At 41.0% G+C, this 144,179-nt stretch overlaps 7 protein-coding genes across 16 annotated transcripts; 4 read left to right on the forward strand and 3 right to left on the reverse strand.

Moving 5' to 3' along the window:
• Window positions 1–3,191: 3,191 nt before the first annotated feature.
• On the reverse strand, window positions 3,192–19,408 carry khdrbs1b (KH domain containing, RNA binding, signal transduction associated 1b). 4 transcript variants are annotated; one of them, XR_003463569.1, is made up of 13 exons: window positions 18,866–19,408; window positions 16,725–16,846; window positions 15,388–15,504; window positions 14,864–15,010; window positions 12,290–12,423; window positions 11,160–11,400; window positions 10,655–10,722; window positions 10,240–10,298; window positions 9,112–9,300; window positions 7,637–7,713; window positions 7,424–7,533; window positions 6,872–6,941; window positions 3,192–4,736 (listed from the first exon to the last, which is right to left on the reverse strand). XR_003463569.1 is itself a non-coding variant. In XM_019259791.2 (9 exons), the coding sequence occupies exons 1-9, from the start codon at window positions 18,957–18,959 to the stop codon at window positions 9,194–9,196; spliced, it is 1,089 nt and encodes a 362-aa protein (XP_019115336.1). In that variant the 5' UTR covers window positions 18,960–19,408; the 3' UTR covers window positions 7,931–9,193. The 4 variants fall into 4 exon arrangements, 1 of the variants encoding a protein (XP_019115336.1); XR_003463568.1 differs by having other exon boundaries at window positions 7,424–7,713; XR_002042000.2 differs by lacking the exons at window positions 7,424–7,533; window positions 7,637–7,713.
• Window positions 19,409–41,091: 21,683 nt separating this feature from the next.
• Window positions 41,092–43,312, forward strand: LOC113747407 (suppressor protein SRP40-like). 2 transcript variants are annotated; one of them, XM_027287155.1, is made up of 2 exons: window positions 41,092–42,073; window positions 43,025–43,312. In XM_027287155.1, the coding sequence occupies exon 1, from the start codon at window positions 41,387–41,389 to the stop codon at window positions 42,011–42,013; it is 627 nt and encodes a 208-aa protein (XP_027142956.1). In that variant the 5' UTR covers window positions 41,092–41,386; the 3' UTR covers window positions 42,014–42,073; window positions 43,025–43,312. The 2 variants fall into 2 exon arrangements, with proteins under 2 accessions (XP_027142956.1, XP_027142955.1); XM_027287154.1 differs by lacking the exon at window positions 43,025–43,312 and adding an exon at window positions 42,107–42,408.
• Window positions 43,313–47,134: 3,822 nt separating this feature from the next.
• zgc:91944 (homeobox-containing protein 1) lies at window positions 47,135–59,145 on the reverse strand. 5 transcript variants are annotated; one of them, XM_019259773.2, is made up of 11 exons: window positions 58,730–59,142; window positions 57,246–57,357; window positions 55,719–56,148; window positions 55,325–55,410; window positions 54,307–54,417; window positions 52,933–53,145; window positions 51,282–51,438; window positions 49,796–49,878; window positions 49,081–49,176; window positions 48,824–48,939; window positions 47,135–48,563 (listed from the first exon to the last, which is right to left on the reverse strand). In XM_019259773.2, the coding sequence occupies exons 2-11, from the start codon at window positions 57,325–57,327 to the stop codon at window positions 48,417–48,419; spliced, it is 1,521 nt and encodes a 506-aa protein (XP_019115318.2). In that variant the 5' UTR covers window positions 57,328–57,357; window positions 58,730–59,142; the 3' UTR covers window positions 47,135–48,416. The 5 variants fall into 5 exon arrangements, with proteins under 5 accessions (XP_019115318.2, XP_019115316.2, XP_019115320.2 ...); XM_019259771.2 differs by having other exon boundaries at window positions 48,824–48,942; window positions 58,730–59,140; XM_027287153.1 differs by having other exon boundaries at window positions 48,430–48,543; window positions 48,824–48,942; window positions 58,730–59,145.
• Window positions 59,146–60,074: 929 nt separating this feature from the next.
• LOC104927000 (gap junction beta-4 protein) lies at window positions 60,075–63,321 on the forward strand. Its single transcript, XM_010740979.3, has 2 exons — window positions 60,075–62,648; window positions 62,755–63,321. Exons 1-2 carry the CDS (start codon window positions 62,113–62,115, stop codon window positions 63,029–63,031), a joined length of 813 nt encoding a protein of 270 aa, XP_010739281.3. The 5' UTR covers window positions 60,075–62,112; the 3' UTR covers window positions 63,032–63,321.
• A 316-nt stretch (window positions 63,322–63,637) lies between these two features.
• LOC104926999 (gap junction beta-3 protein-like) lies at window positions 63,638–66,171 on the forward strand. Its single transcript, XM_010740978.3, has 2 exons — window positions 63,638–64,605; window positions 65,030–66,171. Exon 2 carries the CDS (start codon window positions 65,119–65,121, stop codon window positions 65,839–65,841), a length of 723 nt encoding a protein of 240 aa, XP_010739280.2. The 5' UTR covers window positions 63,638–64,605; window positions 65,030–65,118; the 3' UTR covers window positions 65,842–66,171.
• Window positions 66,172–67,255: 1,084 nt separating this feature from the next.
• On the forward strand, window positions 67,256–75,103 carry LOC104927002 (keratinocyte-associated protein 3). 2 transcript variants are annotated; one of them, XM_010740982.3, is made up of 6 exons: window positions 67,256–67,395; window positions 68,319–68,515; window positions 69,635–69,694; window positions 71,691–71,882; window positions 73,493–73,639; window positions 73,763–75,103. In XM_010740982.3, exons 1-6 carry the CDS (start codon window positions 67,383–67,385, stop codon window positions 74,240–74,242), a joined length of 1,089 nt encoding a protein of 362 aa, XP_010739284.3. In that variant the 5' UTR covers window positions 67,256–67,382; the 3' UTR covers window positions 74,243–75,103. The 2 variants fall into 2 exon arrangements, with proteins under 2 accessions (XP_010739284.3, XP_019115334.1); XM_019259789.2 differs by lacking the exons at window positions 73,493–73,639; window positions 73,763–75,103 and adding an exon at window positions 72,156–73,486.
• A 302-nt stretch (window positions 75,104–75,405) lies between these two features.
• LOC104926998 (hippocalcin-like protein 1) lies at window positions 75,406–111,471 on the reverse strand. The gene is made up of 5 exons (XM_019259790.2): window positions 111,033–111,471; window positions 84,208–84,377; window positions 82,023–82,304; window positions 79,450–79,555; window positions 75,406–78,655 (listed from the first exon to the last, which is right to left on the reverse strand). The coding sequence occupies exons 2-5, from the start codon at window positions 84,301–84,303 to the stop codon at window positions 78,558–78,560; spliced, it is 582 nt and encodes a 193-aa protein (XP_019115335.1). The 5' UTR covers window positions 84,304–84,377; window positions 111,033–111,471; the 3' UTR covers window positions 75,406–78,557.
• Between the last annotated feature and the right edge of the window lie 32,708 nt (window positions 111,472–144,179).

Raw genomic sequence — 144,179 nt, forward strand, 5'->3', positions numbered from 1 at the left:
TCTTTTTGCAGAAACTGATATACGCACAGAGAGAAGCACTCACTGTTCCTTTCACGCTGTCTTTCATTAATAAACAACCCAAGATGTGCTTCCAGTCTCTTTCTTGCATACATACACAATCACACAGGCTTGCTCTGGAGTATCCCACATTGCACTGCAGCATCTAGTAAGTCTTCCATGGCAACCATTTCAAAAGTAAGATTCATCCACTTTATATAGCTGGCCTAATTTGTCTACTACAGCCCCCGCTGAGTACTGCCATCCATGATGACGCCTGGGCCCTGTGCAGTCTGCACATGCAGGCGCAAAATCCCTGTGCAAACATTTACTGTTCAAAGTTTTGTGTTCTACTTAATAAAGCCTTTAAAAGACCTGAATAAAACTAAGACAGGACTATTTTAGTATGGAAATACACGTCAGTGCTGAAGTTGCAACACCTAAAATGGCACATAAAGACATGCGTAAACTATGTTCCAATTAAAGAGCTGTGCATGCCAGACACTATACCGCTGGGCACAGAAATGTGAAACCCCCTCCACCACCTACATACGAGCAAAACTTCAAAGACTGAAGACAAATGACATAGTCTCATCATTTTGTATCTTTGTAGTTGTTTTGCAGCTCTTTGTAGTAGTTTTATGTCTCTTTGTTGTCTTTTTGCATCTCTTTGTAGTTGTTTTGTGTCTCTTTGTGTTGTCTTTTTGCATCTCTTTGTAGTTGTTTTGTGTCTCTTTGTGGTCGTTTTGTGTCTCTTTGTTGTTATTTTGTGTCTCTTTGTATTTTGATTATATTTTTAACAAAAGATTTATTCCGAACAGTCACTTCAAACAGAGCTTCTGGCTCGGAAACACCCTGTGATCCCTCCCACCTCTGGGCCTGTGCCTGGTAGACCTGTTCAGTAATCTATTGATGGAACTGAATCATAACAGCACAATTATCTGTTGTTTTAAAATTCAGTTTGAAAACATGAGACTCACGGCTGCTGTATTGTCTCAAACAGATTCAGACAGTCTAGTCTGATGCCATTCCAATTTGTCATTTGGTGTGGACAGAAGAAACTGTGCGCTTTTCTTTCCCCAGGTATTTATTTGCTGAATAAGATGTTGAATAATGAGTAATAATTAATTCACTATACTTTAGTACTGGTTTGTTTAGACTTTTGATTAGAAACTCTGACCCTAACCCAATGAAAAATGGGTTGGTAGTTATCGCCACCAGCAATTGTTTCAGTGGCACATGATGCAAGTCCATGTGATACTAAAACTTCCATGAGGGATATGGAGAATGGAAAACTCAGCCCACCACAAGCCATTTTATTAATACACGTCATCTTCTTGGGAAGATTGAGATAAATTCACTTGTTTGTATATTTTACAAGTGTTTCTACCTTCCATGATGTAAATGGAGGTAATACTTTAAGAAACAATAATGCAATGCATCACAGGGAACTGTAAAATGTGGGAAGCTGCACTGGCAGCATATGAATCTCTAATTTCTTTATCCTAGTTAGTCTTTTCATTGGCACTTGTGGAAAACACATTTAAAACATTATCTGTAATTCATGTGTTGGAAAATAGCTCAAGGACCAAAGGTATCTTGGTATGAAAGGTGTAGCAGCTAGGCACTGTAGTGTAATAAGTGTAAAATGAATGAAGACACGCAACACTGACATATAAAACCCACATTTCTATTGGGGAGTAAAGGCATGACTAACATGTCAGTTCAGTAAGTTGAAACAGTGCTTCCACATTTCATTTTTTCGGGTAGTGGTAGTGGTTGCTGTATGAAAATCTGAATCGGTGATGTGCTTTAGGCTGATAGCTTACATTCTAGCGTGGGTAGCTCTGGTGGAAACCAAACCACTGTTGAACAGAGAAAAGTCAGCAGTGGGTTTCAAACACATGCCATTATGACTGTATGAAAGACTCAAGATAACACTGGCATTATTCTATATTTTCCTTACAGTAACATGTTACTACTACTACTATCTTGTCTGTGGTACTATGCCCAGAAGACATTTGTTCTTCCCAAGGACCCAAAAATCCTGTACATCGTTTTCCAGTGTACTTTTCATTGTCAGATATATATAAATATTAATTTATGAAACAAGTTTAATAAAGTGAATAAAAGTGATTTTCAGAATCAAAATGACACCTTTTTCAGAGCTGTGGTGTAGCCTTTTTCAGTTTATCCAAATGGGTTTGGATAAACTGAAAGAGTTGTTAAAAGAAAATTGCATCCATCACCTGAAAGACTAAAAATCACCAAATTGGGCATGCATGGTTCTCTTTTGGCAGTGATGATAGTTTTTAAGAAAGAAAGTAATTTCCTCAAACCGCTGGTGCTCTGTGGGTTTTTTTAATCAAACATTACGCTATCGGGGGAAATGCTGCACTTGTTGGGGACTATTTTCATGTGTGGATTAATACGTGTTTGATGCATAACTAATTCAAGTCAGCAGAACAGTGTACGATGAACTGACTCAAAATAAACTACACGTTTATGGTAATGTAGACACCAGTGTGCCAGTGCAGTGGTGTGGCCCAATGGGGCTCTACACGAGGAATAAATCTTTTTATGGCATTCGATAAAAAAATTAAACTAAAAAAAGCAAAACCTTTTCTTGTTAAATCTCCATTTTGCACAGTTTAGGCCCATCTTTGAGCGTGTTTTTAAATCGTTATAGCAGTTATCCCTATACATCTTCAAAGATTCCTGTGCAGCAACCCTGGAATGGGGGTCAGCTAACCCCACTTTAAAGCACCACAAGCCAACTGGATTACTGCTCGTCCTGATCAAGCAAGCAGCTGGTGGGTATCTGGGGGAGGCGGATTGTCACCGTCTTCACAGGCATCAGCATGAAATGTTCCACTGATGGTGTGAAGCCGCCACGTCCAGAAGATACAATCCAGCTGTCCACCATGTGTGCCCACAGCATCTCCACCTCTTAACAGACATTCATTCCTCTAACACATCCTCCTCCACACTCCTGTACAACGTCCCCCCCAACCAAAAAGACAGAATCGCCTGGCCTCCCGTCTCTCACCTTATTCCACCTACTCTCCCACGTAGCTTTATGTTACGTGAACGCACCACACCAGTTGACTACGTGGAGGTGGGTGTAAACAAGACTGTGCTGCAGACAGCTGCAGCTCAGAGGAAACGTCACAGATGACTGATACACGGCTTGCTCATATTCAAGTCTGCTTTTATTGATCAATGCACAGTAACAATTTACTTTCTTTTCCACCCTCACGCTCTTGACAGTTCATCGATTCAAACAAAGGAGATGGCTTCCACATCATCACTTATCTTTCATTAGATTATAGGAGACATAGAAATCATTATTTTAGACATAATAGCACATAAAGACTGAAAAATGATCTGTTTTGGATAAGGCCCGTTGACATTTCATCTCAAATGATGGTTTCTATCCTAATATCTAATGTTCTATCCTCTAAGCTGCTAGCTTTTTCAATAAACTAAATGGAGCCTCTAACTTGGCTAATGCTGCCTCTGACCAGTGAATCGGGACAGAGAAACGCGTTTTTAATACAGGAAAGTACAGTTCTGACCTCTAAATGCAGCTCGGCACCACAGGCATCCGTAATATCATCAGTGATAATAGCAGAAAATGGCATGGAGGGGGAATCAAATCAACACAGGCATGATGGATAGATGGAGGCACGTTAGTAATGTCTGTCTTCACCCTCTGTCCCTTTCTCACATGCAGCTTCTCCTCCTGGGTCCATCTCACCCAATTATCATACTTGGATGCTGAACTGCTGTGAACGGGCCAGCTTTGGTTATGAAAGTGTTGCACATTTGCAGGGAGGATACATGAGAGTACATGCAAATAGGCTGCTACATTAGAATTTGATATCCTTGGGGCTACACAGGGCCGTGCGGTGCCAAGATGCGGCAGCGTGAGTGTGCGAGCTCGCGTCGGACTCGGCCACAGCGCGAAAGTGATCCATGCTCTCCGGGCATCTTTAACTCCTGAGCACAGAGTCTAATTTCAGGCGGCAATAAGGCACGGATACTAAGCAACACGCGGCCAGAATGTGAAAAGAAAATCACTTGAAACGCACATGTCGCACAATTCTCCCGTGAATGGGAGAATACTGCTCGTCTTGCAGAAAGAGCTCTTTTCTTGTCTAATTCAAGGGTTAATAGAAAAATTTTAAAACAATTTCACAGCCTACTATAACAGGAGTGCTCATTTTATGGTAGATTAGGCTGTAACAATTACATTTGTTGGACGAGGGGGTGGTCCGCAGAAGCTGTGTACAGCAGCGTGCAATCAGCGAAAGCTTCAAGTGGGTGTATTCAAATGTTAGCAAATAATTACATGAGGATAACAGAGAGTAATTAAAAATTAAAATGTAGAAATCTGAGAAAGTAGTCCACAAAAAAAAAAAAAAAAAAAAAAGTCTGCTTATTCTGGATTCCCAGCGAGCTGAACGTCTTCGCTGACCAGCTGCAGTTTTAAGTCCCGTTTCCCGAGTGAGAGTCTGAGCCAGCTCCGCTCCCCACGCGTTATATCAGCTGGCTCCTGTGGGTCACTTGGCAGCCAGCCACCGCAAACCCCCTTTCCACTTGCCTTCTCCCTGCCGGGAACAGAACTGGACCTCGGGCCACCTTCTTATTTATTTATTTATTTTAAAAAAGGATGCCCTCCGAGAACTTCTTCTGACCACCTCACTCGTGCTGAGCTGCTCCTGTGCACGGCTTCACTGCAGAGGAGACAGAAACACAGTAGGGGGGGTTGGGAGACGACAGGATGAGCACGCATGCAAAACACACAATGCTTCTTTAAAAAAAATAAAAAATGAATAAGATCCACCTCCTCTCCTCTTCAGTGATTTAATGACAGATAAGAGGTGCTGTTTGGGAAAAGAGAGCCCACTTTTTCTTTTAAATTTCATTTCCAAGCAGCGGCTGTAATAATTAAAAAAAAGGTCATTTTCCTGCCAAGCAGCACAGCTCCTCAACAGTAGCTAAGCAACATTTTGCTAAGATGTAATTACTGGCAAGACGGTTGACTTTGGATTAATGCATTAATAATTCAATCAACAGCTAATGTGGTCACAGGTCTCATTTTTTTTAAAGTATTTTGCAGGAGATTCAAGCATAATAAAAAAGGACCAGACATCTCTCTAATTATCATTAATTATCGATTTTAAAATAAGGTTTCTATAAAGCATTTATTTTTCAGTACTCAACTCAGATTTTTGTGAACATCTAAAGCAGCTGTTGTGCAGCTTTTCAACACAAAGAAACTGAACTTTCTTCATGACATGTCAGCGGTCACGTTGAACACTTTCCCCAAACAAGCGAGTGACCTCTCGATCAGGACATCTTGACAAATGTTCCTGAACAGTTTGTTATCCAGCTTCTGCTGCACTAAAAAAAAAAAAAAAGCCACTGACAGTTGTGTTTCTCAAAACCTCTCGCCAAGCATTACTTTTCGAGCCTTCATTTAACTTTTTCCTGCCTTCAAGGCGAGGACAGGACATTATGTGAAATCCCTCTGACACCTCTCTCCTCCCCGCTGCTTCCATTTCGGGAATCGCCAGAGTCCTTCTCGCTCCTGTTTTCCTTCTGTCAGAGAGCCTTGAGCTACGGATCCTCATTAGTCACTTTCCCTGAGACCACACTGACACCGGCGACGCGCTCTCCCTCACTCAGACTTGCTGAAGGCCAACGCTGGCCACACACCAATTCACAGACACTGTCAAAAAGCCAGGCGACTTACAGGAGGCCGGGCAATCATCAGAATCAACCAACCTTTGAAATGCTGTGAATATCGTGAACGTACTTGCTGCCGCATATTACACGGGCTCAAACACCCACGGGCATCTGCAGCAAAGTTTCTTGGCACAATGGTCTTTTGGGAAAAGTTAAAAAAAAAAGGACCATACCAGTGGTTTTGAATGTTTTAGACCATTACCTACAAACTGCATATACTTTACATCACAGCTCGAGATGACTAATCCATCACAGGAGGAAGCTTGTCAGATATTTTTTTTTTAAAGTTAGTGTTCCAAGCAGGGACTGAAAACTTTTAGGTGGTATTTTCAGCTGCAAAAAATTTATGACATTGTTCGAAAAAAAACTTTTGTATCTATACTTCAAATATGAAGCTACAGCTATAAGCCGGTTAGCTTAACTTAGTCTCAGAAATTGAACAATTTGCCATTTCATATGGAGGTACGTGCCTATATGACTATTTCTTGGTTGGGAACAGTTGCCAGGCAACTAGCGGAGAATCTAGGAAGTTACCGGTCACACAGCCTGTACAACAATATGTAGATATCAGTTTTTGTACAGAAGGTGGACTCCCATTTCCAGTTTTTTAAGATAAGCAAAGCGACTGCCGGTTGTGGCATCATATTTATGCCACAAGACTCCTGGCAGAAACACAGGAGGAGCGTATTTCCCAAATTATTCCTTTAAAAAAAAAAAAGAAGAAGAAGAAAAAAGACAGACTGATGTCTGGAAGACACAGACTTTGAGATCTCAGGTGTCCGTAAATCCACCATAATGACTGCCATGAAAGCAACGATGGTTTGACAAAACTAAATAAAAGATCTAAATAAATAAAGAAGCTGCATTTCTTCTCTGTGATGGATGACATTTCATGCAAGTTTCAACTCCACGTGAAGTGATTTTCATATCGTACAAACGTGAACGGACACTAATGACTGCCTGGAAGGTGGAAAAATCAATCTTTGGGACTTGCTGTATGGATAGTGGTGATGAAGGAAAAAACAATGTGCAGGTTAATGTGTTAAAGCATGCAAAAAAAACAAACCAAACGGCGATATGGTCCTTTTAAAAGCGGAAATGAGCGCAGTGGCGGACCAACCTGTGGTTTTGTTTGGTCTCACTTCAGCAGACTGTCAGTCTCCGGGGCACTCAGTGACCGATAGCTGTGCCTGGAGGAAGGACAAACCCCAAATCAATACCCTGTCTAAAAACACTGGGAGAAACTTGAGACAGAGATCATGCAATGTCTACAGGAGAAGATATGCTCATGCAACTCAAGCTTTCTTTTTTGGATAACTTTGTACAGGCAGAACCTTTTAAATATTACAGTAAGCAACCTTTACACAGCAAATAATAAAAATAACAGCAGCTCAACTGTACAGAAGATATTGACATAGATTTGGCTTTGTTCATTTTAGCAAGAGTTGCATTAACACTATTCTAATATATTTTGTTAGTACACATAACAGTTATTTTGGTACATAAAATGCACTACTGTATGATATTGGAAGTTACGTTTTTCTTACTTTTGAGTCGATTCTTTTTTGTTGCCATGACTGCAATAATATTTTAAGAAACTGTACGCATTTACCAGCAAGTTTATGTCAATGAGTAAACACACTACGAAATTAAACATTTAGGGTTAGGTTACCTTTACAGTGGAGTTCTCTAGGTTATAACCATCCTCTCCATTGCACTGCCATTACTCTGTACTAAAAGTAGCCATCGCGCCAGCGTCATTCATGACAATGAAGCCTAGACCTGAATGGTGGTTTGAATTCAGTTAATTTTCAGATGCTATAAAAGCAATTCTCATTAACGATTACGACCACAGGTAAGAGGATTGAAAAAGTCTTATACATACCCAGGCATTCAATGCTTTAGAACTCTATACACATTAGGAAGCTATCCAGGTTATTTTAGAGGTCTTACCTCTGGGTCCTTTTTAAAAAGTATAGAAAGAGAGAGAAAGAATAAGTTGTGCTCTTTTGATAATCAATCAAGACATCATTTAGTAGGGTTAAAGTCTTCAGACGTCAATACATTCATTTAGATTTAAAATGCGGTTTTGAATGAGAAACAAAGGAAAACACCTACATCTGACTGCTGGAGGTTGTTTTAAAAAAGCCATTTCAGGAAACAAATAAAGCAAGTTAAGTTTCATAAAAAACAAACTAAGCTTTATTGACAAACTGCTGCAAAACATCTTTTGGACAGATTTAGTAACCTATTTAGGCAAGCTTACACATGTAGCATAATGCATTTTATGGAGAGGGTACAGATACTAGTGGCAGAATAAGTACAATTAGGATGTTTTAAAATATGTACAAGAGTTCGGATTGAGCTGCAGGATCCCTTCTCTATAGAAAGAGAAGACCCATGTGGAGATTTTTGTCCCAATCCTTCTTTGTGTACTTTTTTGTGCATGCAGTTTATAGAGGATCAGATCACAAAATGAAGACCTGAACTGTTTTTAGCATAACAGGAGGCCGTCTCTCGGCCGTGTTCTCGTTAAATAAACATTTTGTCTTCAGAGTCTTAAAATTAATTTTTAAACATGTAAAACAAATTGAGGATATGAGGACAGTCCATCTCAACAGTGTCTATTAGGGCTATATTTCAAAACTCTAAGTACAATGACAAATATTGCTGCCTAAGTCTAAATGGACAACGTTTTAGAACTATTTAAAAACAAACCATCATCAATGAATTGTACTGATTCCATTAACATTGATTCTTTAACCTTCACTTAATTTAAGATTTGTTTTTTTTTTGGTTTCTATATTACATAATTGAAAGTTTAAAAGGTCTTTTATTTGGCTATATTAACAGAATTTTGAAATGTAGCCTAAATGGGAATCTGCAACTGACCCTCGACAGTTTCTTTGTATTTAAAAAAAACAATTAAAATGAATTCCTTAGACAAGTGGATAATGAGTCACTAATTCCACTAGAAATGACTATTCCCAAACAGTAAAAAAGAAAAAGAAGAACGATCAACAATGCAAAAAAAGCCAGAGGGGGGGTAAAAAGGGTCAGAGAAAAAAACACAGCAAAATAAACAAAAAGTCAAATGAAAAAGAACAAAAAAAGGAGGGGGGTGGGGGCGCCAACTTCTCCTCTCTAACCCATCTAAAAGCCGCTTTGGTTGGAGGGATTGGTGGCTGGTTGGTTGGTTGGTTGGTTGGTTGGTTAGGTGGTGCGACAAAAGTAGGGGTGGGGGAGGGAGTTTGCGGTCAAATCTCAAAAACCAGGTCCGATTTTCAGTTCCCAAATTTGCTCTCTTGTATAAAGTCCGGTGTAGGAAAAGACCAAACCAAAGACAAAACGGACAATTACTTTTGTCGGGCTGCTTAAAGCGAGAGCTGCCGTGGTAGACAGGCGGTAGTCAGGGCGACACGTTAAGGGTAGGGAGTCCACTTCAGTACTGTCGGTATGGGTGATCCCGGTAAGGCGTCTTGGCACCTCTGGAGGGGGGAGGCGCCTTCCCTGGAACTGTTCGCTGGGTCCCGTTCCAGTCATCCTGGCCTGGAGGGGACACACAAAAAAAACAAACATTTACAATTCAATATGACTTTAAAACACAAAAATAAAAAAAAGTTTCCGTTTACATTCAGGGTTTCTCACTAAAACATATCGTGTTCATGGAGTAACAGGGACACAATCCTGTGTTGCTAATGCTCCACGGCACCTCTAGTGGTCAAAAACTCCACAGAGTACCTTTAAACGGGACCACTGAGTTGCTAAAATTTAAATTCTAGTAGCCATTTGTAATTTGCCTGTTGTGGTGGGCTTTCAATATTTTTAGATTTAGTTCAACTTTACTTAAACTTTCAGGACATACAAAACAATTAACCAATCAAAAAATATCATGTATGGGATGGTCGGCAGCGTAGCGGGTTAAGCGGCCGCCCCGTGTGTAGAGGCTTCAGTCCTCGCTGCAGCTGGCCCCGGTTCGAATCGCGCATCGGACGGCCCTTTACTGCGTGTCATTCCCCCTCTCTCTGCCCCCTGCTTCCTGTCTATCTTCAGTTGTACTATCATTAAAGAAGGCATACATTTTTTTAAAAAAAAAACAACAAAAAACCATCATGTATGAGTTATTGAATACTACAGGACTTTAAGAAATAAAATTACCTATTAAGTACGATTAAAAAACACATTTTTAACTAACTTTTGATAGCTTTTTTCCCCCCGTATCATAGGTGTAACCTTCCACAGCGATTGCAGGCTCCTTGGGTCGAGCTCTGCTTTGAATGAAGTTCCTTCGTTGACAGCAGTCATTATGTTTACCAACACCCGACCCGTACTCCCCCCGCCCGCAAAAAGAAAAAAGTGGATTTGCATGATTTATGAGACCCTCATTTTCAGGTCGGAAAAGCCGAATGACACCCCCGCTTATATATCGAGTGTCTTTCAGTTTAAATGAGGTCATCTTTGTTGACAGTGCATTAAAGTTTTCCTCACCATAGGATTCGTAGGACTCTGTGGTCTCTCCGTGTCCGTAGTCGTAGTATTCTGGCTCTCTGGTGGGTCAAAAAAAACAAAACAAAACAACAAAAATCACTTTTTAATCTTTGAAAAACATCAAGTAGCTGCTGACTGTAGTGTCTGGGGGGATGATAATTGGCTCGCATGAATAAGATCAAAGCGTGGCTCTTTGGCATGGAACATCGTAGTCCCGACTGGTTCTAAACAACACTGCTATCGAAATCACGAAACATGAGGTACCATCAGCGTTAAATTTCTGCAGAGTGGCAAAGAAGTGTCTACTGCTCTCAAAAAAAAAAAAACACTTTCGGAGTGAAACTAGCAACTAGGTAATGTGTGTGCACTTTGTGAGAAGCTGGTGAAAACCAAAAGAGACGTCTGATTCACTCACGCCTGCGGCTGACTGTAATAGCTGTCGTATGACTCGTAGGCCGTGTCTGTGTAGCTCTCATCGTAGCCCTGGAGAGGAAAGAAACAGAGAAACAGAGTAACAGAGTGAGATTTAAGGAGAGGCTCGTTCATGAATCATGAATGTCAAGGTGTCCCCAAAGTACTACACTTGTAGTGAAGCAGACACACTCCCCCCTCATGTCTCGAGCATCCCAAATCACTTATTCCTGTTTTGATGGACGAGGCATTCAAAGCTAACAGAGTGCCCAGAACAATTTCGCTCAGTGTTGGACTACGTCAAACCTGATACTATCATGTCAAGACAGGAAACTCATCTTTCAGCTGTTCATTTCTCATGCCTACCTTATCAAAATTAAATCATCTTTTTCTTGTTTGGATGATAATTATATTAAATATAACCCAGAATTTCACTGTGCTGAGGATCCACAATCCACTAAAAGCATTCATTAAATTAAAGATCTGGCACCACTGGCTGTTGTACGTACATATTCCTCATAGCTCTCAGAAGCCGCGGCGGGAGTGTGTTGGTGGGGAGGTGGCGGCGCCATCCTCTGAGGGGGTCCGCCGGCCGGGGGCCTGGCACGGGGTGCCACTGCTCCCCTGGAGGGTGCTGCAGGTGGTCCTCCTCGGCCTGTTGGGGCGCCCCTCACCGCGCCGCCTCTGGCTGGGCCGCCTCGACTCACACCTCCTCTGGCGCCAGCACCGCGAGGAGGCATTCCCCTACCCCTGGAGAAGGAGAGAGTTAATACTGTGTTCGTCCACCTGAAGGAATAGTCCTGATATTCTGAGATACACACTAAAGACGTACTTATTCGCTGTGTGTTGACAGTAGAAAATCCATAACACTTTCACACCTATGCTAAATATGAAGCCAGTTAGCTTAGCTTAGAGCCTGGAAATGGAGGGAAATGTTTAGACCGACTGTCCAAAAAGTCAAATCATGGAGGGAAATGTTTAGACCGACTGTCCAAAAAGTCAAATCTTTGTTATCTTATTTGTGTAAATAGCGTCAATTAGTCAGCTTTTGAAATATGCTAGGAGATTTTTTATTATCTTTAGAAATAGCCAGGATAGCCGTTTCCCCCTGTTTTTGGTCTTTATGCTAAGCGCTATGCGCCTACTGGAGGCAGCTACTTTTTTATTATACAAACATGTGAGTAGTATTACTCTTCTCATCCAACTTGTGGAAAGGAAGCAATTAAGTGCATTGACAAAATGTTATTCCTTAAATAAAAAGAGAGAGACACACAGCCATTGATTTAGATGCTTTGAGACTCACTGAGCTCCCAATTGAAGTTGTGTGTAACATAAATTTTATAGGCAGTACACAGTAAGTACTTTAGGAAGTCGAAGGTATCTTCTGTCAAAAAATACCTAGACATTTCCAAAAATTGCTCATCGGCATGAGCACACAAAACTGCACAATTACAGAAAAAGGAGTAAATATAAAGTTTCTTCCGGCTGTGCTCAGCATTTCATTGATGCATTGATATAGTAGTAGATGAACAACAGTGGCTTTGTACTTCTTCGGTGACCCGGCAGCTGCTACATGAGAAAGCCTGTGTGTGTGTTTGTGTGTGTGTGTTTATGTGTGCGCGTGCGTGCATCTCCGCACCTGTGTGCTCCGGCAGGGGGGACTCCACGGCCCCTGACCGGCATGCCCCCTCGGCCTCGGGCGCCGTGCTCCTGGCCTCCGTTCAGGTAGCTCATCTCCATGAACTGCTCTTGGCAGATATCATCCATCATGTCCTACACACACACACACAAACACAGAGGAAGAAAATAAAGAGAAGAGAGAAAGGGTGAGAAACAAGAGCGTGTGACATGGGGGGGAAAAGTGGAGATGCACAAATGAAAAGCAAAAAAAGGGGGGAAGAGAAGCAGGCAGTGTGAAAGAATGAGCGATGAATAAAAGAGTGAAACACAATTACAGAGCTGCTCACAACGCGGCATCCCCCTAATGGCTGACAGAACGAGTGGAAGAAAAAGTCTCAGTGCCAGTGACTCAGAGTGTTAAAGAGAAGGGGGAGAGTGGTGGGTGGGGGGATCGTGGATGTGAGAGATTGGAAAGCATCCATCCACACTGCCTGCCTTCCTGTGCCTCTCCATCATGCACAAAATGTAAATCACTTCTCGACAAGCCCGGTATGACTGCGCCGCCTCATTCTATCCACAGAAAAACAAGAAGTTTGGATGGATTAGCGAAGCTGACTGTCTGAGCAGCACAAATCCCGCAACACAACCCACCGCTTTTCTTCAGGGAGCCATTGCGAGGGCTGCACTATGACCCAATCAATTTTTGTTCATAAATCAGTCCTTGGAACAGCGATGGAGCTCTAATGATGTTGAGAAAGAAGGAAGAAAAAAAAAAAGGCAGATACTAGAATATGCAGCACGGGCGGGCAGATTTCAATTTGTCTGCGACAAAAGTAAGCAAACACGAACCGTTTGACGGATTACAAATTCATGTCAGGCGAGGAGCACTGCGACTGCAGCTGCATTTAACAGCGAGGTGACTCGTCTTTACTCATCAAGGTGTTTGGATTAATTAAGTTTCTTTAGGCGTTTTATAAAGTGTCTGTGTCAGTCTCGAGGAACTGCAAATCCTTCACACAAGAGCAAGGATCTTCTTTTTCCTTTCGTTTACATACAGGTACACAGATGTAAAAACAAGAGAGGAGGAAGAACAAAAAGAGTCGAAAGCCTTCAAGAATACCCAAGGAGGAGTTCAGGTCATACATAAAACATTTCAAAACAACAAAATCAAATCCACCTGTTTTCTCAGAACCTGATTCATTTATTAAAAACATGGCCCGGTTCCAAATGAAGGCTGCCGCGGCTGACAGATTATGGCTTTAAATTGTAACGACAGGCTCTGCAGGGGACGGCTTTTTTACATAACGCGCCAAGACCAGCGGTGTAACTGGTTCATCCGCCTGTTCATCTCGCCTTTGATCCGCATGATTCCGTCTTCTATAGCGCCCTGCACACTCATTTTAAAAAATGTGGGCATCTTGTGAATCCCTCGGCCTATTGGCTTGCTTTGGCATGAGCCATTGTTAGAGCACTATGGGCTTCAGCCGAGGCTTGACAGCAGAGCGGGTTGGCCCGTGCTCAAGAATCTCTCTCGGCACAAAACCAATAAAGCGAGCGTGGGCTGTGCAGTGTGAATTCTACCACGTATCTGTCTGGGAGCTATACATCTCCAAGCTGATTCTCCTCGCTCCCTGAGGGATCAGACTCGGTAAAGACGCAGTGATGGGCAGACACGCGGGCAAGCCAGGTGAAGAGGTAACCCTGCTGACACGGTGAAAGTGAAGCAGATTGCTTTATGTTACACATCGGTCTGTCTGATTTGCGCGTTGCATCGGACACGCCTTCGGTCAATTATCCAAGAACACTCTCAGCTTTTTTTCAGCTCCTTTTTTTTAAGATCTCCAATTAGAGAGGATGTCAAGCTGTTGTGTGAATCTGAACGTGGCGTTGTGTTGTCTTCTGTTTTTAGGAGCACAGAGGAAGGAGCTGCTGAGGTTTATACTGTTTATTTGAAACTTATTTTTTAAATTAAAGCTAGAACAAGAAGAATAGATTATATGAGCCTTTGAAATCTCCTGTATGTCGGTCTGCAGGAGAGCCAAAACAACTGGCCAATTAATTAATTAGTGGAGCAGCAGAATAATAATTAGCAGCTACTTATATACTGGATTCATTTTAAGTTATTTTTCATTACATTCCCCCAATGCTGTGATGACTGTTTTTTTTTTTCTCCTGTGTGTGATGTGACAGTTAATCAATCATTTTCAAGGTTTGGGGTGTTGATTTGACAAAACAAGCCATTTTGAAAAGATCAGGAATTTAAAAACAGGCATTTTCATAGACTAAAATGAAATCAAAAAAATATTTGGCAGATTGATTTGATAATTGAAATGAACATTTTCAGCATTTGTTCGATTTGTAGACCCTGAGCTGTCAATTCATCAATCCATTGATTTGCTGGCAGTCTATAATTTGTGTTAAGCGTTTGTCGATATTGGTGACATCTCACAAGCTAAGTGATGAACGAATGCATAATCAGCAAGTTAATTAAATTTTAAAAAGTTATTGTTATTAGCAGCTCTGGGACAGCCAACGCAGACAAGTCAGTCTCCCACTGGACGATATCATATAGACGGCAAAGTCAAGAACTCACGGGGAACAGGAACTTCTTGACCTCCTCCATGGCGTGTGCCATGCGCAGGTAAGCCTCTGGCACGGGGGCAAACACCTCGATGAATACGTGCAGCTCCATAGACAAGTGGGCGTACTTGGGCTCGCCGCCTTTCCTCAGCCCCTCCTCCTGGAACAAGAGCAAACATCACAGTGAGTCAAAGAGAACATAGTAATCACATTTCATCCACCTTCAGCAGCATAGGTGTGGTACTCCCTTTCTTTATATAGCCGAAGAATAACATCACGCTGGTGGACAACAGATTTAGCGGGATATCCTGAAGATTCCCAGCACAGATGTGCTGTGCGTGGACGCCCTTGGCTTTATGACAACATTCACCTGAGCTATCCCGCGAGTTGACGCCATCTGGCCTCACTTCCTGCCTACCCCTCTCAATTACAGGCCAGATGTGTTATGGCCTCAGGTACCCTTCTCACAGGTGTATAACACCAGACGTGTGTGTGTGTGTTTGTCTGTCTGTGTGCTTGTCTGTCTGTGTGCATTACCTTGGATTTGTCTCTCATGGATCCTTTGCCCAGCACAGAGATCTTGGCTCCAGTCTCTTCCTGCAGACGTTTGATTGTGTTGCCCTGAGGTCCCAGAATCTTCCCCACGAAATTGAACTAATAGCAAAACAAAGCAGAACGGATGAGGCTGGCAGTCAAAGCAGAGGCAGAGTTTTTAATACTGAGAGAGTGAAGGAGCAAATCACTGCCAGGGGTCTTAGTGCACATACTGCAGCCTTAAGGAGTAGATTTAGCAGGGAAGGAAGGTCGATATGAGCCCATGGGGGCCGTAATACCGTCGGTTACTAGTCACTACAATCACCCAAGCACCAAACCAGAACCAGCTTGTGATCAAAAGCTACAATCTTCACCTCCTCAGTCTTTGAACAAAAGTAATTACCATGTGTATATGATGCGTCCTACAATTAGCTGTCACTGCCAAACACATTTAGCAAAGAGTTTTCCCCCAAAGGAACCGATTCCTCCTGGAGTCGTAAAAGAAGCTTTGGTAATCTGAAAACGCTCATTAGCTTTGTCGTCCCTGACACAGCGAACTGATGTACAGACTAAATCTAAAGTCTGGCAAACTAAGACTAAGCCTTCTGGAGATCAGACCAGACTCCTACATCATATTGATCTGATGCTCGAGTTGTGGCAGCGACTATAGATCTTATTCTTGTTAGAAAAAAAATCTATCAATTTTAAGAATGTCAAAAAAAAAGAAAAGTTAACAGGATCCTTATTCCTTACACAGCGGGCTTAAGGCAGCTGACACGTAAACCGTAGGTGACTCAAACGGATGCAAATAAATTCAACAGCATGCAAATGAAGCATTATGCAACGAGCAATGTGCTCTTTGTGTTTTTGCAGGACGGATTATACCCTTGCATGCCCTCTCCCAACATCATAAACCATCATCCTAAAAATCAATGTAAACCCCTATGTGTGAGCCAGATATAGATTGAACTGATGTGGGCAAATACACCTGAGGTTACCTGATAAAGCCAAGTAAGACTTCACTCTAAATGGAAACATTTGCTGAACACAAACAGAAGAGAAGATCCAATCTGCTGAGCAAAGTACGACTTAGACTGCAACATAAAGCAATGCACAGCATGGTAACATTAACATTATGATCCTTTTAGTGATATTTTAAAGCATGCCCGCATGGACTCTAATTATACTCTGGAGCTTAAGGATCAAGGTTGAGGAAGAGTAATTTGAGACCCCCCAAGTAACCCCATGGCTTTGTGTAATTGAAACCCGGCTGCAGGACAAATTAAAAACGAGAGGGGAGAAGAAGATGAAGAAGATGAAGGAGGGCAAAGAAATCTCACCTTCGGGTACTGTTTGACGGGTATGAGCACTCGTTCCTTAAGTTTGATGTTCTTTGTTGTGAAAAGGTCCAGGTATGTTTCTGCCTCCTTTTTAGTATCGCCTTTCTGGAGTCTATCAATTTCTAGAAGGAGGAGGGGGAAAGGCATCGTTTCAGGCAAAGTGTTCATGCAGAGGCAAAGTACATCTTAGCACTGAAGAGGGTTTATGTGCACCCCTTCCTGCACATCATGAGGTAAACATTCATTTAGAGATTTGCAGATCATGGGGTTTTTTTTCAGTGTCTGGGTTAAAACTAAGCTTTACACATACAGGTAATGTTTAACAGTTTTAAATGCAGCTCTGTGCATCCTAAATTAATACAGCATGATGAAACAGTACGATGCTTCATTAAGCGCCTTTATGTTTTCTTGCCAACACCCTAAATCGAGCTGAATCTGTTTATTAATCAGTTAACCAGCAACCGTTGGGGTCATCAATTCAGCAATTATTTAATCAAAAACTCTGGTTGTTGTCTCTTTAATATTCCCTTTTTTTATATCTTTAAAAACAGAATATCTCAGACATCACCCTGGACTCAAGCTTGGGACACTTTGCACTTCCTAATTTAAATATTGAACAAAATATTATCATCTTAAGTTGCAGACCCAACCCTGAATCATTTCAAACCACAGTTTGAAAAACAATTTCCACATCCGCATTTTTAAAAAGCAGCCGTCAGAGCTTGCCTATACCCCCCTTCTGGCACAGCACCCAGTCTCCAGCACCCACCGCTCCCCAACAGCGCCTCGTCTCAAAACGACGACCCCCTCTCTCCCTCCTGGCTGAGACAACTCCCCGAGCCTGCCTGCGATGTGCAAACACGTCAGCTACACCACAGTCTACCAGCAGCAGATAACTGGGGGGGAGCCTCGGTAGACTGTTAAGAAAACGAGAGAGGGGGAACCCACAACCACACACTGACACACTTTGTTCTTTCTGGATCATTCTCACTTTCAAGTTTCAGAGCCCTGGATAGCCTAGATTTTGCACATCCTGCTTAGACAAAGGGACCAGCTTAAGCACCGGCAGGAGGTACCTGAGATACCTGGCTGGATGCAGCATGCAAGCAGCAGCCACTGGGAGAGCACATGGGCGACAACAGGGGGCAAAACTAAATAATAACTCGCCCACCGGTCATTTATTTCATCTATAGCACCGATATCCAGCGTTTAGTATAATTATATCCCACAGTCTATTATTTTACTTAGGTAGCCATATTCTCTGACATCAATCCCCCTCTAAAAAATGTATATAGAATATTAATAATAGGATTATGTTTGTTATAAGAGCTATCTGATGACTACAGGGGTATACCAGAGGCAGTGCTACCTTTTGTCCCAGCTCCAGCTCCAGCAGGACGGCAGCCCACCTGGAGCTGCCAAGGCTGCGGTCTCTTTGCTCAAGGACACTTCAGCAGCTGCCGACGACGACGACAGACAGCGGGACACCGTTGAAAGTGGTCCCGCTCTTTCTCTACATCACACCAGTTAACTGATTTATAAAAGCCGCTGCGCAATGAAAAGGTACCCCCCGACATTTAGATCAACAGGGGAGGGCGCAAAACAAAACCGTTAGAACCCTGAAGGCAGCACGACCAACGGCAACGTTCGAACCGTTAGAACTCTGAAGGCAGCACGACCAACGGCAACGTTCGAACCGTTAGAACCCTGAAGGCAGCACGACCAACGGCAACGTTCGAACCGTTAGAAGTCTCGAGCCGTTAAGTTTAAACTGACGGCACGAGCCCGGGAAGAAAAGAAAAAAAGAAACAAGACACGTCGCAGCTGCACGAGAAGGAAGCGGAAATTAATTCACGGTAACGTTTTGAAAAGTATGTTTTTAGCTTTAGGCTATTTACAATATCAGACACTAGTCATTAGCTGTCGTCTAATTAACTCCTTCACGCTCCAACACACACACACATATCTGTTACTAAGCTGCCTATAAAAAGGCACTTATGTTGCGGTTAATGGGGCAGACCCGTAAACACATGGTAACCAAAGTGTGGAGGTGTGCGGGTTTTTTGTGCATGTGTCCTCCCTTTGAACTAAAAAAAACATGACCCGCCTTTAGCCAAACACAAACACAAACAGTGCTTTACCCGCGTTTAAAAGTTTCATGGCGTGCGTGAACGACGAGTCCAGGCTGTCCTTCTCCGCCAGCAGCTCGGGGAGGTATTTGTCGTCGTTCTCCATTTTGAGTTTAGACAGAGATGGAGTCAGTTTCGGTACAACAACAACAACACGCACACACACACAAAAAAAGAAAAGCGTGGAAAAAAAAACCCCAACAATAATACAAAAAAAAAAAAGTAGTCCAGTTATGTAACTACGGAGTGCCGCGTATCCTCTGTGCAGACTGCGCTTTGCATGTGGCGTTTCTGCGACTGACTGGTCCGCTACTTTGTGTCGTTTGTGGTTTTCCCGATGTTGCCGGGCTCCCTCTTCTCAGCAGCGCTGGCTGGATGGAAATGGGAGAACAAAAGCGGTGAGACACGGTAAAAAGAATAGCGATCCGACTCAAGCCGGCGGAAGTGAGCTCAGAGGGACGTAGCTCTCCGGACTGACGCCGCCTACCGTGTGCTGTGAGGATGTGCGCCGCCTCCGAGAGCGATAATCCCGCTGTCAGTCCTGGTATGGGTGTGCCCCCCCTGTAAGGTGTAATAAAAAAAAACGTCTGGACTAACTAGAAAGTGTTCAAGCTCCATTACCATTAAGTTCACTTTACTCTGAGGAAAAGTTATTATAATGACATTTTTATCTAAGGTGAGCCAGAGGTTTTAATTAATGACACACATGGTATAATTGAGTGCCACTATATGACTGCAGACAGTGATATCTTTACTGATACCGAACACTGAAATAGTTAAATCAATGGCCTGCAGGTTAATCTTGGATTTCTTTATCCTTATAACTTTCCTTTGTATGTATTTTTAGCAAGATTATTTAGTAACCTAATCCCTTGTTTCAGTTTTTAGGAATATGAGTCTTGTCTGATGTCCTAATGTTGATTATACTGTGATATAGGTTAATTTTAATGTATACCACCGGATGCTTTAATTTCCCTAAGGAACAATAAAGCATCTATTTATCTACATTTATCATTTGGGAATCATCACAGGGATATTGCAGTATATTCTCACAGTGGCATGGCAATGGGAAATGTATATTAGATAGATAGATAGATAGATAGATAGATAGATAGATAGATAGATAGATAGATAGATAGATATTAATTGATGTGAGTGGTATAATGATAGATGATGATCTTCAGTGTGTAATTTGTTAGTCTACTTTCAGTTCAGGTAGGGTGACCTGACGATGTGGCATTTTCATTCCAGGCTTTCTACTGCCCCTTAGTGGTAGTGCTGATCATAACAAAAAGCGTGTACCACTGAAAGCTGCTGAAACTGAGTGCATCAGAAGAAGCCCGTTCGTAGTCTAATCCCCCATTTTCCTATCCACTTATATTGATTCAGAAACACTTATGTGCGAGTGAAAATTGCAGTGAGGAGAATGTCAGGAACGGACTCTCAAGGATTGATTCAGATTGCGATAATGAACTCGTCACGCCATTGAGTGGAGCACACAAGGTCAGAGGTTAGAGCTGGGCTAATGCGTACGCAGCAGGAGTACGACATTCCTTGCGTGTCGGGTCTTTAAGCATGTACAGTAGCAGGCATTATCTGCAGGCGGATGCTCTTTGAACAAACAGCAAAAAACTGCGGGTCATTTGTCAGTCGGCTGCCGGAGTGAAAACTATTACGATCGACCGCAGCTGTACCCAGGAATGCATCTGCTCAAAACAAATGAAGGCAAAAATTGTCTGCAATAAACACTTATGGGAGGCCGAAGACCCGCTCTAACTATCAGCGTTCAGCTTGATCTATCTCTGACCGTTACAGTGTTATTAGTGTTGGGGGTTGCAAGGTTGTCCTGACTCCTCTTGTCATTGACAGAATGGATAGCCCGTGAGCTGAATTTCAATTGGCTCATAAAAGTAGGACTTACTTTTCTTGGCAGGTGGAGGAGTTCCAATCCGATAACTCGCGCTCTTGCCTTCTGCTTGTGTGGACTTCCCCTGTCCCCTAACATACAGAGCTACAATCTGGGGTAAACAGGGTCAGATGGAAGTGGGTAAACATCGGGGTTAGGCTTATATAAGCCGCTACTTTTCCAAATCTTCGCACCTGACCATTTGTCGTGCTGAAAAGTTTCTTAAAAAATGGCAAGGATTCAGTGTTCCCCCTAGGTTTAACCTTGTTGGGTTAGAGGAGCCTGCGAAACAACATTTAAAGCATCATGGGACTCTGAAGCTCCACTAAAAGTCAAAGTAATGAAATTCTTAGCAGCTCCTTATGGCGTCTTTCACTGCAAATTTTACAAACTGCTGTACAACACAACTCCAAGAGCCAACACAAGGCTGTACTTTGGCACAGTGGTGCTTTGAGCTAAATGCTGATGTCAGCATGCTAACACGCCTGCAATGACAATGCTAAAATGTGTAGAAATTGTAATGTTTATCATGTTCAACATCATAGTGGCCATACCTGTTATAATCCCCTGGGAACCATGAATGTCTGTACAGAAATTGGTACCAGTCCGTCTAGATGTTAAGCTTTTACTAGATGGATGAGAATGTAGACATGCTGGCGGTGCTACAAAGAAGATCAATTATTAGGATTCATCCTCTGGGGACCTTGATTGCTTCAGTGAAATTTCATTGCAATCCCTCCAATGGCTTTCAAAGCTCGGTACTAAAAATAAAACCTCATTTGGGCGCTGTGGGGAAATTCAGGGGATCACCACAGATAGTAGGGTTCTCTGAGTGATCGACTGACATCCCTTGAGCCATACCGCTAGCACTCTAATTATTTTTTCACGTCAGACATCTCACATAAAATTAAATACAAGTGAATGTATTATTGACTAAATGTGATTATGGTGGAAAACATCTCATCAGAGGATACATTAAATGGATGATATTCAATTCTAAATAAAATACCTCCATCCCTATAGCATACGGTACTTAAGTCGACATTAGTAAGTCGAGAAAAAAAAGATAAAATGAAAGCAGTGGAAAGACAAATAGTTGTAAAGTAGGAATTTGTAAGCTTAAATCCTATAGTCTACACGCTGTCAGTGAAGGGGTTTCCTGTTCTTGGGAGGTTTAGGCACCAAAGCAAGCGAGAGAGTGAGAGAAATGGCCGGGTTCAGTCTGAGGGTCACGCTCAGTTTAGCATCGCTACAAGGCCAGAGAAACCTTTTTTTTCCCCATGAAAGCTTACAGAACTGTCACACCTGCTTAGGTCCGTAACACCGCCGCTACCCCCCCTCTTCCTCCTTGTCCTCCCATTCCCACCCTCCTACACTCCCCATCCCTGCCTCACCACCCACCTACCATAGAAAGCTCTCCATTCATCCCACCTCCGAGACTTTCCCTGTCCCTTTCATGCCTAAAACGTGATTATTTTGTTGACTATCAACGTCTCTAGGGAGGCGTTTTGCAAGATTAAAAAAAATGTACTCAAAGCCAAATTTGTATTTTCATAAATGGTTTAAAATTTGATGAATATCTAAAAATTACCTGGCACTATCTGAGAGCATTACACTATCCTTTTGGAAAGTAAAGGCTTTGCATTGCATTGAGTCTTGTTCCACCACTTGAAGAGAGGAGTTCTAGGAAAATCCATTAGTGAGGGCACTTACATATTCTGCCGGTACCGCAAAAACAGAAAAAATAAATAAATAAAAGAACGATTGGTACTGACACAGCAGCCAAAACCCCTTTAATTTACCCTCTTAACAAACCAGGGGGCAAAAAAACATGCCAGGTGAAATCACAACGTCTTTTGCTTCAATACATAAGTAATGTGACATTTCAAGTTGTCGTATTTCTGACAGAGCTGAGAGAAATTGTGGAAATTACTCCAGTTCTTCTCGTTTAAAAAAAAATAAAGAAAAAGTAATAGCTCATTTTAGTGCATGAAAATGTGAGGGTACTTTATGCCCTAATAACTCTGCTCCTGTTATACTCGTTTCTGCTGAAATGTGATCATCATTATTCCACACTTACTGTATGCGCATACTCAAATATAAAATAAAGTACAGAGAGACCAATATAAATGTACTTGGAGCTGACAAAAAAACGTATAATCTTGTATGTGAAAAGAACCTAGATACCAAAATCTTCCATCTTTTCTAAGTAGCATCTGCTCCAGTTCACTCGATTGAATGTAACAATACAGTGTTCTTCCTCAGGTGAAATGTAGCCTCCATTGATATATCTTAAAAATGGCATTAATCAATCAATAAGTATGTATATAAGGATCAATAAAGGGGCAGTGGATTTTCACTTACATTTGTTATTGGGCCAGAAATAGCCTACAACACCAATGGGATTGTAGCTTGCCATGCCAATAGTTTTGGTTTTCTTTGTGATATCTGCCTAGGGACTATTTCTTTGGTGGGTTCTTTGGTTCCACACAAAATGTATTCACACCAAGGTCTTTGGATTAGGACACTGTGTCTACAAGTGTGAATTGCTGTTGAATTTTTAAAAGGTGTTTCAGTGTTGTGAGCGCCACAGTGTCAGCCACAGTCTCACAGATGGCTATCTCACAACCATGGGCAAATAAAGCCAAAACTATCTGAATAGCAAGAAAGGTGAGAAACAGTTTTTTTTATGAGAAAAGAACTTTGTCTAAAGACCTTTTCAGCCTCTTTTAGCTAATTGTTCTGGTTCTATGGCCCTTCATTTGAATTCATTGTTGAGTCTCACCACTCTGATCAAACCCCCTTGTTAATAAACTGTCTGCACAGTGCCAGCAAATGACATATTTATGTTAAAGTAGCACCAGACCCAATGGACTGTCAGGGACACATTTCTTGGACCTGGTCAATGTCCCAAACATTGGTTTATCCCTTTTGAAGAATGATATTCTCTGATATCTGAGTGGTATGATTTATGCTGAAAGTAAGTAGGGCACTTGTGAGCCCAGGGAGCCCGAGGAACGTCTGGATCTGTTTACTTACACTCAAATATTTCATTCATTACTTTCATAGATGTTGAGATTTATTTTTCACTGAGTGCTATTATATTAGTTTGTCTTTCTGTGTTTGTACTGTGAGGGTGCATACGGACACTTGTATACCTACTGTATTGATTTATGATGCCCGGCCTCATTTATCGGACCCAAATGAAAAACCAATAAGGTGTTTATAGACACATATATATTTTCACATTATGCTTGGCGGCTTGTTAAGTTTTTATCCGCAGTGTTACCTCAGAGAGATCACTCAGGTAACAGTTTGTATTCAGCCCTGCCTCTGTGTCATCAGTAAGCAAACAATAAGGTGGCTGTGGGTGATGTTTATTCTCTCAGGAGGGGCTGTTGTGCCACACATAGACTGAATGAAGATTTCATTGTGTTGCAGTCACATTTTAACAGGCAACATGATGGATATATTAAACCTCTTTGTATGGTTTCCTCTATTATTAATGGAGTCTTTTCAAGTATATTTTTTCATTAATTTAGAGGACCGGGGAGTCCTGGTGGCCTTGGTTTGACTGTGTAATCACAACTTCATGGTCAACATGTGCTCCTTCTCCCCCACTGTTTTATATATTTATATCTATACACTGTATATACTCTTTATATACAGTGTATACTGTATTTATGTATATACAATAAAGAAGCTGCCCTCAATTTTACCAATGATCTACTTTATGAACTTGAAACAGCCAATTACAATGTAGAATACATACATACATACAGTAGATACACACTGACATGAACATGAATTGCGCATTTGCTTCAGCATTATGCACGTATCACTGTGTCGGTTGATCGTTTTGTTTCTGTAATTAATTTTTCATGCTATGAAATGTCATGCCTTTTTTTGTCTGTAGAGAGACAACAGGAGAGCAGAGGGAGAGAGAGACGGAACAAATGTCTCCAGCTGTTGGATTTATGGCTTGGCATCTTAACCTTTAAGCCGCAAGAGCACCACAACAGCCTTATTTTTTTTAAATAGTTTTTTGCATCACGACCAACAAGCCCTTGAAATTAAATGGCAAAATATGTTGTTTATTCCTGCCCTCTAGAACACTTGAAGATCTGATCCGAAGGCACTAACATATGGTAACAATTTGGCAACGATCGTGGTCATGCTTTAAAAAAATAAAAAATAAGAATCCCTGTCGGCTGGAAACAGGAGACAGACAGCTGTTTCCTGTGTTAAAATCTGATGTTTTTTTTGGGGAGCCATTAATCCACCCCGAGCTCCTCCATCTGTGGACTTTGTTTCTCTATAACATAACCTGACTTTCTTCGCTCCAGTCATATTTATTACAGCTGCTAGCTCTCACTTGAACATAAACATATGTTGCTTTGGCATTCATGTGAGGACACTCTTATCACTTCAGTACCTCAGTGCCAGAGCAACGTCCTACACTGCCTGCACCAACAGAACGATTTCATTGCGTCAGGATTGGATTTAGAGATAACTGCAGGTAACAGGTCTATTTTCTTCTTTTTAAATATAGTAGAATTTTGTGATGTGATTTGCTTCGAAAGAGTACAAACAATTTCCCTTTTTATCTGTGTCATCATCTGCTTTCACTTCAGCCTCTTCTTACCCACGACAGGTGGACTGTCACAGCCAAAACTCAGCTGGCTCAGAGACACGGCAACATCAAACAGGGCTCACAGACCATTTGATATGTCAAACCATGGTCTCTCTACCCCTCTCTCTGCTGAATAGTGTCTCGAAAGCACAAATACTATCAATAATCTCTGAAACCAATAGGGGATTTAGGACTTGGTTTTTAGGCTCTAGTAATTAGAAATGCGTTTAGGCCTTCAAAGGCTGGCTGCAGATGGAGATCAGAGGGTTTTCATAGCTGTTAAAGCTCTGTAAAGAAATGTCAGGACTGTGGAGATATTTTCCCTTTCTTCACCTGCTTTCTACCTTCAGGGCATTTATAAAAATGCAGCCGTAACTCATCCCACATTCAGTTTTTAATGATTGTAAATGATACACCTCTCTTCATAGTGCTGCTTCAAAGCTGCTATTCTTTTAAGGTAAAATGGATGGGTAAAGGAGAGGAGAGAAATCCTGCCTTTGAGCTTCTTTTCAGGGTTCCCTTTGATCGAGGTCTGTGTGTGTGAGCGTGTGTTACTGTGTGTGTGTGTGTGTGTGTGTGTGTGTCACTGCGTGCATGCAGAGACGTATATGTGTATGGGTACCCATGTGTTCATTTAAACAGTAAACAAAAACACCATGTTCCCAAGAGCCAACGATGTGTGATCATGTACAACCCTCTGAGGTATGTGAGAGTGTGTGTGTGTGTGTGTATGTGTGTGTGCACATGTGTCGAGATGATGAGGCTCTGGCTCTTCCGAGCTAATGACAGACGCCTCAGACGCAACTTTGAATGCAAGCGAGAAAAAAGAAAAGTGCTGCCACAGTCAGCCAGACTTTCCTTGCATCATTACCCCCTGCTTTGAATGTTTCATGCACGGAACGAATACAGAGAAATGCAATTTATCATTTCTTCGCTCCACATTTCGCAAAAAATTATTCATGGGAATTAATAATTATGTGGAGGAGACATTTTCCTGTTCATTCCCCAAGAACAATATTCGTGTTTTGACTCAGCTTTCTCTACAGTAAAGAGGCAACATCCGACATTTGGCTCACTCTCGTTCCTTTGTCCTCGTTCCACAATAATAATTTTCAGTTGATCTCTGAGGAGCTGCACGCTGGGGGTAAATCTGTGTATGTTAACTGTATGTCTAATATGCACGTGCTGTTTTGCATTCTGCCCATCGACCGGCCGACCCCCGACGGCGGAAAATCATGTCACACCTCCTAATTTAAAACACAATGTTTTGTTTCTCACCTCGCTGATCTGCTCACTAGGCATGCATAAGCAAAACGCTGCATGTTGTGAATTTTTGCGGTGAGGCTAGCTTTACATAGACAGCAAAGAGGCCATCAATCAAAGCCCTTTGTCTTTTCACATATCAGCGGACCAGCATCTTCCCTGTCGTTCTGGGTAATCTGATTGTTTGGCAGGTTCGACCCCCTGCTCGCGCTGAGGTTACGAGGTCCTCCTTGAGTGTCGAGTCAGATTTGTCTGGTTTGGCCTTTAGAAAAAAAATCATACACACACAACGCGCCAACATGCCTGAGTGAAAATACTCACACACAAGCTTCGGGTGAAGCGGTGGGTGAGGCCTCTTGACTCAGACAACACCTGGATCCAGACAGCTGGTCTGATGAGGTGTGATGTGGCCTTGGGGCGTCTGAAACTCTCCATTCTCAGTGGACTTGCTCAACTACTTGCAGCGTTTCATACAGTACTGAGGTCAGGCAGACCATCCGACCTCAGAAGCCAAGGCAGTACATTAGATGAATTTTAAAGGAAGCCTTTCTCTTTGTTGCATTGCTCTACAGTGTCCTTTGGAGCTGTGTGCTTTAAATCTCTTCACCTTCCTCCTTCATCCAGGGGATGGCAGGTCAGCAAAGCCTACAATACTGGAGAATAGTTCTCAGATCAAACCTGGTTTCCTCACTTTGGCTGACACACTGGAACAAAAAGAGATATGATAGTTTTACTTGGTCAACACAGTAAAAAATGTGATGCTTCCATCTCTTCCAGTGGTGCTTATACTGTATGTTTTCAGCACATTTCAATTAAAATGTCAACTTCTTACAGTAGTCAAACACCGATTCAGTAACTTTCAGTGCACACATGCAGTTCCTACACGTTAAAATTACGTTTTAAAGGTCCAGTGTGTCAGATTTAGTGGCCTCTATTTGCAGAATATGGCAGAAATTGAATGTAATATGCATAACTATGATTTCATCAGTGTGTAATTGCCTGAAAAATTCGAATCGTTATGTTTTTGTTACCTTAGAATGAGTCTTTTTAATGGGGTCGCTAGATGCCACTAAATCCTACACAGTGGTCCTTTAAATGCTTCTGTCGTTTCAGCTTCAACACTTCAGCTGACATTTCAGATGAGTTCAGCTCTTACACGTCAAGTGACACTTCAATCAGCTCTTATTCTGACCCCTCATTGCTTCTCACTGCTTTTTAAAGCTGCGTTATGTAAAAAGTACAATGCCACGGTCGTGAATCTAGACAGGCAAGTGCGACAACACAAGACATATTACCAGCTAATACTACTCACTAGTCCAATAGCAAGAAACCCAGCTCGGCGTCTGACTTTCAGCCATACTCTGACTCTGCTGAACCCCCGGCTATGTTGCTTGCTCGCCGCAGGTCCAATTCTGGTACCTGCTTTCCGTTTGCAACTCTCCACCCCAGGCAGCACAAAGACTCCCTCTGCGCTCTGAGCTCGCAGTCCATAACATCAGCTATAGTTCACAGCAGTTTACTTTACTGTCCATCGGGAAACTCAATAAAATATGATCTAGTTTCACCAAAACAAGTGAAATGGTTGGTGGTGTGTGACTTAGTGCTGTGAAGCCTAAGAACAGACATAAAGTGGGAATGGTAGAGGCACCATTCACCTGATCACAGGTCAGTGTAGCATCAAAATGAGTTTTTTATGGTAGAAAATTTACATAATGTTGCTTTTAAAGGTCCAGTGTGTAAGATCGGGGCCTCTATTTTCAAATTAAGGCAGACATAGAAAATAATATCCACACCTATGTTCTCTAAACTCTCATGCAACATTTCATTTGTATTACCATTGTTAAAAGGTGCATTTACACCTTTTAAACTAGCCTGCTCCCCACCAGATGAGTAATATGACAACTACAAATACATTTTATTGACGTCGCCATGGCTCCCAAATAGATTTCCTGACCATTTTCTGCTCTCTCTTCACTCTCATTTAAGCTGCAAACTCCTAGTTTGTCCTCACTCATAGGCTAAGATACGGCAACTGCCCACACTCCGCCATACCCAATTGACCCCCCATGCATATACCTGCCAGAAACTCAGCAAGCTCAATCAAACGATTCAGTGATTCAGTCACCTCTAAGACTTTCCCCCTCCGCCATCAGGCTCCATGCTGCAAGTTAAAGCCACGTGAATTCCATTAAGATATTCCACCCCCACCGCTTTCTCCTCGTGATTTTGATTATGATATGAGCTGAGGAGTTAATAAGCGTATTAATTACCTGTGTAGGAGACAAACCATCTCCCAGAGCGAGCCCACAAATCTCCCCTCCTCCCACTTCCCTTCCTCCCACACACCAACCAAGGATCGTCACTGTTGTGTTTAAATGAGCCATCATCGTCCAACTGTCTCCAAGGTCAGCCGAGGCTCTGCTGTTAGCACAGTACCTGGTAGGGGGAAGTCTCTAAAGTGGCACAGTAACGAGAATAATTAGAATAATACAAGGTCAAGCAGGACGATGGAGTAATCAACAGAGGAACATGGACAGAGAGAGGGAACAGAGACAGAATAACGTAGGAAATGAGGAAATGGTTGTAACCCCCCCGGTGACTGGATGTGATCACGACTCAATACTTAAGTTTCTAATTATCTCTCGTCGTGGAGCGCACACACACATCAGCAGACGGCACACGCGGCATGATGAGTCTTCCACCTGTCTGAACACCTCTGAAAAAAAGTTGCAAACTTCATAGATTCACCGGCTGTGTGTGTGTGTGGCTCTGCGTCCGCCACACACACACACATGCACACAACATTGTGAGATCTTCTCCACATTTCAAATATGGATCTGGCGCTTTGGGCATGCCAGGGCTATCGGGGTGCCTTTTCACAGCAAGCTCCGGAGGGGGAAGCCAAAAAAGCGCAGTCAAAAAAAAAAGAAGAGCATCAGCTCAGTGTGTACAGCACATACAGCCAGAGGTCAGCACAGGTCAGCACACAGGAGCAGCTCACAGCGCAAATAACAAGCAGAACAAACAGCAGGATTTCATTTCTCAGCTGCAGACTTTCTCCTCTGAATGCTTACAGGAACTGCTGTACACCAGCGCTGTCATGATCGCAGAATTGTAACATTCATAGGCTGCAACAGTCAAGTTTTTTTTAACCCTTTGTTAATGTTAGGAAACTTTATTGAATTCATACTGTGGTTCAAATGAGCCTACAGCGTACAGTAGATGCACTTCAAAGGTTTAAGGCAGCTCCTGCTGATACTGAATCAATATCAATTTTGTTTAAGATTAAAGATTAAGTCTAACTTTACAAATCAAAGTCTGTTCGCAGGTGGGAGCACTGCTCCATAGTTTGGACTACAAGTTTGAGAGGTGAAAAAAAGTCTGGAGAGGTGTGGAGTGAAAAAGAAGTGAGATGACCCCCTGTGGCGTGCTGTACATCGCCGCTTGAGGGTAGAAACTCGAACCTACAGAGGGAGCTACTCGCAGAACACACCAAAATCTCAAACAGGTGACACCAATTTGACAGGAAAGAGGAAGGAGCTGAGTAAAAAGTTTAGATGAGTTAGAGATGCTTAATCAATGGGTCTTTGATTGCAAACAAAAATGTTATCATTTGTATTTCTTTCCAACACATTTCCTTCCCAAGCGGTAACCTCCTGTGCTGGGAATTGAAGCCAAAGCAAAAGTGCTAAAAAATGTCATTCCTCGAGCAGCCACTATCTAACTGTGAGGGGGGTGAATTTTTAAATCACCCGTTTATATCATATTAAGGCTCAAAGTTGCATATATAATTAACGTGACCACTTAATTGACAGGTAAAGTGCCGTTACAGATGGCTTATTAGAGCACCCAGGAGTCATTCGACCCGGCTCAGGTCTGCCGGTGATGCACGTCTTTGCCGATATTTAGATTAGCCGGGATGCAGAAGAAGCGCTTCAGTCGTCACTCAGGCTCTGTTCATTATTTATACTGTCTATGCTCCTTCCCCATCTACTAGCTGGATTCTTGTCTGGTCTGGCCAGGCTTGAACTTTTTGAATGGTAACAGTCAATGTACAGATCCAGACAACCAACTTGGTCTTTGGATCTCAGCTGAGCTCTCTCTATATATATATATATATATATATATATATATATATATATATATATATATATTTGATCCCTCCATATGCATTGGTTATGCTCCCTGTGCTTTTCTCTAGAGCTCAAGTTCAGATTTTATAAACCACACCCTGGAGGCTGGCAGCGTGCCATGCCCTTGCTATGGTAATGGTGATCATCAGTAAGATCATCTTTAGATTCCCATTGCCCCTCATCTTTTTTTAATAGCTGCCACATTCATAGGTGAGGAGGGAGAGGAGAAGTAGTTGTCAAATACTCCTCATCTGTAAAAAATGAAAAAAAAAACACTTTGGCTCTGAACCACATTCTGTTTACATGACTGTAGCAGCAGACGATGTTTACCGCCTGGTGAAATTCATCCCCCCTCTCGCTCCATACACACTTGTAGACAGATGGAAACACAAGGGATTAAACCTGCATCTCACCCTTCACTTTTTTTTTTTCACAGAGTATCACACCTCTGCTCACAGATACAGATTCTCCCATGGGACATGTCAGTGTTGCTGTCACACAACAAATGTAATGAGAATTTAATCTGATTCTGACACATCACTCACCGCACTTATCAACAATATTTTTTTTTGCACAGGGTGTGCAGACTATAACACAAACGGAGGACCAGTGGCTATATATAAAAACCAACGGATACAGGAATAGAAAATCTACACCGATATTCTCATTACAGAACATGCCAGACTTACAAATCAAATTTTATGAACTAAAAAGAGGTGAATTTGTTTGTATTTCATGGGAAATAGCTTCAAGTACAGAGTCAGGCTAGCCGTCTATCCTGAGCTTAACTAACCGACTGCTGGCTGTAGATTCAGATTTAGCGTACAAACACGAGACCAGTGGCAGTCTTCTTATCTACTTCTCTGCAAAGAAGTGAATAATCCAAAGTGTTCTTTTAAATACACCGCTCCTGCTAATCTAAATCACACAATGAACAAAACTGAAGCTTAAACAGAGTCCTGTTGAGTCGATATTTGCCCAAACTAATTTCTGATGAGGCACAGTGAGGAATTCAAAAGCTGGATTTCTTTTAGCTCAGAGGATTTTACAGTGTTGAAAGTTTCTGCTGGAAAATGAAATACCTCGAACTGTTGGAAATATAGATCTGACCCAAAAAAAACTTGCAAATTGCAAATTGGCCCTCAAAACTCCAAAGAAAAACATCAAACACAGCATTTTGATGTAGGTTAGGTGTATGTGTGCCTTTCATCACAACCCTATCTCCTTCCAGTTCTGGCTCCACTTTTGTCCACTAGTTCATTTGAATTTGGATTCAGTTGAGGACACGTTTTAGCTGTTTTGGCCCTGACTGCTGCAGCCCTCTGTGAACAGCAAGAATGCAGCTCTGTGTACTTCCAATCCTTTTTCCTTCTCCCTCCCTTCTCTTCTTTTTTTCCAATCGATCAGTTTATGGCCTCTGGCGTCGACGTGGAATTTCCTGCTTGCAGAAAAAACATTTGCTGCAAACACAGAACATCAAGGAAGCCAATTCAGTTCTTTACAACGGCGCTGTTGTTTTATTTCAACTTCACCAAGCAAACAGTAATGCGACTGAGGAATTAGAGGCGGAAAGTAGAAACAGCTCGCTTGCACACGCCGACTTTGGCATTGGAAACTACAAGCTTTTATCTCCAGGTTGTTGGTTTCTCTGCATCTGCTGCTATTCTCGGGCCTCATTTGCATTCACGCGACCGAGCGGCGGCCATGAAAGTGACATAGGCGGGAGCGTAACGAAATGCCCTTTTTCTAAAGTAATAATGTACTGAGTGGATATATTTATAAGAATGTCACCAAGTGTGTGATGGCAAAAGGGCAAGACTAAAGTGTGTGTGTGTGTGTGAGCATGTGCAAGCATGTGTGTGTGTGTGTGTGTGTGTGTGTGTGTGTGTGTGTGAGGGGAGGTTTACTTTTCCTCTTCATGAGGCTGCTGCACATCATCAGTGGAGTGAAAGACAGCATTCTGGCATCTTTTACACTCCAATACACAGGAGAATAAATTCCCTCAATAGACCACCCTTTCCACACACACACACACACACACACACACACACACACACACACACACACAGCAGCAGCATCCTTCTAAAAAAAAGCATAAACAGGCATGAGGAAGTTGCTGAGAGGTGAAAAAAGGCTGTCTAAGCTGTTGATCCTGTTTGACGCTTTGAAAATTTCCAGGAAATCTTCCTTTTGAATCTTTTTCACTGAGGGATGAGCGTGTGGCGAGGGAGGCTGGAGGAGATGCAGTCTTATCTATCGCGGGGCAGAGTAGCACTCTCTGAAGCTCAGCACACTCAGGTGCCACATCTCACGTGTCTTCTGCCAGTAAGCCTAAACCCTTATGAAACAGCGGGGCTGCTGGAACATGAAGTCATCTGAGAAAGTATGGCGTAAACCAGTAGCTACAGATGGCAATGTAATACAAAGTGTCTAAATGTTGAGATATCTAGAGTTTAGGCAGATTGCTTTTGGCAGGTTTTTGGTCCAACAGGTCCTCCAACGCTGTTCAGACGCCTAAGCGTGCTCGGCGAAAGGTCAGGGAAAAACCACGGTCATGTTGTTTGTTGGTAGGAGATACATTTTTTTCTGTCTGTGTTTATTATTCACCACAAACCGTATTTATTCCCTCTCCTTTTTCCATCTGTGTCGGTGCATTTTTAGAGTAGTCACACAGCGATGAGTAAAGCCAAGAGTGAACTTAAAGCTGCACCAATCAATATTTTCAGATGATTAAAGGATCATGTGACCACTTGTAATCAAGCAGCAACCTCCGATGCTTGGAAATGAAGTTATGTCCATTCTTTATACTGTCATGGCTTGCAGTGTGAAATGTCTTGACATAACTTGGCTCCCCTCAGCTCTTTGGAGGGTTTTAGTGTCTTTCAGCTTATTGTTTTGGTTTTGCAGCCCACAACTTGACTATTTTGTTTCGGCCTCAATGCTCTCTTCATCATCGTTGCAGATGACAGAACCAACTATGTTTTTAACATTACCAAATCGACTGACACATGTTGGTCTTATCTCCAAACACTGTGTTAGGTAATCGGCTTGTTTACAACCAGTCTGATCATCTGACCATTTGTTTCTTACCCTGTTGGATCTCTGCAGTTACTTTGGTGGGTACAATATTTGTGATAGAGATTTTTTAAGGATATTTTTGGGTTTTTTTTTAAGCTTTATGACAGGAAGGCAGGGAGAGGGAGAGTGGGAGAATGGCAGCAAAGACGCAGGTCGGATTCAAACCATGGACCCCTGCAGCAAGGACCGAGCCTTCATATGTGGGGCGCACAGTCTACCTACTGGACTAAGGACCGAATCGGAAAACTGTGGCAATCATTCCACTCTGAACGTGTGCTACTGTGTGAAAACGAGGCAGGGAATCGTTTGCAAAGAGCACACGCGATCAACAACAACAACAAAAAAAAAACCTTTTCCTGGATAAAATTAGGAAGGTTAAAAATATATATGTGTAGCTGTCATTTGTGTCTTATTTCAACATTTGACAGCTGATAGTTTGGTATTTCAGTAACCAGAAGCTGGATTTCTTTCAACATGAAAGGCTTTTTTTCCTTTTTTTTTTTTTTGATGTCTGCAACCCTACTGAGGCGGATGATGTTGGAAAAAGCAAAGTAAAGAGAAAAACTTATGGGGGCCAGAGAGAAAGAGAGCGGAGAGAGAGAGAAAGAGAGCAGAGAGAGAGAGACAGAGAGAGAGAGAGAGAGAGAGAGAGAGAGAGAGAGAGAGAAAATGAAAAACCAAAACACACATCTGGCTCAGAGGAGAATTTTGCTCATTTTTATTTGAACCTGCTCATGTTCATATGAGAAGTTAGTTGTTAGGTGCTGCTGAGAGATGCTCTGAATTACGGCGAGATTGTGACAAGTCCTTTGTGGAGATTCGTATCTGACTGGAGGGAAGGGGGACCGAGGCCTTGACAGATTCAGGGCATAGCGTGTCAATGTGAGTATGTGTGTGTCTGAGTGTGTGTGTGTTCTTTCTTCTTTTATTTGTCCAAAATAGGACATGGCAAAAAAAAAAAGGTTCCTGCACATCTACACTTCATTCTTTCAAGGGCAAACAACCTATCTCGCTAGTGCCAAGGCCTTATTTAAAACATAGACACACACCAACACTGTATGCACACAAGACGAAGAAGGAGAAAAATCACAGCACCGCAATAGATGGAATTTTCTCTCACATTCACACAAACTCTCCAGTCTGCTGCCGCTGCCAGTCTGAAGGTAACCTTTCCCTTCCTTCCTTTATCTTCGTCTGTGTAGCACCTTCTCCCCACTTCGTTTCTCACCTCTTTTCTCTCGCCGCACAAAAGGACACCTCGCTAAAAGGTGCGCCTGCAATGAGATGAAATTTAATCACACAAGATTGGACATTTGATAGATCTCCAAAGGCGAGAAATAAAGACCTTTTTCTCTCTGCTTTAAAAAAAAAAACTGCTCAACTGACAGCCAACTCGACAGAAAATGCCCATAATCAAAACATAACTGTAACTGTGCGTGCCACAAAGTAATAACCACTGACAAATTGAATTGCATACTTTTCATGCCACTTGTGTCATCAAGTGTTTTGTGAGGCAACTGAAATAGCCGGGAAATCGTTTACCAAGGCAGCGGACGGCCTGTACACTCAGCAAAAAAGGTGACGGGTCATGAATTCTGTTTTCCACGGGGGGAAAAAGGGGATGAAAAACACTTCTGAGGGAATGAAAGATAGAAGAGCCACGTTGGTCTCAAAGCCTGACGCGGCCAAAACACACCGCTGTGCACTTTTGTGTGTGTGTGTGTGTGTGTGTGCGAACAAGGTTGTGTGCTTTCTCAATGTGTATGTGTGTGTGTTTGTGGCTTTTTGAGTGTATGAAAAGCTCTGAATTCAGGTTTGTGTACATGGACATGTACAGATTCAGAAGTTTGTTGCAACCACAATACTAACCCACAGTAATTAAGTTCTCTCTGCTAGCCTTTTACTGTCCAGACCTGGTCTCCCTGGGAACTGGACAGAGTTATTAAATCATAATATATTCACATATTAAAGGAACAGTCAAGACTTCTTTCCAAGAGTTGAATGGGTAGATTGAAACCACTCTCACAAGGAGCCAGATTAAGCTTGAAGTAAGCTTTGGAGTCGCTGCAGACAGAGAGGTGCTCGCTGTACACAGCTGCTTCCAGTCCTAATGCTGAGCCAGGTTAATCAGACACGACAGTGGTGTCGACCTTCTCATCTCATCTGTGAATAGGATTATATCTCAAACTGTCCGACTATTCGTATGAAAAAATAAATAAATCACATCAGTGGAGAGTTCACTTTCCTTTGATGGACACAGCTCGTGAAGTGACCTTCACTTCTTCAAACTGACAGATCTTTTCAGGCACCAGTCCACAATATTTAGTCACGATGAAAGTGTTTGAACGTTTTAATGAACACAAATCTGGAACCAAACTAAAAGAAGATCAGCTTAAACTTGTTATTTCAGGCGCCATGTTTCCTGGATCCAAACTTTTTTAAATTGGTGGAGTCTTTTACAGTTTATTATATTATGATTAATGTTGGAGAATGTTAGTGAAAAATAGCCATCCCATTTTATCAGTGCCCAATATTACATTTTCAGACTCTTTATTTTATGGACCAATAATCCCCAACCCAAAGATATTTCATTACAATGACCTAAAGCAACAAATCCTCACAACTGAGGGACTGAAACTAAGCAAAGAATCACGACAACTTAAATTATTATTTTTTTATTCTAGCTGATTAATCTTCTGTTGATCGACTCATTAAATAAGGGATTAATAATTCCAGCATGCTGGTGTTTCAAGGTCCATTTGGTACTTGGAAGTAGTTCAGGCGTCTTTGCCCTGCATGATGAAAAGATTGTAATAAAAGCAGCTGGAGCTGAGCGCGCCGACTCATGAGACAATGCCAGAAACATGTAGACCGACATCCTCTTGCTGACAAACTAGTTTAAAATCATATCATCATCATCAAATTAGGCAAACAAATGCACATTATAACGCAGTCGGTCTGGAGGATACAGAGAGTATCCTCTCTAGATAAGAGTTTGCTTCAGGCTGTTCAGTGGACCAGATGGTTGGGGTTTGTGCTGTAACACGACTCTTCGCCGCGTGCCAGACAACAAGCACAAACACAGAGAGCTGTGCTAATTTGACTTGCAAATACGTCAGTGTGATTTTTGACACTCATCATATTGTCTTATCCTGTAAACCAATTTGAGTAGGCGAAAAACAAAAAAAACAAATGCAAGGAGTTCTCCGTGAAAAGCTTTTCTCTCTCAAACAAACCACGCGGGTTCATATTCCCTCTAGTTGTTCCCCTAACAAGTTGGAGAAATTGGTGCATTAGAAGCACCAGCATTGTTTTTTTTTCCACAGCTGGACTTCATCTGATTCCACAAAAACCAACAGCAGACAATGTCTCCCTCATGTGGTTCAAAGAGGGAGTTGCAGGTAAGGATGAAATGCATCACTCCCTAAATTTTGTATTCACACAGGGATGCAACGTATAAAACTGGTTGATCTTTCAAGTAGGCATACACACCCACTCACTCACACACATGCACACTGACACACTGGTATGCTCATTTAGCAAATGGATTAGAAACAGTCGGGCGTATCTCCAGAGTTCAGCCTCAAGGCCAACGACGTTGCAGCACATAACAGTTTTCTGAGGGATTTGGGGGCAAATCTGAACGTGTTGCCATCACATTACATCAGTCAGTGTGTCCACGGGCAATAAAGCACTAATGTTTTTCTAAATGCCAATTGCCTGAGACAAGTTAATTTCACCTCTTTGCATTCTGCCATGTGCTCTGCTCCATGCTCAACTGAAAATCAATTAACAAGTTGGATAACATAAATATGAGAGTATATAATGATTTTTTTTTCAGAGCACATTTGAGACTGGAAATGCTTATGCTACATACAGTATGTATGCTGCATTGCTAAGAGTCAGAAAAAACATAAGTGCAGGGGCTCTACGCTACATTCTACATTAAGCGTAAACTGTAAAAAACTGGCAGCTGTAGTTGCCAGAATTTTACCATATAATAGAGTATTTTCCCCAATATTGTGTTAAAAGGATATTAGTACTGTTAATTTGATGTTTAAGGTCGGCGTTATATTTCATAATTTACCATATTGCCACGTTTTTACAGTAAATAACTGGCAGCTGTAGTTACCAGAATTTTACCATAATAAATATGGTGTAATATTACAGTAAAGGGATATTAGTACTGTTGATTTCACGTCTAAGGTTGGTGTTTTTTTTCCATATTTTACAGTATTAATACATCAAAGAAATGGTGTTTTGCCATATTATTGACCTAAAAATATATGAAAGTCATATAAAATAAAGATTTTGCCATGAAATATCACAGCGTTTTACTGTAAAATTAACTGTCAATTAAAATACTACTTTATTCTGTAGAAATTCCCTTAAAATGTCATATCCTATATACAGTATAATGTAACATATAATGTCACAAATATGGCATATTTTACAGTCTTTGTCATAGTTTGACAGTTTTTCATCGCAAAATCTACACTGCACATTTTTACAGTGAGCAAAGAATCTTATTAATCACATAGGTTATTCAGATTATCAGAGATAAAGTGAAAATGAAGTAAGTGAAAAAACAAGATGTGATGAAAACGCAGGTGAATAAAAACACAGAGGCCTAAAAAAATTATTACAAATGATCAAGTGATTTAATTAAAACGGTCGTGATATGATGGAAATATTTTATTCATCTCACATTCATCATTCACAACACGAAACTGCCGTTTATCATTTAAGGGAAGTTGCCTTAAGGCGGGAGGTAATAAAAAATAAGTGAAAATTTGAAGTGAAGTGAAGCGATAAACATTTTTCAGTAATGGATGTGAAGACATGAATGTGAAGTGAAAAGTTGTGGATGGATTTGCTGAAGTTGATTGACATTTTTTCTTTTGATTGTTTACAGGAAGCAGCTTTGTGACCCCTTTCCCCAACTTCACTCACATCTTAGTTACCAGAAATGTTTCTGCTTTTGAATTTAGGCTGTCAACTCCGAGCAAAAAGATTCCTGGTTCAAATCCTGGACCCACACAATGGACCCTTGACCAGCCCAGGCATACATAGACATGCTCATAATCATACATGTATGCGGAAAGTTGGAAGGTGGAGTGGAGAGGGAGACAAGTGAATTAAAAAAATGTAACAAAAAAAAAAGTAAAATGAGGTGAGATATTTATTTTAAAGGGTAAAATCAGAAGTCACTCTTCACACTTACTTCTTAAAAATTAACACCATAAAAGAGACGATAAGGCCAAACAAAAACATCAGAAAACAGAAAAATATCTACCAATAGAATAAGATTCACTGACTGACTCTACTGACTGTACATGTTTAATTTCCAAGATATGTATGTGCTGAAGTTATGGCCTTGTTATGATCTTATTTGAGCGATAGAAACATATACATGTTGTAGGAACAAGTAAACATATTGCTCGCTGTCTGCACAGTTAAATAACCTGTACAAGTCATTCACATCACAGCTGTGGAAACAATAAAAATCAGAAAGTCATCATTTAGCATCTTTAACGCGCACACACGCACACGTACGGTATATGCGCGTGCGTCAGTAGTAGCCATGGAAATAGAACGGTCACGTGCAGACGAGGTCATATATAAGGCCTGCTGACCTTTCGCACGTTCTCACTTTGCTCGTGAACTTGACCCGGAGTCAACCTGCTGCAAAAACTGACCGCGTGGAAAACCTGAACCTGAGAACCGAGAGGAGGAGAAGGAGAAGAAGGAGGAGGAGGAGAAGGAGGAGGAAGAGGAGAAGGAGGAAGAGGAGAAGGAGAAGAAGGAAGAGGAGAAGGATTTTTTTTTTCAGCTTTATCTACAGTTGGCAGTAGAAGGGGGAGAAGAAAAGAAGAGGAAAAGAAGAAGGAGAAGGAGCAGAAGAAACAGGAGGAGGAGAAGGAGAAAAGGGCCGAAGGAAGAGAAAACACCTGCGGGAAAGATGCCTCCTTCCGGACCGCCCCCCCCTCCGAGGGACCTGTTTGGAGACCTGCCCGCGCTGAACCTGCCTGCGCTGGACCTGCCTCCGCTGGACCTGCCTGCGCTGGACCTGCCTCCGCTGCCTCCGCTGGACCTGCCTCCGCCGGAGCTGCAGTTTGAAGGCCTGCCTGGGCGGAACCCTCCTGCGGGTAAGACACTTAAATCAATGTATTCTTATTCTAACATGTGAGCAGAACCTGTGTGATTTAAAAGTGGACGAGTTGGAAAATGTTTGAGACACAGTTTGGGTTAAACTCGGTGTAAACGTGTTGTTAGCTGGTTTTAGCGCTTTAAAACTTCGGGAAACATCTTAACAACAGTGCAGCGATGTACTGACGTTTTTATTTTGATATATATGTTTGTATTTGTTTTCATTTGGTCGATTTTGAATGAAAACAATATTTTAAAAGTCAACATGGCGACTGGGCCGTTTTTCATAAAACATCGAATGTTCATTTTTATCACCATGGAGACGATTGAACTTTTAGCAGGTAACGCCTGAACGCGCATGCGTAATCAGAGCTCACCTGGTTTAAACGTACACAGAGCTGTTGTCGTTTAAAGTTCCTCACGTAATGAATCATTTTTATGGACAAAACTAAAATATACTGTAAACAATAGTGTGAAATGAGATTTATTTGTGAGATTAGATGATTTTTTTGGATTGATTTAATTAATGACTATTTGTAATCTGCTCCTTCAGTTAAAAGAGGAACTATATTTTATAGTACACCTGTAATATGAGTCTGTGTTAAAGAAAATGTCCCTGTGTGTTTGCTTGGCCCACAGCCTAAAACTAATTTAACTTAGTAAAAGTTTATTGTTAACTTGAGGAGTAACCAGTATGTGCGGTTTTTCACTTTTTCATTAAGTGCAAATCCTGTTTTTTTACATCATGTGTCAGAGGTTGGCCTAGATTTTTGTGTAAACCTTTTATCTTTGTCATACGGTTTTAAAATTTCTTCTGCAATGCCTCTGTTCGGTCACGTCTTGTTCAGTAGGCGTGTGATGTCGTCTGGTTTGTCTCTGCTTCGTCTTGTTTGCGATTCAGTCATCATGTTTGTGCTTGTAGGAAGACTGGGCAAGACAACTTGTTGCCGTTGAACCAAATTGATATTTTTGTAATAAGGTTATTGCATGTTGATGGTGCACGGTCCATGTTTGGTACCACTGTGGTGGTGTGTGTGTGTGTGTGTGTGTGTGTGTGTGTGTGTGTGTGTGTGTGAGCCGTTTGATGTGTTTTCATCATCACCTTCGTAAATAAGTGATGTGGTCTTGCATGGACGCTGTGACCTGTGAACATGTATTACTCATGAGAGATATTTGCATGTGTGTTTTGTCATGTCCTCATTTCTCACACACAACGTTATGACAGAATGCAATTTAAGTTGTTAAGTGTTATTTGGGTGGATTACTATTTTTAACTATTCACAACTTTATAACTGAACTCTATAACTCAACTTTTCTTTTAATATTTTCCTGCAGATGTCCTCGCCTTCGTGCAAGAGGTACTTGTTCTTATGCTCATTCGATTGGTTGATGACGAGGGCTCCATTCCTTCTGACGGAGAGGATGGTGACCCCGACTTCATCTATTCAGATGATGGCGAGGGCTCCATCTCTTCTGACGGAGAGGATGGTGACCCCGACATCTTCTCTTCGGATGAAGATGAGAGCTCTGCCTCTTCTGACGGAGAGGATGGTGACCCCGACTTCATCCCTTCGGATGAAGACGAGGGATCCACCTCTTCTGACGAAGACGAAGACGTCCCTGTTTCAGGCTCTTCAGACGAAGGCGAAGACTCCCTCTCCAGTTCTTCAGATGAGGACGATGCCTTCTCAGTGTTCTGTTCTTCATCTGAAGGCGAAGGCTCCTCGGCCTTCAGCTCTTCAGATGATGACAGAGCCTTTTTTGGCATCAGTTCCTCAGATGAAGACGATGGCCACATCACTGTCTCTCTGGGTGCTGATGAGGTCGATGAAGGCGATGATGTTGGGAGTGTGAAATCATCGCCTGAGTCCTCAAGCAGCATCGAGGATCCCACCTCCTCCTCTTCTGGTACTAGCGTTTCCAGTAAGAGGAGCAGGGAGGACAGTGATGAGGACTGGACCCCCAGTCCAAGGCCAGGGAAACGCTGGAAGGAGTAATCTTCTTCGTCTGACTGGATGGTGGAAGACATCCAGTCAGATGATGAGGAGTCTTCTGAAGAAGAGTCCTGAACAGAGGAGGTCAGCTCAGTCGACATGGATGGCTACGAGACCGATGACAATCATGATGATGAGGAGTCATCAGATGAAACTTCTGCTTCTTGTGACTGCACGTCACCTGAGGAAGAAGTTTGAGATGACAACAACCTCATCATCATGGATTGTTTTGAGGCCTGTAGACCATCCTGTTGATGAAGAAGACATCAGTGTTATCACTGAGGACGAACATGACGAACCTAACGAATAGGATGTCCTCAGTGATAACGAAGGTGCCGACACTCCTCCCCCTCCTCTGACATCGAGAAGATGGAGAACAAGATAAAGATGTAGTTGATTAATGTAATGTTATGTAGCAAAATGTAAAGTAATGTAATATTATGTAATGTAGGAAAATGTAATATGTAATGTAGTAAAATGTAATATGTAATATAATGTAATGTAATATAATGTAGTAAAATGTAATGTAATGTACTAAAATGTAATATAATGTAGTAAAATGTAATATAATGTAATGTAGTGTAATATAATGTAGTAATATGTAATATAATGTAGTAAAATGTAATATAATGTAATGTAGTGTAATGTAATGTAGTAAAATGTAATATAATGTAATGTAGTGTAATGTAATGTAATGTAGTAAAATGTAATATAAAGTAATGTAATATAATGTAGGAAAATGTAATATAATGTAATGTAGTAAAATGTAATGTAATGTAGTAAAATGTAATATAATGTAATGTAATGTAGTAAAATGTAATGTAATGTAATGTAATGTAGTAATATGTAATGTAGTAAAATGTAATATAATGTAATGTAATATAATCCAGTCCAAGGCCAGGGAAACGCTGGAAGGAGTAATCTTCTTCGTCTGACTGGATGGTGGAAGACATCCAGTCAGATGATGAGGAGTCTTCTGAAGAAGAGTCCTGAACAGAGGAGGTCAGCTCAGTCGACATGGATGGCTACGAGACCGATGACAATCATGATGATGAGGAGTCGTCAGATGAAACTTCTGCTTCTTGTGACTGCACGTCACCTGAGGAAGAAGTTTAAGATGACAACAACCTCATCATCATGGATTGTTTTGAGGCCTGTAGACCATCCTGTCGATGAAGAAGACATCACTGTTATCACTGAGGACGAACATGACGAACCTAACGAATAGGATGTCCTCAGTGATAACGAAGGTGCCGACATTCCTCCCCCTCGTCTGACATCGAGAAGATGGAGAACAAGATAAAGATGTAGTTGATTAATGTAATGTTATGTAGCAAAATGTAAAGTAATGTAATATTATGTAATGTAGTAAAATGTAACGTAATGTAGTAAAATGTAATGTCATGTAGTAAAATGTAATGTCATGTAATGTCATGTAATGTAATGTAACATTGAAAACAATAAACTTTCCTCTCCAAGAATCGCTACCTTATCGTGGTGGAGAGGTTTGCGTGTTCCTGTGACCCTGGGACCTGTTGTTGTTGTTGGAGTCATCCTGGTCGGGTGTCCCAAAGCAAACTGGTCTCAGGAGAGGGGCCAGACTAAGAGCGATTCACACACAAAATTTAGATTTTTGCTTCATTCAGATTACAGGAACAAAACCAGAGCAACCAGAAGAAGATGACAGTCCAGAGGAACTCAGCTGTGCAGATGAAGCTGTCAAGAAGATGAAGCTCAAGAAAAGACACACTGACACTTCAGTGCGTGACATTGAGGGGACTCTATTTACAGTTTGCCTCTAAATCCTACACACTAGTCCCTACCATGCAGTATCTGTTTGTCTTGTTTTACCAATAGGTTTGGAGTTAAATTCAATAAATGAACATTTTAATTTATGTAACATGATCCACTGTTCTGTGAGATACTTTACCCTCAGTGATGTTGGGTTAACACGAAGCTTCTTAAATACTAAATCCGCTGGATGTGTCACAATAATTGTTTTGGATAAAATGCCTCCAAACAGATTCTCCACTAAAGAGCTAAAATTATCTGGATAACTTTGTAAAACCCTGAACAAATTTTATGACATCAGTCCATATTCCAGAGTTGTATGTTTGGAGAAATCTAATATACATGTACACAACTCACCTACAGTTTTGAAACACCTTGATGGTACAATGGTAAACAGAAAACTGTTAGAAGTTTGAAAACTTGAACTGAATGAGGTCAAATAAGGTAAAATTTAGTAATAAGGGAACAAATAATGGGTTAACAAACTGTAGTTCTGCAGCAGTGGCAGTAAATTAAACTTTGAACCTTGCAAACTATTCCTAAACAACATTTGAGTACTGACAAACCCGTCTGTATAAAAGCAGTGTTGTAACAAACAGTTCTGGAGCATTATTTGGACAATATCGCACTGCAGGAAACAATATAGTGCTATAATAACGGCAAGAAAAGGGCTGTTAACAAAGGAAGCCAGACAGACCATTAAAGTGTACGTCTTTATTTTAGAGATACTGCAAAGTGAGTTTGGTGGACCTCCCCAGGGGGGCTACGGACTGTTTAAGGGGAGTCTCAGTGAATGGAAGCGAAAAATATGACGTTAGTTGTCAAAAGGAGATCACAGAGACTAAACTAGAGTTCAGAGATACTGTAGTTTTGGGGAATCTTACCGTTTTTCCCAGAGTCAGAAACTAATGAACATCTTAGGACTTATGTCAAACAACATATTAGGCTAAGCTCAATTGTTGAGTGTCGATATGGGATCAAATAGCCTCACCACAGACATCTAGAAATTTAGCAAAACTAAGCAAGTAAACTAAGTCAGAGTGGAAGAGGCGCCTTCTTCCAAACTTTGTCTGAAGTGAGGCCCAGAGTCTCAAAGCCCTCGTCTCTTACACCATCAAAAAGGCAGAAAGTGGAAGAAAATCTGACAGGAAGAGGTCTGGCAGGCCGAAAACCACTACAGAATCAGAAGACAGGTTTCTTTGAAACAACAGCTTAACACTCGTGAAGTAAGGAAGTGTCTGATTCACCTTCGAGCTGCAGGTTTGACAGCTCGACCAGCAGTAATAAAGTTGTTGCTAAAATAGGAAAAAAACTTGTCTTGGTTATGAATCACTGACGTGGACTACTTAAGATTAGAGCAAGGCCTTGTGGGCCGATATATCAACATTTGAAATGTTCAGTACATCATGAGGTTTGCACCTTGCTCCATTTGACTAGAGGTGAACATGATGAAATGGCTCATCAGATTTTTTAAATTTAGACTTGAACATCCACAAAATCATATTCCCCTCACTTTAAATTGAAGAAACCATTGTTACAAATCACTACAACTTCTAAAGTATTAAGATGGTCTGGGGACAATGAAGCCTAAAGTTTTGGAGGGTCAGACACAGATTATAGAGTTATGGAGACAGCTGACTGAAGCAGCGGACTGTGTCTCTACAGCCAGATCAACACAGGAACAGATCTCAGAGCAGGATTGTAAAAGTCTGTGACAAAAATTAAAATATCAGAATGAACCTGTGGAACTACTTTTTTTTTTTAATGCAACCTTGAGGAATGTAGGAAATCTGAAAATATTTGAACATTATATATATTTGAAAAGTGTATCCATTTTGAATTCAGGCTACAGGGGAATATTTTGTGATATTTATTCTATAACAATTCACACTTTTTTCATTTTGTCATGACCTTTTAACTCCTTCCTATAATACGATTTCTTCTTTCAGCTCAGGATCTTTTTATTTTTATTTTTCTATTTAGCATTCATCCTGGACCGACCTCTCAGCCTGCATATCACAGCAATGTCAGCACACATGTTTGACCCAGTCCTGATTCAAACGGCCTCCATAATGACTGAACAGATTTCAAGACAGCACCACATTTTTTTTTTGTGTACACCTGAGTGACAATGCTGCCATCTTACGTCCAAAAGTAAGTAACTACAACTTATTTTGGACAGGTTTCAGCAACTTTGATGTTCAACATGTAAACCTTTGGGACAACATGTGGATTACTCAATGATTCAATTTTTCATCCAGTGAATTAGTCAATATATGTAGGCTAAGAAGCTTTGCTGCCATATGATAGAATCTGCTAAGACTTTGCCACAGCTTGTACCTACAAGTGTTCAGCTGCCTCTCTCTGTTATCAAACATCATCTTCAGTGACCCTGAGCTTCTCCTCCACCAGATACGATCACACAGCACTGGCACTATTCCTGAGATCAGCACTGAATACATTAGACACAACACTGAAACTTTCACTACACTATCATTTTACCGAGTCACTTAAGTTAAAATGCTGCTAATTATGAACATATAGCGGATAATTTATTAACGAATACAACTGGACTTGGCGCGTGCTCGCAGGGTGAGACACTAACCTGTTTCAAGCGTGACTCAACTTGTTTCAGGAGTTTGCGATAACATCGGAAGCACACCTTTGAAAAAAAAAAAATCACACAAAATGAACGGAGACATATCACAGCCATTGTTTACAATTTTATTATTGTTATTGTTTTCTCGTCGTCAGATAAAAGCAGTAGAGAGGAGCAGTAATAATAATAATAATAATAGTAATAATAATAATAATAATAACAATAATAATAATAATAAACAGCGTGCAGCTTTGGGGTTCCTGTCCAAAGCCGGACGAGAGAACTGTTTGAGGTGAGTATAGGTTAACAATACAGGGCAAACCCCACCGTCATAAATGCTACATAACACTGTCAGTATCATAAACAGTCACAATAAACGGCCGCTGTCACGGTCGTGACAGTTGGCGTGTGACGTGTTCGTGACACAGAGTTATTCTGAGGTAAGCTAGAGTTGGCTAGTGTTGTACTGAGCAAATAAAACATCTATGTACGGTCTATCTATAGTGTTGTGACTGTGTCATATCCTGTTCCTGTGAGCACAGTTTTACTCTGCAGCTCATCTCTACCTTGGCATAGCTTTGGCATTAGGAGGTAACATGTTAGCGCCCTGTTGGGGGCCGTTTGAGAACAAGCGTCTTTGTCCATTTCATGAACATTTAAGGGAGTGACTCCCATGGCCTTGGGCCTGTAAATATAGGGGGTCTAAGTAATGCAGAGTTTAAGTCAGCTATTCATATTTCAAGTTTGACAAATAACAGTTTTCTATATAGTGCTAATAATTTGAAGAAAAGCACCCATAGATGTGTATATTCTCTGGGTTATGTACATGTCTAATGCAGGTACAGTCTTTTAAACTCCCATCTTTCAATTAGAGTGAGATCCACTTTGAAGTGCAGCTTCGCAGTCATAAAAACTTACATGAGCTTAAGCTTTAGCTTATTCCGATGGGAGAGAAGGTGCTTGTAGCATGAAGAACGACTATTATTATGCACGATGAGTTTTGATCACATTGGTTTTAGCGTTCTTTCAAACGTAAAAAAAAACAAAGACAAAAAAAACGTCTGAGTAGACTTGTGTAAGTAGTCTAGCTTCACTGGCTGAGTTGAGGATTTGACTTTAAAATGAGGACAGACTACAAAAATGAGCAAACAGCAGCATTCAGTATAACAAAGAAGACAGATGACAAAAAGATACCGATGATATATTGTCCTAGGCTTGTTCTGCTAATATAAAAAGGTATAAATAACACATCCTGGTTTTTGGTTAAACACAGTTGAGATGAAGAAAATCAAGATGAGGAAAACAGAGTTATGTTAAGACAACTCTTCACTGTCTTTATCCACCTTTTTTTTTCTTTTCTTTTTTGGGATTACCTGAGATTCCAGTTGTCCCTCAGGGCTTTTACGGATCTGATAGCAAGAGCACTCGTCGACTGATCGACTGATTGAGGTTAGAGTCTTACGAACCAGATGGAGTCGAGAGACATTCAAAGCGAGCAGAGGGCTTTTTTCCAAATCACCACAAACTAGATCCATGATGCCGTACTTTATCCCTACACCCGAACACACCTGACCTGCAGGCTCAGCACGTTCATGTCACCACAGTCCATCAAACAGCCGCTCTTTAAAAAGGCTTAAAACAAGGCGTGTAGCTCAGAAAGAAAGAAAAGGCGTAGCTTAAAATGGGCGAGGTATCCTTTACATAATTCTCCCTCTAAGGAATTTAGGCTTTTTAATACCATCTTGGAATGCACTATATATTGATATATATAGATATATATATATATATACTGTATATTGCCGTTAATATAAGCAGGATTACTGTTGATAAATACAGTGGCCTCCTTACCATCAGAGGCACCTCAGCGAGCATCAGCACCCACCTCCTTTTGAGTTTTGGGTGCCACAGGCCCCAAAGGCCCCCCTTACATGGGTGGAGGAGGAGATCACTTATTCTTTTCCTATTTCATCGGATTAAAATTCAAAACACGATGATTCCAAACTCCACCAGCTTTGGTCACTCTTCGTCCACAGTTTCCCTTTTTGAATCCTCCTCTTTCTGATCCAGGACCTGAGGGGTGGGGCTCGGCAGGGCTGCGACCTCTGTGGTAGCCAATGAGGAGGGGTCTTGTTGTTCAACAATCCTGAGGGAAGAGGTCTCTTCCTGTGGGAAAGTACGGACGTATGAACAAAATATTTAGACTCGCGCTCAATGTTAGCAAGACCCATATTATCACAGTAATCTTTAAGGAGAACGATGTGGCTGCCCAGGTTCTGGTATCGCCTGCCATGGCTTACTGGCACACCGAAAATCAGAACATGTACAACTTTTCATGCAATGATGAGTCAAATTTACCAACGAGTCCTACTATTAGTAGTCTGTTATGTTCAAGCAACTGGTTTAGTGGCACCAAGCTGACTTACTTGCTCTGTGAATCGATGATTCACCTGATCAGCGAACTCTTGCATCTCTCCTTCCTCGCCGTTGGAGTGGCAGCTTGGACTTGGCACCTCAATACCATGGCTTTCCAAAATGGCAGCTTCTGGTTGTGTCAGACAGAGAAGAGGAGGTAAGAGGTGGAAACACGGGAAACACGGGACTGCACATCCAAGTCCGTCGGTTGTTGCGTCGCAAATCTTTCATTAGAAATAAGATAACACGCGAGTTATCAGGTTCTCACCGATATTAGCTCTTCTTTTCATCTCCTTCCGACGGTTGGCGAACCAGTTGTACACCTTCAATGCCGTCACGCGCTCAAACTCAGATAGCTTACAACCTAAGTGATGAAAAGCACACAACAGCCTCTTTATAGAGCCAGAGAATAACACAGCAAAACCACTATGAAGATAAGATTTAATCATAATCATAATTTAGGATTAGAGAATGGATTTTACACAAAACCAATGGTGCAGTTTTTAAAAAGATAATTTGTTCTAGTAAATACAACTGAATGTCCTAAAAACTGATACTAGTGAATGTTGTGTTTGGATTTATCCATCTACACTTCATATCTGTAAATACAATTTATTTTATATTTATAAAGTGTTTTCAATTACAGTGGCAGATATGTAAGTATGCTTTCATTAGTGCACCTGATATTACGAATCGTTGTGTTTTGGTTACTTTGGAGTGAGCTTTTTATATCTACAGAGGGAACAGATCGTCTTTTACAGAGCCTGCTATGTTTCTACAAGAGCCCATAACGGACAAACCAAACACTTCGTGCCATCGGATTGTTCTCCAACACACTTGGAAGGCGAGTGATATTCAGTTGGTTGACACTAGATGTCACCAATTCCTACACCAACTAATCAGATCCTTTCAAGTTCAAATCAAGTATACAGAAGGCCATTTTTAAACATGAGGGTTGAGCAGCACAGGCCTCGATTCAGTACCTGGTTTTTGAATGACAGAGTTACAGGCGTTGGCAATCTCCTCCCGCTTGGCTTCATCTGGGTACTGGTTCTCCATGAAGAAACTGTAAGAAATAAACATCCTCAGTATTGGAAGGCAGTTAAATCCCACTGCATCAGAGGCTACAACGTTTTATTAGAAGATGGCACCAGTCTGCGCTGGTTACGCCCTAATTTTACACCTCATCAACTTTTTGAGTCATTGTATTGAACTAGAGGAGAGTAAGGCCAATATTTAGACAGTGGAGGAGCATCAGCAGAGGTCCTCACTGTAAAGGAACAGATTAATGGATGCATTAAGTGGATTCATTTCTGAAATTCAAGCATTGCACGCTTAAACATGTTCCTAAGCCTATAAATATGAAGATCCTCCGGTGGAAACTGAAATTTATATATCCAGGTAAAGATCAGAGCGACCGTTTCTTTTCCCCTTCTCTCTCTCCTCTACAAACTTTCCTCACTCGTGTCTCGCTTTTTTTTTTTTTAATTCCCCCCCCACGGCTGAAAAAGAATCATTATCTCACGTTACAAAACACACAGGGATCAATTTCGTCCAGCCCTCTCTCTCCCTCACCCTCTGAGTTGCCCTATCCTGTCCACTGCATCTCTCTCTCACACACATACACACACAGACACAAACACATCATCTTCACCTCTACTGTATCGTCCTTGGGTCTAAACTAGCTCATAAGGATCAGCACTGCAGTAGAATTGCGTAATCCGGGGGGGCATTGCTGGTGAGTGTTGTCTGAGGGCCTGTGTGGTCTTATTACTGTGAGTGCCCAGACTGCACGCTATACTTACAGCAAGCATGTAATAGAGAAATCAATTGCATACAGCGGGGCAGGACTGTGGAGGGATGCCTACTAATCTTTCTCTGCATCGTTCAGAGTTACTGAGAAGACTGTCTGGGACAAATATGTACCAGAGAAGATGAGAACAGTATGGTGCTATAGGACGTTTCATCCTGGGATGGTTATTAATAACAATTACCTCAAGCAATGCTGCATTCCTCTCATACGTGAATAATAATACACGATGTGACGAACCTGTGCCGACGTGTTCAAACTCATCTAAAGCCATCAAACGTTTAGTTTACCGCAGACCTCGGCTGCTCTCCAGCTTTTTTATGGTTGGGTGTGAAACACAAGCTCAATGTAAGAGAAACATACTGTGCATGCGTTCAGCCACACACTGAAACGTAAACCAACAAAATCCTGATACTGATGCAAACTGTTAGAGCTGAAGCTATTTAATTTAAATTAAATTGTGAGGATTTGCTGCTTTTCTTTATCTTATGTGACTGTATATATTCGGGTTTCAGGCTGTGGGTCAATTAAAACAATGTGTACTTGTGAAAAATAGTGATTTATTACTTCTTCCTGACAGCTTATAGACTAAAAGATTGATCAGTTCATTAAGAGAAGAAGCTCGCAGCCCCAGTTCATCTCGACTTCGACCTGCTCACCTCTCCATGATTGATTGGCACTCCTTCCTCCAGGTGAACCTGCTTCCTCTACGCAGCCTCAGAGGACCGCCCACCATCCCCGCTCTGTCGCCAGCCATGATCCCTGTCCTCCAATCAGGTTCCTCCTTCACCAAAGAGCGCATAGATAAGGTGGCCCCTGAAGGAGAGAGAGATTGTGGAAACAAAGACAGCGATCATGTTTAGACTCGTACTGCACCACTGCCTGTGCATTGTAACATGTTAGTATCATTCAAAACTCACCACTTTGACAAGTTGTGTACTTTCTCCACAAGTTAACCATTAAGTGGAGCCTGTGCATCACTCAGGTAATGCGAGACTGAGAGACACTCACAGGGAGTACAACTTATATCAGACTGCTTTATTAAAAAAATTAAAAAAAAAGAGTGTATGTGAAGAACCAACATGTGATTCAACGGTTCTGTTATTAAAGGCGTGGTTATTATTAACTTGTCTGTTATTAACAGTGAATAACTTAGAAGCAACCAGGTGGTGTGAGCGGCAATTCCCACATCAAGTGAACGCAGCATTAAAATCTTACTTGAATCCATAAACGGTAACTATACGACACAAAGCGTGCATGTTACCCGTTGTACTGTAGGAAATGTTACTCTGGGTCTTCTAGCATCACCATGGTAACGGTTAATAAGGACTCGCCCGGTGTACATTGCGACTATCTAGGGTTTAGACTTTTTTTTAATACCACACAGAAGCAATTTAATACCTGGTCCACAGACATGTATGAAAGTATGATGGGAAACCAGCTGGGACAATATGGCCTAGAATGATTTATTATGATATCTTTTTTTTTTCCCCAGCAGGATTAAAAGAACTATTCCTTATGATTAAACAGACCCTTTTTCACAGCAGCCATTTTGACATGATATAGTCGGGTCAACACAGGTGTTACCAAAGATACTAATTAAGGCAGCACCCTTAATTAGTATCATTGGTAACACCTGTTCACTTGCTATTTCATGTCAAAGTGGCTGCTGTGAGAAAGGTCTATTTGTTAAATAAATGCAATCAGAATCCTGGTAAGTGGCAGAAAACTGATGGATGGATTAACCGATGAAAACGTATAAATTCATGTAAGATTTTAGCTTGAATCGACGTCTGCCCCGAGCAGCAGTGACCCGTGTTTTCTGCACGTGCTGACTGAAACCTCCTGTGGCACAATCCAGCGTTACAATACAACAATACTACTTTTAGTTTATACGTGTAGAACATCTCCTGACAGTCCCCCAGTGACAGTGGATATAAAAACATCTAACATTACAGCAGACGGGACAGAAAATATTAAATTACTATTAAAAGACTTTTTAATAGCTTCCAGGGCTGTCTTTTTGAGGGAACTAGACTCTGTGTTTTAAGACTTTTCAAGACGTTAAGATACCCTGTTGTATACCCCAGTTGACCTCACACACAGCAGTTGCGACAAAGTCAAGAGGATTTCAATAGTATGGACAGGATGGGATGGATGGGTACAATGCTCTAGTTTATTTCTGCTGTTCAAATACATCCCAAGCTGACAGAGTAGCTACAGGGTAAATGGCATGCAGGTCAGCCGATGTGCAGGGGTCTCCTGTGTCAAGCTGCCGAGGCCGAGGGGAGGCAGGGAGGGCGCGGTTACCTGGCTGGGTCTGGGCGGCTGCGGCGGCAGCAGTGTACCACGGCAGCAAGTGCATCAGCAGCTCTCTCTGCCTGCTCCACACTGGGTTGGGGTTGAGGTTGGTGTTGGGGTTGGGGAGGCTGCCACTTGCCCCTGCTACCGTCCCGTCTCTGTCCCCTCCCCTGGCCCTGGGCATGGGACTCACGCTGTGCTGGCTTTCACTCCATCTCAGCCCTTCAGTCAGGACAAAACCAATGGTCAGGCAGGCCACAGCCAGCGAATCAGATTATAGACACCAGTTTTGGGCTAATGTAACTGGGAGTTCACTGGGTAAACGGACACACTCCTGTAGACCTGCCTGGCAGTCATAATAAATTTAAGAACAACTTTAGAATGTGTTCCAGTGGATCCGCCAATTAAAAGTGTCAATTTCTCTGACACTTGTACTTTTTAGGTTCATGATGGGCAGGTCAATAGGAGCCTAGATCAGAAGCAAAGCATCGTGGCCACTGAGGAAATTAGTTCTTGTTAGTATAATCTGTTTGTTAGCCATGTAGGAATGAAAACCAGCACCAGAGTACCTCCAGCATCAGGGCTGAGAACTACAGAGGAGCTACAGCAAAGCTTGGGTGGGTGGGAAAAAGAAATAAAAGGATTAAGATGAAGGGAGACAGCAGGGTCAGCAGATGGTCCGTCAGCGGCTTTGTTTATTTCACAGAACTGATGACGAAATAGTGTGACTCTGTGACAGGATTTATCGTGAATGCATGCACCGGTTAAAGCTTTCGCGCGTCTTTAGTGGTTACTCATTTAGCATATGTTGTATTTTTTTAAGCACCAATTTTATCTGCATCCCTGTATCCTAGGACATGGAGAGGTCAGCAACAACCCAAGCTGTTACTCTAGCCTGTACAGACAAACCGCACTCACCCACTAAAGTTTCATTTCCAAACCAGAAGCCTTAATATTATTGATTAGCATCTCCTGTGACAGGACTACCTTTATCATTTGTCTTTCCTCTGAAATTATAGATTTGTCTCGTGTCCTTCCTTGACCTCACAGCCCTCGAGGACCATGATGGAGTTAGCGCCAGGGATTTGGAGGTGCGTGGATTTACCATGCAAGAGGAGGATGAGGAAGGGTGGGGTGGTGGGGAGCAGGACGGATGGAGGTGGGACGGTTAACAAGCAATGGTTCACATTCAAGAAAGACAAGAAATATTCTTTTTCATGCAAGCCGCCCTTCCTACATTATCGAATCTATAATCAATTTTCATTAACCTGACATCCACCCTTGAGATGCTAATCTCTCGCGACATCCGTCATTCCTGTAATGATCTATAACCCCACTCTTCTGCTGCATCTGAAACCCACAATCCTCAGCCATGCGTCTCACCTGGGTTATTTCTCTCCAGCAGGTACCAGCGGTAGAAAGCTCTGCGCTTGGAGTCGCTCATCTCCAGGCCTTGCTGCAGCAGCCACTGGGAGATGTAACTCTGGCTGATGCCTGTGTGCCAGGAGGCAAGCCATGTTATCTTAACACATTAAAGACATTGATTTATCTCATGATGCACCGGTAGCATCTGTACTATCCAGACGGGCAGCGAGCCAGCTCTGGGAGCAAAACCCCCGCTAAGCTAATGAAGCCATTCCAACATCAATAATTTAATTAAGGACGTGATTTTGGTGCAATACTTTTTCAGGCAGGGGGGACGGGGAAAAAAAAAATGCTAATGTGCTGCTGCTTGTGAAGTTTATCATTTATTGCTTAGAAGTAGAGCACTGGCTGTGGAGGCCACACACCCTGATCTACCTTAATATGTTGCACTACCATTGCCAGCCGGCCTATTGGCTATTGTATTGTATTAGCTGTTAACCCAAAGGCCCATTAACAGGCTCTGTTTGAATAAACATGACTGGATAGTAGAGTTATAGCTCTGCCCCAACACCCTGCAGCATGCTTTATACTATATTCATTAAATTAAATGGTTGTTGGCTTGATGTACTCAACATAGAACCATATGTAATTTAAATGTGACTGTTCTATGTTGCATACTGCTCCATAAAGTAATAACATAATATAAAATAAACACAGACATGGTTACAAAAGTCCATTTACAAGTTATGATAAGCGTTTCTTGCATATCCGTCTTTTAGGTGTATTTTAAATGTAATAATGTTGCATAATTAGCTTCACAAAGATGGAGGTGAAGTATTTTGTGGGCACCATTAGAGAGGTGGAGCGCTAAAAACAGGCCGAGCATTCTGGTTTGAATTAAACCGTGACATGAAGAATTAAATTCAAATCAATCACAAGAGTTCCACCTCTTCTCGCCCACTAGTGACACGTAATTCTTGTGTTCAATGAGCTGTAATAACTTTGTGAAGACATCACAGACAGAGCAGCAGGGTACCTGTAACTTGGCCCACGATCGCCTGCGAGATCCTGCGATTGTTAAGGAAAGTTTTGATCTCTTCTTTCACCAGGTTGCTGTCTCTCCTGTAAAAGCGACAAAGACCCACTGTGGCATAAGAACTATTACACGGTGGTTAAAACGACAGCCTTTGCTCTGACTAACCTTATTCACTGGTGCTTCTCTTTTTTCAGCCATCCCTGAACACCTGACCTGAATTAACTCCACTAAAATTCTGGAGAATAAGCCTGCACCTCAGGGGACGGCAGCTGTCATTATCTGATGTTATAATAGTCTCTTTGTCTCTACTATTCTTTTAGTCTCACTTTCCAACTCATCCTCACACGGCTCGTTAAAAAATAAAAAAAACATTCCTCCCTCTTCTCCTGCTCACCTCATGTACTCCTCCACCTTCTCCTCCAGGTCCCACTCCTCCTCTCCCATCATGTCGTAGCTGAACGACCGCTGAACTGCCACGCTGGGAGGATAGAGGGGCGGAGGCGAGGCCTCGTAGCTATTGCTCGGGGACAGAGCGGCGCCGTCCAGGCCGGAGGTCTGCGTGGTGGCAGAGGCTAAGGAGAGCGAAGAGGAGGAAGAAGATGAAGATGAGGACGGGGCTGGAGCGGCCGTGGTGGGGGCGTTGTTGGATGGGGCGGGTTGAGAGTCACAGTGCGTCGGGCGGTGGTCCGGGTCGAGCCTCTCCAAAGACTCCAGAGCGTGTATGATCTGAGGTTTGGTCATGCCGGAGAGACGCAGGCGCTGCAGGAGGTCGATCTGTTCGATGGTGTAGCGTGGCTCCACCTCGCAGCACTCCATCCTGGCATCTGTGCACATAATGTGGGGGGTGTACGGATTACCAAAGTGAATTTGAGACTCACATTTTGAATGAAATACAAGACCAATTTTGTAAGTGAATATAAACCAACTGTAGCCCTATTAATACACCACGAAACGTCTGCATGCTTAGGCTGACTTCTCAACAGTTCCCCAAGACTTCACAAAAGTGTTACCACGACATATTCTGCTATATTTATCTCTACTCAACACCTTTGATGAACCTTAAATTTAGATAACGTGTCGCAAACTTTTTCCAGACGAACCGATAAATGATGACAGGATTATTAATAGATGAAAACAGCTGAATTCAAAACACTTTGAAGGAGTTCATTCATCCCTGAATACCACCTTAAATGTAAATCCGACTGTAAGTTTAGATGAAACAACTTCAAGTGAGCTGCAAGGACTGGTTTATAAGACTGAAGTTACGAGAAGAAAGAAACAGACTGCATTCTCCTCTGAGGAACCCTTGGGTCATTCAAATTTTTGGCACCCTTTCAAACACTTGGCACAGACACTTGGGGCTAACCTTGCTCCATTTGTCCAGGGAGGAATTAAAGTAAGATCACCCTGGCATACATAACCTAACATCAGGTTCTGCTCAGCCTAGTCATATCCCATCCATCTTTTCACTTTCTGTGCTGGGGGGCAAGAAGCCTAGCCCCCCTAAAAAAACATTTACCTTGGTGTGTGAGGAGGATTCCCAGCAGTTTGACATGTCCTTGCTTGTTTGAAAACTTATTTTATTTGTACAAATCTGTTGAACCCACACTTTAAAATCAGCACCAACGCTAAAAACACACAGTGGTGAGCTACAACAACAAGTCCATCTAGTTAAGTGGGATGCAGAATTTTACCAGAAAGACTCGATGGTGTCTAAAGATGCAGCATCCCGTCACATGTGCATCATTGTTGACAAGCAAAAGCGAATTTAACTTGCAAGAATTTGGTCTTAAAATGTTTTTTTTTTCCTCCTTATCAGAGCTACTTAAAAGTCTGGCACACTGCTGCTCTGTGCAAAAACTAAGACGGTCACAAGTAAACAAGCGAAGCTGGTTAAAAGTTAAACTGAGGTTGATCCTACCTGCCGGAGGGGGTGACACAGACAGGCGCCCCGGGAGTGGTTCAGTGCGAGGGGTCGCAGCGGGGACACACCACTGTCGCATGGCTCAGCGGGGTTCAGCTCGGCTGGACCTCTACAGAGACAGGAGACAGGAGACTTGCTGCAGTGTGTTTGCGGTTAGGCTGCCCCTGTTAGCATGCTGCCAACAAGCCTACAACAAGCAGATGACTCGCTAGCGGGCTATGTGAGGCTAAGCTAACAGCGGCAACTCTGGTTGGTTCCCCCGAGCGCGAGCCTCCCATCGATACTAGCCGCGCGCGCTGCCTGGTGAAGTTACGCGCGAGCACAGAGCGGAATGCAGCGGTTCATCCTTCAAAATAAAAGCGCTATCTAGATATATATATATAGATAACCTAGGTCGACTCAAGATTCAAGAGTCCAGTAGCAGCTCGACATGAATTAAAATTGAAATTGACACAGAAAACATACATTAAAATTCAAAACTGGCACAAGAAATTATAAATGTACAGAGAATTTAAACCTGTGCGCAGACATTAAAGCCGTGTTGATAAATTAAATCTGTGCTCAGAAAATAAAAATCTGTGCTAAGCAATTATAAATGTACAGAGAAATTAAAGATGTTAAGAAATTGTGGTAAGATATTTAGAAATATAAAACTATATAAATAACTATCATAGTTATTATATAAAGAGTTCAAAAAAGTTTATAATAAAATAATAATAATAATAATAATATGTTAAATTGTGTAAGATTTTTACAAATAGAAAACTATATAAATAATTATCATGATCATATAATTTTTAAAAAGTTTATATATAATAATAATAATAATAATAATAATAATAATAATAATAAAATATTAACAAATTATGGTAAGATTTTTACAAATAAAAACTATAAATAATATCACAGTTAGCATATAAAGTTTTTTAAAAACGTTTAAATATAATAATAATAAATAATAATAATAAAAAATAATAATAATAATAATAATAATAGGAAAACAGACCACAGAATTAGACACTAAATGAATTTAGTTACATCTCTATAAAACTGCACAGTTGTGTGTTTTCTCTGATAAGAACAGAGACACATTTCACCATTATTAATATATTATTAATGTGATTTTAATCACAGGGTGCTACTTTTAAACTCTTTTAAAAATTCACATGAACAAACTGCCTCTGCACTTTATTTTGAAGGGCAGGAAATAAAGTCCGGCTAACAACTAAAGACACTTAACAGTTTGTCTCGTCTTGGCTAACAACTTATGTAAAACTTGCACCTCTGAGGTTACGTTAGCTGTATTTCATGACGTTGTTTCCTTAATAACACATCAACATGTATTATGTTGTGTTGTTTACAGCGAAGCGCCACACAGACGGCTGCTAACGAGTTAGCTCGCAGGCTAGCTGAGTTAGCTGACAGCTAGCACCGGGCTGTCCCGCCGCGGAGCGCCCTCTCCCTCCCTCCCTCTCTCTTACCTCCCGTAGCCGTGGAGAGATGGCAGCAGCCGGCCGGACGGAGAAGGGAAGATAAGTACAGGAAAAAAACTGTAAAAGAAAAGTGGTGGTCCAACCAACCAACCCCCCAAACTACAGAAAGTAATCCCCTCGGTCCGGTGCTAGCGGCGAGTTACCGAGCAGAGAGTGAGCGGTGCAGGGTCATGTTGTCTTTCTGCTCCGCAGTGGGAAACAGTGTATGCAAATGTGGGGAGCCTGTCTCAATTTATGACCCCTCACCCGATACACTGTCAAGCTCGCAGGAGTTATAATTATGATTTCCGGTTATACTGTAACCACTAAAAGCACCGCAGCCCAATCCAAAACACGCCAATGTACCAAAATAAAAGTGCAAGCTTACATTTGAACAAACAGACGCTCATACATACATTCATTGTTTATGCAAAACATGTTTAAATGTTTGGTAGTTTATTCTTCTTTTATTTTGGTTATTGAATCTGAGTGCCTTGACTCAGCACCGCCCAAACGCATATCTGCAGTTGTCAAAGCATTAATTAGATTTATATGAAAATGGAGTAAACGACAACAGTTATAATAATGATAATATTTGCTTTTGTGTATTGAAGCAGTCTGCATTGACCCAACATCTCTCTGAAGTGCTATAACCTACTCATAAACACACTTACTATGAAAAATGCTCAGAAATCAACTCACAGTTTTTCCGATTATCACTAACATGATGTGGACATTTGGATTTGATCACACAACTGATGGGATTTAACTATATATTTAAGGTGTTTGTACCTTATTCTGGTCTTTACCTTACTAGGGTCTAAGGACAGAGGGTGTCACTCCCTATACAGATTGTAAAGCACTCCGAGGCAAATGTACTTTGTGACTTTGGGCATACAAATAAAATCTGATTTGATTTGATTGGATTTTAATCTCAGGCATATTTATTAGTTCAGAGAGAAATATACTTTATACTTCACTAAAATGATCCAACAGCTTTACTCATTATTTTACAAATTAAGATTTTCGCACACAAAACATCTGAAAATGTACGAGTGCAGCTGTAACTATTAGGTCATTAACGTAGAATTAATTGGCAACAATTACGCTAATCATTTTTAACACAAAAGATTTTATGTTTTCAGCTTCTTAAATGTACTTGCTTCTTTTCCTTTTAATGTATTTTAAATGCTTTTGACTTGTTTTGGACTAGAAGTTGGATAAAACATTTGTCACTTTGAGCTCTGGGTATTTATACTGTATATATATATGTACATACATATATATGCATATATTTATATGTATACTTTCAAAATTATATGTGCATACTCTTACTTACGTATCATTTTCAATGCAGTTAACATGTAACAGAGATTGTTTTTTAATGTGGCATTACTTCCATGTAAGTGAAGGATCTGAATACTTCCTCCTGGATAACACTTTTGATTATAACATAGACAAAATGTCAGTCAATCAATCATTAACAATAATGGAGGAAGCAAGTAATAAAAAACGGATCCAAGCCTATTTTCCCCCACAGTTTGAGTGAAGTTAAGGGCACACAATCTCTCTTCGAGGGCATTCATAATGTTTCACTCATTTGTACACAGAAAAAGTGACAGAAGTAGTCATGTGAAGAAAGAAAGAAAAAAGAAGGCCTCTGAGAAATTCATACCCTGCTTACTTTCTCACCTCCACACACCTGAACAATCGCTGTGTGAAGTTCAGGTCAGTGTCGGATTGGCTGAACATCAGACGCCATAACCATGAATTACTTCTGAGAAAAGAATAACTTTTAATTAATATATCTTATGTTATACAACTTTGAACGAATTCAGACTAACATGTTATATTTAAATCGAATGCAGCCCCAACATTATTCCCTCTCTGCTGTCTCGCTGGGAGGCAATCTAATGTGTGCCACAGCGAACAGCCTCACCTATTCACAAGTTTTCCACCTATGGTGTCAAATTGAAAATGCCTTCTCCAATTACTTTTCAGATTGTTTGGTGTCATGTTTATCCGTTCAGCACAGTTTGCCAGTTTTCTCCATTTTGTCTTGGCAAAGAGAAAAACAAGTCTATTGAGGGTAACGGGGGGCACAGATGGCATTTTAGGAATAGGAACAATTTTGAATTTTAAACCGATGATTTCAGATCAAATATTAAATCTTTAAATAAACAGTAGTCTGAATTTTTAATAAAATGTGCAAAACCTGTCCCTGCAGCTGCTTGTGGCTTTAGATGCGCTAAACTACTTCATTTGGACATCAAGCTGGATAAAATCATGGTTTATTAACAAGGTAAACTTAATTGATTTTGGTGTGGCCCTCCAAGCCTCTGAAGTCTACAGCGGGACGAATATTGAAAATATATGATACTATATAATTGTGATATCTTCAACCTCTTCTTAACAGTTGGGTTCGACCTGGCACAGCTCATCTGTCTTTTGTGATGTGATAGTGCTCCAGTGTTTGAACAGTATCACATTGTCAGATGTTTTCCTGGTCCCCAAAGCTTGCGCACATATCTTATTTTTGTCTCCCGAGGTTCCTTTGGGCCTCCCACTGCTGTAGACACAGGGCGCCTAGGTTGCAGCCTCGCATTATTGTACCTCGCAGACACCCGATGTGATAGAGAGAGTGAATATAATATGCTGACTAATCTAACATACTTAGATTTGATTCTCTAGCTTCACACAGACAGCTACAGACATATACAGTCTACAGTCTAAACCCAAAGGGATACATGATTCTGGCTGATGCGGTTGTATATATTCCCTTTCCATCGACAAGCTCCTCAGTGCTGGATGATACAAAAAACTTCTTCATGTAGAACCACCACTTTTTTTTCTTCTTTTTTTAGCTTTGGACGGAGCCAGGCCAGTGGTTTCACCTTGTGTTCAGTCTTTATGCTAATCTATACTGTGTTTCCTGGCTTTAGATTCATATTTAAATAAAAAGGTGGCAATGATTTTTTTTTTAAAATCCAACTGTCAACAATAAAGAAAATATTCCTCAAAATGTCAAACTATTTCCTTAATTGACTTGGCTTGTAGCATTTTACTCATGTGTGAATCAGTATATAGCAATCTGTCTACCTCCTCCTGCCTGTTAATCAAAGTGTTTGCTATCACCAACTCCACAAGTGACTGCAGCAGAAGAATGAGTCTATGTTTGCTTTGTTTATTTTTCTTCCCTCCCCTTCAACCAGTGCCAAGAAGGCAGTAGTAATAAGTACTATATTAAAGAGCCTCTGTGCCTGACATGCTCAGTTCAGTTTGTGTCAGAGCTACCTGTATTAAAACATTTAGCAGAGTGCCTGCCACATTTTGGGGTATTTGGGGTTTCTTTTTTCGTCAAGGTGCTCCAGTCGAACATCTGAACCAGCACCATGAACTGGGCCTTCCTTGAGGGCCTCCTTAGTGGGGTGAACAAGTACTCCACGGCATTCGGTCGCATCTGGCTCGCCATCGTTTTCATCTTCAGGCTCTTGGTCTTTCTGGTAGCCTGTGAGAAGGTCTGGGGTGACGAGCAAAAGGACTTTGATTGCAACACCCGGCAGCCTGGTTGTCAGAATGTCTGCTACGACCACTACTACCCCATCTCTTATACCCGACTCTGGGCTCTCCAGCTGATCTTTGTCACCTGCCCGTCCCTGCTCGTGACTCTCCATGTGTCCTACCGAAAAGAACGCGAGCGCAAACATCGGCTGAAGTACGGAGAAAACTGTGCACCTCTGTATGATAACACAGGGAAGAAGCGAGGGGGTCTTTGGTGGACCTACTTCTTTAGCCTGTTATTTAAGATATCGGTGGATGCTGTGTTTGTCTTCCTGCTGTTCTATATCTACGAGGCCACTTTCTTCCCACCATTGGTGAAATGCACTGAAGATCCATGTCCTAATGTGGTGGACTGCTACATTGCCAGGTAAGCATACCTCAAAGTTCCTAAATTATACTTGAAAAGTGCATTTCCTTAAAGGAATCAATAAATCTTAATCTTACATTTGCATCTGTGACCATGTGTTCCTCAGGCCCACAGAGAAGAAAATATTCACCATCTTCATGGTGGTGACCAGCTTTGTGTGCATCTTCCTCACTCTTTGCGAGGTCTTCTACCTGTGTGGGAAGAGGTTCTCGGAGTGCTGCAAAGAAGGACCCAGCTCACCGAGAGAAAATTCCTTCATGATGGTTAAGACTCCTCTGACTGGGAAGGAGAACTTGTACAACGAGTCCAAGACGGTTGAAAAAGGCAACAGAGAAGCTGGCATAGAGAGTTCAGCCCCGGCATACACCATAGCAGTTTCCTGAGAGACATCATGGTATATCATGAGTTTGACTTGAGAGAATAGAACAAGGTTACAAACAATGTTAGGTAGTTTTTGTACTGTTGGCCAGATGTATCTGCAAATAATTAGGTTTTAAAGAAAATGTTGTTTACAAAGTTTTTTTTGTCTGTTTTTGTCCCGTAATAGAACTGAACACGTATGAATTATTTTTAAAGGCTTGAGACCTAAAATAACTGATGTACGTTAAAAATGATTTACTTTACTTTGATTATTTATATGATTATTTGTTATGCTTGATTGTTTTATTGTCTGTATGGCCACAAATTAAATTGCTTTACTTATTCTAAAAATGTGAGAGCTGCAGTGTGTTATTTCAAACTGGAAATGAGGCGAATATTTCTACATGAGCACACACAATGTCACAAACTTAGCCAAGATATAAGGATTAGATATTCTAAAATACACAACCATCCTGTGAAATTTGCCTCCACACATATTCCTCTTTTATTACACAAACTTACTGGGTATTACCTGCGTATCATTCAGGTAATTTTCTATCAAACACGAGCTTTGGAAAATGTGTTTTCAGAAAGATATCTTTAATGAACCTACAATCAGCAGGGTGGACACAAATGGGTGCAGTAATATAGAGATCTAGAAGGTGGAATTCAAAAGTAATCAGGAAAACCACAACATGATGTAATATGTCTGAGGTACAAACAGATGTACACATGGTTACTGATGGGAGTAACATTATTGACAAAAGTTGATAAAATAGCCGCTCCTACACCAACTCTATGACAATCAACCACATCCTGCATTCCTTCAGAAGACCGAGAGCAGATTTGTATAGGGTAGTATCATAAAACTAAGTGTACCAATAAGGCAGTGCCAGTAGCACATTCTTACTATGGAAAAATGAATAAGCAAACCCTTGTTCTATCTGATTTTGCGATACTAGCACTGCACATGTATTTTAGAACAATGGTTCCAGAGTGCTTGTGCAAACAAATGTTAGGCGGTGGCCCTATTTAATCCTGATTAATCAAAAGCTACGATTGGACATATCTCCATATCACAGCTGCCTAATGGAACTGATACCACATCACCTGTTAAGAAATGTGATGATCAGAGTAGATAAATACACCTACATGACGTTTACTGAGGTCGACCGATTAGTCACTGTACCGCAACACCTTCATTAATATACATAAAGTCACTCTCTGGAACCGATTTCCTTGTTCGGACAAATGACTGATGTGTTTTTGGTTTTTGTTGTACTTTGTTTTTGTCTTCACCAATGTGAGGGTACCCCGTCACAATATAAGTGCCATAGTAAAAGTCATTATTAGAAGCTCTTGGCTTAGCTGAGTGTCCAAGATAAATTGATGCTGACAAGGAGTAGTTGAAAGTTTAAAGGTAAATTCTGGGTGGATGCCAAAAGTGGCCACGCCTCTAGATTATGGCCAAGAGCTGATTCTTGTACCCAGTCAATATCAGGGACCCACTGCAGGAGAGAGGTTGCCCAAAGCCTGCTGAACATAATTCCATCGACAAAGTGCACGATGGACTGAGTGGAAGATCTGTTTTCTTACGGTAAGTTACGAAATTTTAGTCATGGTTTTCTAATTGTATATTTTGGGTCTGTCATATTCAGTTTTAAGACGTCAATATAGACTACTGTATTCAGAGAACATTTAACAAAATTCTACAGCTCCAGCTTAAACTTTCCTAAAAGTATACTTGGCTGAAGCCAAGTGTTCCTGCACACTGTTGAGGGTTTTATGTGCTGAACAAGTAATAAATTATTAAAGGCATCTTTCTTCAAAGTGCCAAACTTTGTGAGTAAATGAAAATGCTTTTAGCCGTGAGATGCAGGGAGGGGAGTGAGGTTTCCTGGCTCTCAAAATAATGTTTCGAAGAGAACACCTTTCTATAAGACGCTGTAAAATATTTGGAACAAATTACAGAATATTTTACAAAATCAAAGCTAACACTTTTTCTTTTTATTGTGTTCTAGCTCCCCAGTTTTTAAAGTTTCCCCCTGCAGTATTTAAAGACAGACTTCTAAACTTCTAAAATCCCAAGAAGCCGATCAAAGCTGAACCCATGGATTGGAAGTTTCTCCAGGGTCTTCTCAGTGGAGTCAATAAATACTCCACTGTCTTCGGACGTATCTGGCTCTCAGTGGTCTTCGTCTTCCGGGTGTTGGTCTTCGTGGTGGCTGCTGAACGAGTTTGGAGCGACGACCAGGGACACTTCGACTGCAACACCCGCCAGCCCGGTTGCACTAACATCTGCTATGATTACTTCTTCCCCATCTCCCACATTCGCCTCTGGGCTCTCCAGCTAATCTTCGTCACCTGCCCTTCCTTCATGGTGGTGCTGCACGTGGCCTACAGGGAAGAACGTGAACGCAAATACCGAGCCAAGCACGGCGATGACACGCGGCTGTATGACAACCCGGGCCAAAAGCATGGAGGTCTGTGGTGGACTTACCTGTTGAGCCTCTTCATCAAAACCATCTTTGAGATCACCTTTCTCTACTTGCTCCACTACATCTACGACAGCTTCAAGTTGCCCAGGAAGGTCCAATGTGATGTCAAGCCCTGTCCTAATTTGGTCGACTGCTACATAGCCCGGCCCACTGAGAAGACCATTTTCACCTACTTCATGGTGGGGGCGTCCGTCTTGTGTGTGATACTCAACATCTGTGAGATTTTCTATCTGATTGCTGCTCGGGTGGTTAATCTCAGACATCGAGGCACCGTCCACACCTCGTCTAGAAAGGTCCGCTCTGACATGGACCACTGCAAGTCACCTCTTACATAAACGCTGAAAACCCAGTATAAACAACCAATGTGTCTTTATATGCCTTAAATTGATTTAATAGGGTAGTAATTTTATACATAATTTTATATCTAATATAAATATATTGTACTTTGACACAAACAATCCTGTGCACTATGATAATATGAATTATTCGTCAGCACCAAAGTAAAGCTGAATAATTTTGGATGCTGTGTCATGCAGAAATTGATTATTATTATTGAATGAAACGCTGAAGGACTGCTCATATTTATGACAGACATCATGATAATGACAAAAAACTGACATTATTTGTATGTATTTCCTTAAAAAAACGATTGTCAAAGCACTGAAAATAAAAGCCTTTTTTTTGGGAACTTTTTGTTACTTTCATGTGACAGAACTGCTTTCTTATACTTTAATGGCGCCATTTCTCCACCTGGTGGCACTAAATGCATACTACATTGTCATGTGAAGACTGTAAAGCCATGGATTTATAATAAGACATATGTGAAGCCCTCAGAGGACATGGCAGTGATCCATCCAGGAGTTCAATTATTTTGTGATTATGCATTTTTTGTACAGTTAAGGCAGTTCTGCATTCCTACAAAAGGTCTTAACTTTAAAGTCATACTAATGTTACATAAAGTGACCTATGAAATCACACAGTAGGATGTTTTTAAACTAAACTGATTAATTAAATTGCTTCACTTACATCACAATTTTGCTTTAGGGCTACTGTTAAAATTGTATCACCTGGTTATGAGATCACAAAAAAAGCATAGCTGAATATCGAGTTTTTCCAGGCTTTAATCCAAGTGTTGACGCCGCAACTATAACATAATAGTTAATTTCCTGAACGCACCACATTTAGCATAATTGATAATTTTAAGGTAAACAAACCCTTTATGCGCAAAGACAGGCGGCTGTGGTGTAGCTTACACTAATGTATAAAGAATATCCATACGTGTTTGTCGACCAGAAAGACAGGAAGCTGCCAACAGGTGTGCCTGTGCTCGTCAAGGTTGCCGGAATTCAACGGACGACAGGTGACTCGCAACTTTGGTTTCAGAATAAAAGCATGAAACGCATTGCCAAGGATGATGGGAGTGTGTGCATGTAACATTTTCGTAAATGAAAGGATATTTGTAACATTTATAGAGTGCTAAATAATATAGTATTACCTAAAACCAATAAATTATTAGTCACACATAATCTTAACTTTGATTATTTTTTTTCATTTACGTAAATAATTGCACTGGGCCTACATGCTCAGTTCTTGCCATTTTCCTAACTTTCATCTAATGCACTAAGAAATTACTAAGTTGAAGAAACAAAAAGTCACAAAGTGACACGTTTAGCACGTTCATCAAGCTTAATACACTTCATTCATACATGATCAGATGATTTGAGATTTTAATTTGAAAAATCTGAGCAGAAGTGTCCCTTTGGGTGTGTTTGTATGTGTGTGTGTGCGTGTGCTGCTTGTTTGGAGAGAAGAGTGGACACGCTGATAAGCTCAACGCACAGGACTGGCAACCTAAACGAATGGTGACCTAACAGAGATGGCGGGTACAGGTAATAAAAATGACAGAAAAGTTTGTCAAATCTGTGTACGCTGCTGACACTTTGTTTGTTTAAAACCTCACGGCTGTTTGCTCGGGTGTGGTAGTGGTGTGTCACAGCAGTCGACAGATTGAAACAGTTTTAGTAGCACCTGTCTCAAAGTGATGAGTGCTTAGTAAATATAAGACTCTTTGTATTTACTTTAAATTATAAATAAAGCCTGCACGTTGAAGTTTTGATCTATTTTGAACCCCACATCCTGAGGGGTCACATGGCTGCAACTTGTGAGGCTGCAACAGTGTGAAGGTTGTGTGAAATGCAAATTGTCGCCTATGCATGTGTTTTGTCTCCTTTTCGTTGCAGGAATGTGTGTGTGACAATTCCCCAAGTATTCAGTTGTGAAATTGTCTAGAGGTGTAACTCGACAAACTAATCTCATAAAGTCCAATTCCAGCAGAGCTCTTAATTAACCAAAATCTTAAAAGTTTTCAGATTTATTATGTCCCATGAGATAGATTCACAGGGGTGGATTATAATTGAGCAATTTTTCCTTTTTAATGTGGTACTTTTCAGATAACATGTGGGGTGCTAGGTTTCAATGCCATACTTCGATATTTGTTTCAGTTGTATTTTAGCACCTGACGTTGATTAAATTTGTCCCCTTCACTCCATGTTTTCCCCTATTTTAGTTCATGTAAGTCAGTTTCATTCTTCTTTTAGGCATCCCTCCGTGTTCTGGATGGCTCCAATCTGAACAGTCTGCACTGTAGTTATGTGTTTAGCAGCTAATCATTAATACAAGCGACATATCTGCAGTGGTTTTTCGACCTGTCTCTTGTGTTTCGAATCAATACTACATGGTCACCGTGGATGATGTTATCTGAAAATTGCTGCAACTCTCAGTTTCGTGTTTCTTTTCCTTCTTCCTCTTCAAGGAATATGTTGTGCCAGCCTGGAGGAACCCATTGCCCTGATGAAAATGGGTCTGAGCATGGTCCTCATTGGTCATGTTAACTTCCTGTTGGGAGCACTGGTGCACGGCGTGGTGCTCAGACACATTAACCTCCACAAGCAGGCCCGGGCCATGGAGTACGCCATCTCCAATGTGGTCGCTCTCACCTCCGGCCTTGTGGTAAGTGCATAGACACATATGATTCGTACTGATTCTATAGCAGTACTGCAACATCAAGAAGAGGCTTTGATGACATCTGTGGGAATATTATAGAGTATAAGGGCAGCTTGTTCTTCACATTGTTTCCATTAGCTTCAGAAAAAAACATGAAGGATTTTCATTTCAATACTCTTTTCTCAGACTTTGTAATATTAAATCAGAGGATTTCCCATCAGGGCTGTGGTTGCGCTCTGCAAACCACATCTACTGCTTCGAAAATATGCCCTTGATCATAAAGTACTGTAGAAACTTTCTTGATGAAAACAAATCAATATCACAACAGAGGATTCCTTGGGGAGTATATATATATATATGCATGGGAATGTGGATGAATGTGCTCTTAAGCAGCTCCTTCAGTAACACTCCCAGCATGTAACCAGGGGTGCTACCACTGGTTCCTTCATTCCAACAGCTGTCAGACTCTTTAATATTTATGAGTAATTTCTTATTAACCTTGTGTATACAAGCTGTTGTGACAAGTGAATTTCCCCCACATAGTATCATCAAAGCTTATCTTATCTTATCAGAGCTAAGTGTGTGTGTGTGTTATATCCTAAGTGCTGAATCCTGTAAATAAATCTCTGGATCAGTCATTAGGGTTACTTGTAAAAACAGTTTTCTAAACAAAGAACCCACAAATGAACCTCTTTGATTATGAACATAGAAAAGAACTTTCATTTACATACATGTGTATGTATTTTTCCTTCTAAATTATCAGGTTTATCTGATGATCTGATCTGATCGGCCTCTAATATGATTCAGAAGTAAAGATCACTTCCTTGATGATTTTTTTTTCCCGAGGTCTCACAAAAAACAACCGTGGAAACACACAATGATACTTGAACACATACTTGAAATGCTTGTAGTGATAGCACAGCTGTGTTGCCGAGAGAAAACATCTTCCGACTTTACCCCATGTTGCTTTCTTGAGTGTCAACACACTAGGCGTGAAATCTTATCCTTTTTTTTCATTTTGTTGTAACTCTGCACGGCGCCTGTCATCCCTTTTCCTCGTGTAATCATGGACACAGTGTTTGCAAATGTGAATATTCTTTACTCAATCTTGTCTTCTCTCTGCAGGGGATTGTCGTTGGCATTCTGGCTATTGTCCTGTCTAAAAACAAGAAGAGTAAAGGCCTGGTTAGTATCACTTATGTTTTTTTTTTATTTAAAGCTCTCCGGAACTGATAAAAACCATTAAAAACAGAGAGAAATCTTTGTACAGTACACTGCTCCTCTCCCCTGATGTGTTTCACTGACACTCCTACCCTCTCTCCCTGCACTGCACATACACTTGTTTCCTGTTTGATATTTCCCAACATTCTCACATTTTATTCTCAGCTTCTTTTGTAGTTGGGGAGACATTTGAAAAAAAAAAAACCCTCTTGAGCTCCTCTATGTTGCGTCAGGTGTCTGAATGCAGCCCTGCAGAGCTGAAATAGTTCCCCCTCTCTCTTCGGTCATGCAGCACAGCTTCTCTTCTGTTTATTCAATCAGCTGTCTGGCTGCTCAGACGGGACTGACGAGGCAGCGAGTGAGTAAGCCCAGGCAAACCTGCCGCGATAAACCACTCCCAGTCTCCTTTTGTTAGCGAGAGCGGACATGATTTGGGCAAGGCAGTGCTGACAAGTGGCAGTTTCACTACTCATCCGTCTTGTTTTATTCAGTAATCCAGGCATCACATGGCATGAATAATCTCAACACTCCCTTTATTCTATGTTAACACAGTGCTTTATCTCACATGCTGGCTACTGCAGCTTCTTATCGGCCAGACAAATGGCAACAACTTTGTATTGGTCTTATCAAGTATCGACTTAACTCACTCATCAACTCATTTAAAAGTCGAGACTTTCTGTACCGGCTATGTCTCACCTTCTGTAAACCTAATAAAGGATAGGTCAGAATATGATTTATTATTGCTCATAGCTGATAACTTATTGTTTTTTTACAATCCCATTAAAAGACCACAACCAACGATGACTTTGTCCACCTCTCAGTACTTGCACACATCCATGTCCTGTCTGTTTGTTACTACTGGAGATATAAATCTTTAAAGAGGGGTCTCAAATAAAGGCTACAGCACACTGTATTGCACCTGAATCGGTCCTAAAATGTTTAGTCAGTTGAACATATTTGAATGAGTCTTGCCAGCACATGTAGTGAAGCAAAGGCAAGTCTCTATCAAGTAAGAACAACATTGTAAACTTGAATGTATGAATGTCTATGTTTTGTATTTGGAAATGAAAACTATTATACTAAAAATAAATTATATTTCTGGAATTGTTGTGCCAGATCGAGGCAGGTGTAGATGTGCTGTAACTCTAAATGACATCATTGCATCTGAAAATGCAACAAGATACTGTTGCACAACATCATTTTTTGCCTAAACAAGACCAAATATTGCAATTGTTTAGGATTATTTCCAATGGCAGTTTTGGTGTGTTACTGATTATTTACAGTAGCAGTATGATCTAAGTTTGACTCAAAATCAACTGCCATATTCATGACATGCAACAACAGGGCTGATTTATGTTCCTTATAGTTTTTGGACAGCAATGGAGCTCTGTGGCAGACAGAGGAGTAAGATAAATGATCTCCTGATTACACAAACAATACTTGTTAGTACGATCAATTGGGACTATTTTCATTATCAATAATCTGCGGATGATTCATTGTGTGCATGAAATTGTGATTGTTTTGTCCCGAGGAAAAGCTCCAAATCCACTGATGTTCGGTTCACTGTTATACGTGACTAAGAGATAACAGCAAGTCCTGCAGTTTGAAAAGCTGGAACTTGTTAATGTTTGGCTTTCCTTTTTATTATATTAACATTTTGAAATTTAGAATAGCAGTTCCATTAAATTGGAGAGCTCACAGGAGGCGGATTAAAAACGCACCCCAGGTTTGTAACACAGGCTTTTTATTAAAACGCTAAGCCTCAAGAGCAAACCAGACCAGACTCTTGATAACATGTAAATTATCTTTTTTTTCATGTGCTTCCATACCTTATGATGTAAAATCTCTAAGTCTACTGTAGTTGCTCTGTTTATCTTGATGATGTTTATTTACTGTTGCAGATTAAAGCTTCACCTCATCAGTCATCAAGACTTTTGATATCTTTCTCTTCCTTGTCCAGACGTGGTCACTTTTCACAGTCAGTCTGACTGCGGCTCTCATGGCAGCAGCTTCAGCCATCGGACTCTCCGTGTCTGTGGTGAGGGCCATCATTCACGGAGGGCGGAGCCTCCTGACTCATTGCCGCTTCCCCGACGCCATCGGCTACTCCAGCGTCACCAACGAGTGTCCTTTTGACCCCACACGCATCTATGTGAGTGTATTAGTGTGTATGACAGACGTGAGCTGTGATCTTTTTTTTTCTGCAGCAGCTGGCTCTTTAAGCAGCTGACCGTTGTCACTGCGACATAAACACAACAGAGAGGAGTGGCAGGACACATAATAGTGGCTGTGCCCCTTTTGTGTGTGTGTGGGATGTGGGCGAAGGAGCGCTGTGTGCGTGTGTGTGTATCTTTTCTGTCGCTCTGCAGCCGTGGAAGAAGAGCTGATCCTTTATGGTCCTCTTCAGGCTCTGTCCTTTTTACAGTGTGCTACAGATGGACTGTCAGACCCGCTCAGCCTCACAGCTGCAGCCACACATCAGACTGACGACGACTGATACGGTTTAGCCCTGCTAGTAATCTGCAATTTGTCAGTTAAGTGACCTTTTGTCTTAAACTGGATTAATCCCTGATGCAAGAGGTTAATGGCAGTCCATACTTGATACATATGAGATAGGATATAGTGGCAGATTTCACCTATTAATAGAATAAACGCTGCATTAGGCAGATTTACAACCCCGACAGCAGTTGTGTTTACGTTCTTTCATTCACTCTGTGATACAGAGGTATGAGACTGCTGCCATGCAAGCAGCGTGTGAAGAAAGCACCGATCATCAGGAGCTGAAGGTGTCAAAAACACAGATAAATAACACTCATCCGTATTTAGCATTTATAAGCAGCGGGAACAACATTGAACAAATGGTTTTCTAATGCAGTTGTAATCAGATACAGTATAAGTCTTAATTAACGTAACATTCAAATATAATTCCTGTTTATGGCCCCTATAGAGCCATGGTTTTGTAGTAATCCATTCCAATAAATAACACCACACTCACTGAGATCACTGTGATAACGCTAAAAAGAGGTAGTTGGATAATTAGGCAGAGACCCCAAGGTAGATTATTTCAAAGAGAAACTTAAGGTGGACAACAAAATTTACACTCAAACTTCAGTTTTCCATGAAGAGTTTATTGGGATTATTTCAGGTGTGCTTACTTTGGGTTTATCTCCAAAAATGAGTCCAAAGTTGTAATAAAACAGATTTATTTATTCAGAAACAACTCCTCGTAGAGGTAAATTACTTTCTTGTAGTCTACTGAGGCTGTTCACTTAGAGTTGTCTCTTAGGTATGAACTGTCTGGCTGCCAGAGAGTGCATTACTTTATATATCACCCAAAAGAGTTTTTTGGACTCCTGTTTACGATATTCATCCTCACCTGTTTTTTTTGTGTGCTTCCTGCATATTTCATCGTCAATTCCAAAGAAAGCTTCCAAACTTGGACACATAAGTCGTCGTCTTTGTAGTGTGTCTAACAAAAGGCAGCTCTTTTTCTTTTGAATTCCCTCTGTACACTCTCACTTTGATACATACTGCTCCACATATTTTATTCATAGTGCTGACTCTCCTGTGCAAACTGAAATTCCCCCACCTACTGCTGTGTTTCTGCAGCACTCCACAGCTGTCTGAGAGAAAACAAGGCTCTCATCACATCATTACCCACATGGTAGCGCTGATTATGTGAAGCTGCTTTCGCCTCAAATTGTGTTCTTTATGGTCCAGCTGGTGGTCGCCACTAACTCAACTCCCTCCATCCCTCCCCAGAGTACCACTCTGATCCTTTGGGTGCCTCTGATCGTGACTTGTGTCATCCAGATGGTGTTTTCTGCCCGGTGCTTTGCTGTCTGCATTTCATTTCTGGGTCTGCCTTGCTGCCCAAACAGAAAAAGAACCAGACCCTACGGCAGAGCGGTGAGATTTCAACTCATGCATACATGGTGCTGCTTTAAAAATGTAATGCTTTTTAGATGGTGCATAAGACAGTTTTCAGTTGAGCAATAGGATTAAACATTTAAACACTGTCCGTTTGTGTAGATCAATGTGGTGAGGCCGCTGAAAGAAGCCACCCCCTCTCTCAATACTGAACCATCAAGAAGCTACAGTGAACCTCCAACAGGCTATGCTGAATCTTCAAGAAGCAACAATAAACCTCTGACACGCTATACTGAACCTCCAAGAAGCTACAATAAACCTCCAACACGCTATACTGAAGCTCCAAGAAGCTCCAATGAACCTCCAACACGCTATACAGAACCTCCAAGAATCTACCACGAACCTCAAAGACGGAATACCGAACCTCCAAGGCAGCAGCAGCGCCGACCTCCTCCCCCTCCACAGAAACCGCCTCAGTATCGGAGTCTTCCTCCCTCGGAGAGGCAGCCTCTCCGCCAGTCAAACAGAGAAAGGTCAGACAGAGAAAGGCAAGAAACAAGGGTTGGCAGCCAGCAAAGGGCACCGGAGCAACACCAACTGCTGGAGAGGGGAACACTGGAGAGGTCCAGCTTTTGGATTTAGCCGTATTTGACATGTTGGAGCTTCTTGAAGATTGTGCTGTGAGGGTGCACACTACAGTTCAAGACCATGTGCATGATCCAGGCTATGTGTGTGTGTGTCTGTATATAGTGTCAAATGTTTCATATCAGGATAGACAAATGATACAGTACCTCCAACGTGAGGACATGATGTCAATCCATGCCCTGTATAAGGAAGAGTTAAATGATTAGTTTGACATTTTGTGAAACACACTTCACCACTTGCCAAGAGTTAGACAAGAAGATCGTTACCACACTTGTGTGTTAAGTAGTAAATACAGAGCTGGAGTTATGACATGGTTAGCTTATCTTAACATAAAGACTTGATGCAGGTGAGACAGAGTATAGAAAGCCTGTCCAAGCATCAAAAATATGCCTATGTCCGGAGTTGTGTGCTATTACGTCACTGCTTGTCATCAAGAAACAGGTACAGCACGTAACCTCTTGTAAAACCACAACTTGTCATATTGACATTTCGATACTTATGTTTTTATATCTCTTTGCAAATGGGTGTATTTTTGAACTAGCCTAGGCCGAGGTATCTCCTGGCTAGGTTCATATTTACCACACTGACATGAGAGTGGAAAAAGTATTTCCTAAAATGTCAAACTATTCTTTTAATTGCTTTACACAGAGTTTACACATGCGATAAAAGTACTAGAGATGAGTTGAGGTCCTCACAAGTGAAGCTATGTGAATGAAGCTATGAATCTCTGGTGTGTCGGCAAATGTGAATGCTTTTATTTTCCTGCAGTTAGGCCAAGAGAACTAGTTTTCTGAAAAACTAGTACTGCAAGTGTTTGTATTTATTGGTCAAGTAAATAAAGTTTTTATTATGTGCCTATTTAGTGTGTATTGTATCTGGACTGTAACCAAAATCAGTTCATTTCAATATGTCAGCAGCTAGTGACCTGACAGGTATGACTGGTTACACTCTGGCACACATGTAGACATCCTGAGAGGTTAGCACATAACCGTGTTTGGCCACATCCTGTCAAGTGCAAATGAATAAGAATCTACAATGTAACTTGACAGGCTGCAACACGACCGTAATGTTCAGCTGTCAGACCGGACCTTCGCTGTGTCCGTTGCTTCCTCATGCATTCCCGAAAAACCATAAATGAAGAAACAGTCCACACGTGCAGATTTGAAACACATAGGTATATTTTGCTCTCAGGTCCAACGGAACAAACATGACATCCTCACGTGAGGTTTTCATGCAACAGAAAAATAGGAAGGAAAGAAAGGGAGGTTAGGAAGGAAGGAAGGAAGGAAGAAAGAAAGAAGGAGGTGTATTTATCCAACACAAGGTACCAGTTCATCAGAGGCAGTGAGAATAGAAAAGGGTGTAAGTATAGTAGATCAGGGGATAGCAATTGTTGTTCCTTATCCTACCAGCAGAAGGCAGTGACACTATAGGATCCCCAAAGCAGAGGCTGGTTAGGAAGCTCCTGTGCAAATGTTTGGTACAAGTTAACCTCTGGTCCGTCCTAATGTCACGCGGACGCAGCTGCACCAGCACAGCTCTCAGACTCTCATTGATAGTTCACTATGCCACCGTTACATGCAGGATGTTGGGCAACGCACATATTACAGTTAATATAGTTTTTATAGTCTGGTATGATAGCAGGCAGACACGGAAATCATCCATGTGTGTTGAAAGTGTGGAAGGACCTTACTCCTCACCTTCTGCGGTGTATGAAATGAAGCTTGTCTAAACCTTCTTTATGGAGCTGTTAACCCACCTGAAATAATTACCATAGTCTGATTTTTCGATGAAGCATGTTAATGTGCCTTTTCAAAAGGATTTTATAACATATTGAGACTCAAAGAATAAATACTCAATCCTTGTCCCTTTTTACAGAGGAGGGTAAAGGTAAAGATATGAGGAGACTTAGGGCTTTGCTAAATACCAGATGTGAAAAAAGTATTCAGACCATTTACTTACAGCACTACGAAGAGACTTACTTAAAAATCCAGAAGTACTGGAAACAAACTACTACTACTACTATACAAACTATCCAAAAAGTGCTCCTTATTTATAACAACCCCTGTTAGTGTGTATGTTATCATATTAATGTATCATTATTATTGATGCATTGACATTCAAACAGTATTTTTAAAGTTTGGAGCTAACTGTTTTGTATCGTTTGAGGCAGTTTAATCTATAACAAACATAGCAATATGTATTTTATAAACCGATCATATGTTTTGAGTGAAAAAAAAAACGTTAATTTGAAAAGTTTTCCTGATAAATGACATATCATATAAAGTAAATATAAAGTAGCATATTATTAAATTATTAAACCAGTATAGCTTATTATATTTCACAATAATTATCGCTTCTGTATGGTCTTCAGTTAAGGAAGGCTTGGGCTTGACCTCCCTGTGCATCACTTAAAGAAACTTTGAGACTTTAGTGTTAACATTGAGGGAAAAGGTCCACCTAAAAGATTTTCATATAGACATTCTGACTCTTTCCACTCTGCCCAACACTTAGCTTCTTCACAAACATAATCTGTGTTGCATCGAACCTCTAAAACAGAAGATGGCAAGTGATCTGACAATGGGGGCCTCAAATCATTATTACATGGGAGTCGCGCTGGTATTGCTGCAACCAGTGGCTTTGTTTACACGTGCACAGCATTTCAAATGTTTCATTCAGTCAAAGTTGTGTTTTCTATTATTATCGAAGTCTTACTTGATGGAGTGTTTCACTGTTTGGTGCTTCGGAAAATTAATTAAATGTCAGAATAAGCATCCCAAATGTTACTTGAGGATTTTTTTTTTTATCAGTGCTAATGTACGCACAGCCACTGATCTCTGTAAGTTTCCTACATACGGTCTGTCTGGAAACCCTGAAAACTCGAATCAGAACAAGAATGTCCTGAAACATGTCCCTTCATCTAACTGCTCTGTAAGCAGACTAATCCAGGAGGTTATAAAAGCATTCAGCTAGAGAGTGATGAACGAGCCCTTAGTGAGTTCTCTGTCTGTCAGAGGAAAAGAGAGAGAGAGAGAGAGAGAGGAGGGGAGGAGGGTTTGTCCCAAAGCAAGACAAATATTTAATCATTTCTGCCTGGTACAGTGCTGAGGAGGCTGCAGAGCTACAAAAAGATACTGCTGTGCGTTAACTGTTTTTTGTGGATTTTGTCTGGTTCGTAGGATCATGCAGTATAGTGACAGGTTACGGCTATCTTAAGTTTACTGCTCGTTGTTAAAGAACTTTAAAATACTTACAAATTAAGAAACAACACAATAACATGATAATACTGTAAAAGTTAGCTTCAAGCATACAGTGCATATTCACATGCACACACACACACACACACGCATTCACACCAAATGCACAGCCATACTTTATAAACACATGGCGGCTGAAACGATATGTGCTACTGGTGTCATTGATCAAATGCATTACAGGATCCCCTCGAATTTTCACAAAACTTCCACTTTGACAAATCCACAAATCCCCAAAGAGATCAATCATAACTGACATTTTCTCTCTCTCTCTGTCACTGTAAACTGGGATATCATTATCATCTTTAACAACATATCAAAGTAAAAGCACAATAATAGAGTAAGAATAAAAATGAATAAATAAAACAACATGAAGGAGGAAAACAATATGTACAAATGAAAAACATTTGAAATGTAAAAATCAACAAAATGCCAGTATATATATGTATATATATATATATCGATAAAAACCTAATGGGATCTTAGGCCTTCTTTTTCTCAGCGAAAGATCATATAGCAGTAAAATCCCAATAACGACCTACCCTCCCACCCACCAACACCCCGATCATCCTTTCCAATCAGACCAGGAAGCTACATAATACTGCCTTTCAATGCCAGAAAGTGTGCACCATACATGAAGACGAATGTACTTCATCTTATGATATACATAGACGTAGAGTATATACATGATATACACGTGTGTTAGAGGACAAACTAAGCCAGCCATCCCCACCCTGAAAAACAAAACAAAAAAACATGACGTTCTAGAGAGAGAGAGAAAGAGAGAGAGAGAGATCCTCGGGAACATCAGATCATTAAACGTCCCTTCACTTTCCACAAATATAAAAATCAAAGTAAAACGATCGAGATGATTTTTCTTAGCCTCTTTAAAATTCCTCCTCCATCCTCGCACACAACAACCGACAACCGAGAATTAAAAAAAGATGAAAGATGAGAGACGAGAACCATCATGCATTGATTTGAGTGACTGTTTCAATAGCAACAGAGAGGGTGAGGAAGAAAGGGTCGTAGCAAGGCAGGAAGGAGGGGGGGCGGGTTCAGAACTGGGAGGCCGAGCTGGGGTCGCACTGGAGTAGCCGGACGATGGAGGGGTCACTTTTGGCACCTTTGATAAACTCCTCCAGGGACAATTTGCCTGCAGGAAAGACAAAAAAAACAACAACATTATTTTGAAGGAATGTTACCCTTTGTACAAGAAAAGCAAGAAAAATAATTGGTAAAATAACCTTTTAAATAGACTCAAAACTCCCTCAAGCTTGTGTGTGTCCTGTGCACAACCAGGCAAGGTTCAGAGAGACACAGCCCAGTTGTACTGCATTATGGACGTACTGTGAATTGGGCTGCGCTTGGCTTTCATCATCTAATTTACTCTAAATGGGACAATTATTTACATCATGCTGTATAAAAGAAGACTTAAAACTAGCAATTGAGACCATAAAGTCATGAGGAATTAGGATAATTTCCCCATAAGATTCATTGATCACTTGTTTTTACAGCCAATGGCAATGCCCCCTACTGCTCATTAGAAAGAATGCAGGTTTTAAGCTGATTATTTGGTAACAGATTTTTTTTCCTTTTTTTGTTATTTGTGTTATAAGAGAATGTGTGTGTATATATATATATATATATAGTATATATATATATAATATATATATATATATATATTATATATATATATATATATATATATATATATATCATGTTATTTATGCTGTTATGTATGTTTATTTTATGTTTGACAATATCATGTAAACCCATGAGGGATGCCACAGAACACTACATGCATTTTCAAAAATCTCAGTTCTCAGTAAAAATGAGCACATTTCAAAAGATTATCTTCAATAAACTGTCACGTTCATCCTTCATCCCGACTCGCTCTCCCTCTCCACGGCATATTCATCCCTCCATGTTGCCATTTCCTCCTCTCACCATCATTATTGAGGTCCATTTGTCTGAAGATCTTATCTGTCCTCTTCTCCGGCGTGGATTCATCCTCTGGCATCTTCATCACGGATGACACCATCTTGTAGATGGCCTGATAGACGGAGCGAGAGAGAGCGAGAGACAGAAGGAGGTTAGGTTGGATGGGGGCGGGAGAACTGAAAGCCAGCAGGGACCCATTAAGAAGACTAAGCAGGAGGAGACTAAAACTGAACTGAAAAATAAAGCCGTTGTGGCTTTCGAGATGCTGATAAACTCACTTTCTAAAGATAATTTACTGACATTTGTTACTCCCGCTAGCTTTTTCACAAATACCCACGCAGCTTCCATATGGCTGCAGAGCCACCATCATACCACTGTTACACAGATCGCATGTGCCTGCAAGGTAGGGGGGACTTACTGTATCGATCTGATACATCTTTATCTGTTGACCGATATGGGTGCCTCCTGTCCCCTGGTAGCATTAAATTAACCTCTGCAAGTGAGCACATAGAAGCTCTGAGTATCAGCTGGTCTCAGACAAGGATCTACAATCAGCTTACATGCCCATTAAGTCTTCTCCATTGGGATTCATAGGGTGTAAAACTGACTGTAGATCAGTGTCACAGCGGCACCCTCAGAAAGGGAGGAAAGCTTGCACAAAATAAGCCCTCTATGCTTTTTCGACATAACAGCTCTAAAAATGTTTTATCGCTTAAAACAATACAATTCATAACATCCTAAAAAAAAAGGGTTGAAAAGACGAGTGCACACTGAAAATATCTAAATTTTAAACTTAAAGGACAGTTGCTTGTCACACTCTTTTTGTTTTTGTAATTTTATCTTTGTTAATGTTTATTGTCAGTTATGTGAAAATGAGGCCAAAAAAGGTCATCTCCAAACAGAACATTTGTGTTTAATCAAATTCATAATCTATAATTTCGTATATTATTGAAAGTTAATTAGAGTTGTGCAATCGTTCCAGAGATTTTTCTGATTTCTGATGATAATATGTATCAAACAGTCTTACAGAAATGTTCTGCTTCCATATATTTGTTACAGATCAATCAATCCGTTTTAGGAACAGGACAGATTATATCACAAATGTTGTTGTTGTTTTGTTTTTTTAATTAACAGAGCAGGAAACATTTTGTTGATTGATTGATTCATTGATTGATTGATTGATTAGGTTTTTGTAGGATAAAGATATGGTCTGTTGTCCAGTGATGTGGTGTGAAACAAATCTGACTTCCTCTATTTTAACAATCTCTGACTCTGTGCACAATGAAAAGCTCCTCCTCTCTCATCCAACAGTGCATAACGTCCATGACTTTGAGGATAATCCCAGTATTCTGCACACTCAGGGATAAACTGTTAAACTTTGCTAATCCATCAGAACCCAATAGAGCGCACACACACATACATGCACACACACACATACACGCACATAGCGAGATCTTTATATATGTCGACATATGAGTCTGTCTGTTTTTTCTCTTCAGTGACAGGATTACAAACAGCTCTAATGTAGCACTTGTACTTAGCGGTCTTTTAACAGTCAAACAGCATCGAACTGTTGCCTGTGCCAACATTGCAGCCCATTAAGTGTGCCTATTAGTCTTTGAATATGAGTGCTTGAGCCTTCTTGCATATACTTATATGATGTATTAATTTACATAATTAAAGCGAGCATTTATGTTAAGCACTTACTCTGTCTGTTTCTGTCAAGGCAAGAGTCTATAGGTATGTAGGTACAGTGAGTGCTGTAGCAATAAAAAACCTGCCAGTGTTTATTAGAAACTTTAGTATAGTGACTAAAATGTATTTAATAATTTAAAATTTTGGGGTCTTCTGTCACCACGTCATGTACAAAATCCCAATGTGACTAATATTTGGAAATCATGTTCTTTGTGATTTCTGTCTTACATATTGATCTTAAAGTAATCTGGTTTAAGGGGAACCCCGCAACGTGCAATGAGGGATGTGACCCAGTACATGAAAACATTTTAAAATTCCTTCTGTGGCTCTGGTGGAGTCCGCTAAAGTCGGAGAAAATAACTCTAATGATGTCATCAAGATTATCTCATATAAATATTTATAACAGCAGGTCTCTGTCACAAAACAGGTTCAGCATGAATATATAATAGTTTGAATTATGGGAAATGTAGGATCCAGTTTTGTTAAAGATTGACACATTCTAGGGACTAAAAGTGACGCTATTGCATTGTTCCCTGCTTCAATTATGAACATTTTTAGTCATGTTATTGGTGTGTTTGGTCAGTCAACACCTTGGTCCAAAACCAATATCTGTCTTGTAAGATCCCCCACCTTCATGGAAGAGAGGGCACTTTAATAATGTTTTGCTGGAGCTATTTCCAAAAATGGTTTCCACTGCTGTTGCAGTGTGAGCTGTGAGCTGTCAGTTGTTTTCGTGTACTTTATTGCCCTTCTGTCTAAAGTCACACATGTGACAGCCTCATTCGTACCACCTGAGGCCAGAGGAGAGCTACTACACACAAACCTTTTCACAATGAAATATACCTCACATCCTTTTCAAAGTCTATCCAGCGTCCCTTGCTCACCTGCACAATCTCCAGCATCTCATCGCGGCTGATGTACCCGTTTCCGTCCAGGTCATACATGCTGAAGGCCCATTTCAGTTTCTGCTCCAGCTTTCCCCGTGACGTCACGCTCAAGGCGATGATGAACTCCCGGAAGTCTATCGTCCCATCGCCGTTGGTATCAAAAGTTCGGAAGACGTGCTCAGCGAACTTGGAGGCGTCACCATAAGGGAAGAAATTGGCGTAGATTTTCTTGAACTCCTCCACATTCAGGGTTCCACTTGGGCAATCCTTCAAGAAACCCTAATGAAAAGAAGACATGAAGCAAGACAAGGGTAAAAATAAGTCCTTTAACACTCTCTTTCCATCTCCAGGATAATATAATACCACTCAATTAAACAAATTTTACATCAGCAGACCGAAATAAAACCTTTTTAAACGACGGATGGAACAATCACGAATCAAATTTCTGTCACAAAACTTCAGCGAGTAAACGTTTCATTCATGTAATGCTTCCTTCTAACAGATCGAAGAAGTACTTTTTGATAAAAGGCTTAATCTCGGATAGTTGAAAGCAGTTCTATCTTCTTTTCAAAGAGTCACATTTGATAAAGCAGCATTGTGCGTGAGAAGAAAAAGGAAGTAAAAGTCATGTCAGTCTCTTGTTCTGCCGAAATAATGCTTTTTCTTTTTAAAGCAGCAAGGTGACAAAGTCATTGTCCTGATTTGAAGGCTGGAATTACTTTTGGATCATCATATCAAATATTCTTATAAGTGAAGGTGGAAAGTCACCGCGGGTTTTGTTCCTAATAAAACTTTCCCTTCATTGCCAGTGCCGTTTTCTGTGAGAAAGCAAGCGTCACAGCTCAGATTTATTGCCAATAAATCTGAGCTAAGCTGGATGAATTCTTATCAGACACCTCAACATCCTGTGGAATATACCATGCGGTGTATACATAAAATCTTTGGAGCTGTTAATCTGCAGAGAGCGAAACACATCATCACGACCATCAGTGTGAAAGGACCCGGGGTCAGGGAGGCTTAAATCACAGGTCAGGGAGGTGATGCTTTAACATGTAGACTCTTATTTAGGACAGCTCACACAGCTGTTCCACAGCTCTAATCCCTGCATACAGACATATAGCCATTAAACAAACACACATCCGTGCGCACAAGATGACATAAGTCGGTCAAGTCAATGTGGCACTTCATCATGCCAAGACTTAACAGACTGGGAGCTGGTGGTGACAAATATTTTCACATTGAAGGCTGCTGATAGTGTTATTGTTATTGTGGGAGTGCTAGACATGGTGTTGTGCCTATTACTATAACATGTCATTTCAAATGTGACTGTACTACGTGACAATACAACTTGAAATAATTTGTATTTACTTTATTATAGATACAGTTTTCACTTGCTACTAAGTGTTTATCTGTGTGGCTATAACATTGTTACCCTAGCAGTGATTGAAGTGTTATATTGGCACAAACTGGCATAATACTCAAAAAGTCACAATTACTTTGTTCCTGTCCTCTGAATGATCAATCGTGAAGATTAAAATAACTCAGCTTCTACCTTTAATACTAATACTTTTCCTCTGAGCTACAATATTCAATATCTTTTTTTATTATTAATTATTGTTATTAATTAACAATGTATTATATGGCTATGTGTAATGTGGAGGGAGTCATTCCTTGTGATGAACCCACATTTCGAATGAGCTCTGTTTTAGCTCCCTGTTTTTGGTTACTTAACGCTCTTATAAACATCTCGCCCCAGCTGTTTCTATCAAACAAGCTCTAATTACCCGGCACCAAGCGGCTAAGTTATCTAGACGCAAACATTACTGAGGATTTAGCACCTAAACAGCCTTCAGGAAATTGTGGAAACCCAAAGCAGAGCTAAAAACAGAATAAATATTAGACTTAAACTCGACAGGAAACAGGTTTGCCACATCAGCTTGAGAAGTTCAATGGATGTCAGTGTTTTGTATTAGTTTTACAGTGTATCAAGCTGACTTAAAAGTCAAAAAGTAAAAGCAGCAACACCACAATGTTGAAATTTAAAAAATTAAGTACAAAGTATTATGGGCAAACAGTACATCACTAAAGGTACTTATGCACTACTAAATTTGTAGCAGTTCCATTACTATGTCTTGGTACCTTCCATAAATGTCCACACTCTGTGTGCAATGTGTTTGCGTACCTTGTACCACTCCTGCAGCTCGTGGTCGGAGAACTCAGTATTCTCCCGGAGGTCCTGCAGCATCTCTGGCCGCAGCTTGCTGTTCTGTTTCCCCATGGCAACGGGACAGGACTCTTCGTTTCCTTGACGACAACAGTGACAATAGCACGAGTCAGGCCGCCTTTCACACCTGTCAGTCAGAGATAAAGACACAGGAGGTCAGCAGCAATTAAGCAGAGAGGAGGATAACCTCGTGTGACAAATGAGGAAGGATATACAGTCGCTCAGAAGGCAGCACGGCGAAGGTGTCACTCAGATTAAAAATATCAGTTTTGATTCTTAAAACAAGACAAGAAACAGGCTACAGTTGTAATAGTAGAAGAAAAAGATGCTTCATCTCTTACTATTCAGCTGCAATACACAGGAATTGAGTCATCAAACAATGGAAAAATGACAGAGTAAGGCTTTTCCTCTGGCAAGACATTGACAAATTGACTTTGTCTACTCACACAATGACTTCCTGATTTTTAAATGAAATCAAAATGAGCTTTGTCACAGTGTTACGCCCCAATTCCCTTGACACGGGATGTTGCGCAACACCGCAAGTCTCTAAACTGCTGCAACACATTCGCAAAACATTAAATAATCCCAAACACACCCCTGTGACGTCAAGCACTAGCCCACTGATCACATTTCTGGGTTTATCTGACCAGCTGTGTGTTTGTGTGTCAAATCAACTACAGTGTGTGTGTGTGTGAGTGTGCGTGTGTGTGCGTGTGTGTGTGCGTGTCCAGATCTCCTAATCTTCATCTCAGCTCAACCTGCCTGACAAAACACAATTTCAGTGACGCAACTATTTAATGAAACTGTCACTATGAAACCAAATCCCTTAATTTCGACCTCATAAATCCATTAATAACAATGTCATTAATGCAATATAGTTTTAATGGGACAGCTAATTGTGATAGATTGATGTATTTTTAATGGATTATATGCATGCATTTATTTAGAAATAATCTCTACTTAATAAATAATAATTAATAAGTTATTTTCTAGGGCTTATAAACAAAGTTTAAGGGAGATTAAATACTGAAAACTCTAAGGTTTTTTTTTACCACTTAAAAGTCTTAAACGCTGCATATGATCCATTAAAAATGCCCTTATAAATATTACAGTTTATTAATTTATAATTTTTCCTTTTAAATATTTGTTTGGGTTGAAAAAAAGATCCACAAATTAGAGAAACAAACTTGTGCTTGTTAACTTTGCTACCTTTGCTAGACAGCCAATTAGCCGGCGTTCAACCATCAAAGTAGTTGCTTCTGTGTATGTGTGAGCGTGTTTTTAAATTACAGTATCACTGGGGCTTGAACACCTCTGATGAGGCTTGGCCGACCTCGCTGACCTCCAGTCTCTGTACAGTCAGGCTGGGTAATTACACCAACAACTTAGTGTGCATGTGTTGCGTGTGTCTGCGTGTGTGCCAAAGTGAGAAAAAGCAAAGGCCAATTTGTGTTTATACAAACTCGAGAAAGACAAACAGTATGTGCGATGCATATGAGTTGGTCGGCGGTGTGGGTGTTGCGGATCTTTATCTCTGCCTGGCGAGAGTTTCACATACACAGAAACAAACCCCCCACACACGTCCAATCGTCTCTTTACTCAGCTAATAAAATTAGACTCATATTAAGTCCCTCATCCTGAAGGCGTTAGACTAAATGCTTGTGCACTGACAGTAATGCTTGCAGCCAATTCCCAGGCTACTGAAGGGAGAACTGTTGCCATCAATTATAATTTCCTCCCTTCTGTTTGGGGACTGGTGCATGCAGCACACACTCTGTGGAAATATAACAATATAATGCTCTTTCATATTCAGAGTGCGTCCAGGGATGGTTTGTCTTATTTTTTCCAAAAACTCAATTAAATGTCAGTTCCTCTCATTATAATTCTGCGAGTTATTCCATCATGTTTGATCAAAATGTGACTGTTTCTCTTTTTCTTTGTGTCTGCGTGTGAAACATCGCACGTTTGCTTTACATTTTACCGTTAACGAGCGAGAACTCACACTTTTAACACATGTCACATGTATCTCAGTTTTTTTTTCTCTATGCAAACACTAAGCCACACAGTAAGTCATTAGCCCTGCACACAATCTAAGCACAAAGGTATACACAAATTAATTTCTCGGCGAGGGGTAAATGAATGGCATCTGCAGAGCTGAAAGCTACTAAAAATCAGTAGGATGCTATGAAGCAGTAATTTGTGTGTTTTTGCAGAGCAGGCAGAGGACTGAGTCAGTGTGCTGCTGTGTGAGTGTTTGGAAAACCGACACCTGTCATGCATGCATGCATTGACGCACACAATTTTTTCAGTACCTGTAGAAATTAATAATAGCCGCCCACGCTGTCCAATTGTTATGTAGGTAACACAGCTACAAAACAAACAGTCTGTACCCCTTGTGTGTTTGTTTGTGCGTGTGGAGAGGGGTATAAGAAGAAAAGCATGGAGCAGAGGATGTAATTTCATTGGAGAGATAAGGATTCTCTAATTAAAGCAACTAATGCTTCCTGATGTCATACAGACAACACATCACCTTAATTGGCTTGAAGCAAAAAGGGGATTAAGTGAGTGGATGGAGAAGAAGATTCAGCCACCAACAATGCAGACTGTTTAAATCACACTAATGACACATTTAGGGCTATTTTAACACAATGCTTATGCTGAATGATAGAAAGTTTCTTTTCTTTACTTGAGTTGAGGCCAAGCTGCGACATCCAGTGCTAAAAACTGTAATTCCTCGAGCGGCTACTTGAGGCTGGCTGCAGAAATGAGTCAATTTCCATAAGCGGCTGTATTAAAATGCCAAACTTCACAGCAGAACAAACCATCAGACCATGGTTTTGGTCTGTATAACTAATTCCCTCGTCCATGATAACTTAATATCATCCATTCAGATGATATTAAGGTTGAAAGTTGCTCATAATTAACAGTGTTGCCTGCTTGATTGACAAGTAAGTGTCGTTACAGATGGCCTATTCGAGCACCCAGGCGTCATTCGGCCCGCCTCACTTCTCCATGTCTTTATCCTGTCGTTGGTTGAGACACAAAAAAGAAGTATGTGTGAGTGTATCAAAAAATTATTTAAGGTTGTTAAAAATACTGAAGAGCGATCTGACCCAGCCACTGAAGCACATTAGTTAATATGAATTCTTGTTTTTATTCATCAGAAACATGAAAAAAACTTGTAATGAAGTGAACAAATCTCTTCACTGGGACCTCATGCAGCAAATGAAATGAAAGCTTTGGGGTGACAAATCTATTGTAATCATGGAGATGATTTTATTCATGTTAATTACCTGGATCCTCTATCAAATAAAAAATGTTTTTTTTATATTAACAAACAAAGCGTACACGGGAGACCTACATTAATGCTCGCCTGCTCTCAACAATTAAACTCTTGTTATGCTCTTATCCACGCTCAACTGTCATTCTCTCCCGAGTTCCCATCTGACCCAAGTGAAACAGTAACTGCAAGTGGTAATCCAGTGATTAAGCATTGTACTTCCATAAAGCTGATGACATCACCAAGGTCATTTTCACAGATTTAACAAAGCTCCTCCAGAGCGACGGACGACTTTATACAACTGTTTTCACAGGCTGAGCGGTACTAACCATGACGAGCATGCTGACCTTTATGTGTAAAATTGGTGGAATGAGCCTTTAAAAGACTACATGGAAGACGTTTTAAATGTCATATAACATACGACATGAAGCAAGTACGGCATTCAAACTGTGAGAGTCTGACATGCTGTTCCTTCAGACAGGAAATCTGATTATTCACACTTTCCTTGTGTGAAGGAGAAGCTACGATAAGAGTTTGGCTTCCTCGTATGGTTCGTTGGTCTAATTGGTTGAAGTCTGCCCATGACAAGAGACAAAAAGTGAGTAATAAACACCTGAATATGTTTAGAACTACAAATGAACCTTCTTCTGTTGACATTACATCGCTAGATTTGTCGCTATAGGGGTCTGAATACTCACTAAATATAGCGACAGAGTTGGCAACACTGGGTTCATCCAATCACTTGGCCTGTGACAACTTCCCAGCCCATGACTACAAAACCAGACATAATGGCTAGGTTACAACTGATCAGACCAGCTCTTTTAGTATTACAGAAATAAAACCATGTGTGTTGAGTGTTGTTGCTTTATAAAACGCAATTAGCTTCTTCAGCCAAAAGAAACACCTACAGAGGAGGTGTTTTAACAGATCTCTGCAGATTCCATAGAGGCTAAATCACAGAAAGTGTGAGAGTGTAAACTGACAAGCCGGTATACTCTACTTACGACAACTACACAACAAATGACACTGACCTTTTCACAGCACTCACCAATCCCTCCCTCCCCTCTCATCTAGTTTTTTTTTCTTTCTTCAACCCAGCTGTGACCTGTGAAAACTCACTGCATGTGCCTCCCTGTTGGTTTGAGAATCACACAATAGCAAAAATATTTGTGTCCTCATCATTCACAGTTGTTTTAAACCCCCCCTGCGGCCCCCAGCAAAACCCAAACCTTACTTTCTATCACTCTGTACTTGTATCTCTCTATGGTTGATCCCTCCTTCCTGAGGAATAAATCACTAATCCATCACTCTAGTCCAGCCCCATCCTAAGTCGACACACACATACACTGACTCTGTGCCTCTAACATCTGTTCCAGAGCTACTAAGCGGGTCGTCGACCTCTGGGCTGACGATCTTTGCACAGAGGAGAAAGGAGGGAAAGGCAGAGGAAGGAGAGGGACAAAGACATGCAGGCAAGTGACGTAACACCAAATTTAGAATCAGATAAAGAAAGCTAAGGTGAGACAAAATCAGATCCAAGGTGCTTCCAGAGACAAAGGGTGCTATTGGATGGTAGAAAGAGTTTCAGAAAAGTGGACACGACTCTTACATGAGGGGTATCTGTGTCTGAGACAACAGAGTATCTACTAGTTTTTATATCTCATGTAGCATGACCACATTTGAGCCATAGAAGTAGTAAGAAACATTTTTTCTAAAGGATTTCTAAAGAATTGTTGACAATTGTATTTATTTTACTTAGAAAGTCATTTAACAAAACTTCTTTCATGCAGTTGCAGCTCCATTTTTTTTGATTAATAAATGATGATAGCCCGAAGCTGTGTTGGGCTGTAACGCATTGCTTAATGTCATACAATTTCTCAGGCACAAGCAGTATGAGAGAGTATAATTAAAAATACATTACAGTTACTAATCATATCCGTGTTGTTTTGACAACTTGGTTGTCAATTAGGTTGTTTGCTGTTTTACTGGGAGTTTGATGAAGGGTTCAAGGTAGCTGATCGACCGGGCGGGGGGTGGAAGAAAATGCAACTGCCGGTAACTTACACTGACCTTACATCAGACGACTTTTCAAATGATTTCACTATTGCAGAACTCCTGGAAGTTTTGCTGAAAGTTGCAGCACACTCCCATCATCCACATCATTTGATGCCTTTTTCTCATCTTGGCGTTCCGATAAGATCAACGTTGTTATCAGAGGTTTTTAGACTCGTCTCATTGAAATTAAAAAGTCTTTTCAAAGTTTTATAGGCCTAAGTTGTCTTATGTGGTCTTAGCAGGTTGGTAACTTTAATCACCTGTGAGCCTGAATCCAGGAATCACCTGATATTGAGTCGGAGGCTCGAAGGTAGCGCTTAATAGTGTGGTTGGAGGCTCTGGTGATGTTTAAAGGAACCTTTTGACAAAGTTGGGCTAAGAAAGTGGCTTGAAAAGTAATTAAATGAATCAATCATTGCAGTCAAGTTACTAAGTATTACTTTTTAAACAAAAAAAAAACAAAAAAAATTTGACCAGGGCTGGCCAGAAATGACATTATATACCTTTTTGTATGACACAAGAAATCCATCTCCATCACTTTACGTATACGTCACCTAACATGTTTTGAACAGAGCGGACAGAGTCATTGGTAAATGTGGTAACATTTGTTCCAGCAGAGTTTTTGTTTTCACTGCAATGAAGTTTTTTAAGAAATACCTGCAAAACTTCTGTAAAATGGTTGTTAAACTTTTAAAGGAGCATCTTTCAAAAGTTCAGAAAACAGATAATTTGGTCTGTGTATCGATAATAGACGCACACACACACAATCCATCCTACACTGGTGAAAACTTCGAAATAAAACCATTAAAGGCTGAATTTATTTTTCATTTAAGCTGCCAGTATAGCTGATATTTTGTGTCAACGCTATAATTGGATTTTTTTCACAAGGCCATTTTATTGCCCAGGAAGCCCTCAGAAGCAAAACATATAGCACATCAGTAGACTCTAAAGGTAATTTAATTCTTTGTGTTGGGCTTGCTGCTCCTGAAAGAGGATTGAAGTAGACTTCACAGCAGGTTTTACAGACTGTTGAGTAAAATCCTCCCACACCAGGCTCTGATAATTTCCCTGGGCATTAAAAATATTAAAAGCATATTGAGTAGATGTGGTCAGGGGGCGTTCCATCATCATCACAGAGGTGGACGACACTAGTGACACTCGCTGGCTGATATTGGGCTTTTTAATAAAAGTCTTCTAACAGTCTGTCAGCCCATCTTTAGCTGCAATAAATCGAAGGGGAAAGAATGTGGTGGAGATGAGATGAGATGGAGGGAGGGCAAACTGGAAAAGTGAAAGTCAGAATGAGTTAGAGAGAAGATAAGTCCAAAGTCCAATTTCACATGTTAGAGGGCCAGTCTTTTTCCTCGACTGTTTAATGTGCTTATAAGACGAGAAAATGCCGCCTTCATATCGCCTGCCAACGGCTCAGACATTAGGAAGGAAGATGGATGGAGGGAGGGAGAGAAAAGAAAGCGGGAGGATTGGAGATGGGCTATGAAGAGAGGGGTTGTTGAAGTGGCATGCAGCACTAGAATAAAGCAGACAGAGCTGGTGCCATGTGAAAAAAAAAGCGACAGATCAAGAAATCTGACAGGCACCATTGATTTTCTTTTCTTCACTTGAGTGTTTTCAGCCTCCCTCTTCTCAAAGCGCTGCAATCTGAGAGGCCACCTGAGACACTGGCAGCTTATATCTTTTATTCATATTTCTTTTCTTTCTTTTTCTCCCCCTACTTTTGCCCTACATGTTTTTTATCTCCCTCACAATTTCCCATAATTCCTGCCCCAACAATATGTGTAACTTCCATCCCGGTGACCTCTCGTTTCTCTCCGTCACACTGGAGAGACATAATAGCCCCCCATTGTCTGCTTTCTCTCTCCCAGATTGTTCTCGCCGAATATTTGCAGTCTAACTCGTCACTTACGATGATGACTGTACTCATGTTGAAGATACAGTGCGAGGTGTATTGTGCGGGTGACGTTACAGTGAGATAATGTTGCACTGAAGTTCTGAGAATATATTGGTTTTGAAAAATATTCTTTGTTGCTGCATTCAGGGAAAAGCAGGAAGCACTTCCACTGCTATGTTGATGATATCCTGCTATATATCTGCACTGCTCTTGCCAAATAGGTTTTCAATTATAAGGAATTTGTCTTGGTGCAAAACAAACTTTAGTTGAGGAAGATTTAAGAAGAATTAAGAAATATACACAATATAAATTCTAATATATACAATATAAAGATCAATCTGCAGACAGTTTTCTCGATTCAAATCCATCAAAAGTTCATTCTAAACATCTTTTTTTGTCCGACCAATAGTCTAAAACCCAAATATATTAATTTAACTGTCAGAGAAGACTATAAAATCCAGCAAATATTCACATATGAGAAAGTGGAACCAGAAAATTCTTAGTACATGTTTAAAAAGTGATCATCAGATAAACTTGAATGTACCTTTCCGCTCTCTCAAAATATTCTTTTACAACACTTGTCACATTCACCCACTGATGGCACAGGCTGCCATGCAAGGAGTGGTAGTAGCCATGCAAAGACACTTCGGCTGGACTAAGGTGATGTAGGAATGGAACCAGCGACTTACCGATGACCGTTCTCAAAGCCTGCATCAAAAGCACACACAACTTCTGCCTGACCATCAGCAACTCCACTTCAACTCCTCACCACAGAGTGATTTTTGATAGGACACTCTCTTTGTACGTCAAGCAAACCTCATTACCGTAAGTGCCTTTTTCCACTTGAAAAACATAGCTCGTCTCTGCCCATCCCACTCCCTTTCTGCTGCTAAAACTCTGATCTATGCCTTCATTACATTGAGACTCCGCTACTGCAACAGCATTCTTTATGGTACATCCTCCAAAGGACAAATACGCTCATGAATGCAAATGTTTTTGGCAGCACCCTTAAGGGCACCGAAGAACATCTTTAAAGCTTCAAAGTTATTGATGATTCTTTGGCCGCTTGGGTCAGAAACAAGCTGTAAAAACAACACTGACATAGAGTATTATCAGTCGATTTGGTGAACACATCTGGTCACCTATGAATAAATTTAGTCTGGTTGTTGCTCTGATTTGGTTTTTCACAAAGTCCTGAGGCAAATATCTGGCAATATAACTGCTAAGTGCTGCACTATGTTTGCCAGCCAACTGTGCCTGGCTGATTTTTGGTGGTGGCTAGGTAATGTAGCGTACATTTCTGCCTGCTTTGTCAGAAAACAATGTTGACAAGGCTGGTGAGACTGAGCAAAAATAAAGGGCTGAAAGGTGCTAAAATGCCCTGTAAGGCTGAGCAGAGTCAGGTGATAATTCTCTCTGTGGTAGCATATCTATCGATAACCGTTGTCCAAATTGATCAATGATTAAAACCACTTTAAGAGTTGACCTTCTTCTTCTTTCTTCTGGTAGAGGCTGTTCAATCAATGCGAATCAATTCATCAAGTCTGAAACTCACGTGTTTCCATCTTAGGAGACTGTACGGAAAAAAAGAGAAGCACTCACAGCAGAGAGAGAGGACAGAAAAGAGAGGTAGGATTGATGAAGATACAGAGAGTTATTGAAGGAAAAGACATTAATGGAGTGGATAAAAATAAGAATGAGGGCTGGTCCTCAGTGTGGAGCTCTCTCTCTCCTGCTGCACTCAGAGTTTTCAGAGCATGTCCAAATCCTGATAATAACTCTTTGTCAAAGAGGGAGCGTGCACGCACACAGATGCAGAGATTCATACATGTTATGCACACGCACTTCTATGATCTCCAGGCTTTCATTTCAAAAGACTAATGTATGAAACGTACAGCCACTGATGATGTGGCATAGACTGAAAGCGAGGGAAAGAAAAAGAGAGAGAGAGAGGATGTGATGAAGTAACATTTAAGGTCACATAAGTGCACAAGGCAAAGGCTTAAAAGGCTTATGTGGTATTCACTTCAGAGAGAGTATGACAGACAGACAGACACAGACAGATAGAGAGGAGAGTTTTGATAAATCAGGAGAGTGAAATAGCTACTAAAAATCATACCTCTGAGATCACAATAAATCAGAAACTGAGAATACTGTTTTTATTCCAATTTGCCTAAATGTACGATCTCCACTTGTGAACATGTTGCATATTTGATATAGGATGAAAATGCTCAACAAGTCTCATTCCAACTCTCGTTGGCTGTGCTGGAGCTACGACTATTGTCATTATTGATTCATCTGCTGATTATTCCCTCAACTGTCTATAAAACGCCAGAAGGCAGTGAAAAATAACCCTCACGATATCCTAGAGTGCCAGATAATGTTGTCGAAATGTTTTTTTTAATCAACCAACACTCCAGAACCCATTTACTTTACTTATCGTATACGAGAACGAAAAGAACCTTGAAATATTTTTGCTTGAAAAGTTACTTAAACGTTGAATTGATCAACAAAATATCTATCAAAATAGTTGGAGATTAATTTCCTTTTGATCGACTTATCATCGTTTCAGCTCTATTTTGTACTTTATTAAAGAGTAAGAGAGATCACTGTTAACTTGATTTGCTTTGGAAACTAGTTAAATTCTCCCAGTGTCAGACATTGTCAAACATTTGTTACCTACATGCTAGACGTTAGTTAAATTCTAGACATTAAAGATGCTAAATTCATCTTATATCAGTGAACTTATGGCATCTGCTGGTTGCATTTCCAATTCCAATGTCAGATAAATTACTAACAGAACAACAACAGCCACCAACATGGCATGTTTTCTGGGTTTTAACACACACTAACTTCTGGCCCTGCAGGAAAACCACGGCAGACCTCTTTTCAGGAACTCAGACCTCCATCTGGGAGGAGGCTGACCTCATTCATAACACGTCCATTGGAGGGTAACACTATTTCCATCTGGGTCACAAAGACAAGAAATAATGTCCTCCATCTAGAAGTAACAATCACATTTATGTGATTGAAAACTTCAAGCAACATGAGTGGCTCCATCTTTCCATTACTTTGGATTCCAAGCAGGCAAATACAGATCAATTCCCTGCTATGAAATCTGGGACTATTTAAGGGCTCTTAAGTCATGCAGGTGAACGTATTGCCACAACTCAACGGGGAATAAAGTGATTTGTGATAAAAGCCTTCTTGGCACTGGATACTGATTTAATTTTCCCCGAAACACTGACACTCTCGTTCCTGTTCAATCAGAAGCCATGTTTCTTTCTTGTCTAACCAGTAGTGTGTGAATACAAAGACAAGACTGTCTCTCCACACACAGCATCGCTGCTTTGCAATCATCCAAAGCATACAAGTTTCTTCTTAGTGTCCTTTTCTAATGATGTATGCACACATATTACTTCCCCCCTTGCACTGTAGTGATATGAGCCAGCTGATACCACAAGGAAATAGAAAATGTTCATTTATATAATATTTATATAATATTTTTTCAAGAAGTGGGACTGTGGAAAGCCTCCTCGCAGCCATTCCTTATGAAATATTTACACCGGGAAGCTCAGCATCGCAGTCGGTAACAGCACACATTTATTAACCAGTTCAGTCCTCGCGCTGCACCACTGTTCCCTCTCTACATGCATGAGATATTATTGCATAGAAATTATAAATTAAACCGGACATTTGCATATAATAATAGCAAATGCGCACCGTGACTTCGGAGGCGAATGAAATTTGTCCTGCTGAGTCAAAGACAAAAGAATTATGCACGATTTGTGCTGTAACTACATAATTTGAATACATTTTCACGCTCACTTGGCAGTCGGACACAAAACACATCGGCGCAATCCTTTAAATGCACTTTCCTCTGTTTTACAACAGCAATTTCATGCACGCAAATGAATAAAGTGCACGGTAATAGAGCAAGGTGAGCGTTCACAAAGTGCGGGCAGCTATTTTTTGTTTATTTCAGTTAATGACCAAGGCATCACAGCTTTATGAGTTATAACACATTTGGTGGAGGCAGTTAATCAAGCATTTGGTCCAGTGCTGTGAACACTCGAAGCTGTTGCTTTGAGAAAGACTTGTGTTCGCCAGCATACGGCTCGGGTCAGCGCTGCATCTGTCCGTGTAGACACAGCAGGGGGAGAGAGAGAGAGAGCTATAGCTGGCTTCCCGACTGTAGCGCGCCATGTGTTTGTGTGGGAAGGGCCAGGTTCCAGGAGACGCCGAGCCAAGCGTCTGCACAGTTGGTGCATCAAAGGGAGTCGAGCTATAACATTTGCTGATTACACAATATGGGAGTCTATAAGAGAGGATACGAGTGGGATATCTTTGTTAGGTTACGGTTGCCTTTAGTAAACGTGGAAGGAAATGAAAGAGAAAGGAGAGCAGAGAGAGAAGGATTAAACAAAACAAGACGAACACTGATGGATAATTAATGACACTTTTCCTCTTCCTCCCTGTCTCCCTGTTTCTGCTCTGTACAGCGCTGTGACCTCTATCGAGTGCGTAATTCTAGCACAGCCCCCCCCCCCAATAGTATATGAAAATCCATAGAGTCTGCTGTACACTGAGCGGACCGAAATCAGTGCGATCAGGCTGCTGACAGGCCGGGTCGTGGCCCTCCACCCAGACAGCTTATTATATCAGCAGTAGCCTCATTCCCGTGGGGGGGAGTGGGAGCCACAAGTTAGCTCGTCTCTCTCTCTCTCTCTCTCTCTTGCAGACAACATGGCCTCAGCAGATGAGCTAGTCACAGTTTAGAAGCCAGGTTTGAGGTCTTCTTCAAGAGCACATTGATATTTTTAGACACAATTTGAGACATCTGAGCTGTCCTCTCCTCTGAGATAATCCGACAGGAAGCTATGACAGATATTCATGCTTTTGCACACAACTTGCACTAATGTAAGACAAATGCCCACCTACCACAATCACAGCAGTACTGTTTCTAAGGCCTTAAACAAAAAGTGCAAACACCTTTCATAACCCTAGACGTTTCCTTCATCAGTTCAATCATCAGACAACACCAACACTTTTCCTTTCCCAAAGAAAAGTCCTTTCGTTAAACAAAGCAATGACTTTTTCAAAGTATGGTAACTAAACAAGTCCAATAATAACCAACCTGAACGTATAGTCACGTGCTAACATGCTATAGAATATCAGCCATACAGTTAACAGGGTAACAGGATTATAGAGAGATTATTAGAGCACACGTGCAAGCACATACTGTGCATGAAGCAGAGTTGGAAATTATCAATCACTTTGCAGGCTGAAATTGGTTCATTGAGTTCAAAGATTCACCATCAGTGACCAGATATCCACAGCTCTTCATGTCACTGTTTGTTTGTAAGTTCTGTTTGTGGGTATAAAACTAGGCCTATGTGGACATAATAGCTTAGCTTAGTATCTAAGAATCTGTTTCAGTATTGCACACTTTCAGTGCTTACAGCTGGGTTTTAAGTCACAGAGAGGGTAGCTACAGTACTGAAAGCTACTGATTCTAACATGCAGTTGCTCGAACGATGAATTTAAAGGCCTTGCAAACCCCGTTACTATAAGCGATAGAGTCTCTAGACACGCTGTCGCTTGTGTTTGTATATTTCTAACAAAATGATGGTTTCACATCATGAACTTTTTTCCAGTTTTAGCTTAGTTGTAGTTTTCTCATTGGTTCAAACTCGCCAATGTTCACTGTACATAGCTGATGTCACATCCTAAAGGATACGCACCAATTAGAGTTTAGCAATTGTTGAAGTGGCAGTTGTAGGGTGCTATCACACCACATCCACACAGTGAAAGTCTTCACTTTACTTCACAACAGTCATTGCAAACTTTAACTCTGATCGTTGATCGTAGTCATGATGATAGTCAATGTTTTATCTAAATGTCCACAATACGAAACAAAGTTTTCAAGGGCTTTAAGAATAAATCTCCATACAATTGTCCTGCAATGATATTTGTTTGTTTATTATACAAACAAAAGTATTTCTGTTGCTAGATTCCCACTGAAGATGCCATTGATGCCATGTCTGACATTGTGTCCGTCCGACTGACCCCTAAACAAATCCATAACATCTACAGATCCCCCTCAGGGGTCACAAGTGTAGCTATCCATGCTACTGAGGTGAAGGAGAATCCTGATATAGTTCTATCCTTAGCTGCAATCGATCTGCTGACAAACAACACCCGTCTTCCCTATCCTCTCATTTAGCCTCTCCTTTTTCTTTTCCCCCCCTCCTCCATCTATCTCCCTTCTCCTCCAAACCATCTCCAATGTCAGTTTGTCGTTTTTTAACAGCCCTTGATCTTTGCTAAATGCCTTGGGCCTAGCTCGCTGCTGTCTGGGCTCCCTTGGTATCGTTGCTCTAGATCTTTCTGTCCCGCTCCTGCCAACGCAAACTGGCAACAGGACGGCTAGAACCCGGCCTTCTGGCCTTTCTCCTTGTTACTAAACTACCCAAAAGTGGGTTCAGATGCGTCATGTTGTGCTGGGATTCATGAGCGCGTGAATCGCAGTGTCCTGGTTTAGTTGCTCTCGGCTTCCATCACTCCTCCCGCATCTTGTCCAGGCAGCCAAGCAGTCGGTCTCTAACCCTTGTTTACCCGGCATATAAGTGCTCAGGTTTAATCAGGTCTTTGCCCGTTTGCTACAAACAATCATTCAAAAAGTTAATGTAAGTACAAACCTGCATGCATCGGGAGAGGAATGTTATTGTTCTAACGTCCATACAGCAGCTCGGACAGTCTGAAAGGCTTGTGGTTAGCTTTAGTTGTAGCTCTGGTGTAAATGATATTGTAAGGGCAAGTTAAATAGGACACTGAATCAAACCTCTCTCCTTTCAACCTGCCAACGTGTATCGCATTACCTCGGAGGTGAATTGTCCCACATGCACCCAGAACTGAAAGGGTTACTGTGCTTTTTTTTTCTTCAAAACTCTCTAAGGGCTCTAAAAAGGGGGACATCCCCTACTGAGAGAGGCCTCCAGGGTGAAGGGCTTTCGAGGCAACAAAGTGTATATTTTAGCTCATGTCCCAGAGCAGCACGCTGCACCGGCACGGCACCAAGAGCCCAGAAGACACAGAAGAACACACCCAGCCACGTGCAGGAAATGCACGCACACCGTCTGCACGCAGTCACAAAAGACACACACTGCAGGGACACACACTTGAAGATGAAGATGGTAATTATTCTCCCAGCATCAACTTCCTTTCTTTGCAGCCTGGAGGCAATTATTCCCTTATTCAGGTCAAGGATTGTGATGAGAAATCAGTGATAAAGATAGACAGCCACACGGAACATAGGGCACCAGTTTGGCAAGTTGTAGCACGTCCCATGGTTTGACTTCAAAATGCTGTTTTCTACCAGAATAACACAATATACCACAAATATACCTCAGAGTGAATGATGTTAGCATCAGTAAGCATTCTAAACTGCATGAATACTACTAAATCTAACACATCATGTGCCCCCTAAAATTATAATATCTGTGAGTTGTGCTGCAGCTTGTGATGCTTCAGTGACTTTTCTCATCGTGACATTTTCCTTCGAGTTGAGACTGCAGTCCAGATGTTTCCAGCTGTAACAACACACTAAAGTATTCACAAGCTAAGACATTCCTCGCATTTTAATGCCGCAACCAAATGTAATAAATCGCTCATTTGAAACAAACAGTTACTAAAAACGAAGAAAGGATTTATGAATAGCTGGAGCAACCAATCCAAGACCAGTGCCCCCCCTCTGAGCGGAGACTACAGTGACGTAGGTTGGATATTTCATCACACAAACCAAATCCTCTCCCATCAGTCACCATTGACTCCTTCGCATTGTTCCCAGAAACTTAAAGTGGATTTTGACAGTTTCAGAGTAAATGTTATTACGTGCAGGGACAAAGCTTTGACACAGTACGTACGTCAGGGAGTTATCTAAGGCCAAAGAGAGTGTCGGCAGTGCGGAGGATCCATGTGAAAGGTGATATGAGGAAAGTTATGTTATCATGAGAGAAAACTCTGACTGTGTGTAGCTCAGGAGAGTTGAGGGTGTGAAAGGCAGATGGGAGAGGCAGGAGCATCAGTCTTCTCCAGCTGCTCGCTGGCACAAACACTGACGACAAGGTTAAGACCCCTCTGGCTCTAACTTTTTGTCTTCCCCTCTCTATCTTTCCACTTCATTTGCAAACACCCTCATACTCTGTATATCTCACTCTCTCACTCTTTTTTCCCCCCCACTTATCACACCTCTGCTGAAGACATCCGATGTACTGCATGACAGCTTCTAATCACAACGTTCCCCCCAATTCCTCACTCCTGACGTTCTACCTCGCGCGGTGATCATGCATCCTTCGAAATGTGTGACTCACGTAGCAAACGTATTGAATGAATCCATGAAAACGAGTACGATTTTGGCAGCGCTTGTGTTTACAGATCGTACACGTGTAGGCGAACTGACGGGTGTGCATTGTGCCATATTGCTTCATCTCCGCACGGCATGCAAATGTTGAATAAAGATATTTACTGTTCACAGCATATCTTCTGCTGCTCTTTTGCTCTGTCTGTGCTAAATCCTGTTATCTTTACATAATGCAAAATTGTCCCGAGAAGATCCACAAATCCTCTTGGTGGGCTACACTTAACACGTCGACTAGGACTCTGCTGTGTGTCCTAGCAGGATTGGTGTGTGGGTAGAAAAACAGGCCGTGTGGGAGGGAGAGGGAGGCGGGGAGCTCTTTCCTAAAAGTCATCACATTAATATACAGTAAGGCAAGGGACATTGCTCTCTAATATACTTACATAAAGAGGATTTAACCTCCACTTCGTGTTCTCACAAACATAATCTAAGTCTTGCTCGGCTTTGCTTGTTTCGTGCAACTTCTCTGTATCCTAGGAAGATTTGATCAGAGATCAGAGCAGCTTTTCATATGGCTCGATGGTATTTTAACTGTGGAACCAGAGCTATGTTACATCAGGAAACACACTATCCAGGACATATGTTTCCTTGCTTTAAATAAGGCAGAAGAAAACAGCAGAAACCCAAATGTCATTCTTCCGTGAGGGAGGGTGGGGGGGTGACTGGAAAACTATGCCATGCCGCCTCGCCACATTCTAGCTGTCTCACTTTCATATTTCCTGCGCTGGTGATGAAAAAAGAGAGAAAGTGTCTAAAAATACCAACACACACCCTACAAACAGCCAGCTCAGCGAGAATTTCCCCTTCACAAGCGATCGTGTCGCACAAACAAGAGGCCTACGAGCTGCGTGATGGAGATATCCCACAATGCAGTGCAGTGGCTCGCACAGCACCGGCGTGCAGGGCTCGCCCCCCGGGGTCAGATGGAAAGATCACACGTTCAGACAACTCCTCGTCTTGCTCGCAGACTCTCTTATGTTCCCGCTCTACATCCTCCCATCCCCGTCTCCTGCAGGCTCCGCTGTGAAGTTCACACTTCAGTCTGTGCTGATGCAGAGCGAAGAATCACATCCTCGCTGGTTAGCGGCTGCCCCGGTTTCTCATTTTTGAACCACAAAGCTGTGGATTACAACTGGTTGAAGTGTGACACTTTACTACACCGGGGTGATAAGAAATTCTGCCACGATGAAAATCAACACGGCTGCTTAGTTTAGCTCTGCATAATTAGCTTGTTCCACATTTATATTCCTTTAGATCCTTTAAAAAACGGTATAAACAAATTTCATGTGATGTAATGTTGAATCTATAATAAAGGTATGATAGTAGTTACATTTAACTAAAGCTTTACCTATAAGTTACAGAAGATCATAATGTGTTATTAATTATTTATGGCATGGATCCACATTAGATATCACCAGGGCATCTATTACCTAGGGCTACTTTTCTTGGAGTTCACAGGAAAAAACATCTACAGCAATTAAACAGAGTGCAAACACTTAATTAAATCTCACTCAAATCAATCTCCACACCATTGCAAATGTTAGTTTTTTCAGCACTTATCCCCCAGTGAAGGTTACCCTTGGGAAACGACAAGCAAGCATCCTAATTTCCTGTATTAATGAACTGTTTAGGACCAGATGGGCTGCTTGATTGTGCTGTAATTTATTTAAGATTGTTTTCATTATCCAAAGAGGACTTTCTCGTGTTGCTTGTTGTTGTCAGCCCAAAATGAAGTGATACTCAATTTCATATTTTTTAAAATATTCACATCTGAGATACTCTAACCATTTTAATAGATTTTGAAGTTATGAAAATAGTTCCTTGTTTGGTGCATGTCAGCTTTATTTTAAACTATCTGAAGCTGATGTAGATCTATCCTGATCTGTGGCATCAACCCTGAACACTGGACCAGTATATTTTAGATTTAACTATGCTTTACCATGTGCGGCCATGTCATCTTTCCAGGCACAGACGGAAGAATCACAGGAAAGATACAACATGCCGTCAGATGAAGATTCAAAGAGTAATATACAAAGTGCAGAGGACACAAATGGAGAGAGCAACGTTCGCTTTCACGTGCAGTCGTATTTAGGGCCACAAGGCGACTATAAGTGGAGATATCTGCCTCTTTAGCTGTTGAAATGCTGCGTTGTGTTAACAAGCTAATCTAACTGTGTCTGTCTGCTGAACAGGTAGTGTACAGTGACACGTTGGAGCTTTTACACTAAAAATAGCTGCATGCTGAGGCTGGGAACTCACTATGAAGCTTCGTTAAGCTTACTGCTTACTGCTCAATGTCCATCCGACCGTAAGAACACATGGCATAAGAACCACTTTGTATGAACAGTTCTAACAAAGTTTCCACATAGGAGAGATTCAGGCAACTAATTGGTGAGAATGATGGGTCTGATGGACTGCACACAATCTGTGCTTTCATCTGTACCTCCTTCACGTTCTTCCGTTACCTCCCGTTCTTGGCGTGTTTACTCCACTCTTCTTTCCTGTGCTCCGCCCTCCATCTTATTATCCATCTGTGTGTTTTTCCCCCTCCTCTTCTAGTAAAATGTGTATGTGAAACAACACATCCCCACCGTGTAGGGTAACAGCTTGCAGCAGCACAGTACTCTGATCGGTGACAGCCTTGTAAGCTTCAATGCATTCAGTCACTGTCGGTGCTTTCACTTGAGGACAACTCGAGTTGTGTCGTGCTTTGAGTATTCTGTACACTTCATGTAAAAGACAGAGGCTGTTATATTCACAGCTTGACAGCCAACATGCCGAACGCAGGCTGTTTATGTGTGTATGTCCTGTTTTTGCACATGTTAGAGTATGCAGAAATGTGATGCACATTCATTTTTTTCACCAGTGCTGTCAATCAGCAGCCGGCGGCAGTCAAAGAAGAAGATCACTGTTCCAGAAAATGTAAAGAAGAAGCAAACATGGATGTCAAATATTAAAAAAACAACAATTTAGCAAACGTTTTACGAGGAATTCGACATGTGTTTTCAGAAGCCCTTTGGCAACACCTTTGGGGCGACTGTGATAAAGCGGGTTGTCCACTAATCAGATGATTTGCGCTCCGGTCTGCATGTTGAAGAGTCCTTGGGCAAGATACTGAACCCTAAATTGCTCCCGAAGGCTGTGCCATCGGTGTGTGAATGTGAATGAATGGTTAGCTCCTAAAACCAATGAGCAGTTTGCACCTTGCATGGCAGCCAATGCCATCAGTGTATGAATGTGTGTGAATGGGTGAATGAGATACGTAGCATAAAAGCACCTTGAGTGGTATAGAAAGGTGCTGCATAAGTACAGTCCATTCACCACTGAGCACCATGTCAATGCTTTCAATTGAGACCATTGTGCTATAGCTGCTTAGTAAAGTCAAAGATGTGACTACCTGCTCCACTGCCACCACCACCACACTTTTCCAGCCATTCATTCTCATTAGGAAGTCACAGAGGCATGTCTGGTTCCACAAGACTTTATCAGCAGCACTGACAATATTTATAATATCCAGCTCTGGACCCCATTAATCATTCGGATCTTTTCATATTTGGTGGCCACTCATTCAGCATGACACCGACAATCAGTGCAAATGAATTCCTGATTCAAATGAAGGTAAAAATCTCCACAAGCAAACATCAAAAGGAGAAGCCATGGGAGCATTATGGGAGCATCATGCTGTGCCCTGAGAGGCGGACAGCACATTTAATTGAACTCTACAGAATAATACTGCTCTTTTTGCTCACAGCTACACAGTAGAAAAAAGAAAAAAGGTTGCTATGTGATTGCACCAGCAGCTGAAGAAATGAGTCTGCAGTCATTACGACTGCTTGTAAATGCATCCAAGCCAGCCGGCGCCAGATCGATTTCTGTTTCTGATTGGCCCTCTGTTATTGCCCTTAGAGCCCTGCGAGAGGCTGGCTGGGTGGAAAACGCTGAGCTTAATTGATGCTGTCACAGTATGAAACAGGTTATAATTTTTCACCCGGAACATTTTATCTCCCTCTCTCTCTCTCTCGCCGTCGCTGCTCTTCTTTCATATAAAAAAACACTACACTACTCTGTTTGTATTTACGCGGCTGAGGTGGAGGCACAGCTGGTGGTTATTCTTCCATTAAATTCCTCACATTCTGCCCAAGCGAAGGGTAGAGTAGAGCTTCAGTGTCTCACAAGGGGGCGAGGATGTGGTGCTGAAAATGAATACGCATCATCATCAAGGAGTGATCTTGCATGTCTTGCCTGGGGTCTAGTCTGTCGTGTGATGTGGCTAATATCTCATTTTTAACAATTCGTTCAAACGTTTTCATTACATAGGAGGTAAGAGCCAGAGGCGATAATCATTTCATGACTCTGGTGAGGTGACTTTGCTCAGCTTCCCAAAGTCTGGCTAACCTCTGCTGTTCCATTAAAATGGTGTGCATCGAACCTTAGATAAAACTTATTTAACTCATCTGCCAATCCATTTTCTAATTCTGCTTTCCAACCATCGATTCAGTGTCTTTCCAGGCTGCAAATATTTTTTAGCAAGGAATGAGCATGTTATCATGGACAATAATGTAACATGATGTGTCAGTAAATTTGTCTAAATCTGCACAGGATTCTTTAAAATAGTCTCAGTTTGTGAGTGAAAAGAGTGATTTTGTTTCTGAATAGAGGACTCAGACCACCCTGCGACATCCTTGCAGTCTTTTCGGAGCATTAGGATCAGAAGTGGCTGGAGGAGCTTTGCAAAAAAAAAAAGATTTGTAGGCTCCCCTGATGGTCCCCTGACAAAGGCCCTGCACCTTCACCATGTCTTGCAGGGAAGATAACATACTGAAATAACTAGTGGTGACTAAAAAATAACCCAGAGTGAAGTTGGGTGCATCGGAAGATGTGCTCTGCATTCCTCTTGGCAAATAAAAAGGATGCAGAGAAACAGTTAATAACTCAATATCAGGGCTGTGCACTCTTTAACCAATCCTTCAACTTGCGGATGTTTATATATAAACACACGCCCCCTTCCTGTACTTCACCAGTCTTATGAGGGTCCCAAGAGCTGTCCAAAACTTTTCATGATCCAAGTTCTGTTCTTTGAGTGAAAATGTAGGCGTACTCTGTCAGGAACTTTGCTGTCAGTTCCTCCATCTTATTTCTTTCTTCTATTGCACATTAGCGAGCATAATAGAGTCTCCATGGTGTCACCTCCTCCTCACCTGAACAGTCCTCGCTCTGGTGGGGTACATATCACGGCATAACGGTGCCCTGTTCCATTACAGCGATGCCAGAATTGCAGCACTGAATGAGATTTTTTTTTTTCCGGCTGTGCTTGAGTCTGTGATTTCTGATCGTACTCCTGCAGGTTGGCCGTGAAAAAAACAGAAGACTAACACCACAAGAAAAACAGCTTGTAACCTTGATGAGCGTATGATGACAATAGTTTAGAGAACAGGATGAATGAATACACCTTTTCCAGGCAGGGAGTATCAAGCAAAGCGATTAAGAAAAAGCAAAGAAAAATATCAAACAAAGTCAACAGAAAAATCAACTACGAGAAAAAACTATATTTTGTTATGCCTACTGTACAGCTTCTCCGTCTAAAGGGATTAATTAAATTATTAGTCCCTTTAGACTGAAACTATGTCTCTCAAAAAACCTTTTGGAACGGACAGAGCGAGACAAGATGATCTAAAAAAAAAAAAATCACACTGAAAGAAGATGAAAGGCTAATTGAAGAGGGACAGGAAGAGGTGTAATGATTGAGTGGGAGAGATGCGGAGAAAAATGATGTCAAGAAGTGAAATGGGGTAAGAGAAGTTTTTTTTTTTGCGGTCTGGGAGAGAGGGAGTGATAGATGTCAGAAGAGGAGGACAGGGAGACACAAAGAGGTGAAGGCCGCTTTGAGATATGATCTCAACAGCGGCATCGGTGGAATTGTGCGGCGGCGGCGGCGAGTGTGTGTTCTCCATCCCGCATTATCAGTTGAGAGCTGTTGGCCCTTTTATGCTAAAGACCACATGTACACGCTCGCTCAAACACTTTTCTCCCCCCTGACTTCATTAGCCAAACCGCATGCAGAGCTCTGGGAGTAACTGGCTGCCCTTTCAGCCTCCTAATGGCTAGTAGAGAGGAAAGGAGAGGAGAGAACAGGAGGTGAACTAGCAGAATTACTGTCATTTATTACAAATCAAAGCCTATTTTCTTACTTGCTTTCATGCGTTGTTGTTGTTGTTGTTTTTTTATCCTTTCTCGTTAAGATTTTATTGTTTTAACCCGCTGCTCTTTTGCGATGCTTTCCTCTTCCTACTTAATTTGTTTTCATGCTTTTATTAGAAGACAAAAGGACGAATCGCAAATTATTCCTGATCAGTGTCTTTTGATTAGATTCACTGGAGTCAGTGCAGCTAGACTTCCCTACAACTGGCAATCTGAACAATCATGTTGCTTGAGCTTCATATATGATCTGTTCACTAGTGGAAAGCAAGTACAATTACTCAAGTACTATACTTAAGGGCAATTTTGAGGTACTTACACTTGACTTGAGTATTTCCATGTTGTGCTATACTGCACTCTCTATCCCACTTCATTGATTTGATGATTGTAGTTACAAGTTACTATTCAAATCAAGATTTTAAATAAAAAACAACAACTCATGATCAACTTTCTAAAATACAATTTGTTTCAGAATAAACCAGCGCCTGGTCTAGTTTGACCCTGTTGTTATAAATGTCTATGAGTTGTTGCAGACTTCAACGTTTCGTGAATAAATAACTGTTTGAATCCCAAAGCGATCAAATTATCCAATATTTCACAAAAGGCGCGACCCCTAGATTGGGAATGATTGGACTAAACAACCAAACGTCACTTCATAATGTAGTTAGAACAAGCTCCACTGACCGCCACTTGTGCTTTGATTAATAATCTAACAAGTTGAAATATAATAAAGTAATATTTTGATTCTTTAGAAACTTTGGTAGTTTTTACGTATGTAAGATTTTAAATGAATGACCGACTTATAATGGACTACTTATACCTCGTGGTAGTGGTATTTTTACTTACGTAAGAGATCTAAGAATTTCTTCCATCACTGGATTTGTTCATAACCAATTAAAAGCGGGCAGCTGCAGCCCATTCATAAAAAGAAATCCAAACAAATAACAACCACCATTCTCAGGATGATTCATACAGTAAGGATGTGCTAACAAGGACCGAGCTCTTAACTGGCTGTGCTCTAAGCCACATGTGTCACACACGGATTGATTGGTAACATCTTTGGTGTAGGCACACTCGCTGTGTTTTGCTCTGAGCCGTCCACCTCCAGCAGAGCAGCTGCTCTCTCGCCCTTATCGAGGGTTTTATCAGACTGGATGTCTGATGGGCAGGAGACGCTCCTCCCAGTAGGATCAGGGCAGATTATACGGCCGGCAGCGTGCATGGGAACCACTGACCTCATGTCAACCCATGCAGGCCACATCCTACTTTTCCCCTACATCTAAAAACACAACCTCATAGAGAGAAGATATTCACTAGTTTCATATATAGAATGTAACACGCAATGATTTGCAAACCCTCACAGGTTTGAAGTTTGACTTCATTTCCTCTGCACTGCCTCCCAGAAACAAGAATTATGGTTGCTGTAGTTTCATCTAAGGTGTCAGCACGTGCTTTACACATAAAATTCAGTTATCTAGGCAAGAGCTGTGAAACAGTTGTACAATGTCTTCTGTGGCTCTGTAGGAGAAAATAACCCTAATGACGTCATGATGGGATCATATTGACCACGATGTCCTTGTGATGTCATGAGGGTTATTTTTGCTTGAATTTCAGTTTTTTTACAGAAAGTTTCCCATTACTGTACAAGCAGAGGTGTGCAGCTTGAAAGAAGTGGACATTTAGAAAGCAGGGAAGCTCTAATGAAAGATGCTAATGAGTTGCATTGTGGGAACTGAAGTGTTAGCAACTACAAGTAAAGATATCTTGGTCTCTGCTGCTCCGATTTGGACCGTCCTTTGTTTAATCTTTCTCTTGTAAGTCTCTCAGACTGTCAGGAAGTGCAATACTAAATCACCTTAGAGTGAAGTAAGTGCATTTTGCATATAGTATAGTTTTGTAAATCAAGAAGCCACAGGCCCCATACCTGCTTGCACTACAAAAAGTCAAATTTCTGGTATGTTAAGGCAAGTAAAACTACCTGATTGTGGTTAGGCAACGACCGTGGTCATGAATATCGGTCCTGAAAACCTATTTATTCAATCAGATTATTATTAGAATTGTTGTCCTACACAAACACAACATTGTCTGGCAAAGTTTTAGCTGCTGTTAGCGGTTACGTGAGAGTTTTTGAGATTTTTGCATTTCCTTATTTGCAGAGCTTATTTGGAACAAGGTGCTGCTGCATATTTCTGTGCACCAAGTTCGAACACAAGAGTTTTTAAGTGTTAAACTCTTAATAAAGAAAGAAACGCTCTCATCTGAATGTTCAGGAGACTCCATTTGTTGACGTTTCCCATAAGTGTGCAACAATAAACCATAGCTGATTGTTGGTGGAAGACATATTTGAACCGCTGTCTATTTTGTTGATGTCTTGTATCCAAACCTAATAGCAATCATCATCATTACATGGTGATAATGGTTCATGGGAAAGTGGTATTACTAAAGGCAAACTGTAACATAAATCACATTAAAAATGAACAGAACAATTTCCTCTCCATTACTGTGTTACACCACCAGACCACAATGCCATTTTGCACTGAGCCTTTATGTCCGTCTCTTAATGATGATTCTACTCTGTCTTTTTTTTTTGTTACATAAAGCCTTCGGAAATCTCCTCTGAGAATATTCCACTGGCCCTCCACATCTGTCACCCTGCCAGAGGATGTACAAACAACATGCCTCTGCGGGGGGGAAAGTTAACCCAATCTAAGGCCTTGAGGGCCCGCTATGGCTCCACCAAGGTCTCCGAGCATCACGAGGAGCATTCAAAGGTTTTACTTGTCTCCCCTGGAAGAAAGAAAGCCCTCCAAGTGGCTGAGCTTGTGTGTTTCTACCCCGTGATACAGCGCTGACCTGCGTTTACATGACAAGACAGAAGCCGTAATTCAATGTGACTTTCCGGCCTTGTGCTTATGTATTCCATGCATACATGTGTTCAGGGACATCTTGTCAAGAATTTCTACTCCTGTCACAATAAAGCAAAGTCACCTATACGAGCAACACTAGACTGTTCCTGTGAAAGCCTACAATAGAAAGAGCATCGCACACAGCTTAGACATGCATGAGAAAGCCATTGAAGATGTTAAGAGGTAAGTAAGTAAGAGACTCTGCATCATTGAAACACACCTTGACTATGACATATATCATTTTCTATGTGCTTAATGCCTCAGGGTTAAAACCTCTGCTGGAGTGTATATATATATACAGTATATACAAGTTACCAGTGTGTGTGTGTGTGTGTGCAGGTGAGTGTGTTTATGAGCTGTGGTGACTGAGAGAGAGGTGCTTCAGCACACATTTATCTTCTTATGTAATAGCTACATTAGCATTAGCAGCACTTGCAGGCTAAACTCTGCCTCTGCCCAAGAAAACATCAGCAGCAGCAGCAGCAGCAGCTGCAGGATTCTGCCCATTTCACAACCCGAGACTAGAGCAGGTTTCCTTAGGACACGATCCCCAAATACAAATCAATTAGTCAAGACCACATTCCCATTAACCTGAGGTCAAATCCAATGCCGGCCACATTATGTGATCCTTCATCATTCTTTTCATTATTAGCTAGGCCTAAATGACAACCGCAGAGTGACCACTGTGCCTTTTTTTCGATCCTACAACTGCCACTCGTGTGACTTTCTGCACAAGATCCCATTCCTTGTTGCCAAATCTGACAGCAACCGGTTAAATCTGAAAGGGTTATACCGAAGGAACGCAAAAGACGGGTGGAATTTAGGACTGAAAAACATAGAGGCAGCTGTGCTGTATCAGCGTAGCACGACAGGACCCTGAATCAGGCTTGTTATCTCAAGGAAAAGCAGAGCAGTGGTCCTGGACACCTCAGTGACAGATGATAATTGAAGATGTCATGCTGTATACCCTGAGGGCCACTGGGCCCTGGCCTCTTATTTTATTTATCTAGTCCACAGAAATACTGTCTGACTGCAACAAGAGAAGCTCCAATATGGATAAAATGATAAATGACATGTTTTATATGATCCATGAAATGCAGAGATAGCAGCTATAAGAGGGCGCTGGCTATCCAAGCTGCATTACAACCACACTGACACACACCGGTTAGTACATCTCTTATCAACCTACTGCAAAGCAGTTAGAATAACTCCCCAGCCTGACTATTAGAGGAAGGAACCTCATTCAGATCGGCTTCAGCAGTAATCCTACTGCTCTACACAGCAGCAAAGATAACATATTGCGAAATAAACTGAAGATATTTGACTGATAGCTGATCTGGAATATCGGTCTATAAGAAAATACAGTTTCATGATGGGACACAGTCATTGTGATTCATTACACACACTCTGCAGCTTTAACAGGAATAGTCATATCCAAGGTAAACGTGAGTAGGGTCGACATAAAAAGCTGCAGATGCAGTTTCCCCTTTTTTCCTCATGCCTCTATCTTTCATGGAGATGAGAGTTTGAATGCACCTCATGGCCCTAAAACAGAGAGAAGGGGAGCTGAAAGATCCAGAGCACCACCATGCGCATCCATCCTTCCCTCTTGTCCCGCGTTAAGATCATTCATAAAAAAAATGGCAGGCCAGCACCGCTATCATCCTATTGGCTGCACAAAAGATGTTTTTGACCTCCTTTTCATTACACCATTAAACCACCATATTACTAACCTGTATGGACTGCTAAAACATCATAAAACATCTGTCTTAATGCAATCAAACAAACTGCAGGGGGTGTACGGGAATGCTCTCGGATCACATGCTGTAGTCTATTGCTTCACTCGGCGGTTTTTTTGTCACCACACAGCCGAAATACGCACCGTTTCCACGGGTAAACAAAAGCGCCTGCGACGCTTTTCCACAAGCTGAATTCATTCTAGCAGCGACAGCGTTGCATTAATATATTATGTAGTCTAAACATCAGCGATGTGCACGAATGCAAACCCCTCTTCCTTACCCCGATAAAGCCGATGTAGTGTCTGCGGTGTGGAGGAGGAGGGTACCCCTGCTCCTGTGCAGGACAGCCGGTGCAGGAGATGCTCGGTTCGCTCCTTCCTCTGGTGCTCCTGATGAATAATGTTGCGGGACCGACCGAGATCTCCGTCTGCTTACTGCTTACTGCTTACTGCACACACTCACACACATACACACACTGACTGGACTGACTGACTGACTGACTGACTGGCTGTGTGACTGACTTAGTGGCCCTTGGCTACAGCAGCCGAGCCCTGCAAACCATGTTACCGTGCAGGCGAGAGGCAGCAGTGATGGTGCTGCGGTGCTGGCTGGAGCTGGTCTCTCCTCCAAGGGGCCGGACTTTAGGATGGGATAGCAGCGGAGGGACAGTGTGTTTAAGTGGTGAGCGCCGTTGGAGTGGATTTAAACGGGGGGATGGTTTCGTTGGGATTACGTGGTGGGGGTTTAATTAGACAGCGCAGCGCCTATTGGCACCGACGTTGCGCACAGCCCTCCTCCTACTCTCCTCCCCTCTCTCCTCTCTCCTCTCTCTCTCTCTCTCTCCCAGGAAAGCAGATAGTGTGTCAAAACATAGAATTATAGCCCACCATGCTGTGTGTATAAGTGTTCACTGCGCCACATTTTTGTTTTTAGTGATGGGGACACACATGCATTACAAAAAACATCACTGTAATGTTCCTATTTGGAGCCAGATGCAGTGTGCATTGTACAGTAATGCATTTATAACCATATAATAGTCGGTTATACTGTGATAAACCATCATAATCTATCATGGGATTATGGGTCTTTATCAGAGAGATAGTGGGGAAATAATAACAATTATTATTATGACATATCTACATCATCCTCTGCACTGTGGTGGCGTAATCCAAATGTAATCCATATTTTTGAACATGCAAATGCTAATTAATAATTAAGGGTGTGTTTCTATCCGTTCTCCTCAGTTATGCAAACATTCAGGAGTTGAGCTCATCAAGATAAACAGTCGGTTGAGCTAATTCTGCGAGCAGACAAGAGCAGCAGTCATACTTCAGGTGGACTGACACTTCTGACTCTGATCCAGCATTTTGTCCAGAAGTCTAGAAAAGAAAATCTGTCTGATTAAATCCGATTAATGTGTTCAGGGAGCCAACAGGAAGTGCTAGAGCATGAGTGAGGAAGCCCTGCGGAGACATATGTGCCCACTGAGTAACTCTGAGTGAACTGAGCTCCATTTTTGTGTTTTTTTTATACACAATATGGCAGAAATTGACTATAATCTTCATATCTATGCTTTCATTCATGTTCAAGCACCTAATAATTATGTTTTTATTACTTCAAATGAACCTCATCTACACACGGGTCCTCTTGCTCATGCCATGAGTCTGCCATGTTGAACCACCATGCCAATGGACACTGGTTCTCGATAGGGCATTTCTCATTTCTCGCAGCCATCATAGTTTCTTCTTCATGCTAGGAAGGATGGGGTGAGGCAACTACACCTCTATACTGATGACACTACATTTGATCCTTGAATACATCAGTGAGAAAATCCATCCATCCTCTTCAGGGTTGAAGGGGGTTGGTGCTCACATTGGGTACACCCCTGCGCATCCATCACAGGGCTGACACATAGAGATAAGCAGCCGTTCGTGCTCACATCCACACCTACGGGAAATTTAGAGTCACCAATTAACCTACATGTCTTTGGACTATGGGAGGCGAAGCCGGAGTACCCGGAGAGAACCCATGCAGACCCCACACAGAAACACTGGTTTGAACTGGGAACCTTCTTGGTGTGTACGTAATGCACCATATGTTTCCTCCATGTATTAATCTGAGGAAGGTTACTGTCTCATCACTCCACACAGATCTTATAAATCTCTTATCTTCGTAAACAATTTGAAAAGACCCATAAAACAGGTAGATGGAAACACACTTTCCTTGCCACCTTTCCTCTTTCAAGTGCACCCACTCTGTTTTTTAGCACACACACACACACACAAACAGACACACACACATACATCAGAAAACGAGGCTTCAGATCTGAGTCAGACATCGGATGATCTGTGAATGTTAGCGTTGATGGGACAAGTCGGGTATGAGCCCTCACATATACACACACACACACTGCAAGGTTTGACATCAGAGCCAGACATCAGCCGTACTTTGTCACACCTCAGAGCACTTGAGGGAGCTGTGGGAAGGTTTTTTTTATTAACTCCAAATGTTGAGGATGACTCACAGTCGGTGCTCTCTCCGGACTAAGTTTGTTGGCTCGTTGAAAGGACAGCTGGCCTGCGCCACCCCAACAGGAGCATCAAAAATGACACATTCCTAAAGGGAGCGTCTAAGCGCTCAAAGTATGCCATAATGGATTTTAGACGAGGAATGTGAAGCAGAGAGTTTTCAAGGATGGTCAGCTTCTTAATCGGCTACTGCAGCGCGTGATGATCGTGTCTCATTAGCCTTTAGTCATTTAGGCGACACGTGTTCTGTTGACGTGACCAGTGTGCCGCTCCCTGTTCCCGCTCCCCGCTCTTCCGCTATGATAAATCCTTTTTACAGTAAAGCTCCAGATTGTTTCCCGCTATAGTTACTATTTCACCATGTGAAACATTTTCCAGCTCTTCAAAGAGTGCAAAGATGATTATAGGCTGAACTGAATGATTATGAACACAAGAGAGCAGAGGCCGTTGAAAACATGAAGTTGAAAGTTGTGTGTCCGATTAAAGAGAATAATTTATAGATGAATGTTTCTGGCTAGATATTCTACACTGGCATATAAATGAAGGAGAGGGGAAGGGATCACAGCAGGGTTGGACAAATCAAAGCAGAAAGAGATGCAAGTGGAGGATGACAGGAGCGGAATCACAATTTCCTTGCACAGCCTGCGTTTCATATTATAAGCAAAGGGGAGATGTAGTGTACTGGATTCGAAGTCTCTGTCCAGATGTTTGGATGGGAAAGTTGTACTTGTGGTCCCAGGGAAGCCTAGTGAAAGGACACTGTTGCAAGTATGAATGAAAGACATAGAACGTCTTTGATTTAGTCTGAAAATAAGAGTTATAATTTTAACCCTTGAATCTACTGTGAAACTTTGAGGTCCGAAGTGAAAACTGAACTTCCATTTGAAGAGGAAAACCTCATCATTGATACTTGTGCTACTAACACAAATGACTAAGAATCCAGGCCGACATTACCATAGCTATTATTTATAAAGTATTTAACAGTCAAAAACCCAGCCAATCAACCATTCATCAGGACTGTGTAGGTGTGGTTTCATTAAATTTGATTGACCGTGCTGCCAACATAAGCAATAATAATAATAATAATAATAAAATAAACCCAACAACCTGTCAGAGGAGCTCAGACAACAAAACTACAGAAATCTCTCATAGCGAAGAGCTGAGATTTGATTTTGGAGCCTTTTAACATAACAAAGAGTTTAAAATGGATATTCATTGGATGGTAAAACCCAAGGACACATTTTATTTTAGTCGGATGAAAGAAACTCGGTGAGATATTATGCTGAATAATCTGTGGTGCAGGGTACAAATAACTCAGAAATAAGTTGGGGTTGTTAATATTCTTTTAGAGGGTTGAGTAGGAGGTAACAGTGAAGTAGACTAGTCCATATATTGTCAAAATTAGTTATGAGTTGTATTGAATTCACTGACTTCTTAAGTTTGGAGCAATAACTTGATATAATATGACCAACTAAAAGCCTTACTTGCTATGGGTTTGGTGTTTTGGTGATATCTTTATGGTGTTTTTCTCTGGAGCAGCCCGGAGCTGCGGGAATTCTGTTGAAATCTGACAAATTATGCACATGATTTACATCCAGTGATTCACATGCAGGTCCAAAGTTCAGTATTGATGAGGGCAAGCAATGTTCCCCTTATGTAGTAAGAAAGTGGAAAGTAATGCAACTGACTTTTAGAAGGTTGGTATGCATATCCTGTCACAGAAGTGCAAGTTACTGTACACATATTTTTTTATACATTAGTGATAACGTGTTGATTTTTCAGTCCACTGCTTTGATCCAGACTGACATCTAGCTCCACATTGGTGGCTTTTAGTGAAATGTCTCGACAACTGTTAGATGGACTGCCGGTTAATTTTGGCCTCAGGATGAACTGTAATAACTTCGGTGAACCCTGTAATCATCATCTGGTCTAACTTTCTGTTTGTCTCATACTAAATACCAAATGTTGGTAACCAAACTCTGCTCAAACAATGGCATTTCCATCAGCGTCGGCTGTATTTTAGCTGTATTTTATATATTTCATGTTCATTGCTGTTTGCACCGGGATAAGAGGGGAATGCAATTTCAATTCTCTGTATGTGCTGTACATATGGCAGCATTGATAATAAAATTGACCACAACAAACACACATGCCAAACAAGCTTCTCACACAGCCACAGAAATGTTACGTAACATTATGCTCACATTTCCTTTCGGTGCCGCAGAAAACACTCTTTTGTTGGACGTAATCTGTATCGGTGCTACACGGAAAAAGGTGACTGATCAAATGTTTGTCAGAGGTTGGAACAAAGTAGTACAGCATTTGAGCTTCCCAGCCTGAGCATGGCGTTAGAGGAAAATGGCTGGCACGTGAGTTTTTTCAGGATTGTCCAGTATCGCTGTTCTTTTCTGGAGATTGGGTTGATTTGTAGTGTCAGCTTGGTGACCATCAGTGATGCTGTATCTGCAGGAGAGAGTGCAAAAAAATCATACTACAAACTTGGGTAGCAAGACTCAGCGAGCACAGCCTGGAAGGTTCAGGCTTTGAGAGTTGTGTGTTCAAGGCCTAATAGTGTGTATGTGTGTGTGTTCATGCATGCACGCCTCTGCTCAGAGGGAGTAGGGTGGATGTGAAGTAGCAAGGCAGAGTTTTTCTCTTGTTTATACTCACAACCTTTTGACCTGAGAGAATGGAGGCGTTAACTGTGGCGGTAAACACACTCTGTGTTTGTCTATGCAGTGTTGCTCCTGGTGTTTTCTCTGCCCACACCTTCATCCCTCTCCTTGTCTCACCTCTCTGTTGTTTCACCAAGAGTGAGACGGGGACGAATATCTGACTCAGCTTTTGCTTATTTCATTAGTTGTTCATAACTCTGGGTCTCTGTCTCTCTGTCCTGTGAATGAGGACGCTGATGTGATTGAATTACCCCCCTCCTCCTCTCTTTTCCCTCGCTCTCCTCTTTGTGTTTTGTGTACTGTTGGCACTTTCCCTCCTCTGAGCCAGGGTTCAATGCTGTTGTTGCACTTTCCCTGGTCTTGCGTAACCGTGCAGCGGTCGTGTTGCGTTGCATCCTCCATCTCCTCTTCCCCAGGCGGGATGGTCACTGTGGGAAACAGTGGCCCAGAAAACTGACCTTCATTTCAGTATTCTAGAAAGACTTCCCTCGCTGTGTGCGGAGCTCGACTCTCCAAAGGAGAGCGTCATTAGACCTGTTCGACCTTTGCTGAAGTGGGATAAAGCACTGGGATCTGCTTTAGACAAAGACTGGCACTCACGGGAGCCACAATCAGTTTATTTCATTATTTATTGATGGGAGTGTTTCGGCTTTCTACCGTCCTCAATGTCATTCACCACTGAGTGGCACACAGGTGTTTAAATACAGGAACTCACAGGATGGTAAGAATGCATTCAATAAAAAACAGCCCGACCAATAAGGAAGGATGCTTCTCCTAAAGGACAAATCTTTGTTTGATAGACTTGTCTAGACTATTGATACTCACTGTAATAAACACAATCCTCGATTGTTGAACGACTATTAGGCACCATTCATGCCAGCACAGTACCAAAGGTGCTTAGGCCCTCCCTTTAATTATTTTTATTTTTATCTGGTACAAGTAGAGATTTTACACATAAAGCCTGTTTACAAGTCTTAGGGAGTCAAATACTTAAGTGATGTCACTTCACTGAGCATCAGTTTGGGGCTAAAGACTACAAGTTTGAAAATGAAGATGAGGTCTAGAGGTAAGAAGTGAGCTTACCAGCTCTCAGTCAGAGCAACAACACATACTCAAAGCCTTAGTTAAGACCAATACCAAAAATATAGCACACAAAGAGATCGGGGTGGAGAAGGAAGCTGCAGCATGCTATGTTGGCATGAGCATATCAGCGAAGTGATAATGAGAAGTGTCAGGTTAGAACGACCATGCTGTGCACCTGTATGAACGTGAGCTTTGAATGACCCAGTGAAGCATGACTGAAACAACTGATGCCAAACCACTAATCCAAGCATGACTTCATGCCTGAACTAAGAATAAAAGGAATTAGTGGTGCTCGTCATCAAAGATATATCTTAAAATGAAAAATGACTGTGTTTTATTGTACAGTTAAAACACACAGAAACACGGCACATAGCAATTACTGTTTTCTTTTTGACATTTTACTGTAAATAAAAACAGTACACTAACTTTTTTCAGCAAGTTACTTGTCAATGGCTGCCAGTTCATAACTGTGTCTTTTACAGTAAATTACTTGTCAATGAATTACTGTAAATTTCACAGGGACCATTTTACAAGTCTAATCTTTACAAACATGTTTTAAGGCAGGCTTTAAAAGCTGAACATAAATTAACATTTTTTTATTGTTAGTAACCTAATGGTAGTTTCTACTTATGGGGCAATATGGCAGTGTATTGTTTAAAGTTGCACGATTTATGAACTAAAATATTAAATATGATGGAAGTAATGAATTATTAGGAAAATAAAAATGTATTAATTACTGAAACTGGTAAAAAGTTTGTCTTGAAACAATTCTCATTTCCAAATCAAAGGTTACTAATCGCTATAGCTGAAATGTTAAAGTAAGTTTTTATCTTTTGAGTGCTGTTACTTTTTTTTTTTTTTTCTCAGTGTTTTTTTATGGCACTTCCTATTTATTGTGAAATATCTTTCTTTCTCCCTCTTGTATTACATAATCTTTATTTTTATTTTGAGGTCAAATGGTAGGGACTTATGAAGGTGGTGAGGCTGGGTGGTTGTGAAATGTTGCCATGGTTTGGCGTAGACTCAGAAAATATACTAGTATTGCTGCACTGCAAGTTTGTGTTAAGTGTAAGCAATAAAAATTTCATCACATTCCTGCTGCAAGGAGACACAGATTACTGTAGTCTACAGCCCCTGGGCAAGGAGCACAAGTCAGAAAATCTTCTTTAGAAAGATTGAAGAAAAATATGGGGGGAAAAGTTTCAAATGAGAGTCTCACTATGCACCAAAGTTCTTATGAATAAGTAAAGCACAAAAATAAAATAAAAACAGCCCGAAATCAATATGTTTGTGTCATGGATGTTTTTCGAACAGATTTTGCTTAATGCAACAAGCGGGTAGTTCAAGGACAGGAGAAAAATAACTGGCCTGGCACCAGGAGGAGAACAACACACTGTAGATATGAGCTAGAATCTGTTCAAGGCAACAGTAAAACAATCAAAATAATAAAATACAAACACCGTGAGCAAACAAGTACATGTTATTGTAATCTTAAGGAGTTTCAACTGCAGAAGGGAATTTATCCAGTGTGTTCAATTCAGCTATCTACAACTCCTCCACACATCATAATAACATAATAATAATAACAACAACAGGTTTGTCCACACATTACCAAAACCAGATATTATTTCTGTGAATTACTGTCATGTTCTTCAGTATTTGCATGTTCTGTCCTGCAGGCATCACTACCAGAGAAAACTTTTATTATCGAGCCGAGGTTTCCGTAATCTGTTTTTCACTTCACAGCTCACTGCAGCTAAACAAACACAGCTAGCTATGCTGCATTCAAGGACCTGCATCCAGTTTATGGACCGCTTCACGGCAACGTGTTGCTAGGAAACAGCTTGTGTTCATGCTTATTCCTGCCATGTATTGACACTGAGAAACATGGCAACAGGAAATAAACTTGGAGCAATTTAGTTTGTTTGTGTTACAAATTATTCAACTAAATGACCTGGACACTAACTAACAGGTGGTCATAGTAAAAGAAAACCTTTATGGTGCCTGTCAGAGCATTTTCCACTGCTTCATTTGACCCAAGCTCCATGACATGTGGAAAATCCATGAATGAGCTGGACATGTAACTGGATATTTGTCTTTTCAGGAAATACAATGGCAGCAGTGTTGCTTTGAACCTCACCTTCATCTCCAGTGCAGATACTAGCTCTGCAGGGGAGCTCTACCTCTGAGAACTGAGTGTTCAATAAAGAGCAGATCATCGTTTCAAGAGACAGAGACCATCACAAATAGCCGTACTATGTCCCTGTGTGTGTATGTGTGGTTACCCTATCAACTGACCTGAACTTCAACCCTGACTCATATCAAACAAGTGTGTGGACTGGAACACATGTGTTACCAAATACCACTAATTCATTTGCATACAGTATAAAGAATTGTATAATCTTTTAAGTGATCTCTTGATCACACATTCAACTAATGTATCATTGCAATATATTGTTGTAGAAGATTAACCTATCAAAAAAAGATCAAAGTCTACAGAATATATTGCTGTGTTCAAATTTTGAATTCCACGGTGTGGTAAGAAATCACCCAAGGTTGCCTCAGCTTATGACATGGTTCATGTCAAAAGACGAGTTCTTATAGCTGCAGTGTTGATTTAGGTCTACTGAGCTTCTGTTGAAGCTCACCTTTGTCCAGCTAGCCTGATGCTGGCTTGCTGTATGACATGTCGGTGCATCTGCAGAAATAAATCAGTGCGGTTGTGGGTGCAGAGGAGAGTGTCCAGAGTGACAGCAAGGCTACTGCGAATCCACCTGAAGGCTACTGGGAATATAAATTTAACTGAGCAGAAACATATCTGAGTGATGGGTGAAGTATAAACAAACAAATATATCTGGAATGACCATGCATGGCCACATACAAGAAAACCAAAAGCTCTTCACCTCCTACCCTTAATACATGACACTGATCAAGGCTGTTTTCAATTCAATAAACCTTGCAGTGTCTCCTAATTTTCAAAACTCCCATAACAGTAATGCCAAGTGGTAACAATATGACCACAGGATCATTTGTGTTTATTCGTGAAAGGATGCTGAAATAACTACATCATGATGGAAGTTAGGTGATCTGTAAAAAGTCAGGTCTGTCTGCAAGATGACAAGCAAACACCAACCATTATCTGGAATTTAGACACCTAACAGGTAGTTCACCTTGCTTACTTACACCAAGCAATCTCTTTTTATGTCCGGTCTCTGTATAAACATAAACTAGTATCGCCATTGCTGCAGACCAATGCTCTACACAAGTCGAGAAACGATAAATCCACTTATTAATCCTAAAAGTTTTAAAAAATAAACTCTGAGCTCTCCTCGCGTTGGTAAACAGCTCTGGATCCGAGTAGATTCAGGCATGATTCCTGATATTTATTCCTCAAGAAGCTGCCTCTGTGTCTCTCTACAACTCCGCCGGGCTGCTGAGGCCTGTAATGTCTGTTGGCTACCAGCAGTTCTGTTCCTCTCTCCGCATCCTCAGAGGACAGACATGGGAATAAACGACGGCTTTGTTTGTATATTACAGCGTAGATCTATTTAGTCAGGCTATTGTAAGACGCTTATTTCATTCAACATAACCCGGTTTGGCTGGCTGATTGGCTTACTGGACTAAGTGTATTTTCAAACCGTATGTTTGCCTTGTTAACATCAGAAACAGAGTCTTAAACAAAGTCTTTTAGGATGATGACTGATGTGTTTGGCATCTCAGGAAACATTGTTTGGGGTTGCTAAGGAGAGACCAGAGTCATTAACCATCAGCTATAGCATCCACACAGTGGAGAAATAACACAGCAGAGGTGCCAGTTGTGAACAGGATGTTTTAATAATGTAACCTGCAAGCCCACAAAATAAAATAAATATTTAAAGATGCTCCTTGGCCTTAGTACTGGGTAGTCATCTAGTTAGCATCTGCAGCTCACTTTAGAGAAGTCGGTTTAGGGAAAAGTCAATGACTGAGGAAAGTTTATCTGATAATTAAGATTATGTGACATGAATTTAAATTGCTGATAAACTGACCTTGAGATGGGATTATTTTGTCAACTACTTCAAAATATGAGCAGTCTTTTTCAAGAATCTAAAGTATTAATGAAATTGTAATTACAATGACTCACTGACCCGATGATCTGTCAGGAGGAAACCAGGTTTCCCGCAACACATGTCCACTGGGTGACAGTTAATCCTGTAGCAGCTGATATCACCTGTGTTCAGATAGAGGGATTATACCAGAGCTATTTCTGAAGGAGGAAAGAGGGACTTTCTTTTTTGTAATCCCAATGAAATTCATTCCCTGGAAGCTAGTTCACCCAACTCGTTTTAAATATGCAAGTGCTTCCTGTAGTAAGTCGTGACTGTGTGAAACACAATACGGTTGTAAAGAAAAAAGAAAAAAATGGATCCCAGTGGAAATGTTACAACCAATTAAGAGGAGCAGTGAATACATAATGCCCGGTGGAGTGAGTCAGAATCTAAAATGGCCACAGCAGTTCCTGTTTCAGTGATGCGTAAGTCTTCTGGGCTTGGTTTCACAGACTTAAACACTCACGTCCAGCCAGACTGAGACGGCTAGTTTTAATGCACCTAAACTCTCACTAATGCTTTGACTGCACACTGTAATGCTTCCACTTAATCTCCTTTGGCTGCGAGGAGAGGATGTTCTCACCTGTAAGATCAACACAGAAGACAGGGAGCTGTGACTGAACCGACGATAATGAACTACCGCCCTTAATAAGCTCCTCAGCAACACAGATATGAAATTTGTACTCATAAACATTGTAAGATAGCTCCACTTCTGATGAAGCAGTTTGAGATATTTGAGTAAAATGTTGTGCAAGGGTGCATTTTCTGTGCTCTTCAAGGCCAATACGTTGCATCCACATGGAAGCCACTCCATACAAGAGTCCTTCCCAGCCCCACAACAGTCTGTGTGCATTATAATCATGAAACTGGCAGATGGTCCAAGGTCTTCCAGACCAAGGGGAAACTTGTGTGTGTTTCCCGTTCCGCTAATGAAGCACTGAGGCAGAGTCTTTGGTGCTGAGATGAAGAGCGTCATCTTTAAGATGAAGAGCGAGTGACTGCATATAAAGCCGCAAACAGGCTTGCAAACGAGCTCGCTTGCGAGCACATCGGCCATCGTGATGAAAGTTTCCCTTTTTCGCTGTGAATGTCTTTGGCATTCTGGCTTTGAAAGCACTTTCCACATATTGTAGACGACAACACTTGGCTCAGCTTTTTGCTTTCCAGTGTCATTAATATTTAATGTGGAGGACTACATAAAAATGAGGACTTGTACTTCACCGTGTACGAGTACATGTATGGTTTTTCCTGATTGGATTTCTGGGTCTTTAGAAATCTTGCATTACAATATCACTGAGCTTTATTTATGGCTGATTATAGCTACTTAAAATACTGTCATTGGGGTCATCCTTGACTTACTTTTGCTGATAATAATACTACACTATTTATGACACTGGGTAGGGACACCTGGCCATTTGTGATATTTGGTGTACTACCCTTGAATATAAAGTTATGATGCAACCAAGAAAAAGAAGAAGCAAAACTGTATGAGTCCAGAATATTGAGCAGACGCCCCCACTGCACTCTGTCAAGCATCCATAACATCCAAAGACAGAGCTATAGTAGGAGGAGGAAATACCTGTAGACTGTACACGCTGTACTTTACTATCCATTTCTAATTTATAACGAAGAACTGTAATGTGATGAGAGGCTCTTAATAGAGCTGTTGCTCACTGGTGAGCTAGAACAGCCAATTGTGTGAGAGGATTAGACTTGGCGTAACGCCCAGGTCTAGTTCATAGCATCTAGTGGAAAATACACCAAGACTACACAGTCATTACATAACACACATACACACCGCAATCCTTGTTGTAGGACCTTTTTATTTACTTAATTCATTGTGCTCAGCCTGACCAAAGTCCCTAACCATAACGAGGACATCAGAAATTATGCTTAGTCTCTATAGGGTTCCCGTAAGGACTGTTGGTCCCAACAAGGTCAGTGTTTACACCAGATAAGTAAAGTAATGTAAGAAATACAAACTAGCCAACGTGATATGAGTTTTAATATGTTACTATTGGTCTGTGAATAGTTTTCATCTTCCCAGGGAACAGCCTTGAAAAATATGCCCAGCCCGGGAGTTGACCTCTCAGCAACTCAAGGATGCATAATGCAGGATCAATGTCCAATAACATTGTAACTGTCAAAACCCGAGGAGACCAATGAGGTAAAGACGAGAGTGACCTTTGTGGTTGTTAGAGTGATAAATCCCAGAACGCTGTGGATGCTGATTAACAATACAATTCAAGGCCAACAAGCACACAAATACAACGGTTCTAAAATGTTTAAAATATTCAGTATTTCTGTTCATGAAAAGGCAGTATGACGGGTGCACTAAATCAATGGCTCGACAGCAAAGTTTAGATCTACAGTACAGCTTGCAGGGACCATCAGCTCATTGCTATACCCCTTCTAACATCCTTGACTTATCTCAGCAGGCAGAGGTGAGCAGGAAGAGAAAACAGAAAAATAAAAGTTAAATTAGTAATGCCGGCCTAGCCCGCTGGCATGAGGAGGGAGGGTTTTGTAATATTGATGAGTCGAGTGCAGGGGGAATGACTCATCCAGCGCTGGAGATGAAGAAAGCGAAACATAAAAGCTACAGCACAAGCCATGCCTTTATTTTTTTTTATTTTTTTTTACCTCCAAATCTCAACAGACAAAACATTTTCTAAATGGCTTGCCAAGTATACCAACCCTCTTTTTGTTGCAGAACGTTGAACCGAAATTTGAAACTATAAAAATAACAAAGTGCATTAGTCTCTGACTTCCTGGTGGGCACTTTTCTTGGCAGAAGAAAGAAGCTCTTGGATGCCCCTGTGGTAGATAAAACATGATAAAGTTCCCAGTGTGTAAGAACACATGATAAAGTGCCCTACTTTGCAAGAAAAAGTGATAAAGTGGCCTCTACGGTGGAGAAAACATGATGTAATGGACTAATGGGTGCACTACAATGTATGATAGAAAATTAGCTGGTCTCTATGTGCCTCTAAATGCTTCACATACAGCTGCCAGTGTTATATACTGACATGCTGGGGTGTAGGGGGAAAAGGGTGAGGAGGGCTCCATAGATAATGCTTACAATTGTATTCAATATTACACAGGTTCATACAACGTCTAATGAACCTGCAACTCTTATAAAGTATAGCCCACATGTGCAAAATGATATAAAAAGCTCATCGAAACAACAAGGCGATTCTTCAGGGCCCCTCCAAAGAAAACATATTTACTGAAACAAGGTGAAATCTTCTGGCAGCAGTTTATCCCCTGCAGAGAGACTTAATGGGAAAACTGGTGACTTTTAAATCAATATATTGAAATACTTTGTCGAGCAGCTTGCAGTGCCAGGTTAATAACCTTTGGAGAAAAAAAAGGATCAATATCTAAATCTCCACTGATGATGACTAAGCATGTATGGAGCACATTTTCATGCTTTGTCTTGTGGTTGTCAAAACGAGCACTTACAAACCTACATGACTGAAGTCGTAAGTGCATCATGCGTACTGTATCATTGAGCTAATAAGGCTGCCTGTGAGTCATGCCATCAATCTGCTGCTGGAACCGTGTATTAATCTGTCTAAATATGTACTGTCAGTGATCCAAGCACAAAAACTCATCACACACACACTGTCCCAGATCGAGCACTTAACACAAATAGTGTTGTGATGGACATTATCTACTCTGACGTAGCTGCCTCACCACTGTTCTTTAGTAATACTCTCACTAATGATTTCAGCTGTTATTACAGCCACTACATGTTGGAGTAGACAAAGCAAAAACTAAATTTCTGGGCAGACTGCCCCAAAATATGAATAAATATTTTGATCATTGTGACTTACTGAATAAGTATGAACTCAGTAATTAACTTCTGCACTGTGTGTTCTTTTTTGAGAACCACCCATCTCTCCCATCAGCCCTGTTTCATATTAATTATATATTTATATGCTGCTAATTTGCTTCGCAAATTTGGAAGACACTTAATTGCTTTCTGGATTACTCACCGGAAACGTTTTTTTTTTCAGAGGAGGAAGAAGTTGGGGTTATTGATTGGGCATACATAGCACAGAAGACAAGAGGTTTGCTTTTCTACACGTTCTTCCAGTCACTGAAATACTTTCCTAAAGCTGGGCAATGATAACTAAAGGAGCTATAATCAATAGCTTTATAATGACAATGTATTAAATGTGACAAATGTGCGTGACAATGTGAAAGGGGCGACTTGTTATGAGCCCATGTGGAGCTCAGATTCAGATTTATGAGCTTAATAGTAAACTTCAGCGTTTTTGCTGTGCAGCTCATAACTCAGATGAAAAAGCTCTGAAAAACCCAATGTACACTTCCTGCTCAGCACCAAAAAACAGACAGACAAAGTTAGCAAATACTTGGTGACCACAGTGGAGCATTTATCAGATATTTCCCCCAGGATTCAGGAGCTCCTGAGCTAAACAACGCCAAAAAAGTAAGCCTATGCATCGTGTCTCCTGCTTTAAGTCTGTGTTTTCATTTTAAATATTTATACAAGGCCATCCTTCCTTTAACTGAACCAAGTGCTTTGAATTTCATTATAATAACCACAAACAATTAATCTTGTTGTAAATTTACAGATATGGTCGATGAGAACATTTGGCATTAGCAGTGAACATTTCCGCATATAATTGATAAAAGATTTAATCTAATCAGAGTTTTTATTTAGGACCCTCGCTGTGCTTAAAACTGTGTATCTGTTGAGTTTTAGACCTGATTTTTAGGCGTGTTAGCCTGACAAGAATCTTCAGAACCCGAGTTTATAGTCTGTTCTTCAGCACATATAATAAAATAAGGGTTTATTATTTATTAGCAGAGCTTAGGCTATCTGTTCATATCATACTCAACATAACAATTGCAGAAATCACTGTACACAGTGACACCGCATGAAGTAGTTTACTGACTTTTGTGTCTTATGAGATCTAAACCTCCTTTTTTGTTAGTCAAATCTTTCTGAAACAATTTTTAGTGCTCCACGACGACATTGATTACTTAATTACGTATAATATTATCATAACAGAACAGCCAGAATTACAAGAATAAATCCAAGTTGTGATATATCATAGCTGTTCAGTAAGTGATACAGAGAAGCCCTTTCATGAGATACAAGCGGTCATTGATTGACTGCTCACCGTTTATGTCATATTGAAGATACAGGAAAATCAGAAGATATATCACTTCTTGGGCCTGATGTACTGATTGATTAATGTGTGTGTGTACATGTGTGTGTGCTTGTCTCTTGTAGTCATCATATTCAATCATTCGTCACGCATGCCTCTGGTTTGACATTCACAATTCAAGTTAACGAGCTGCAACCTCCGGAGGCCTCCGCTATAGATCCTGAAATATTGGATTCTCACCCCATTAGCATGATACAGCGCTGTGGCCATTTTATATCCCACCCTGGGAGATCAGTGGACCATGGAAACCAACAGGAAATGACAGGAGACAAATGGATGTTGACAAATTTGATGTGTGACAGTAATAATCCAAACGATTCTGATTTTATGGTTTAGGCTTTTTAATCCTTAAGCTGTTTCATAACTTTTCTGCAGATCACTAACTTCATACAATCACACATGAAGGTTATTGTAAGTACTCAGTGCACTAGTGCAAATAAATTATTACAAACGTAGTGGATATATTATTAAAGTACGTAAGAGATAGCACTGAGGTAGATTAACCTAATGCATTATTATGTATAGAAATCACACCATGTGTTCTTTTATATATTTGATGGAAACCCCTTCACACAGAGAGGATAATGGTCAATTTGTCTGCACCACATGATTCGAACCTTAAAAAAATGACCGTAAATATTATTAAGTGGATGCTGATAACTCTCTTCCCAAGACAAAGAACAGCAGCAGCAGTCATGTAACATTGAGGTTTTTATAGAAACCGACCATGGACATGTTTGATTTTGACATGGGAGACAATGTCACTTCACCTTCACTACCGAAAGTCCTGGTTTCTTTTAGACATCACCACAAAGCAGTTATTTAAACCCAAACCATGATCTCTTCATAACTCTAGCCAAATTGCTTTTATTCCCAGTCACAGAATGCCTCAACAAATGATTTTTCTTGTGTCATTTGTAACTGCTTTAATAGGCAAAGACAAATGATACTGTCCTGTTCATAGCGTACAACCAGTATATAAAACATCAAAACATAAATCAATGCAATTTTTGAACAGATTTCTAGAAAATCTACCAAGAGACAATATAGATGAAATGCAGGTTTCCATTAACTGCTTGTGTGCAAATGTCATTGAGAACAGTTGATGGTGCTTATTCTCCAGAGTGGTGCCACTACATCAGTTGCAAGGTGTAATGAGACGATGTAAAAAAAAAAGAAAAAAAAAAGGATCAGTCAAATCTCAAACCATGGAAAACCATGTGGGAAATCATGCCCTTTACTGTCCTGTAAACCCAGGGTGGCAGTGAGACATGCTGCGGTGATATTTTAGTTTTTGTTAAGTATTTCCTAAATTTCCTTGAAAATGTGCATAAAAACGGGTGCCTTGAAATGCTCTTAATAAACTACAATGAGTTGCTGCAGAGGGCAAATACACTGAAGAGCTATTGCTGAAAAAAAGACGAGCATGGGCAAATATTCAATTGATGACATTGAATTTTGGTGTTACGGTGTGAATGGCTGTGAATGCTGAGGTTAGAAGGTCAACAACGATCCTCTAGATCTAACAGCAATGACAGTAATGGCAGTACAACTATACTTTTGACGAAAATTGTATTTTGTCTTGGTGCAAGACTGCTTCTAAAGTTTGAGTCTGAGCTCCTGCAAGTCATATACCTGCCAACAAACATATAAATAACAAGGTCAGGAAGGGTCACCCACAATACACATAACTGTAATGGAAATATGAAGAAGAAGCATGATGAAAGCTATGTGAAATCCATGAGAACCAACAATATACATCAGGTCTCATTTTTTTATTAAACTGAAAGGAGGGCTGCAACTTTTTGCTTCAGGGTGATTTAACCTGGAGAGAGTAAGTATAATAATAATTTTAGGGGGGATTGTTTCCAAGAAGAAGTATACAGACAGAACAGAGTTCTCACCTTTACTGGCCTACTTGCCTGAGGGAAAGTGATTTTGGGAGTGGATGAATACGATTCTGCACTGTCCACACACACTTATACACACAATTTTTAGCACACTAACAACCTTTTGTTTAACACATCATGTTCTGTCCTCTAATCCAAACCTCCCCCACAATCTAGCCAATACACTTTAACATTAAATCTAAAATAAACCCGATAGGAATTGTGATCCAAACCAATTTCCCCTCACGTTCTACCTTTTGAGAGGACATCAGAGTACACACACACTGTACACAAACAGATAAGCCTGCGTTATGACACACTATCTCCATTTTACCGTTTCTCTGCCTGCCTAATTTCATGCTTTTACCAATTCAACAATATCAGCAACAAACACATCAGGCCATGTTGGCTCGGAGGAAGGATGATAAACGACTAGGGCAATGTATCTCCAAGCAAAAGAGAAATAAATTTCTAACTTCCATAAATGCTTCCTATAATGCACACTAAAATTCACTGGTGCATGTTTTTAAGTGCGTCCATTAGCATAATCCGCCTGCAGCAGCGTCACACAGAGTCAGGGCTGGGTCGCCAAGCTGTCTCTTACAATAGCAACTCATTAGCACTGTTGTGGACAGTTGATCATACATCAGTCTCCTAAGTGATGTCAGCATGTGTGTGTGTGCGGAGTGTGTCATGAGTGTGTTAGGATGGAGGGAAGACAAACACACATCCCTTGATGAGTTCTCCTCATTTAGAAAGTGTGTGTGTGTGTGTGTCTTGTTGGGTGCATGCAGTTTGTCTGTTGCCTAGGCAACATTTGGCCTCACCCTAAAACAAGCCAAAATATGCATGAGCTAACAACGGCACCCAGCCCAGAGAGTAATAATGAATTTACTCACACTTTCTAGGATTCTGCTGGATTAAATGTTCCTACAATTTTTGGGCGAACTTTTGGGTGTGCGTCTGTGTGTGTGTGTGTGGAACAATTATTTTTAGACTAGTCAAATGTTCTTGCAAAGATGATGAGGACTTAATTGGGAGTCAGAGCCAGAGTACGTCATCAGGCAGAGCTGAAGCTGAAGCGTCAGTCTCCAGACATTTGTGACTGACAGCTACAATCTGCACCATTAATTGTAATATAATGAATTAAATACTTTCTATAATAACACAGTCTATGTTATTTTATTAACACTATATGGACCCAATGTTTGTATTTGATTGTGTCGGTACAACTACGTAGATTTAGTGAAAGTCTTGACATTTTTGGAGGATTTACTTTGTATTGAGTTGAGCGGTATTGATACATTCACGTCTCTTCTGACACGATGGCATTATTTTTTTGCGCTAAACACACAATCTAGTCTTGATATTGATCAGCACTGTCACTGCATTATTAGACCTTATATAGGTTTGTCTCATCCCTTCACTATTCATTGCTGTTCAGTGGATATTCAAGCTGAGTACTGAGTTTGAGTTTTTACTAAATTCATCCTTGGTGAATTTCTCTTTGTCAGTGCTTAAAAAAGATTTGATGGGCCATGACCATTTTAAAAGATGCTCTTTTTCCTCTCAGACACTTTCTGTCTTCATTAGATGAAAAATGAACAGCAAATTATGTGAATGTCTGTGAAAGTATAAAATTCAAGTTCACTTTATGTTTGAAGTTTATGAACCGTGTAATACACAATGGAAGTTCCGGAAGTTCAATGGCCAGGTTTGTTGAAGATTTGTTGAAGATTTAAACAGAATATTCAGCTCAATTTGGCCTCTGCTAAACTGAATAAACCTCCAAAGATATGTTTCTGATCTGGAAACTAAATCTGTCACGACTATGGTGTCAGTTTCTTTCATTCTGGCTTGTTTTTGGTTCATGTTCTAACCCTGCTGTCATGTCAGACCACTTCCTCCAGCCAGTCTTGATTGTTCTCACCTGCTCACCCTCATCACTCACATGTTCGTCATTCTCCTCATTGCTCTCTAGTGTACATATCCCAGTCCTTAGCCACTAGACCTCTGCCAGATTGTCTATGTGTCATGAGCCCTAGGTTTACGGTGCCTAGATATATTACTATTTTTCCCATCCACAATAGAATATTGAAATATTGAATATTGAAGTTTTGAACTCAATATATTGGGTTCAAATCCAGCCTATGACCTTTCACATTTCTTCTCTTATCTCAGTCTGTTCTGAAATATTTTACAAAGCTAAAAACCTGAAAGTGAGCAAAAAGCTGAATCATTGGTGGTCTAGTGGGTTGTAAAGGTCTTATGTGCAATATTTTAGATATTAAAAATCACACAAAAAAGGGAGGAATTAAGACTTTAATCAGACTTTAATTTGGCTGTTTTGGGCTACTGTAGAGACATGATGTAGATGAAAAGAGTAATTCTAAGGTGACAAAAACATAAGGATTCTTATTATACACTAATAAAAACATAGCTCTAAATTTTATATTCAATTTCTGCCAATAAATGCACCAAAATCTTGCAACCTGTTAGGAAATAAAGGTGGTGAATGGAGGAATATAGTACAAGAAACGTGCGCAATGTGTGTGCTACTGCATGCCTTCCTTTCAATCTCAAGTGTGTGTGGTGTATCCCTTTACACAGTCCTCCCAGCCAGGGCTCTGTTTGGTGAACGTGACACATCAATTATAGATAAGCAGTAATGCACACTTTGCCTGAGTGCGTTCCCGAGTGGCACCATTAAAGATGAAAATATTCTTGGCTGCGCTCACTGCAACATTAATTAATTACTGTGGCGTTCCCTTAAATTCTAGATACCTCCCTTCAAAGTTTCCGTCTTTTCCCAGTGAGTTTTTAGGAGGGTATAATGAGGAGTGCTATTAGGAATGCTGCCCAGAATATGTTAGTGGGAATGTGAAGGCTGTTTTGGATGCTGAGAGTTATCTAATTATTGATTCCTCTGCTGGCCTCATACTGAGTGAAGAAGAGATCTGAAGAAAGAGTGAAAGCCTGATTGACCTGCAGCCGTCTGATCGCTGATCATTTCTTTCACATTTTATATTTTTCCTTGTTTCTATTCAAAATTTATATTTTCTAGTTAACTGCAGAGTTTTCTCTTTGCACGTCTTCAAACCTAGATGTTGTTCCCTTCACTCACCCCTTGCTTTCAAGAACAGTTATTTACAAACTCAGTCTGATTGTTTCTTCTGTGGAGTACCCCAGGGCCATATTTTAAGACCACTGTTTTTTGTTGTACATGCTTCCATTTGGCAATATCCTACATGAAGTGTATGTACATTTTCTTTTTTTTTTACCCCAATGACACCCAAAATTATACAGCCATCTAGCCTGGAGATACTAACTAGACTCTTAAAGTTGATTTTATTGTTGAGGAAGTTTGATTTTGACTTTTCGAGAACTTCTTATTCCTAGGAAAAACTAAATATTACACTTCAAATAAAATAAAAAATTAAATGAAAGCTGTACAGTTTTGAGCAGGGATCTAAAAAGTGTTCACCAGGGAATAAGCAAAAGTTCAGTCTGCAGTATACAAGTATTCAAAAAGTTGTAGTATGTTAATGAAACACATTGAGTCAGATGCTGTATACTATAAAATATGTGTCCAGGTGGAAGGGATCAGGCTACAATCTCACCTGCACGTCTCAGGGTCCTGGAGGTTTACAAATCCTGGAGAGATGACAGATGATGCACTGATCACCTTCTCAGTGGAGTGAATTTTATGCTGCAGTCTGCCCTTGTGGCAAGCCTGTTGTGACTGGAGTGTGTGGTGAGGTTTAATCAAAACGGTAAAGTCTATAAAACTGAAAATGATGACTTGAAAGAGACTAAACTGCTCCATAGAGCTAGTTTACAGCTCAAGAAACAACTTTCAGTGAAATCATTTGATTCATTGTTAAGATAAAGATATTAATTAGAGCAGCTTTGAAGGGAAACCTATCAGGAAAAAAACTGGATGCTAATGGGTTAGACCCAATGACAATATAAAGAATGAACAGAGCTTCAGTGACGTCACTAGTAGGTTTCTGAAGCACTGTTTTGAAGCTGAAAATATACTATCCGCCGCCATGTTGGATGTACTGCTTCTTCTTCCGCCTCCCAGCACTGCTCCCTCTCCTGCCCCTGCTGTGGCACCCAGTGCTCCTTCCTCTCTCTCTCTCTCTGCCCCCTCCCTCTCTCCAACTTGGTTTGTCTCTTCCCCTCACCATCATCCCATTCTCCCACTGTCATAACCCACTCGGTCAGACATTGTCCTCTGTCACGACTCCATCATATGTCCCTCCCTCGCCCCTTTCGCTTTTGTTGTTTTCCCATTTATCTACATTTCCTCTGTTTCTTTTCAACTCCTTTTTCAAATGAGGCCATTGATTAGCCATAATTTGATTTTTTTTCCACTCTCTCTTTCCATTTTAGTAAATAGCCTTTTTGCCTACTGCTCTAATTATGTCATCTACAGGTAAATAACAAAAGATTTTCATAAAGAAAAAATGGACAAGACGTATTGTGACTCGTAATGCTTTGGTTTGATAGTTGTTGCAGTTAATGGAGGATTTATTGATGGCGCTCCATCTATCCCTTGGCGCATATACATAATATGGCCTCAGGTAGGCTGAACACACACACACACACACATGCACACCATGGCTTAAGGTCACAGCCCGCCTCTATTGTATTCAGTGTTGCTGTGCAGAAGCTCATTTTGCCCTTTAGCTGATTGCTATCTGCTCATTTGGTTCATTTAACATGTAATAAAAGGCTTTCTCAGATGAACGGCCTAAAAATACACACACACACACACACACACACACACACGCACAGGATAGGGATCGGACAAAAACCAGAGGATCTCAGTCTTTGCCAGAAGTCAATACTAAGCAGTTTGCTATGGCAACCATTCTCAATCCAGGCCCCTGCAACAGCCCCTATGGGCCCTAATGGCCTTTAGTTGTGTTTCTCTAACACGGATGTATGCGCACATATTCACATCATGACAAAGCTTAAGAGGTCCCTTTTATCATCCGAACATCAATGACTAAATAAGTCTTACTGCAGGAAGAAATTAGGAGAATAGCTGGTATCACAAAGATGAGTTGTTCTTTTTGGAAATGGGACACTCTCAGAGAATTTCTATTTCAAGCACACTTGAAAGGAAAGAGGAAGTTCAGTACAGTAGAAGGCAGCTTTGACAGACATCTCGACATCTCTGGATATTACCTGAGAATACTTCCGCGGTATTTCTCTCAGGAACCTGTGAGGACACCTACCCTTCCCACAGATGAGGCCCAGATTTGAAGTGGATACCAGCAGGGAGACATTTTAATGAATTAATATGCATTGGCCCAATTAGCCTATGCACTGCAGTAATTATCACACGCACGCACACATTTATGCGCTGGAAATCGGGACATCCCTTTGCGCAGTTCTGACAGCCCAAAGGATTGTGGGACTTATTTTTAAGCTGGAGGAGGTCAAATGTTTCCGATTTGTTCTCTCTGCACATTAATTAGCTGGAATTCGTTTGCGTGAAGAATGTGATGTGACACATGAGTGGTCTGATATCTAATTCCTCTGATCTTACCTCCAGGGATGTGGGGGAGGGGAGGTCATGCTGTTAGAAAGCAAAGCACAGTTTGTTTCAAACATGTGATCGTCATCTTATGGATGTCAATTAAGGCTTTTCCTTGAAATTGTTTTTATTATCTGATTAATAAAGAGATTGAATGGAGTAAAGTGAAGGCTGCTGAGGGAAGTGGGACAGAAGAAACGTTCTAGGAGTGCTTCATACACTATACAAGTTGTCTAGGAGCAAAGTTGTGCATAGGTCTAAACTTCAATTGCTCAAGCAACAGCTTAAGGTGTGTGCACTGTTGCCTTACAGCAAGAAGGTTCCTGGGGGATGTCGTTTAGCTCAGTTGTTAGACAATTCGGCCCATGTACAAAGGCTCACTCCTTGCTGCGACAGCCCAGGGTTTGAATCCGACCTGTGGCTCTTTCCCACATGTCATTCCCCATTGCTCTTGTTATAAAAAATAGGATAATACTGGGATTCAGATGTTTTAACTCATATAGTGTGTGTGTTTCCTGTTTTTTGCATGTCTTGCTCTTCCTTATTTGGCCTGTGTTTTACTGAGGATGGCAGGAAGAGATAATTATAAACCAATAGTTCAAGGACGTAAGAGACAGGCCTGGGAAGTGTCATATGGACAAGTAACATAATGTTTTTTACTGAGCAGAAAACTGTACCAACTGTTTCTCTGTAACCCCTTTTGTGTGTTGCACTGTTAAATGCTCTTTCTTGTACAAGAATAATAAATTCAACTGAAACTCTGATACTTTGAATCCAGGCTTCCTTATTCAAGGGTTTTTCTTTAAAAATTCCCATAACAGCTCTCCCCACATTTCCTGTCAGTCTCTTGTTTGCTAATAAAAGGTTAGAAAAAAAAAAGGTTCCTCAGCCTTTCTGTGTGGAGTTGGAGTTTTCACCATGTCTGCATAGGTTCCACAGTCCAAAGACATGCACTTCATAGGTTAATTGGTGACTCTTAATTGGCCATAGGGGTGAAGGTGAGTGTGTCAGCGACTTGTCCAAGGTCCAATTCTGCCTCTTGCCCTATAAGTCAGCTGGGATGGCCACGACCCTAATTGAGATAAGCAATTACAGAAAATGGATGGATGTGGGGCAGCATTTAGCTCAGTTGGTAGAGCAGCCGCCCCATGTGCGAAGGCTCAGTCCTTGCTGCAGAAGCCAGGGTTGGAATCCGACCTCTCTCCACATTCATGTCACTCTTCTACTGTCTCTATCAAAAATAAAGCTTGAAAAGGCAGAAAAAATAATCTTTAAAACAAACAAAAAAAATGGATGGATGGATCTTCAAGGGGTAATAACATTAAAAAACAACGTCCAGTAACAGCTTATATCACCTCCACTGCTACTGTAATTTATCTATGAGCAGGTGAATGTGGAGTGTTTGCACTCCGGAGATGCATGGCAAATTTTGTTGTACATGGAGCGATGACAATAAATGCAATGTATTCTAACAATATTTTTTGCTGTTGTGTGAATACAAGTAGCCCATAAATAAAGAATTTTTTGGTTTTGGTTTTTTCATGTTGGGGCAACAGTCCCTCAAAATGTCTGTGCACATCCCTGCTTAGGGGAACAACCAAACATCAACACATTTACTGCTAAATCATTTAAATAAATAGATTTGTTGAATTTACAGAAAACTAATCAAAACTAGTAACACACAAAGAACATTTTTACCATTTGAGAATCTTTCACCTGATTGTTTTGCTTTTCTCCATCAACCTCTTTTCTGATAAAGCTCAGCAACAAACCCACGGTAAACTAACTGCCCAGCAACTAGCTGGTTAACGACTAAAAGCAGAGACAAAATTGGACTAACATTTGTCCCTAGAAACATGCCTCCGGAATGCCAAAGTTGCTTTTGTGAATGCTGGATAAACAATTAGTCAGATGATAACACAGCCCACATAACAATTTTAAAAAGTGGTTTGTTAGATGTTGTGAGTTTTCTAATTCTTCTGTTCCCAAGTTACTAAAATGTATTATGCAACTTGAACTTATTTTGCGACCAGAAATGCCAAACATTTACTGGCTCGCTCTTTGTGTGAATTTTCTAAATTTCTTATTATAAATCAAACAATTTTTTAGGTTTTAGATTGCTGATTTATCAAAACAAGCAATTAGAAGATACCGCCTTAAGCTCTTTCAAATTGCCATGGAGATTATTTTTGGACATTTCACGGACTCAATGAGACATTCATTGCTTTAAAAAAAAATATATATATAATCAGTGCAACTTAGTTTGACATATTTTTTCCCCCAAAGACACCAAAATGTAAAATGAAGGTATCCTCTTGTCAGCGCTGGAAGAGCAGATCATTTGACATTGAGACAGTAAAATAAAACAAAGTACAAGGGTGGTGAAGGTGCAACTTTTGATGCCCAGCTCCATTTCTATCATTCAACGTAATGGTGATGTTTCCTGGCACTCACTTTGTTTCAAGGAATGACCAGCTTGTTATCTGCCACCAGTGATGCGAGCAGGTGCTGCTAATAAAAGGAATGATTCAGAAAGGGGTCAGAGGAAAAAGGTAAACAAAGGAAAGTGTTGCACACAGACATGCAAGAGGTGCTGGAAGGAAACTTGTCTTGTGTGACTCAGAGCAAACATGAGAGGACATGAGAGTCAGGGAAACAACGACTAGACTGGCTGACTGGCCTTTGGCATCTCGCACACTTTAATTAAAATAGATTGGAGATGGAGAGAAAGAGGAGGGGACTGTTACCATAGAAACCAAGTTTGGATAGATTGAGTCATCTTAAAGGGGGAGAAGGCTGTACAGTATTTTTCTACATTCCCATGGTGTTTTAGACTACTACAGCTCTGATTCCAGGGGCCTCATGTTGAGATATCTGCTCTATTTGACCTTAATTAAATATATATATATATATATAGAGAGAGATATTTAGGGTGTTATAAAAGCAACTCACTTTCACTTAACATTTCGTAGAAGCATATGAATTGAATCACATCATATTATTGGGAGAAATGTGTGTGTTTATGAATTATGCATTTGTGTGCGTGCATGTTTGCACATGTTCATCTAAGTGCATGTTTCAGATTATTACATTCACAGCTCAGTGGATGTGTGTAAGTGTGTGTATGTGTGTGTGTGTGTATTTGTGTGCATACGCTGAAGTCATGGTCCATCTTACTGTAACATGTCAGCTGATAGACACCACAGTGCTGTTTGGCGGAGGCTCCTCAGCCCCCCCGTAGAGCCTTGGAGGGAGGCTGGGAGCAGTTCATCACTCACACAGGATGGGGGTGATTACTTGGCTACTGTATTCTGGGTCCTGGATCTATTTATAGTAGCTCTGTTGCACTGGGGAAGGGCCGGGCTGCCAGGAGGATGGTGATGAAGGCATTTGGTCATCATTGATTAGCAGCAGGGGCAAGACAGCTTTTTAACATGTATGCAGACAACGCTGTGCTTTACATTTGCCTGGCTACATAAATTACATACAGCATCTCAGTGCCTGAAAGAAGATGGTGTACATCTTTCAGGCACTGAGATGCTTTAGTTACGCTGAAGTTGGATGCTTCTTAGATTGTCCATGATCCCCCAACTACCATTTAAAAGAAGAACACAGTTTCTTACCACCTTATTTTGTTTAGCTGCAATGGACATTGACGATCTTAAATATCAGGATTACCGCAACCAATTTTCACTTTTATGCACAGGGAACTTTCTTTCTTCAACTGCTTTGAATTCGACTTTTTGTAGCTATCCTCACTGTCCAAATCAGTATGCACTGGGCTGCACATTAAACCTTTTATTGTGTATTGTATTCAAGTCAAATGTGGCAATTTGTCTCTTTAATTTGTCACTTTATTACACACCTGCAAGACAGGTGGAAGAAATCACACACAGGTTGCATCATTTATTATAGAAGTTATATTTTGCTTATTGACCTTTCCTGATGAGGGCTGTCATCTCTAAACTAATTATACGTGAGAAGATGCAGCACAGTGCTCAGGGCCTTAATAGTAACTGTATAGTATAATAATACAAATAAATTATGCAATGCAAGGCAATTTCATCATCTAAACGGAAATAACACTTAATTAATTAAGTGTTATTTCATTAATTTTATCAGCCAGGTGGCCGGACTACGTTTAACGATACTCTGTGGTTTAATGCAGGGTATACCAATATACAAAGGTATACAGAGCATACTATTTTCCAGTCAGCATTAAGGATACACTTCTAAATCCCCTCTGTTGTGCATCACTCGGTAGTTTTTTTCCTAGCGTGGCAGATTTTCAAAAATGGACGGAGAAAGCAATAAAGAATACTTCGCTCAAAATGCATATATGCTTATAGTTGTCTCGCCCGTCTTCAGGTCAGTATTTATTGCAAAATTTGCACTTCTCGTCTCTTCTGTGGTTTGACTAATGTTGATTTCAAAATGATCCTTACTCCCTGGAGTCAAACAGCAGAAGTGAAGCAGGCAGTTTGCAAACATGCCATTTAATCTGAGCTTGACATGCAAGAGCAGTCCAGGTACCACTACATCACTGGTGATGTTGTACATTGTTCAGGATACTAGGGCCACACATTGGTTGTCATTGTTCTATTGATTGGTTGGAGGTGGTCTTATCCAATATGAGCCTGTAACGGACAGAGAAGAAAGTAGGAAGGGAACACCAATGCAAGAATGTTGGCGTGTTACTAAATAGCAAAACACTCCAGACAGACTCCACAGACAATGAATATAATCCTCATCCCAGAATTATTTTGTTTTATATTGTTCTAATAAACTGAATCCAATAGCAAACTGTGGGTTGATGGTGTCGGCAACTGGTAAAAATGGATTCCTACCTGTGTTGTAACAACACAACACATTTAGTGTCCAGAAGTTTATCCGTTTATTCACAAGGTCAGGGAGTTGTTTTACAGCGTCAAGCCTGCCAAAAAGAAAAAAAGCAGTTCACTTTGTCTGCGTCGAAAAGACGGCAAGTGCTTGAGAGTGTTGAGAGGAGGTAAAGGTGGAAGAAGTTAAGCCCTACTAGTCACAAGACTGTTTTAATATGCCAGACCTTCAACCTCACCAATCAATCTGAACAGAATATTGCTGAATTTAGTATGCACATGGTCCATGGTGAAGAGTTATTGTGATCTCAAAGGTTAAACTGCCAATTTAATATAGTCTACTGCCGACAAATCTGTTTTTGAAGAGTGTGTAACAAAGGCGGACTGTAAGTACTGGTAAGTAGGGTGACATTCTGCTTACTGTGCGTACAGATCTCAATTGACACCGACATTTCTTTTCAATACCTGACAGAACAACTCCATCAAAACAGTCTCTGGTATGCAGTCGAGAGCAGCACTTCTCTCTGTTTCAAGGACCATCAAGAGGATTGTTCCCACAGGCAGTTGGATGAGTGTGGTTTCCACCATGGTTTGTGCAATCTGCAGTGAGTGGGTGCAGATGGGGGCAGAAGCGGCCAAATGATACTTGCTGTTGCCAGGTAGATTTCGAACAGTATGTCTGGTATGTTACCCTGGGGGCCAATCAGGATGAGGTTTAGCAACTCTGCACAAAGTGGGCAAGTAGTATTTGGTGCACAGGTCAACTGTGTGTCCCGAACCTCATTTACATCAGTTACCTGAAGATTTCACTCATAATAAAACTTTACCTAATAAGCCTTCTCATACCTTTAGCAACTAAACCCCTGTTTAATCCGGTTGACACGATCATCATCATGGGCCCTGAAAATCAGTTTTGTTCTCTCTCTTCAGTATTATACTGACATCATTATGCACAAACATTACACACTGTTAATGGAGCCGTAATTCACTTAACACTCATGAGTAGGTAGGTGTAATTTACAAGCAATTATTCCAGCAGTACTGCACGGATTGGCCGACTGTGTAAACCTTTTCACTCACACTGAAATGGAAATCATGCTCACATGAGGACATTAACATATAAATCCACAAATGTTTTTAATGTACATAAATCCGTTGCTGCACTGTGTGGACTGATTACATATCCCAAAACAGTTGTCTTAGGCGGCCTGTCAAGCGTTTTATTTGTCAAAGTGGTGTGCATGGGGCTTTAGTAAGAGAGAGCGACTTCTATTGATTCTAGTCAGCTGAAGTCAAAAAGCTATGGTTAGGGTTGTTTTCAACAGCTTTTTATTTAATTTGCAGATTGCAGATTCAACTAACTGATAAAGTTAATGTCAATAAGCCTAACTAGATAGGGGGAAATCTGCCAGTTGTTATATCAAGGTATATTGTGGGCTAGAAATGAGAAACCTGCTTTTGTCTTTCAACAATAACTATGACTTTGACTGGTAAATATGCCCCTGTTATCATATATATCACAAACTGTATCTGTGCCAAGCTGCAGTGGAAAGTTTGACAGACGTAGCAAAAGTAACCAATGGGGTTAGCCAATGGTCAATTCAATTTCTTTCTTATCTCAAGTTAGCTCGGTGCTTGTGGTGTTTCTTTGTAGAAACTGACATGTGATTTCATTTTAGTCTGGCCATGTGGTGATGAAGCCGCTTCACTATTTCTCTGTCAGTTGAATCAGAGCTTGGATGGTAAAAGAAATGACTATAGGAAATAATAGATTATCGCCCCCACTTCACTTTGCAAATGCAGTTGAACTCATTGTCCGACTTAAAAAAGCAAAAAGCAAGTCAGAGATAGAAGCAAATAAGAAAGCCTAAAACACATAATGGCCCAAATGTCCAGTTAATGTTTATTTTGCAGCGTAACGTTAACAAAGCTTCTATAAGATTTTGTGTGCCCTGGCGTTATATGTATCCACATTATTGCACATTATTGATCTCTATGGGGAATTGTGCCATTGTAGCAATGAACATAAATTTACACTGCAGAAGAAATAACTGTAAATATAAAATAGCATATGAACCAAAATGACAAAAACTAAAACTCCTTTTATAAAATGTCGACTGCTCACTTTAAAAAGCTACTTTTATGTTGAAATTTTGTAAAACAGAGAAACTGAGCTGTCAGATACAGGAAAGTTACGCTCTGGGAAATATACTTGCTCAACCATACTTCCAGGAGTGAGCTAAGCTTAGGTAAGTTGTTTTGAATTGACAGAGCTAGACTAGCTGTGTCTCCCTGTTTTCCTGTCTTCATGCTCTGCTAAGTTGACTGCAGCTTCAACTTAGGCAAATGCAGAAATGAGTGTTATCTTTTGGCAGTAAAAATATATATTCATTCACACCTGGCAGATTACATTCTCATTACAGACGCCCAACAGTCTTAAAATAACAAGAAAAATACAAACTAAAAGTAGTAAAGCAAAAAAAAAAAACGACTATGTAACAACTACACAACGTTATCTGACTCCAAACTTCAAACTTTCTCTACAGAAAGTGACACACTTGTATTTCTAGGAGGAAATACAATACAGTGCAATACTATGGCAGTACTGCCATAGTCTGACAGTACTGTAGAACACCAAGGCAGTGCTCTTATCACCTCATCTCCTAATAAAGCACCCGACCTCCTCTCCTCTTCCTCTCTTCTCTCCACCCCAGCCTCTTTATTATTCTACAAGCCTGTGCATTGCACTAACAGTACCACATATTGAACACGCCACTGATCGATGTGCACATGGGCCTTGAGTGCGTGCCAGTGATTATCAAGGTGTGCTTTAGTGTGTGTTCAACCAGGAGAAATGAACAGCAGGACGGCAGGAACACAAATATACACTTATTCCCTTCCTGTCACAGGAGGTGTTCAATACTAAAGGCTCGTGCCACAAGTGTGGGAGGCAATGCTTCTCGTCAGTACTGTGTGCTGTTTGACTTCATGTGGTGTTGGGTTAGGAACAGGGGCTAAAGGAAATAAACTGTGAGTAGCACTTTATTTGGATAGTCCACCTACAGATTTCAACAGCTTATTAGTTGAGATTCATCAACCATTTTCTGATATTATACCACAAGGCACAACCACATTAGAAGGTAAGGTTGAATTCCTGCATTTCCATCTGAAGAACCATGAAGGTTAGACAAAGTCTGAAGAGAGGGAGCTCAGCTCTTGAAGTTTATAATTACTTTAGGTTATTGTCCTCTCCATGGGCAATGATTTCACCAGTTCCCAGTTCCCTGTATGATGACTCATGACCACCCTTGATGAGGCGAAGGATGGTCATGTCGTCTTGTAGGCAAATAAATCAAAGACACTGACAGTAAATCTATTTATTAAATCAGATGCATTTAGTATGAACATTTGGTGTTGGCAGCAAACAGTTTGTGGATACCAGCCTGGTTTTTATAAATCTGTTGAGGCATTACTAAATATCACTGTCCTCCATCTATTCGTTCTAAATAACCTGCAAACTGAACTACACTTGTAGATTTCTAAAGCCAGTGTGAAGTATGTATTAAGACTTTTTACAACCATTAAAGAAAAAAAGGATGCAAGTGAAAATGTTAGGCCTGGTATAAACAATGGAGTGCTGGTTGTTGCAGAATGAAACCCGAGCACCAGTTCACACCTGAAGACCATTTCCAGCTCGATAAACAGACATTCTGCGGAGACCCCACTGACCTCAATAAGGTAGAGAGTAACTGTGATTGTGTGTGTGTGTGTGTGCTTACAGCACAGCAGTGCATCTGCTCGTTTTCCGTGTGTGTTGTCATGTGTGTGACAGGCCATCAGTCATCACTGGATCCCTGTACTGCGGCGGGTGAGAGCGGTCGCTGCCAGGCGGCCCTCGGGGAGAGAAAGGCACAGTATGGCAGTGATGGAGTGAGGTGTACTCGAGGTTGGGTGTGTACAGTTTGTGTGCGTCGATGTGCATGTAAATGAATGCACGTGCGTTGCTGGTGGGCTATACTGGTTGTTGTTGTCGGAGTGACAGCTGGCTGCTTAATCTGCTCGTTTGGAATAAAATGCCGTCCAGTTCTACAGGACAGAGGAAGCACCACCACCACCACCACCATCAGCGCTTTAATCCACCCTCTCTGCTCTTTTCTTCTCTTCGCCTCTTTTTATATCTTTGACTCTATCTTTACATCTCTACACCTCCTCTCTTTTCTGCAAATTTACAGTATCTACATCTCTGTGCCCTTCTATTTCCATCTTCTTATCTGTCATTTGTACATTATCCAGCTGCTCCGTGACTCATACCACCAGCTGTGTGCGTACGTCTGTGCATGCGTGCGTGTGTGAGATCTTGTACTTTTATCTTTGTGAGGAACAAATGACTCTGAGGAAAACACTGAAACGGAGAATATATTTTTGGTTCTGACTTAATGCTGTGCTATTTCTAGGCTAGGGAATAGATTTAGGGTACAGTTACAGATGTGTTACAGATAGGATTACAGTTAGTATTAAGGTGCTACACCACATTTAGATGTACAGCATGCATTCAAGAGTGGCTGGCTGTCTTTTGCCTCTTGTAACTTATGTAATGGGAGATATTTGGTGTCTTTTGTATATACGTCATGTTTAGCAAGTTTTAAAGGAACCGATTAACATTTTGGTAAATATGCTTATTCGCTTTCTTGCTGAGAATTAGATTCAGGCCACTCATGTCTAAAGGGTTATAGCTATGACACTAGAGTTTGAAATTACACTACGGAAGAATTGGCTGTTTTAAATTGTTTCATTGTACAATTCGAATACTTCTTCAGCATTAACACAATAACAATAAAAACAAATAAAAACAGAATAGGCACTGAAAGCTGGTGGTTAATTGGGTTTTTATAGGAATGTCAGAAGAAGCGCAATTAAGACCTGAACTGTATTTGTTTTGGGCACTGTGAGTTATTAATTATAAACACGAATGAATAATTTTAATCTTTGCTATCTGAAGTTTGAGCTAGCTCTTGTTTAGTGTTTACTTGCACAGTAGTGGCTACTGATTCATTCAGATAATGGTGATTCTGAAGGGAAATTTAAAAGCAAAGAAGATGTGGTTTTCACCGTGGAGTTACTCCATACTTTATCTTGTGTACGCAAGACAGAGAGAAATGGAAATGTAAAAAAATACATTTTTATTTATACACATGGCACCTGATTGGCCTCAAAGTGTTGGTCCTCACAGGGATAGAAAAGCAAATGTGTAAGTGTGTGCATGTGTCACACAGTGCTGAATGACTGTGTCGTCTCATTGCTCAAACAGGAAATCTATTCTGTCAGTCTCCTCGTTAATTGTCAGGCCACACACAAGGTCGTGTTTCCATCACTTCAGAGGACATTACATTGATTTACATCTATTTCCTCAAGACTTACCTTAACCATAACCCTGACCCTGAGTTAATGTTAGGGTGAGGTTAAAGTAGGGGGTTTACTTTAAGCTTCCCTAACATTAAAACCCTTAAACTAAGTCTTCAACCCTAAGCTGTGATGATGAATGCACCGTGTCCCCATAAGGAAGGCGAGTCC

Source organism: Larimichthys crocea, chromosome XIII (assembly GCF_000972845.2).
Source record: "Larimichthys crocea isolate SSNF chromosome XIII, L_crocea_2.0, whole genome shotgun sequence".
NCBI classification, from domain to species: Eukaryota; Metazoa; Chordata; class Actinopteri; family Sciaenidae; genus Larimichthys; species Larimichthys crocea.

Bases quoted from the DNA above. Each gene is read 5' to 3' on its own strand.
- khdrbs1b (XM_019259791.2), bottom strand. From the start codon at position 18,959: ATGGAGAACGACGACAAATACCTCCCCGAGCTGCTGGCGGAGAAGGAC. The intron at 15,011-15,387 runs GTAATGCACACA...CTCTTGTTCCAG, and splicing joins CCATGAGAGACAAATCCAAG to GAGGAGGGGCTGAGGAAAGG. The intron at 10,723-11,159 runs GTACGTACAACA...TTTCCTCTCCAG, and splicing joins CTGAGAGCTATGAGGAATAT to GGCTACGATGAGAGCTACAC.
- LOC113747407 (XM_027287155.1), top strand. From the start codon at position 41,387: ATGCTCATTCGATTGGTTGATGACGAGGGCTCCATTCCTTCTGACGGA.
- zgc:91944 (XM_019259771.2), bottom strand. From the start codon at position 57,327: ATGCGACAGTGGTGTGTCCCCGCTGCGACCCCTCGCACTGAACCACTC. The intron at 49,879-51,281 runs GTGAGCAGGTCG...TATTTCTTACAG, and splicing joins TGCCAATCAATCATGGAGAG to TTTCTTCATGGAGAACCAGT. The intron at 48,943-49,080 runs GTGAGAACCTGA...TGACACAACCAG, and splicing joins GAAAAGAAGAGCTAATATCG to AAGCTGCCATTTTGGAAAGC.
- LOC104927000 (XM_010740979.3), top strand. From the start codon at position 62,113: ATGAACTGGGCCTTCCTTGAGGGCCTCCTTAGTGGGGTGAACAAGTAC. The intron at 62,649-62,754 runs GTAAGCATACCT...TGTGTTCCTCAG, and splicing joins GTGGACTGCTACATTGCCAG to GCCCACAGAGAAGAAAATAT.
- LOC104926999 (XM_010740978.3), top strand. From the start codon at position 65,119: ATGGATTGGAAGTTTCTCCAGGGTCTTCTCAGTGGAGTCAATAAATAC.
- LOC104927002 (XM_010740982.3), top strand. The intron at 71,883-73,492 runs GTGAGTGTATTA...ATCCCTCCCCAG, and splicing joins TTGACCCCACACGCATCTAT to AGTACCACTCTGATCCTTTG. The intron at 73,640-73,762 runs GTGAGATTTCAA...CCGTTTGTGTAG, and splicing joins CCAGACCCTACGGCAGAGCG to ATCAATGTGGTGAGGCCGCT.
- LOC104926998 (XM_019259790.2), bottom strand. From the start codon at position 84,303: ATGGGGAAACAGAACAGCAAGCTGCGGCCAGAGATGCTGCAGGACCTC. The intron at 82,305-84,207 runs GTACGCAAACAC...TCTTTTCATTAG, and splicing joins AGCTGCAGGAGTGGTACAAG to GGTTTCTTGAAGGATTGCCC. The intron at 78,656-79,449 runs GTGAGAGGAGGA...TCTTTCCTGCAG, and splicing joins AATGGACCTCAATAATGATG to GCAAATTGTCCCTGGAGGAG.